Source organism: Chanodichthys erythropterus, chromosome 3 (assembly GCF_024489055.1).
Source record: "Chanodichthys erythropterus isolate Z2021 chromosome 3, ASM2448905v1, whole genome shotgun sequence".
Classification (NCBI taxonomy): Eukaryota; Metazoa; Chordata; class Actinopteri; order Cypriniformes; family Xenocyprididae; genus Chanodichthys; species Chanodichthys erythropterus.
In genome coordinates, this window is record NC_090223.1 from 16,465,043 (window position 1) to 16,599,937 (window position 134,895).

Below are 134,895 nucleotides of genomic sequence, written 5' to 3' on the forward strand. Positions count from 1 at the left end.
GGAGAACATTCAACTCTTTTTCAAACTGAAGCCAGAACAAGAAGAGTGTTTGATAAACATTTGTTTTATCATGTGTTTACAACAGGTTTACAGTGGAAGTTCAATCATAGATTTGAGTTCGATGCATGATGTCTGTGCTTCAATGCGGCTGTACAGGCTCATAACATACGTCATAACTAAACGTATCTGATTGGCTTACGGGTAACCAATGATTTTAAACTTCAGACAAGCGCCCCCTAGCGAGAGAGAAAACGCTTCTCTATTATGCCATTCCAGACTCTGTCTACGAAGCAAAGTGAAGTAGCAGAGTCTGGTATTACCAGGCTACTGTGGGTCATTTGCAGGTGGAACAAATGGATGATTTTTGAACTTTGATGCCATATTTTAAGTCCTGATGGTGATTTAGGAACTTTCAGGGTCAGACATGAGTTATATAAAAATAAGATTTTAATGAAGAAACAGCCAGATCAAAATAACAAAAGAATAAACATGGTATATTTTATAAAATAGATAAAACACAGATAAAAGATAAATCACACACACACACACACAAACACACGTACACACATTTCAAAAAGTGAAAATCCTTCACATCTCCAAAATATTATAACACGCTGAATAATGAGTTACTAAATTTACAGAGACTGATTATTATAGTTAAATAAAAACCTGAGATAAACAATGTCCATCGGGTTAACAATCGCTTTTAGTTCGAAATGTGTTCATGTAAGTAAAGGAATATTTATTTTAGCAATGTCTGACCCTGAAAGTTCCTAAATCACCATCAGGACTTCAAATATGGCATCAAAGTTCAAAAATCATCCATTTGTTCCACCTGCAAATGACCCACAGGTCAATACCATATGTAGCACCCTTTAAAGGATTGCTAACAATTTAAATGATTCAGTTGAATTTAGTTTTAGAAGATTGAAATTAATTAATCAGAAGATTTAGGAATCGTCAAGGAGGTGGCGGGTTGTGGTGAGAAACAACAGACAGACAACAGTTCAATTTGATTTGAAATATAATTTGATAATTACAAAAGAACAAAAGGCAATTACATTACAATTTATATGAACAATATACAATAAAGATCGGCTTGAAAATTTCCCTCGAGTGCACTCTTTTTTTTTTCACCCCAAAAATATACACGGACCGGTCCTTTCAATATTTGAAAAAGGAGAAGAAGAAAAAGAAAAGAAATAAAATAAATAAAACAGATCGAGAAACTACTCTTTTTTTTCTCAAAGATAATCCAATAAGCACTTCAATGTTAATCAAATGGGTTACTGGTATCCTATCAAGTGTTCAATGTTCTATGTAGTACTGATCAGTTTCTTTTTCTCTTTTCCCGTTCTGTTCAGTGAATTCCCTCAGGGCAGGGATTCTGATAGTTCTTTAGGTTGAAAGTGTCTTGCTTTCTCCAAACAAGAATGATAAAGAAGAGGACAATATCCTTTCTTTGAATTTATGAGGTGTCGTCCTTTTTCCTCTGTAGCAGATTTTGGTTGGCTCGCCATCAAATGTGATGTTTCACAGGATATCACAGAAGATCACCGGAGTATCACGAATCCGTAGGATGAAGAAAAAAATAGAAAAAAAAAAACAAGGAAAAAAAAAACCTGGCCTGATCACAGACCAGAACATTCATTTAGTGAATCTGAGAATGAATTTCACATCAAAGATCAAAACAATCAAAATAATAAAATATACAATTACCACTTCTATAAGAAATGATATATTACTCATTTACTTCTCAGTCAAGCTTTTCTTCTATTACACAGGTGCGTGTCTTTACACGTGACCAACAATGGCGACAGTGAACTGCACTGAACAAGTAATAACCACGCGGTTCACTATGACCGCTTAAGATTGAAATAAAACAAAAATAAAATAATAAACATACAAATCTCTTTTTTTTTCCAGAAATGATACATTAGTTATTTACCTCTATGAATTGATTTTACTTATTCACAGGCGCGTCTCTATCACATGCGCGTGCGACCAGCAATGGCGTCGGTGAACTGAAATGAACAATAACCACGCGGTTCACCATGACCACATTTGTAACCACTCAGATTGAAATAAAATGAAACTAAAACATACACATTTATTTTACAAGAAATAGTATTAGTCTTTTACCTCGGAGTTCGTTTTTGCTCTCACACAGGCGCGTCTCTATCACATGCGCGTGCGACCAGCAATGGCGTCTGTGAACTGCAATGAACAATCACGCGATTCACTATGACGTTTATAACTACTAAGGTCAAAATACAAAAATAAAAAATACGTTAAGCAGTTTACTGCAACTAAACTACTCAGTTGCAGTGAATCAAAAGTTTTTAAACATTTTTTTCTTTACCATCGATTACATTATGCTGACTCACCGAGTAAAATGTGTCTCAACAATGTTCAATCGACGTTTTGAGATGCTGGATGCCTCAAAATAAATGAATTTAAATGTTTGTACGATATTTGGAGGGTTTTTATATCTATATTTAATCAAGTTCTATCACGAAGATCAGATCACGTCTCTTTCTCCATCAACTCGTCTCTTCTGTCATTGCGCATGCTCGATGACACGCAGGGCGCGCGCGATGACAAAGAGCTCTCATTGGTTAATCACTAATCTACTAAATGGGATAAATTTGCTAATTTTTTAAATGTTTTTAATAACTTTAACACTTCTTTCCAACTTTTATTAAGAGAAATATTATGTTAATAACTGTGAATAAATTAAATAATTCCCTTCAATTTCTCTTCATCTAACCTGGGTTACACATAGATATTTCAAAATGCAGAGAATCAATAGACATATTCATAACCCTTGTCAAAGGTCAATCACCATTTCATTTCCAAAAGGTCAAAAGGCCAAAGTAATTAATCATTTTTGTCATTCCGTCCATAATAACTACTGAAGTTATACTACACCTACAATTTTTCTTTCAATTTTTGATAAAGCAGGTCATTTTTTGTCTTATGAAGAGTTTATATGTGTTCATAATTTATCCTTAACGTTTAAAGAATATAAAGCGGTTCCTTCCGGTCTAACTCAACTTGTTAAATGTCATCTAACTTTAGTAAAAGTGACACAAAGAACCTGATTTGATCTTAGATGGAATAAGTATATTTACCAAAAAATGTAATAAGCATATTTGACAAATCCTTCAAAATAAAACATGTAACATTCCTAAAGGCAAATTTCATTGGGCATCTCTTATTGAATCTATAGACTGGAAGGAAACCTGGCTGTTACCTCATTACTGCATCCCAAATAAGACCAAAAATGTTAATTTTAAGATATTACATAACATATATCCTGTGAATGAATCTGTGGCAAAATATATAGAGATTAACATTTATTGCTCATTTTGTGGGAATAATGAGGAAACACTGATCCATTTATTTTTCCAATGTGAAAAACTCTCAACTATTGGAATAGTTTATAACTTCATATAGGTAAGCATCTTGATTCTTCCAAATCCTTTCAATTAAAAGATATAATTTGTTACTATAAAGTTAACTAATACTCCAATAAATTATATTGTTATTTTTATTTTTTTATTTTATTTGGAAAAAAAATTCATAAGCAAAAATCACAGCCTACTTTTTCACATTTCTTAATTGAAATTGATGCATTTCTCAGTTCTCTTAGATTGACATAAGATAAGAAAAGTGACAGATTTTTGAAATCTTATGATAATTTGTTTGGTAATGCCTCTGATGCATATTGTTTCCTCTGTATGTGTTTATGATGTTATTATTTATTTTTTCCCCCCTTTCTCTTATTTGTTTGTGAAACTTTACATGAGGATTTTATGTAATTGCATTCCTGTAGAGGTTCTGTCTGTTTTGTCTTTGTATCTGTTCATTGTGTGATGCATTAAAAAAAAAAAAAAGTTTGAAATTTGAATGGTTCACCGGTAGAGGGCGATGATAAAGTGAACCCATTAATCATGCAGATTTACTGAGAACTTTTGAACAATGGGTTTTACCTGATCAGTTTTATACATTTGTAGATGTTTTAATTGGACATTACAATATTTAAAAATAAATAATGGTAGTTATTAATATCTTATTTGCCTGTTTAGCTTGAGCCATTGGACAGAGAAACAAGCCCTGAAAATTGATAAAAGAACACATTATACAGACATTCTATATTTAATGTTATTAGATGATTACTTAATTGAATTTGATCGATTTTACTTTCAATAAAACCTTTGCAATACATTTGTAAAAGGTGTTTTAATGCATGTTTTGTTGCATTTACACTGTTCTGACCACTAGGGGTCACTGTGGAGACGGGTTTCTAAGCCTCGACACATGACGGCACATTTGCTTCAACTGCTTCAGTGTTTCACGAAGCCTCGATCTGCCCATCTCTACTTTCAGGCCAACCACATTAGACACGTAACCCCTTGTCCCTGTGCTGATTATGGTAATGTAGCTACACTGTAAAACTTTGCTGTGTAAATTTGCAGTTATTAACCAGCAGCAGCTTCACCTGCAAAGTACTGTGTTGTTTTTACAATTTTTTTTTTTTTTTTTACTATAAAACATTGTCCTGTAGGCCTACTTTATCTGTAAATGCTGGCAGCATAGTTGCACTAAATTAGAACTTATTTAACTTCATTTGCAGAAACTGCCATAAAACGGTCAACTGTCAAATACTTTCAAATGCTTGTTGCAGATCTGCCACCGTGGAAAGTAGAATTTGGCCCAGTTCAAAAATTTGACTTGCACTGCTGGATTATATACAGTGAAAGTAAAAAAATTCAATACAGCTGCTCAAAACCATTTTTTTTTTTTTTTCAAATTCATGATTAATATTGCATTGCAGTGAATCACATTTAATTATTTAATATAAATGAATTTTTTTTTTTTTTTTGCAATTTCAAGTATTTACATTAAGGATGTGTACTATGACTAACCTGACAGTCCTATATACGGATGTTGAAATAAACCAGAATTGGACCTTATCTGAGCCACAAAATCTATGTAGGGGTTGGGGGATGGAGGGTGGTTGGAGGGGTCCCATATCTGCGGGATAGCCTGGTAATACCAGACTCTGGTACTTCACTTTGCTTCGTAGACAGAGTCTGGAATGGCATAATAGAAAAGTGTTTTCTCTCTCGCCAGGGGGCGCTTGTCTGAAGTTTAAAATCATTGGTTACCCGTAAGCCAATCAGATACGTTTAGTTATGACGTATGTTATGTGCCTGTACAGCCGCATCGAAGCACAGACATCATGCATCGAACTCAAATCTATGATTGAACTTCCACTGTAAACCTGTTGTAAACACATGATAAAACAAATGTTTATCAAACACTCTTCTTGTTCTGGCTTCAGTTTGGAAAAGAGTTGAATGTTCTCCATAACAGAGCGAATTGCATCCCGTGTCTCGTTTCCCATTTCCGGGGTCGTTTCGGTTTTCGATTTCTCTAACCTACAATGTAAAACTCGGCGCTTAGCATCTACGTCACGGCTCTCAGCCCGCCCTCTTTTCGTTGATTGGCCCGGCTGTTTCCAGACCGGTGGTAAACAGAAAGCTCTGACGCTGTCTCAGACTGAGTACAGAAGCTAAATGAAATTGAGCGGAAGTAGGAAGTCTGACGTAGTCAGGCTATCTGCGGGACTCCCCAGGAAAAAAGTCGCATTCCGGGGGATAAATATCATGTTATTTGGGGTCGCTTCAACCGCGGACTTGGCAACACTGTTGCCTCAGATGCGACGTTTGTTGTGTGTTTGTGGGGGCGGGTTTATGTTAATTTCAGGGTTTGTGATGTCACTAAGAATTTGTTATATAGTTCCTACTAGCCTTTTGTTGTAGTCCTTAAAAAGCAATTTCAGTATGTCGTAACTTTGCAGATGTTGTTTATGCTCAAACATCGACATTACACACTAACTAAAGTTAAAAAGTGAACTAATCTACCACCCCTTTAAGGATTAAATGTTAAAACAGCTTTCCATAAGATGTGGGCATTTACTATAATGACAGTGGTGAGACTTTATAAGCTTCATGCCACACAGTATTTGCCCATGCAGGCAATATTTAGTTATTCTTTGTTGGTGTGTAATTTAGGGGAGACTGCATATAATATTAACTACCTTCTGATACTGACAGAGAAAACCTGATTCTGTTAATATAAATAGCCCACATAGTTTTAATATTACTTTTATTGATTTGTAATTTAGCAGTTGTTACTAACAGACAACTGAGAGTCATAAAAGCACACAAACCAACATCAAACCAAAATCAACATTTTGAATTACAGACATGTAATAATATATTCCTAAAACAAAAGGGGTAAAATCTTACATTGGAAGATTGAACAAGCCCCCTATTTAGAAAATTTGAGAACAAAGGGTCCCATTCAGGGATAACAAATCAAACTGCTCTGATAATTCGCAAGATTATCATAATGGTACATCTGAATGAAAAACCCTAAACAGGCTTTTCCTTGATCTGCGACATGCGATATTCCTTAGCAGCCTTCTTTGCATTCAGGTCTGGCTTTAAGTGTGCGATTTGTAGCACATCTTCTGTCAGTGGATCGGTACTTCCGTGCCTAAAACATAATGTAAAAGTCAAAAATGTAAAATAAGACCATACATTTTTTCCCCCCACACAAAAGAGGTACTTTGATATAAGATTTTTCTAATGTAGATCTGTCCAACTGAAAACATCTTTGTTATATCTATTAAATCCTGGGAGATAAAAAAACAAAGAATAATCTGCTTTATATATAGAGATAATGTTTAACATTTAACTTACTGCTTCACATGATCCTCAATAGCACTGCGCTCGTACACCATCCCATCTGTAGTTTTCACTGGATCGACAAACAACTTGTGTGACAGAGGACAAGTTAAAGTAGGAGGAATGACAGTTTTCTGTAACTCTGGACCTACATATTTCTAGGAAGGAAAGAAAGAAAGAAAGAAAGAAAGAAAGAAAGAAAGAAAGAAAGAAAGAAAGAAAGAAAGAAAGAAAGAAAGAAAGAAAGAAAGAAAGAAAGAATATGCTTACTCTTTATATGGTTAGTAGTAATAGGAGGCTTTTGTTAACTTCTTGCAGTTTTGAATTTACCTTTTCCAAGTCATCAAGAGAGGAACTGGCATACATCTTTGTACTTTTCCTGGCTTCTTCCTCATATTTGTGTCTGTTGCTCAGGAATTCTTCTGCCAGAATGCTTAACAAAGAGCATAATGTTTATCGAATGACTATTTTATGAAACATCTAAACAGCTACTACTTTAAAATCTCAAAACCTGTAACATCCTATATTTTCTGTTTACCTGTCAAGAGGATCATCTGGTTCAGGAGCGATCAAGAGCCCAAATATCGCATCCAGGATCTCTCTCATGGTAATGTGGGCTGAGTAGTTTCGATCAAAAACATTGTGACAGATTCTTCCTACATTGTTCACATTGCAGTGGTACACCTTTATAAAGAAGTTAAGGGACTGTAATAAAAATTGTTTATGTTCATTTATTGTTATGCTCGAGTGAATATTCTCATTTTGTGGTTTTTAAACTCAATGAATGTCTATGTCACCTATCTGTAACTGCTGAAAGAAGACTCAAGATCGATCTATTAGTTCATCCAGATCCTGTATGGATGTACCAAATTTGAGGACAGCAGTGGAAAAAAGGATACAGGGGTGAAGAATCTCATAAGAGGTGGTTTCACAGGGTATTCAGGACCAAACTCACAATACAGCTCAAAGACTCCATCTTCATACGGGGTATCAGGTGGACCTCTCATGAGGATCTTCCAAAAGGCTGAAAAACAAAAACTGTAGTATTTAACAGCACACTAGCTTATATTGCAGGTACATCTGACACATTTAAACTAAATCTATATGTTAATCACGATTACGGTTCTCTTTACACAGCTTTTGAGAGTAAAACACACAAACTTTGTTATTAGTCCCTCTGGAAAAAGTCTAGATATACTGATACAGTATATCCCTTTGAGGAAAAAATGGTCCGTGAAATCAAATCTTCATAAGATATACAGAATTAGACCACTGTGCCCTTATTATTTATTTGTTTTCACAGTAGTGTAGTGAAATGTGTAACATAAACAGACAAAATTAGTATACAGATAGTATCGATCACAGGTTAAATATGGAGTACCACAAGGCTCAGTACTAGGACCGTTGCTTTTCACTCTGTACATGCTGCCCTTAGGAGAGATAATTAGGAAGCATGGTGTTAGTTTTCACTGCTACGCTGACGATACTCAGCTCTATATTTCCTCGCGCCCTGACGAAACCTACAAATTCACAAAACTAACAGAATGCATAGCTGACATTAACAACGGGATGACAAGAAATTTCTTATAATTAAATTCAGAAAAAACTGATTTCCTTATCTTTGGACCAAAAACTTCCTCACGAAAAAACCATTAAATCTTCGTCCTCAGTTAGGAACCTGGGTGTGCTCTTTGATACCAATCTTTCATTTGAAAGTCATGTTTCCAATATCTGTAAAACCGCCTTCTTCCATCTAAAAAATATATCTAAATTACGGCATATGCTCTCAATGACAAATGCGGAACAGTTGGTTCATGCATTCATGACCTCAAGACTAGATTATTGTAATGCTCTACTGGGTGGTTGTTCTGCTCGGCTTTTAAACAGACTACAGTTGGTCCAAAATGCGGCAGCTAGAGTTCTTACTAGAACCAGAAAGTATGACCATATTAGCCCAGTTCTGTCAACATTACATTGGCTCCCTATTAAACATCGTATAGATTTTAAAATCTTGCTACTTCCTTATAAAGCTCTAAATGGTTTAGCTCCCCAGTACCTAAGTGAGCTCTTAATGCATTATAGTCCTCCACGTTTATTGCGATCTCAGAATTCAGGCCAGTTGATTATACCCAGAATATCAAAATCAACTGAAGGCGGCAGATCCTTTTCCTATTTAGCGCCTAAACTCTGGAACAATCTTCCTAGCATTGTTCGGGAAGCAGACACACTCTGTCAGTTTAAATCTAGACTAAAAACACATCTTTTTGCTCTTGCATACACATAACACATTATCAATACATTAAAAAATTTTCAAATCCGTTAAAGGATTGTTACGCTGCAATAATTAGGTCGGCCGGAACCGAGAACATTTCCTACAACACTAGATATACCTGTACATCAGAATAAGAATGGCATCTACGCTAATATCTGTCTCTGCTTATCCCGAGGTTTGCCGGGTGCTGGATTCAGGCCGTATCCAGATCAGATGGAGAACCTGCGTCTGGACCTGACTACAACGTAGCCCAGGAGACAATGGGCCTACAGACCCAGTTCTGGCTGCATCTATAATTCAGATTTTTAATCCCCGTATCCGCTTACATATATTTATATATAATCTATTTTTAATCTCTATAATAAAAATGTATAATTCAGATTTTGATCTCCATATCCATTTACATATATATATATATATCTTCCAAGGGGTTTTTTCCCTCCTAGGACTTTTTTCCCAGTGCTAGCACGCTGGGTTTTTCTCCTAGGGGTTTTTTCCACCCCTGGAAGTCAGCCGACATTGGCTTAATGTAGCACCATCTTGTATATGTTACATATTACCACGCTTGTTTGTACAGCTTATTTTTAACCACTTCCCTTTTTTTCTGTGCTTCTAATATGTAAAGCTGCTTTGAAACAATTACTAATTGTAAAAGCGCTATATAAATAAATTTGACTTGACTTGATAGTTTCTGCAAGTAAGAATAATCTGGTTCTGAACTTTTTAATTGCTTTTTAGTCAGTAAAGCTGCTATATCAGACTACATGAACTATGTGAAGTCATATAAACAAATTATTTATTTTTGTAATTATTCGTTCAAGCCAATATTATTCGTTAATTATTAATGGGTCAATGATGGGACTTTTTTTTGTCCAAAGGCCTTAATAATAATAATAATAATAATAAAATATATGACATTTTAAGTATGTAAGGTAGAATTAGCTAGATTTCTTTTATTGAATCCAAAAGTTTTTAATTATATTTTGTTACATATAAAGGTATTTTAAAGATTTAAGTGTCCAAAGGTCATTCAGTTTCACCGTCCAAAGGCCAATACAGCCATTTCATTTGTGATTAAAATATCTTAAAATGTAATAAATCTGGCATGATTTTGTAACATCATATATCAACATAGTGCAAAATGTTATTAAAATTATGTGAAGTCATTGCTTTGATATGAGAAAGAATGACTTAAAAAATTGTCCATCTTATAAAAAACGACTAACGTTAATTGTTAATTGATTATAAAAACCACATAATCTCATTAACACTTAATAAAACTTAAAGTCATTCTATCTCCATTATGTTTTTTTACACTTTTAAAAACCTTATTTGCATTGACCCTTATATTAAACATCTTACTTACTGAAATCAGACTCAGAGGGCAGCACTGTGCAGAAAGGGTGAGGGTCACAATGAAGATTCTTGAGCTCTTCCAAAATTCTCTTGTCCTTCTCAAAAATGTACATTCTCTTGGATTCCTTGATCCGCTTTTTCAAAGCACTACAATAAATTTTGCATAGATGGTGACACACTTACATTTTCATATCTACAATATTATTTGTTCCTCATGATGAACATTGAAATCCCATTCAGTTTATTTGACTCAGTGTAAAGAAATCCAACCACTAAATAAATTACAGTAGGCACATTTTTTTAAATTTGAATTAAAAAAGAAAACATTTAGACAAAATATCAAACGTTTTATCAAGTAATGTACATTTAGTGCCTTCAATTTTGAAAGGAAATTTTTTAATTCCTGTCAATATTTTTTATTTAAACACTTAATTTAAGACTGATAAATCAATGTCCTTGTACATTAAGCTACATTCTAAATATAGTAAAATTACTGTGAAATTCTCTATGTGCTTTAGATGTAGCTCAATTCAATGTTAGCTTACTTCTTTGTCAGTGTCACTTTGTTGTGTATCTGCGGAGGCAATTTAACCTCTGGTTTGACATCATAACCATAGGTCCCAAAAATGTTAAGGTCATCCTGTCAAATACATACAAAAACAATCAGTGAGAGAGATGGTTTTGCATCACATTTTCAGTCTATTGTTATTCTTTTCATACTTTTTAGCAAACTACATTCATAATCTATATAACTGAAATAAAAGTTATCCTAAATGCTATACCACTTTGTTAATTGATGAAATATCAAAGTGTTTCTTTTCCTTCCTTAGTTCCAGTGACAAAACTGTTTCCATCTCAAAGAGTTGCAAGGCTGCTTTGCTTGTTTCAGGCTTAAAACAGCAACCACCTAAAAACAAAATTAGCAGTAATAATTAGCCACTGAAAATAATATTAAAGGGTTATTTCACCCAAAAATTACATTTATGTCATTAATTACTCACCCTCATGTCGTTCCACACCCGTAAGATCTAATCGCTAATCTTCAGAACACACATTAAGATATTTTAGTTGAAATCCGATGGCTCAGTGAGGCCTACACTGACAGCAAGATAAAAAACACTTTCAGTGCCCAGAAAGCTACTGAAGACATATTTAAACAGTTCATGTGACTACAGTGGTTCAACCCTAATGTTATGAAGCGACGAGAATATTTTTTGTGTGCAAAAAAAACTAAATAAAGACTTTATTCGACAATATCTAGTAATTGGCAATTTCAAAACACTGAACCACTGATTTGAAACAAAAGATTCATAAAGCTTCATGAAGCAGAGCGTATCAAACCGCCAAAGTCATGTGAACTACTGAAATTTTGAAACATTTTAAAAACACTTATGATGTAACAAATCGTCATTTACTGTAATCATGTGACTTTGGAAGTTTGATACGCAGTCCAAACCACTGAATCGAAACAAAAGATTCGTAAAGCTTTGAAGCTTCATGAAGCAGCATATTTGAATAAAGTCATTATTTAGTTTTATTGCGCACAAAACGTATTCTTGTCACTTCATAACATTAAGGTTGAACCACTATTAGGGCTGGGAGATATATCGAATGCTTTTGTCACGCGCATTTCGTCAGTAAAGCCGATTCCCTGATTACCGCTAAATCACCATCACCTGCTTTCAAATGGAGCAGCATTTAATAGACCGAGCCGTAGTTCACTGATAAGCCACGCAATATCGCGTTCATTATCGACGGCGATTCATATCGATATTGAGCGCGATATTGCGTGGCTTATCAGTGAACTACGGCTCGGTCTATTAAATGCTGCTCCATTTGAAAGCAGGTGATGGCGATTACGCGGTAATCAGGAAACCGGCTTTACTGACGAAATGTGCGTGACAATCGCATTCGATATATCTCCTAGCCCTAGCCACTATAGTCACATGAACTGTTTTAAATTTGTTTTTAGTAGCTTTCTGGCCACTGAAAGTGTTAATTATCTTGCTCTCAATATAGGCTTCACTGAGACATCGGATTTCATCAAAAATATCTTAATTTGTGTTCTGAAGATGAACGAAGGTCTTACTGGTGTGGAACGACATGAGGGTGAGTAATTAATGACAGAATTTTAATTTGGGTGAACTAACACTTTAAGCACAGTTGTATATAAAAAAAACCTAGTCATCCATTTTATATATAAATATAAAAAAAATGTACCTGTAACATTGCTGATCCCATGCAACTCAGCGTTATCCACTGTACCAATCAGCACAGCATCAACGACAATTTTTGAATCCATCAACCTTTTTGCAGTGTCAACCGGCGTACACATTGATCTGTTTTTAAGAAAATTACTTTAAATCATTTTAAATATTATACTCATTAAATTAATGCATCTTATTCAGTTAAAAATTATACAATAGCACACACAGGGACTGCAATGTGTTTTGATTTAAACCTTCCCCCATGAGATTCTCCATTTGGCAATAATAAGATGATTGGTGACACTTTAGAATACTTTAGAATCTATCATTAATGAATAACTACACAGGAACAAACGAGTAATTAATTATACATTATTCACATTAATTATGAACCTGTATATAGTAGTTCTCTGGGAGGTATGAAAAACAGTAGTTATCGATTAGCTAATAGTGAACTACCACCTTCAACTGAGCACTATTACTTACTAATTCATTAATCAGAGTTTCTTGTTAGTTAATAGTAGTTACTAGAGTGTTAATAGTGTGTTACTCATTTGTTCCTGTGCAGTTAATCATTAATGATGGAACAGTATCAGTATAAGTGTTTCTGATTAACTTTTATAACTTAAAACTGGAATCTGAGAGTTATTAAAAACTCACCCACAATCATTTCCATCTGTCAGGCATAAAATGCGACATCGGCAATCTGGAAACCTCTGTCTGATTTGCTTTAGTTCTTTGCATCCCCGATTTAAAGCATCATACAATAAAGTGGCTCCAGATGGCTGAAGTCCATGAACATACTCCTAAAAAACAAGGAAATCCTAATGTATTAAATGTAATTAACTTTGCTTCAGTTGTTATACATATGGGTGTTGAGCACTTCAAATATATTAAAATAAAAAATCATTAAAAGAAAAACTAAAATCTAAAACACTTAATTTACCTTAAAGGTTTCCACTGTTTCTGTGAATGTATGAAGAGTTTTCACCATAGAGTCGAATTTCACAAGGCAAATAACTTGTTCAAAATTATAAGCCATGCATCGGTTGGCAAAGCTATCAAATATTTCTTTGACGGCTTCAATTCGCTTCATTTTGCAGTCTTTGTCAAAACACTCCTCGCCCATCGAGGAACTTGAATCAAGAAGTACCTTTAAAAAAATGAAGATTATTGAAGATTAAAAATTAATATTACATTAAATATGACAATTTATGGAACCTTCTTATTTTTGATACATTTATGTACAATAGTGAACATACCACAATAGCTTCTTTTGGAGTCTTGGTGACTTTGAGAGTTAGATCATCTCTGACGTCTCTCAGCCTGGGGAGACATATATGATCAAACCAGTCACATGGCTATTTGTAAAGCTTACATGATATTAACGTTTATGCACATCGCTGTATGCCGTATTTCTACAGTGGTTGCTGTAAATCTGCTGTATTTAGAATTATTTTATTTACATAAAATTACCTGTTAACAAATATAATCCAACAAGATGAGATTACAATAAAAAAATTATCCCTTGCATTTTAATTAAAAATGATAGTTCACCCAAAAATGCTAATTCTGTCATCATGTTGTTCTAAAATAGTGTGACATTCTTTCTTATATTTACACAAAATATTTTGAAGAATGTTCCATTTTGTGACCATTGATTTTAATTGTATGGACAAAAAAAAAAAAAACTTCAAAATATCTTGTTTTGGAACAAGAGTTTTTTGGGTGAATTATCCCTTAACTAAAATGCTGAGTAAAGAAGAATACTTACTTATTAGCCAGTTCATCTATATTCACTCTGGTGTGTCGTCCAGCAAGAGGGTCGAAAACATAAATTCTTTGAGGAGAATCTTTATCTTTATGGCTGTACACACCAAATTTGTCTGTAACAGTAAAACATTAGTTAATACCCCTGCTGATAAAATATTAATATTATTACTAATAATAAAGTGTGGATTATTATTATCAGTTCTTCTAACACAGAGGTGCCCAAACTTTTTTACAACAAAGAGCCAAAAATCAAACTTGATCGAGGTCCGTGGGCCGAAAGTAAAAATTGCATTATATCAAAGTAATATATTAAGTGGTAAACTTTGGTTGATTTATGATTTCATAATTTTAAAACATTAAGCAATTTGCTTAAATAATCCAGTTTTATTTTCAAAGTTTTATAGTACAATGTAGTTTTTAATGATGTTTTCAGTTACTTTTTAAACACCAAATGGCATTTAAAAAAAAAATAAATAAATAAATAAATAAATAAAACTTTTATTTGCTAATAAAAATGTTTAATTTTAATTAATTGTTTTAAAAAAATCAGTTTGAAAGAATGATTCAATGACTTGCTCATTAAGACCTCACTTGCTTCATTACTGGTTGAATCAGCGTTTTTGAACGAATCTCTTGAATGAATGATTTAATGACAAATACATTTTTAACATTCATTTGTCGCCACCTGGTGGTGTAACAATGTTGATTGCTACCATAGCATCAGTATTCTTATGCAAACTATAAAGTACTTCTGTGATAATTCAAATACTTCAATATTTGAATATTTCATTAAGATCGCGTGGGTGTTTGAATCGAGATTGCAATCTTTTAATGATTAATCATGCAGCTCTACAACACAGCGTTCTCTAAATGCTCTCGCATATATATATAATATGCATGTGGACGAAAACAAAACTGAACTTGGTTAAATACTGACACACATTTATGAATAATAATGCAGAAATTAAAACATGGCAGAACGAATTTTCATAATTTAACTTATGCATTTGTTTCCTCAATCTCGCATGCTCCACGTTTATTGGTGCAGTGCACGTGTAATCGGAGACGGCCGCTGTAATAATAGGCATAAACAAATTAGGGGTCGACCGATTATCGGCGTGGCCGATTATCGGCGCCGATATTAAGCATTTTTTATTGTTATCGGCATCGGCCATTTTCAAAACCGATTTGCCGATAAAACCATTTTATTTTGAAATGGGCGATCTGGCACTGATCCAGCCACCTCAGTCAGAGCGCACCACTCTGTGGCCTAGACTAAGCCCCGCCCATCGTCCGTCTGATTTGTTGGGAGTCACGAGCCTGGCCAATCAATACGGCTGGCGCGGCTGGAAAATGTTCCGCTCTCACACCGAAAGCACAGGAGCTGCTTCAGTGATCATCATCACACATCAATAAGTTATCTCTCGAAGGTAAGAATGCAGTAAACGTTCCTGAAGTTGCAAAACACCTAAATATAATCGATTTATGATGACAAGCCCCGTTCAGTTATTATACTGTGAATTCCCGGTCAATGTCCGTCATTGCAGTGATATGCTTTAACGGATCATCACATCAGTGCTGAGATAGTGAAACTAAAACCTACTTCTCTCACCATTTGGCCAACTTAACGTTATATTGTGAATAGATTATCAACACGAATGAATTCACCCACGTCTTTTTTTTGTGTTGTTCACATAGCTTCACTGAACAGCGCCCGAATTTGTGCATATTTGGAGAAATATTGCTTTATTCTAACATGATTGCAAAATAATTTATCATACAGATTCAGAATTACCATTATGCAATTTTGAAGAGCTGAAAGGGCATCGAGCGCGAGCTCTGACGCCCTGACGCGACGCAAGCTCCCTATTCCTGATTTAGTTATCTCCGCGGCCGTGCTCTCTCATTTGACTAATAACCCTATGCTAATAACGTAAATTGTCAATAATCTCACATTGCACGTTTCTGGATGACGCTGTCCTGTATACTACTAATTGTTACCCATTTTAATTTACTTTATAAAACTTCAGAGAGATTACATTTATTTTCCATTATTTGTTCATTTGTTGCTGTTTAAATTTGCTTTAAGTTTTACTTAGTTTACAGAATGCTGCTGATGGATGCTCCCAGCACTTTTTATGTTTGTTGTTATTATTAATATTAATGTTGTTATTATGAACAGTTCTCAGAATTAAAGATGTGTTAAAATAATTTAAAGAGAGTCTTTGTCAGAGGCCTTTTTATTCTTAATTTTGACATTAATTTTCATTTTTACACTAGACACATATCGGTTCAAAATATCAGTTATCGGTCTCCTTGATCTGTAATAATCGGTATCGGCATCGGCCCTGAAAAATGCATATCGGTCGATCCCTAAAACAAATGATAATGCAGTTTCATTATTTCATTGCTGCTTTTGTTTTTGTTAGCTTTTGCATTAGAGCAACTTTGGCCCACGGGCCCTAGTTTGGGCATCTCTGCTCTAACACTTCTAACATTATATTATATGTTAACAATGTGAGACATCAGTTACCGTGACTGAGGAGGATCAAGCGTGGTCCGCTAATTCCGACATCCTTGAGTTGTAAAGGTGGAGTTACGATCAAGTGAGAATAATCTTCCACTTTCTTTTTCATTTGGGCAAAAGTTTCCTCTGGATTGATGTTAAAACTAAAAGAGCACATTGTCATCAGGATTAGCATTATGGATAATTATTTTTATTTTGCTGAAAAAAAACTAAAGTCAATCAAGAACATAATGGTTATGTCATTATCATTGTTAACCATCATTCACATCATTGTTTTGCTATAATAAATGTCTTATAAACACACAGTTAAGGTGGCCAGAGAAAAAAAAAAGATGTTATAAAGTCAAGGATTAAGAGTCCAACTAAAACAAACACTGATCACCATAATGTGACAAACTAAACATATGTTAATTGTCAACAAGAATGAATGTATGATAGATATAAAGTCAAACTGGTTAATAATGTGTTTTTTCTGTATTTATTATTAAATAAATGCAGGCTTAATGAGCATAAGAGACTTTATTCAAAAACATTAAAAATTGTAATGTTTCCAAACTTTTGACTGGTAGTTTACATTAATTTTACTCTACAAACCAACTTGCAAAAGGAACCAAGCTGACTTTTGGACACTTTTTTTTTTTTTTTTTTTGGACTTGTGAGTGTTTTGTTGGGGCAAGACTTCAATAGATTAACTTGATTAGAGCCTGTGCTTCAGTTTCTTTAAGACCAAGAAACTATGATATGCTGCATCATGTTGCTTTATTTAACAGGCAGTGACTGTAGTTGCTCATGATGTGAAAATAATTATTTAGAGGGGTGGTTCAATGTGATTTCACTTTTTTAAACTTTAGTTAGTGTGTAATGTTGCTGCTTGAGCATAAACAGTATCTGCAAAGTTACAGCGCTGAAACTTCAATGCAAACAAACAGAGATAGTGTCTTTTAAAAGTTATGGCAGTTTAATGCCTACAAAAACAACCGGGTTGGGGACTTCATAAACCCTACGTTTTATTGTTTTGTACATGTTTTTTTAAACATAGTTTTGTTATTTTTTTGGATGCATCAAGAACTTAAACAAGACCAACACGTTTTTGCTTCACTAGCCAGTTATCCAAATTCTAGTGCATACTTCAACAAACACCAACAAACTTCTATGTTCATAGACAAACAGTTGTTCATACTATAAATTAAACACTACCTTTACAGAAATGCAACTACTAGCAATATAGACGCCATTATTTACATTATTACATTATTTCCTCCGAAGCACACGTAACAACGAATGGTAAGGGGTGTGGCGTTTGTGGATGCTTAAGCGAATCACAATACACTGGGCCAGCTAACCAATCTGAGCACATTGTGTATTTCGGAGGGAGTGGCTTCATAGAAAAAGGAAGTCAAATGAGCCATTCAAATCACAATGGAGACAGAGGTGTAGAAATAAAGGTAAAATATAAGAAAAATATGGCTTTTTTAAAAAAACAACAAAAAAAACAAAGCATTAAGGCATGTTAAACTGCACCCCAAAAACACAAAGCCTAGAGAAGAAAAATGTATATATATATATATATATATATATATATATATATATATATATATATATATATATATATATATATATATATATATATATATATATATATAAAAAAAATGGTACCCTGTTGTTAATGTTTTTTAGGTTGTTATTTTATGAATGGCAAAGTGTGTTTGGTGGGTAAAAGCCTGTTCTGGAAGAATGAATTGATTTGAGACATGAAATAAGTGTTTTTGTAGTTTTAGTGCATTTTGACCGTAAAATTAAATGCTGTGCTGAGCTGAAAGTTGGTTAGGAGAAATTTGTGAAAAGTTTTGAACAAATGACCCAAATATTGAGAAATGTGCCCTAGCAATTGTAAAGATAAATAAATAAATAAATAAATAAATACATACATAAAAAAAAAAAAAAAAAAAAAATCCTGTAAAAAAAAAAAAAAAAAAAAAAAATGATTCAGCACATGAAAATGTGTCATACCTGGAATCAGGTGTAGTACCATCACAGTCAGTCCAAAGGGGGAAGGATTCAATAAATGGCGGTAGACTGAGCAAAATCTTTTCAACATCAGTGGCTTTTTTCAGTGACGTCTCCTTAAGGTTCGGCTCATTACAGTTTGGAATTCTACCACCCTCTAAAACACAAACAAACAAACAAACAAACAAAAAAATACACAAAAAGTATTGTCATAGGATAGACTGCTTTAACAGTGTTGGGAATATTTTTCTCCTTAAGCAGGTTTGAATCCATACGGCTCCAGGGAGTTAGTAAATAAAGGACTTTTAAAGCAAAACAATGGGTTTTTGTATGAAAAATATCCATATTTAAATTCTTAAGGATGTAGGAATATTATAGGCTTAGACGGCTCTCACGGGAGAGCAAAGGGCTGGGCAACAAACTCAAGCTCCTCTAATCTTATACTGATATTTTTCTTTAAAAATTCTCGTTTTAGACTTTCAAGTGTTTTGTTTTACACTATCCTCTACGTTTCCGTGCCAGAAGTTACTCTGTTGGCTTAAGTCGACTTACGTAGGCCTTCAGCGGAAGCTACTTATTTTAGGCTATAAAGATTTTAATAGGGATATTTTTCTTACAAAAATCACTTCAGAAGGCCTTTATTAACCCCCTGCAGATGTACTTTTATTTTATTTGTATGTTGGATGCACTTTTTTGGCCTTCAAAATCGTGTCCCCATTCACACCCATTATAAAGTTTGGAAAAGTCGGAATATTTTTAACATAACTTCGATTGCGTTAGGCTGAATGAAGAAAGTCATACACACTTGACGGTGAGTAAATCATGGGATAATTATCATTTTTGGGTGAACTATCCATTTAACATACATAACCTGCCACACAGCATAAACAATCAAATGAAAAGTGAAGACTTTTACCTCTAATTACATCCAGCACATACGCTCTCTCAAAAACCTCAGGCACGTCCGGTACACGCACCGGCTCAGAAAAACGCTGATCTGTCGACTGTGCCTTCAGGGAAATTGGAGAATAGTTTTCATGCTCTGTGCTCCCATCCTGCAGGGAGAATGGTATGAATTTGGGAATGGGAATAATATTGGTATGAATTAAACATCAATCCATTGGGTGAATATATTTAAGACACTGAAAATGTCTTCGTTGTAAACTTAAAAAGCTTCTTTGGAAAAAAAAAAGGCATTTATTTATTTATTTTTGGCATGACCTTTTAACACTTGCCATCGAACTTGTCAAAACACTTCTTTGAAAACACCTGTGTATTATACAATGCAAATATACCTTTGCTTGAGACAAGAGGTAGGCCCAGCAAACTGGGGCATACTCAAAAACATCAATGTCCTCGATTATCCTGTCATCAGATCTTTTTGTATGGCTGGGTAACAACTCCCTGAAGAGATAGTAAAGTCCTTCAACTATGGCAATCTGTAAGTATAGGCAGCATAACAAATGAAGACATTATATAATGCACATATATAACATATTTATAGAAAAACGTTTGTTAAATTTTATTTAATGAAAAATGTTAAGCATATTTTTACCTTCTGGACCCGTGTACCAGTCCTGTTTTGGCACATAACCTGAAACAAGCTCTGAGCCAAGGCATTGCATCCACTGATTTTCCGAATGTATGCAATAACTTTCTTGAACCAAACTCCTCCATTTTGCATTCTCTAGATGTTCAGAATTAGATTGAGTGAAAGCATAGTATTAGATTATACACTATGAGCAAAACAGTAGCCTATTCATGATATTATTAACTATTAATGTAGGCTATCCATTTATGAACCATGTATTTTGTTGTGCTATGCTTGCCAGAAGTACGTGTGGCAAAGAGAGCTCAATGTGCACCAACTGAAGTAACGTTCGCAAATAGACAGAACAACAAGTTAAAAGGTTAGTTCACTCAAAAATGAAAATTATGTCATTTATTACTCACCCTCATGCCGTTTCACACCCGTAAGACCCAGAAAAGTATAAAAATTTATAATATTAATACTGAACCACTGTACTCACATGAACTGATTTTGATGTGTTTTTAGTGTCTTTATGGATCTTGAGAGAGGAAATGTCATTGCTCCCTATGAAGGCCTCACGGAGCCATCGGATTTCAACTAAAATATCTTAATTTGTGTTCTGAAGATGAACGAAGGTCTTACGGGTGTGGAACGGCATGAGGGTGAGTAATAACTGACAGAATTTTAATTTTGGGGTGAACTAACCCTTTAAGAAAACATATTAGTTTGAAAATGTATGCTGAAAATACTCACAACGCAACCAAATACAGAAACGCACATGTTGTCAAACTGATAAAGAGGTTCTCTTAATGTTTCTATTTGCATGTTTTCCCCAGTTGCAGGGTGTTGAGCTCTCTCAGCCACCATATAGAAGTGATACTTATTTTCAATATATTTTATATTCTTTTCAAAATCCCACTGAAATGGTTTGAAATGCACAGCATTATTCATTCTGTTGACATAATTTGCACTGAAACAAAAAGTCAGATAGTGTTTTGTTTACTTCACAGCGTGGCAAAGCAGCATTTTACAGCTTTTGACACACAGTTTTCTTGAAAATGAAGTGTACGAGATTCACCCTTTAGATTTAATATATGGAACTATTACTACTAGAAAAAGTAGTGATCATTTTTAGTAATGAAGATGACGATGAGTTTGAAAAACAAGTAATATTTTCTGGTGCACGGCACCAGTGTTCTCTCTTCTCATCACTGCTGTTTATAATGCACTTTTATCTCTATTACATTTTAATATACATCATTCTGTTTAAAATGAAGACAATAATTAATTCTATTATACTAATTAATAAAATAATCTGACACATTTTGACTTGTGAAGATCCACTCTGTGCTATCATGTCTCTTTACCAGAGCACACCGAGATTTGAGTTACACTGACAGATAACCGGACAGCATTCACTTCAATTAACATGTTTAAACTATCTGAATCGCTCCCTATCACCTATATAGTACACTATATTTGCCATATATACCATTGTCAATTGCCATACACACCATAGTAAATGTGTGATTCCGATTCCAGAGCATTAAACGAACTAAAATGAGAGCTTAAAACAAATATTTTGAATGTGATGTGAGGTAATTGCTTTAATACAAAAAAAGTAAAGAGTAATCATAAAGGGAAACTTACAATGGCATTCAAAGCTGAGAAAAAGGCGCTGAGGCCCTTCCCTGTTTGTTTCACTGATGGTGTGATATCACTTTGGCAGAATTCGATCATGTGCGGTACTTTATCATGAAATGAAGACAAAGAGATTTGCAGCACTGTGTCTTCACTGATTCCAAGATCATGTAGTGTTTCACTGACAGTCCATTCATAGTCCCTATAAAAGAAAGCAAGATTAAATATTGATTACATTTAGTAAGATTTAACCACTGGGACAAAAACCATTTGCCACAGATATAGTATTTAGAATATTTTGTAGTGTGTTTTGATCTATCTGATATTCTGTATTAAAATGAAGGAAATTACTTCAGGTAAAGCACATGTGAAGGTATTCCACTCTCAAGTGAAAGCCGTCCTCTCAAGTCAATCAATGTTTCACAATCCAAGTCCACATGGATTTCAAACCTGCCCTGTTTGTTAAAAAAAAAAAAAAAAAAAAAAAAATAGTTGTATGTGTGTACATACATGTACAGTAGTTGTCCATACCTACATGCATATACACTTGCAATCAAAATTATTCAACCCCACAGAGACTGTAAAAATGTACAAATGTAAGCTTTTCTAAAGATTTTTTTTTCTAAAAAAAAAAAAAAAGTATTAATTTCAATGTTATACATTTGAACTATAGGATATTTTTCATAATACAGCTATGTGATAATTATTCAACATTTCTGTTGAGTCACTTACTAGAATGGTAGAAAACAAAATTGTGTTAAAACGGAATTAAGCCTTTGGTAATTCTAACAACACTTAATTTGCTATACATGCATAATTTAGCCCATGCATGTGCTGAAGTTGAATAGAAAATATGGCCAAGACAAAAGAGCTCTCATAAAAGCTCTGAGAAAAGGCTATGGACGTTCAAGACTAAATTTTTCTAGAGACACAGATGGCAGCAGTGTTTGTAAGTTTAAAATGTATGGTACTATAGACCATGTGACCAGCGGCAACGTTTATTTAAGGTTATAAAGAGTAAAAATTTGAATTTTGAGGGTTGAATAATTTAGTATATTGTGAGTTAGAGCCAATCAGACATTCTCACAATCACTCAAATGTGTTAATAAAACTTCTATGATGGTTTATTGATGGCTGATGCCGTATAATTTAGGTGTTTTCGCACTATACCCCATTTTCTTGATAAACACCACAATTAGGTATAATCCACTGAAAAATTTTGATTCTCTCAGCATTTATACTCATGCCGTTTCAGTTAAAGCCAGCCAACGAAAGCATCCAAACAGCAATGTTTAACAAATGACGCATATATAAGAGTGCAGCACAAGTCCTGAATTGTGAAGCCAAAACATTTAGATTTCCCCCTGGTCTTTTTTTTTTTTTTTTTTTTTTTTTACAGTCTATAGGACCACGCACACACACACACACACACACACACACACTTCAATCCCAGCTCCGCAGGGGGGCCAGGCCTACCCAATCAGGAGCTTGGCCCACAATTGCCCAACACCAAATTGTACAATTGCATTCGTGAAAAATTATCTAAAATTATAAAACTGAATTTGTTCCTGTTTTTATTAGATTCTGTTATGGTCTTTGCCAAATCACTGATTCAAAATAAAAGTTTTGCAAAAGTGTTGAAGCTTCATGAAGCAGTGTTTCGAAAGCATCCATACACACACCTATCATCCCAGCAAACATTTTTATTTTATTTTTACACGTTTAATGACTTGAAAAGACGTCCTTCCGACTTGAAAAATAGTTCCAAAATGAATTTTGAACTAACGTTTTAGACGTTATCTTATTAATTAATTAATTTATTAAGTATTATGTATCAAACTACATGTAGCTAAAAGTTAAAATAATTATACATGCAACCAGCGAATTGTATACATGTACAAATATATCTAAATGCATTTTTAGGAAATGTTCCATTACATATTTTTACAGATTTATGCCGTCCTACCGCGACTTTTGCATTAGAAGAGATTGGGCCTTTCCCAAAAGGCAGCCTAAGCCCTTGCAGAAATCATATACTTGACACATAATGCCAATTTAGCCTCTTTTCCACCTAAATAAACCAGAACAATGTGCCCAAGGAACTATTTTCCCCCCAAGAGCTGTTGCTGTCTGCATTTCCATTGCTGTCTAAAGGACTGTGAAGATTAGCCAAATTAGTCTGGTGACATACAGTAGGTGGCATACTGCGCACAACTTTCCAGCTCCCGCTGGATTTCATCCTCCGCATATAAGCTTAATAAACATCAGCGTCTATCCATCGGTCGTATTGTTGATTTAAAATAGCATACAACTCTTACTGCACGCACCGCAACAGACGTTTAAAAATGGTGGTTGAAATAAAATACTGCGTGAACTCAACCAATCAGCATGTTCAGCGCCCAAGTCCCACCCCCGAAATTTTTACGAATTTTTATGAACTGGAATGAGAGTGAGTAAATGATGAGAGAATTTTCATTTTTGAGAGGACTTTAAATTACTGATATAGCACATCTAAAGGAAAGATGTGAAACTGAATCACAAAGTATTGTGCACACTGTAGGAGTGGCACATGGTCAGACCCTTCAAACCCAAAGTAGGGGTGAAACTTTCAATAAATGAAATATAAAATGTATTAAGTTGCATTTAAATTGATAAATTTGTTACTTTTAGCATCACATGACAGAAGACACTGTTTGGGCCTTCATTTTTTATGTCGTTTTTCTGGGAGTGTTTGGCAGTTCCTCTTAAATTCTCTTTTGGTGTGAATATGGCATACAGTTCACTCCCATTTTCAATGTGCCTGTCTTTCAGGGACCCTGTGACAAAAAAGAAATGTAAAGACAATTTCAGTTACATTAAATGGAGAATATCAAAGCAGTCTGAACATTCTAAATATAAATATCAATGATTAATCACTGAACAATGATTTTATTCAATCAGTTAAGCTTTTCGATTGTCGTTTATTCGATTAATCCGTTCAGAACAAATGCGTTCAGTGATCATTGAAAGCAGAAGCTGAAAACACCGTCTATAAAATCATCAGATGCTGGTCCATGCATGTCATGTCCGCTACACAAATGCTGTAATCAAGTACAACATGACAAATAGTTTGTCTTTATTTACTGTAATTCTGACTCTCTGCCAATATTTCAAATATTTGGTGCGTTTTAATGAGCTTCATGAGTGTGTCGCACCTGGAATTAAAATTGATTTTGGTAATCTGATCACAAGTGGTCAACCAACCCTTACAAAATACAAAATTCAAGTATATTTTAAGTATACTTTATGTAGTAAGTATACCATTTCAAAACTACATGGGACTAAACTGGCCCACTTTTTAGCATGTAAACGTATACTTTTTTGTATACTTTAAGTGTAACAGTAGTAAACTTTGAGTGCAACTATGTTTTTTATTGATACTGCAAATATATCACAAGTGAACATATAAGAATAGTGACTACAGGTTTCATCTGTAAATCTGCATATTTTTGATTGATTACAACTGTATTAATTTATGTTATGGGATCGTTTTAAATATTAATACAAACATGAAATGTTGGGGGGGATGTTGAAATGTTTACTTTTAAAAATGAAAATAAACCACCAGTAGGTGGCGGCAAGTAACTGTCTTATTGAGTGGATCATCGAGTCATTCATTCAAAAGATTCATTCCAATGGCTGATTCATTCAAGAATGAGGCAGTTGTTTATGAATGGGTCATTTAATCTTTGACTCAACGCTGAATCATTCAGTAATGAAAACAAGGCTGAGTGTTGAGCTTTGGTACTGCTGTGATCTTTGTTTGAAACTATTTTAGCTGCTAAAATACAAGAAAAACAGTCAATGTTCCTTCTAAAATATAAGTGGCGTGATATTAACTATTTGTTAATTGAACTGTTGTATGAAATAAGTATCGCATTTTTAATCGTGATGGTAGCCTATTTAGGAAAACATCATTCTTGGTTGTGATTTTGCTTACCAATATCAAGTTATAAAAACATTTTTACCACAGTATGTTTAACTGAGTTTCTTTTTGTGTTTTTTTTTCCCATTTGCACGAGCCTCAACAGTGCAACCTTGTCATTGTCAGTACATTATACAGCCTATTATTATCTACTATTGATCGCCACTAACACTCTATGTAATAAAATGATTCACAGCCATGTGATTCTCGTGCACGTTGGGCTTGTTTACATATGAGTGCATGTGTCCCTTTGACGCAGTATAGTCAAGTCAAGTCAAGTCAAATTTATTTATATAGCGCTTTTACAATTGGTAATTGTTTCAAAGCAGCTTTACATATTAGAAGCACAGAAAAAAAGGGAAGTGGTTAAAACTGTACAAACAAGCGTGGTAATATGTAACATATACAAGATGGTGCTACATTAAGCCAATGTCTGCTGACTTCCAGGGGTGGAAAAAACCCCCTAGGAGAAAAACCCAGCGTGCTAGCACTGGGAAAAAAGTCCTAGGAGGGAAAAAACCCCTTGGAAGATATATATATGTAAATGTATATGGAGATCAAAATCTGAATTGTACATTTTAATATATACAGCGGTGTTGTGCATTTTAAACAGTTGAAGGGGAATATAACATTTTTTATAATTTGTAATAATTATTCACAGTATTTTTAAGTGCTCACAATAATATTGTGCATATTCATTATCATGATATATTGTATTACCGAATATCAGCACGTCTAATTGTATCGTGAACGCAGTATGGTGACACGCATCGAATCATGAGCTGAGTGTATCATCACCCCTAGTTACAGTAGCACATTAGTAATATAAGAAAATATCAAACACCACTAACATGTATTGAAAAATGGATCATCTGTCAAAGGCATTCCATCAGCAGTGAACAGGCACACAGTCATGTTGTCACTAATGTTCTCGTGAAAGCTAATCCTCACAATAAGATCCTCCACTGTGTTTTGTAATGGATCCATATCTGTGCAAACAACTCAAAATTATGATTATCACACACAAAAGTCATTATGTCTTTCAAGTTTAAGGGATTTACCAAAACACTTACCAAGTATTTCTTTGTGTCCTTGACATTTTGGAAATGAATAATACAGGCGATATGCCTGTAGTGATTTCCTCAATGATCCTTCAAGGGGAGGAGCTAAACCAAGTCTCTGAATCTCATCTATCATGCTTTTAAATCTGTTCTTCTGAACTTTCTTAAACTCTTGGGAGGCACAAAGCAGAGAATGTAATTTAATAAGTAATGTACCAATTTTTATAATTTAAATAATTATTGTAGTAATGGCATGTCATAACTTTAATAAACATATACAACAATACATTTTTTCAGATAAATCTGTACATAAATCTTACTCATGTTGTCCAAGTCCTCATCAGTGACCCCGTCAATGAAATCCTGCACCTCCTCAATCCCATGTTCAACAAACTGGTTGTAAAACTTCTCTAGTTTGTAGTTTTCCAAAAGCTTGAATACTTTATCCATCTGAAATACACATTGAATTTATGAGTGCATTTTCTTTACCTGCAGAAAATATCAACATTTCAAAAAATATTGCATATTTTTGGTATTAATGTTATAGACAAGGGCTGCATGTGAGGAATATTAATAATGCAGTAACAGCTTGGCTTCCAGAGAATAAATTTGCCTGTGTTTGGCAATTAATTCATTTGATCATTATACAATCAAATTACTCTACTTATTTAATAGAAAGTTTTTTTTTTTTTTTTTATTCATTGTACTTCTCATGCAGGGGTTAAATTGGGATTTGACAAGAAATCTGAGGTATATTTTTACAGACTGCTGAAAGCTACAGAAATAAAGAAGCAAATGAATCACTGCAATTCACAGAAATATCTGGACTCCAGGGAGTGAAAGATGGATTTGCAGATATCATTGTGTGTCAATATGTTGAATTTTGTGGTAAAATTATACCCTATATATTGTTTTGTTATATATTGTATTGATAACTCATCAATTAAATATTTACCATCTTATATTTTGCATTATTGGATGCTTTTAAACAATGACAAAAACTTGGGCTGGACGAGTCGATATAACATTGATATAAGTGGTTACCCGGATTTAGACCTAGGATTTACCCAACTATTAGACCTCGTCATAGTTGGGTAAGCTTTTATAGCAATGAATGAGAGACTTAATTAAATATATTTTGTGTTTCCAATTGCTCAAATAGCAAAATATAAGCTCAACAGTGTTTTCACAACTTTCAAAAAGAGGAAAAAATAGAGAGCGATTGATAAAGGCAGTCAGAAGAGAGAAAGAGGTCACTTTTACCATTACTTCCACAGCTGCTGTATTAGGAACACCCTCAGCAGCGTTAACTAGATTTTTGTAATTTTTAATGAAAGGTAATATAATACAATGTATAGTTTTATAAATGTACATATTAAAAAAAAATGAAAATATATATAAAACAAAATTGCAGGGTTTAGCTCCGCCCCTTTTCAGAGCGGCGCTCGTTGTCTTTTGACTTTCGGTTTGTATTTATGAATGAACTGCTCGTTTTAAAATCTTCCTGGTCTACTGACAATTGTTAAGACATCTGCTTAAAACATACAATGCTCATGATAACTTTTGTTAACTCTACAACAAGTAAATCCACTTCACCATATAGAAATATACAGAGCTAACGTTAACAGAAAAACGGAAGTTCAAAGACAATATTATAAAGATGGCGGCGCGCTTATTTCTCTGGCGAAAAAAGTTGATGTTGGTAATGATGGGGGGTTGTTCCGGCGGGAAAGTGACGCAAATACCCTCTATTTCCACATTTATTATGTATTTATGAATGCACTGATGGTTTTAGAAACTTCCCGGTCTTTTGACATTTGTTAAGACTTTAAACATTACAATGCCCATGATAATGCCCCTTTCGTTAATCCGTTAAGATAACGTTAATTACTCTTCAACAGCGAAGCATAGAAATACACAGAGATAGGCTACCGCAAAAACGGAAGTTCAAACACAATATTCAAAAGATGGCGGCGCGCATGTTTCTCTGGAGAATAAGATCTATAGAAACAGTCAGTTTTTTGAGAAGCGCGAAAATATTCTTACCGTAGTGTCTGTTCGAGCTGCCATCCTGCAGACAGCATCTCATAATTGACACCCCTTCTTCTTCTGTGGATCTTATTGGCAGTTTAAACATGAGGTGCATTACTGCCATCTTCTGGACTGTCAATTTATATATGGTAGGCCTAATGTAAGAGCAGGGAGGAAAGTAACATTTTTTACAAAAATGTCATTTTAAAAGGTATTTTTTTAGACAGCGATATATTTTTGCTGTGGTCAATAACTCACAAGTGTGGTCTATTAATACCAGGTGGTATTTTGTACAAATGTAGAACGACTTCAGTATAATTTCACTTTGAACACAAGTTGCACATTGTCACTTTCGACCCTGTCAGGTGGGACGAAAGTAACACAACAATACAAGCTAGATTTTTTTGTGCTAGTCTTGTTTTTATTAAATATACTGTACCTGACCATGGCCTTGTTCACAAGTAACTGCAAACATATTTTGTCCTTTAAAAAAAAATATTAAATTACATTTTCATTTCAAATTGAGAATTTCAGGTTCATCAAATGTTTCAAAAGAAACCCGACAGTACAAACTTGAATTGTTTAGAATATTTGAAATATTTGAAATATTAATTAAATATTAATATAAATTAAATTAAATTAGCATAATATAAATTCTCAACATAATGTAGCAATAGTCATGTTTCCAAACCAGCTGTTTTTTTAATGCATAAATTCAAAATATGCATAAAAACATCTGAATAGAAACACAGCAAATTCATAGGTGGGTGTGGAAAAGCTAAGGTATGGCTAAAAACTAAATGTGACTATGGTAAATGTAAACAGATTGAGTGAATAAATGGTGACATACAGAAATCAGCAAACACCGTCTCATAAACATCTAGCTGAATCAGACCTCTGTCTGTCTTTCTGACCCTCACTCTTGGCATATTCTGCTAGTAGCCTATAATACGACATAAACATGTTTTAATAAATGCTGCAACGCAGAGAAAGCCACCACATTAGCAGTGGGACAAAAGAAACGCTTGTTGTCACTGGAGTGGGACGAAAGTAAGAAGTGTTACTTTCGTCCCGACAGGAACATCTGACATTTAAACCCGAATTACTTTCATATTGAAAAATACTGACAAGTCAAACTTCAGGATGTGTTACAGCACTAAATAACCTGTAGATTGATCATTATAGTGACGCATGAAACTAGAAACACAACTTGTAATTAGAAAAAAAAGTACCACTTCAGCAATTTATTTACCGTACTCGAAAACTATTTTCCGGACCTAACCGCGGGAAACGATAACGAAATCACATGATATTTGCCAGCTCCGTCAAGGGTTGCGTGCTGAACATGCTGTCATAACTTGAAATGCAAATGTAGTCGGGGCTCTGAAAAAAAACGCTTTGTTACTTTCGTCCTGCGTTACTTTCACCCAGGTTCTCCCCTAACAGAAAAATAATAAAAAATAAAAATAGCAACACTTATATAAAACATACAAAAAACGTCCAAACAAACACTAAAATAAATCCTATTTGCAAGCTGAGTTTCTTTCAGAAAGATCAGCCTTGATTATAGATTGTGTGCGAGGCAAACTCAATAGTTTTGTTTTTTAACTCAATCCTTGTTGCCCTCTCTAGTTCTTTCCTTTTTTTCAGAGTGCTTTCTACAGTCATGTCAAGAGTAGTGTTTTAAATTTTCCACTTACTTTCCACAATGTATGCATAATTCAGTCTGGTGTTTAGCTATTTAATCTTGTGTGCCCTATTCTCAACCTTGTAAGCATAGTTTCCTCCTGCCGTCTACGGTACTTTTTAACTATCACTTCTTTCTGAATGCTGTATAAATGTCTGCATTTCTCCTCTTGATCCCATGTATCCTGCCACATTTTGTTAATAGTATATTTAATCATAACTTTGATTTCTGATTTGATAAGTGGATCTTTATGTACTCTGCCTTCAGGGCTTCCTTTGCTAACGTATTCGCCTTTTCATTCCCCTCAATACCCACATGCAACCCAAGTAAACTGTAGGCCAGTTATGCTTATTTGCAGTTTGTTTTCAGTTTTTTTTTTGCAAGTCTCTGTATTATTTTCAATAAAATATCAACATCTAAAACTCTGATAATTCTCATTAATTAAGAACTAGATGTCTGACAGAAATAAGGTCAATCTGGTTAGTAATAAGTGAAGCTGGTAAAGCTGTTGTTTAAGTTGTTTAATCATCCTCTGCTGAGATCTTGAGAGATGTGTTCTGGGTTCAGAGGGTTTTAACTCAGGAAGACACTGCTGGGATGGGGAGGTTACAGAGAGTTCAGGATGGAGTCTTGGAGTAACTACAGCATCAAACCAGAGGAAGACACATACTCTCTTTAACACTGATGTCTGGAGTGTGCGGTATCAGCCGGAGGAACTGACTGAATAGTCTAGTTTTCATGTTGAACGGGGTGGTTCTTGAGCATGTGAGAGTTGATCTGGACTATGAAAGAGGAACGGTGTCATTCTCTGATCCTGTAACTAACACACATCTACACACATTCACAACCACAATGACACACTCTTTCCATTCTTCTGGTGTTTTCCTTGTGACTCTCTGAGGATCTACTTTCAGTAGTCAGTAAACATTACACCTGTAGGTCTGGATCGAGCTGCTTTCACTGACGGTGATGGTTACATTTGACTGATCACTGGAAATTCATATGAAATGGACCCTCTTACTGCTGATTGGCTACAAGTTTGTTTTGGTATTCGGCCCAACTCAGTGTTCTAAAGTGTTTTTGAAATAATGCTGAATCCCCCTTTAAAGGTCAAATATTATGCTAAATCCACTTTTACAAGGTGTTTGGATATAAAGGTGTGTTGGCAGTGTGAGAACACAATCATCCTACAATGATAAAAATTCATTCACTCCTTTTTTTTTTTTTTTAAATCCCCACTAAACCAAATCAATCTCATTAGACAAGCCTGGTTTCTCCTAAGGTTTTTTGTTTTTTCTCCATTTTAACACCTGTTTGCCACCTGATGTCTCCTGTTGGAGTTTGGGTTCTTTGCCGCTGTCGACTTGCTTAGTTGCAGTGTTTTGATCTGCCTGCATTGACATCATTGAATGCGAACTGAACTGAGCTGGACGCTGACATAACTGTTTACTCCAGTGATGATATATAGATAAATGAACTAAATTAATAACTATTGATTCTTACAACGGAATGAATCAATGCTGAATTTACTTAAGCTGGACAATGACATTATTTTCTTTCTTTAAGAGCTGCTGTGCAGCCAGAATTATATACCAGTTATCACTGGAAAGCTTCTTTGACACAATCTGCATTGTAAAAAGCGCTATATAAATAAAGCTGACTTGACTCTGAGTAATGTGACATCACATTACTCATACCACGCCCAAGGCCACTGACTGACAGTCCTGTATTACCATAGTTTCCGCCCTTAGTGAGCTGTACTCTGTCCGCCATTTTCTCCACACTAGAGCAGCTGTAGTGACAACAATGTCTGGTAAGTAATTGAGATGTTTTGTTGTTGGATGTAAGAGTGAACATAACAGTCTTCATTTAACTACATCTAAGCTGCTGAACGCAGTGGATTAGTTTTATGTTTGAAGGGAATGCGCCACAGATCTAATTTGCACATACGATTTTTGTAACGTTGCGTGCTATTTACATTTACAGACATAACTGACTGTGTTAATGTCAACTGTGTGTGTTTTTGACAGAACCGTGTGTGTATTTGACAGTTAAAAAAAAAAAAAAAAGTGAAAGAGAAGTCACGAGATTGACATCTGACAGCCAGCTGTCTGTGTTTGTGCTTCAGATAAGTGCGCTCAGAAAACTGTCCATTCGGTGTTTAAACTGATATAGCTTTAAAACTCATGGAAATAATAATCTTTAATGATGAAAGAAAAACTATGCTATCCATGAGAGCGTTCGTGAGGGGGCGGGGCACAGTAGCTCATTTGCATTTAAAGGCCCATACGCGAAAAACAGCCTGTTCTTGAATCAGAAATGGGTATTTACAACATGGATTTTTAAATGATCTGTGACTGAAACTATACAGACACATTATAAATTTAATAACACATAAAATAAACTAGATTCTGGATGAGATCAGTTAATCTGGCCACTCGATGTTGATTATGTCTCTGTCAACGCATAACCAGCATCACCTAACTGCATTTTCTCTCTGCTCTCTTTGACAAATGTGTTTTAAAAACACACTGTTCACTTCATACGGCCCCAGATCTTTTAAATTTTTAAAATTTAGATTTTATTTATTTGAGCTTTTTTTTCTTTTTCATAAATATAAACAACACTACACAACATGAGTCATAATGCAATTAATACACTCGTGTGTTGTTTTTTTTAACATCTCTTTTTGCAGTGAAAGAACAAAAGCACTTATCAGTCACAACACTTTTATGCTCCATACTTTGGAAAAGTGTTTTCACATTTACATCTCTCCAGTTTACAGTTTTGACTGTAAGTCATTTTTGATTGCCTGCTTCCTTATTCGCCAGACTTTGTCCTTCACATCCACTCCATTTAACACAGTTTAATAATTAAAAGTAATCAGATGCAGACTTGCAGAGTGATATTAAGTTATTTAAGACCATAGGTCTTCAATTGTAAAACATCCTTCTTTTAAATGGTTAACATATGTGACTTTCCTGAAATATTAAACACAGGAATTGTTAGGTTACCCACCAGTGGCCTCCTCATCAGTGCCATAATTATCCAGAAGCCACCTGATCCATCTTTAGAGAGAGCAAGAAAACCAATTATTACTAAATTTGACAAAGTTAGGGTAGTTTGTCCATGTTAAGATTATATATCTAGTAAAATATTCACTTTGCACCAAGAAATGCTTAAGTTCATAGTCACAAAAAACTGTGATTTTTTGTTCTTCATATTGATTCTTTTGTGCTTTTGTTGGGACAAATTCAGAAAGGAGAAATAAAAAGACAGTCTCTTCCTGGTAAATGTTGTAAGAGGGTGGAGTTTCTGATCAAGTGGATTTGTTAAAACAGGTCAAAGAACAGAGCAACTTCAGGCCTTCAGTTTAAATTTTAACAAAATGTGTTACAAAATTAACTTGCATTGAAACTAAATGCTATAAAATCTTGTATCAAAAACAAAAATACTAATATAAACAGATTTAAGACGCTTTATTTAATAAAAACACTTCTGCTTATGGTGCTGATTGTAAGTGCTTGGAGACATGAACAGCATTTATCATCCGGGTCCAAAGGCATGTAGGTTAGATAGATTAGATATGTTTTATTTCCAGAAGTAGCAGCAGCAGCAGAACAGCATTAAAGTTTCAATATATTATAGACTATATATTAATATTAATTATATTAATATTAAAAATAACACCAAAGCATTGTTAGAGTTAATTAGGTACTTAAAGGTGTCCTAGAATCAAAAATTGAATTTACCTCGGCATTGTTAAATAACAAGAGTTCAGTACATGGAAATGACATACATTGAGTTTCAAACTTCATTGTTTCCTCCTTATATAAATCTCATTTGCTTAAAAGACCTCCGAAGAACAAGCGAATCTCAACATAACACCGACTGTTACGTAACAGTCGGGATCATTAATATGTCTGACCCCAATATTTGCATATGCCAGACCATGATCAAGGCATTAGAAAGGGCAGGACGTCTGGATCTGTGCACAGCTGAATCATCAGACTAGGAAAGCAAGCGAAACTAGGAACAATAGCGAAAAATGGCAGATGGAGCAATAATAACTGACATGATCCATGATTACATGATATTTTTAGTGATATTTGTAAATTGTCTTTCTAAATGTTTCGTTAGCATGTTGCTAATGTACTGTTAAATGTGGTTAAAGTTACCATTGTTTATTAATGTATTCACTGAGACAAGAGCCGTTATTTTAATTATTAAAGCTGCTGTCCTCGATTTTTGGCCATCTAGCGGTTAATAAACAGAACTGCATGCGTCTTGCGGAGGAACATTCTAGCCGGAGCTACTTTTCTCCGTGTATGTCTCGGTATGTCTCTTTTACAGTCTATGGCAGGGATGGACAACTCCGGTCCTGGAGGGCCAGTGTCCTGCAGACTTTATCTCCATCCCTGATAAAAACTCACTTGCCTATAACTTTCTACTAATCCTAAAGACCTTGATTAGCTGGTTCAGGTGTGTTTGATTAGGGTTGGAGCTAAACTCTGCTGGACACTGGCCCTCCAGGACCGGAGTTGTCCATCCCTGGTCTATGGTATGTCTATGGCGAGTCACGCAGTTACTGTGATACTCTGCGGCGGTCTGAAATAGTCCGAATATAAACACTTCAGGATAAGACAAAAACACAGTTTGGAAAATGGATTCATGTTGTATATTCTCATTATATAATTTTTGTAAATCTTTAACACAAAAAAAGTTGCGGACTGCAGCTTTAAACACTTGCAGTCTGTATAATTCATAAACACAACTTCATTCTTTAGGAAGGGAGCACGCGATTTAAAGGGGCCACAGCCTGAATCGGTGCATAGTTAATGATGCCCCAAAATAGGCAGTTAAAAAAAATTATTTAAAAAATCTAATTAATCACCTTTAAGTGATTAATTGAGTGATGATTGTTTGATTATTGAAGACACCTGATGATAATGAGCACAATCACTGAAGAAAAGAGAAACACAAGAACTACAACTGACTTCCAGCAACAGTCTTACAGCACAATTTTAGCAGTCCTATAAGATCATTAATCACATTGTGCGACATGGATCTACTTTTAGTAGGGCAGTTTGACTCTTGGGTCTTCATAACAGTTTTTATCAAAAAACATACTTTGATACAAAGACCATAAACAAGAGCAATCAGTTGATATAATTTACAGAGAATAATGAAAAATAATGATTATTTAGTCCCATTACTGACTGTAAGTGGTTATTCATTATTAATAAGTGATTTTACTGACATTACCTTCATGCCACAGACATTTGATTGATGATTTTTAGTTTTTAAACATGTGGGGGTAAAAAAATCACACACACACACACACACACACACACACACACACACACACACACACACACACACACACACACACACACACACACACACACACACACAGAGATGTGCTGAACACCCTGCCACAAAACATTCATGAGTTGTTGTTATTGAAGTGATCATCAATCTTCCTCTTGTAGACCATTTTTGCTTCGCTCATGCCTTTCTTCAGGTTGGGTCTAGTAATGCTGTATCAGGCCCTATAGCAAGACCTGAAGGCAATGTAACAATCTATATTACATGACATGCTGGGTGATACAGCACAATCTCTTCTTTCTGTCCTCATGAGAGCTAAGATGCTACAGATCCTGCTACAGTTTTATTACCATCTTTCAGAGAAGTGTTTAACCCTTTGATGCATAAGCTATGAAAACCCCTTCTAATGCATAACATGGGTCAAAAATGACCCGTATTCATTTCCTATATAATTTCAATAACGGTTGAGTGTTTCTTTGCTGAATCTTTAAAAGAAATGTATTTTATCATTCATTTATTCCAGGTATTCTTTAAATATCTTGCTTTTGATTGACAAAAATCATTATGTTCATTTTTTCTTTCTTACTTTATAAACAAACACAGTTTTTGTTTGTCTACATCAATTTTACACACATGGGTCAAAAATGACCCGTATTCATTTCCTATGGTATTTCAGTCAAGACTGAGAGTTTTTTTTTTTTTGCTGAATCTTTGAAAGAAATTTATTTTGTCATTTATTTATTCCAGGTATTCCTTAAATATCTTAAATACACAGCTTTTGTATTTCTACATCAATTTTACACACATGGGTCAAAAATGACCCATATAGAAACCTTTGCAAATTTTCACAAGTACGAACATATTTACTGCAGACAACTATTCATCCACCACACATTTCACCTCTCAACATGGCTGCTTTTGTATATTTGATGGATGAAAGTCATATTATATTTCATATAATAGGCTATATATTATATTTCATAATTTGTATTTTTTGTCATAAACCAATGCTACTGGTCACCTTTTACATCTATCAGTGTTCCTGAAATGTAACAGTTTTGAACAAGGTTTCTGTCCAACAGTGAAAATATATAATAAGTGAATCGATCAATAGTGCTTTTGATTTTCTTTATCTAGAGTGTTAGCGGCTGGTCCTCAACAGAACTGAGGTGGATGATGACGTCACTGTAAAAAAAGCTGAAAGTTTACTTTGCGCACAAACGCAATTTAAATGTGTATTTGCAGGTTGCACATACACAGTTACAGAAATCCGGCGGAAATTATAAAAAGTTACAAAAATCTGTATGCTGATCCTCATATACGCATACAAATGTGAAGTATACTTTGGCCTTTAGAATGGTAATGACACACAAAAAAATTCAAAAAGAAAGGAAAAATTAAAACAAGGATTTGTTTATTGAGTAATTGTTACAGATCCCTTGTTTCCCTGGACTCCATTTCCCAGAATCCTCCTGTTCTCCACACCTGCACTCACTTCCCTCGTCAGTTCCTCATCATCACTCATCACCTGCACCTGGACTCTATTGTTAGCACTCCCTTTATATTGCACTCACTCCCTTCACTCCTCGTCCGTCTTGAATGTTGTATAACGTGTATGTTTGGTTCTCCTTGCCTTCTATGTATTAAATACTACGTGCAATTGTGGAAATCCGTATCTGCCTCTTCTCTACACCAGCATACCATAACAGAAAGACGGACCCAAGAAGTTGGATTTTCACAAAAAAAAAAAAAAAATGGAGACTTTCCCCAGCTCCCTGGATCCAGCTCCTCCAACACCTCTCACCCTGACAGCCAGCGATCGCCTTATCGGGCTCCTGCAGGTAGGTCGTTCGCTGGAGAGGTATGTGGAGGAGTTCGTTGAGATCGCTTATTTGTCTGACTGGCCTGAAGCAGTTTTGATCTCCCTGTTTTTGGATGGATTGGATGATGACACTATCCGTTTTGATGAACCTGTTTTTTGTTTCTCCTTAAGTGAAACTATCAATTTAATTTTGTGGTTAAATGGCTCCAAATTCTTTGTAGATGAGGTTCAGGATGAGTGTTGTCGTCCAGTCCATCCAGAAACACGGTTGGCCGGGCCAGTCAGTCAACCTCCGTCTTCCTCCGCATACCCCTCCAGCAAACTCCCTGCCTGCCCCATGCTGGACCCACATTCCTCAATTGGGTCCAGAAAGCAGCGGAGGAGGAAGCAGCCCGCTCCAGTGTCTCCAGAGCCCGCTCCAATATCTCCAGAGCCCGCTCCAGTATCTCCAGAGCCAGCTCCAGTCCCCACAGAGCCAGCTCCAGTGCCTGTGGGGATTTTAATTGTGTTTGAGGGCATGGATTGGCCCTCTGCTCCAGTCTCCGCAGAGCCAAGTTCTCCAGTCTCCTCCGAGCCAAGTTCTCCAGTCTCCGCCGAGCAAGCAGCGCCAGTCTCCGCCGAGCAAGCAGCGCCAGTCTCCGCCGAGCAAGCAGCGCCAGTCTCCGCCGAGCAAGCAGCGCCAGTCTCCGCCGAGCAAGCAGCGCCAGTCTCCGCCGAGCAAGCAGCGCCAGTCTCCGCCGAGCAAGCAGCGCCAGTCTCCGCCGCCGAGCAAGCAGCGCCAGTCTCCGCCGCCGAGCAAAGTTCTCCAGTCTCCGCCGCCGAGCAAAGTTCTCCAGTCTCCGCCGCCGAGCAAAGTTCTCCAGTCTCCGCCGCCGAGCAAAGTTCTCCAGTCTCCGCCGCCGAGCAAAGTTCTCCAGTCTCCGCCGCCGAGCAAAGTTCTCCAGTCTCCGCCGCCGAGCAAAGTTCTCCAGTCTCCGCCGCCGAGCAAAGTTCTCCAGTCTCCGCCGCCGAGCAAAGTTCTCCAGTCTCCGCCGCCGAGCAAAGTTCTCCAGTCTCCGCCGCCGAGCAAAGTTCTCCAGTCTCCGCCGCCGAGCAAAGTTCTCCAGTCTCCGCCGCCGAGCAAAGTTCTCCAGTCTCCGCCGCCGAGCAAAGTTCTCCAGTCTCCGCCGCCGAGCAAAGTTCTCCAGTCTCCGACGCCGAGCAAAGTTCTCCAGTCTCCGACGCCTACGAGCCCTCAGCTCCAGCCGCCGCCTACGAGCCCTCAGCTCCAGCCGCCGCCTACGAGCCCTCAGCTCCAGCCGCCGCCTACGAGCCCTCAGCTCCAGCCGCCGCCTACGAGCCCTCAGCTCCAGCCGCCGCCTACGAGCCAGCCGCTCCAGCCGCCGCCGCCGAGCCCTCAGCTCCAGCCGCCGCCGCCGAGCCAGCCGCTCCAGCCGCCGCCGCCGAGCCAGCCGCTCCAGCCGCCGCCGCCGAGCCAGCCGCTCCAGCCGCCGCCGCCGAGCCAGCCGCTCCAGCCGCCGCCGCCGCCGAACCTACTGCTCCTATGAACTGTGTTTTTGAACCCTCCAGCCCAAAGACTGTTTTCCCTCCCTGCCTCCCTCTCCCGCCTCCCATGTCTGTCTTCACTGAACCTTCACCTCAAGCCCCCTCGCCCAGATCTCCACCTCGGACCTCTGGGCGATTACCTACACCCTGGCTCCAACCTCCCTCTGCTCCACCGTTGCCCATCAGTCCTCCAGCCTCACAAGTCTCCATCCTGCCCCCGTTCACACCTTGGTCCCTCGTCAGCCTGCCTTCCCCTCTGGACTGCACTCCTCCGTCTCCGCTCCGTCCCTCCGTCCCTCGCTTCCAGTTGGCTTCCTCACTCCCCCTAGTGTTCACTTTGTTGTCTGTCGTCTGTGTTCAACTGCGGCCTTCTGGAGCCCCGGCTGCGCTTCGGTCGGCGGAGCCTTCGGTTCCGCCATCACCCGCCAGTCCTTCAGCGACGCCTGGGCTCAACGCCTCGAAGGCTTCGGCTCCTGACCCGCCATGGCTGCCCGCTGCACCTGACCCGCCATGGCTGCCCGCTGCACCTGACCCGCCATGTATGCCCGCTGCATGTCTGCCCGCTGCACCTGACCCGCCATGGCTGCCTTCGGCTCCTGACCCGCCATGGCTGCCTTCGGCTCCTGACCCGCCATGGCTGCCTTCGGCTCCTGACCCGCCATGGCTGCCTTCGGCTCCTGACCCGCCATGGCTGCCTTCAACCCCTGACCCGCCATGGCTGCCCACGGCTCCTGACCCGCCATGGCTGCCCACGGCTCCTGACCCGCCATGGTTTTTGGACCTGCCCTGGAGACCTCCACTGCAGTTTACTCCTTCCCCTGCTACGGTTTGAGGTCTCCAGGGCGCCCGCCCCCCTCCCGGTTGTTACATCTACGGCGCGAGGACGCGCCTACCGGGAGGGGGAGGTACTGTTACAGATCCCTTGTTTCCCTGGACTCCATTTCCCAGAATCCTCCTGTTCTCCACACCTGCACTCACTTCCCTCGTCAGTTCCTCATCATCACTCATCACCTGCACCTGGACTCTATTGTTAGCACTCCCTTTATATTGCACTCACTCCCTTCACTCCTCGTCCGTCTTGAATGTTGTATAACGTGTATGTTTGGTTCTCCTTGCCTTCTATGTATTAAATACTACGTGCAATTGTGGAAATCCGTATCTGCCTCTTCTCTACACCAGCATACCATAACAGTAATAGATGGAATAATGAATGATAAAATTAATTTATTGTAATATATGCGATATAGAAAGTAATAACTCATTCAGGTCACTTTAGACCCATGTTGTATATGTCCAAAACTGTTACTTTTCAGGAACATTGACAGATTTAAAGGGTGACCAATTGCATTGATTTATGACAAAAAATAAAAAAATTATGAAATATATAGCCTAATATATTAAATATAATAAAAATTACATCCATCAAATATACAAAAGTAGCCTTGTTAAGATGAGAAATGTGTGGCAGATGAACAGTTGTCTGCAGTAAATATGTTCCTACTTGCAAAAATTTGCAAATATTAAAGATTTCTATATGGGTCATTTTTGACCCATGTGTGTAAAATTGATGTAGAAACTGTGTTTGTTTATAAAGTAAGAAAGAAAAAATAAACATAATTATTTGTAGAAAATCAAAAACAAGATATTTAATGAATACCTGGAATAAATAAATGACAAAATACATTTCTTTCAAAGATTCAGCAAATAAACACTCAGTCTTGACTGAAATACCATAGGAAATGAATACGGGTCATTTTTGACCCATGTGTGTAAAATTGATGTAGACAAACAAAAACTGTGTTTGTTTATAAAGTAAGAAAGAAAAAATGAACATAATGATTTTTTACAATCAAAAACAAGTTATTTAAGTAATACCTGGAATAAATGAATGATAAAATACATTTCTTTTAAAGATTCAGCAAAGAAACACTCAACCATGATTGAAATTACATAGTAAATGAATACGGGTCATTTTTGACCCATGTTATGCATTAGAAGGGTAGTGATACAAAAATGATTTTTATTAAAAAAGTAAGAAAGAAAAAATTAAAATGAGGATTTGTTATGATCAAAAACAAGTTAATTGAGGAATACATGGAATACTGAATGAAGAAATTAATTTCTTGCAAAGATATAGAAAATAAAAACTCAGCCGGGTCATTTTTGACCCATGTTATGCATCAAAGGGTTAATTAGACCTGCTTCTAGATTTCAGATAAGTAGGCATATGGTCACTCCTGACTATTTTGTGCATTTATTTCTGTTGACATGCAGAATGATGCACAATAGATAAATAGACAGAAAATGGTTTGACATCTCTATAAGTGTTGCTTGTGTCTCTGACAATCAGCATGATAAGCAGAAGTGTGTGTTTATCACTGGAACTTGAGCATGGAACTACCCTCAACCCCACCGACAAACATTCTGTCACACTCCCCGGTGCCCTCTTATGCTTCGGCCATCTCAACAGTTCCTCCTATCAAAAAGTGGACCATATTAGGATTGAGCCAAGGACTGATAATCTCAGGCGTACAGTTCTCACAGAGAATAAATAAATCCCAGGTTTACGACCTGTACTTCTTGCAATCTGCCAACCCCTGTCCTAAATCCACTTCAGACACCAAAGCAGCCAACAGAGCAAGCAAAGCGCTCAGGGACTGCCACGCAAGTTTTGACTCTCCTTGAGTGTCGGGCACAGTGGCAGGCCTTCAGCAAGCCTGGGATGAATTTAATAGATTACATTCCTAAAAGTGTGAAAAATTGCTGACTCTCTTCATTGTTTTATGATATAGAAATTCAGGTTGCTGGCTCCAGACTTGGATCCTTTCCAAGCTTTAATACTTCACTATTCAGAGCTCATATATTCCTGTAATCCCACCCATTAACACTAACTACTCCATTAACACTACACTCAACTGCATTTTTATCTTGACTGTTTTGGTTTTCTCAGAAGAACCAAACTTATTATCACTTCCAACCTTATCCCATAGTCTATCCTACTATCTCTGATTTGTCAGTGCTCAGTATAGTAAAACTAACTCCTATTTTATCAAATAAGCTTTGAAACGAAACCTGAAGAAACCCTGTTGTTCTTTGACCTGTTTAAACACACCCAAAGAAGATAATAATCTTCACCCTTTAACACAAGTACCAGGAAGAGACTAACCTGTTATTTCTCCTTTCTGTCATACTGACTTTGTCTCGGCAAAAGAAAAAAAAATTGATTTTGTGATTCTCGTGGTTATTCATTTTTGAAGCCTTCATTCAGAAAGTGAATATAAATTTTGGATTGCTGGAGCTCAAACAGGGATAATGGATTCAATATCTGAAGATGAAGTTTCTTGTCCCGTGTGTCATGAGGTCTTCAAGGATCCTGTTCTTCTGCCATGTAGTCACAGTTTCTGTAAAGAGTGTATTCAACAGTTCTGGAGGACCAAGAAAACCCAAGAGTGTCCTGTCTGCAGGAGAAGATCCACAAATTATCCTCCAACTAACCTTGTGTTAAAAACCTTTTGTGAGTCGTTCCTGAAAGAGAAAAATGAGAGGCGTTCTTCAGGATCTGAGGAGATCTGCAGTTTACACAGTGAGAAACTCAAACTCTTCTGTCTGGAGGACAAACAGCCTGTGTGTTTAGTGTGCAGAGATTCACAACAACACGAAAATCATAAATTCAGACCCATCAGTGAAGTGGTTTTACCATGTAAGGTAAGATAAATTACATTTTTTTTTCAAATCTAAAGAACGGTAAGTCATAAACTGAGATCATCACATTCGTGGTCACGACATTTACTGATCACTATTTTAACCTCTGTTCCCTGATGGACGGAGACGTATTGTCAATGTAGTGACACATGGGGTTTCTGAGGGGTTTCATACCTAGTTTCTTAGGAGCCTCAAACACCTATAATGCTTCAGACAATACCAATGAACATGCGAGTGGAATTTGCATGCCATTTCCCCAGACGTATGCGGTACCCAATCCTGTTCCTGGAGATGTACCTTCCTGGAGAGTTTAGCGCCAACCCTGATCAGACACAAACGAAGCAGCTAATTAAGATCTTCAGGAGCATGTGTTACTTACAGACAGGTGTGTTTGGTCAAAGTTGGATCTGAACACTGCAGGTAGGTAGATCTCAAGGAACAGCATTATGCCGAGTTCAGACTGCACGATTTTCAAAGTAGTCGGGTCACTGTTCTTTTCACACTGCATGACTATCTTGGCCAGCATTCAGTCGCTGCTGTGTTCAAACTGCACGATGGATTGACGACAGAAGGTTTCACACTGCATGAATTTACAATAGGAAGAATCACCAACAACTCTGTCTGGCACGCAAACTACATTTCACAACCAAACACACGAGAGACATGACAAGGAAACAACGCAATATCACGCATTCAAGACCGGAGTTCTCGCGTGAGACTGGCCCTGCGTCTCAATCAGCTCCCTAGCTCCCTAGGTCGTGAATCAGTATATAATGAAAATGAATGTGGCTGATACCCTGATGCCCAGTGCCCTGACTACTGAACTAGGGAGCTGATTGAGACACACAATGGGATTATTATTAAAAATAGTAGCCTGCAAGAAGCTTGAAATACGAATTGCTTGTGCGCTGATTTGCAGCAAAAACAACACAAAGTAAAGAATTATATGGAGGAGGAAATGTTTGGGGAGAAGGATTGTGTGTTCTGCAACGACAGTTGGAGCTAAATACATAACTTTTCAATGTGCTGCTGTTGCGGAAGGTCAAGCAAATTTATGTGCTTTGGTTCTGTTTGATAGAATTGTAATGTTTATGTGAATGAAGCCATGCTTGCTGATATTGTGGTCTGTAACTCCCCGAACTCCCCGCTGCTCTGTATCTTGCTCTCTCATTGGCTGTCGGTCATTGCCGATGTAGTTTTCAGTCAGAACACTTTTCACACAGCAGGTCCAGATATTTAGCAAGCCAAATATCTCACGGGTGTCAGCGACTTGTCGGCGATTCTCTCAGATCGCGTCTTTGCTCATTCACACTGCGTGATTGTCACTTGTGTGAACGAGCACCGATTTGCCTGTGATTTCGGGCTTTTGTCTGCGATTTCTCAAAACCTGTCGGCAAGCCAAAATCGGGGCTAAAATCGTGCAGTCTGAACTCAGCTTTAGGCTCCACTGTTATAAATGGAAGTGACTTGCTACACTCATGCATGTTTGTGATGAGGAGGTGAGACAGAGGGTGCTTTTTACACCGAAGGCTGCATCCTATGAAGGCTGCATATCTTGGCTGCCACATCATCGTACATCACTGAAGGCCGTCTCAATCGTAAGGATCTTTGAAAGGCAGCATTCATTTCACAGCCTTCGTTCAGCTGAATTTAAAGTATGCACTGAATGTATCCTTCACGACCTTCAATCACCCACATTCCCATTCCAATTCACAAAAATAAACTGACATAAAACAAGTAGATTGAGCTTGTCTGAATTTATTATGACATATAAGACAAAAACAATGCTTTCTGACATGAAAGCATAGATGTTATCTTTTGTTTTGGTGTAAATGAATCACTTAACACTAAACTGCCAATAATGTAAGCTACTGGGAGACTTGAGATGGATGTGATTCATTGTATTGCATTAATAGAAAGCCAAGTGCACTTACTAGACCATCTCATTTAGGCCCAATCCCAATTCTATTTTATACCCCTTCACCCTTCCCCTTGCCCCTTGAAACAGAGTGGCAAGGTGTAGGGGTGAAAGTATTCACCTAAGAAATGGGACACCACTACTACACATCATCATACATAGTTTCTTTTATTAGTGTTGTAGTGATTTTTACTGTGTCCATTCAAGGACGCGAAGTAAAATAGGGATTGGTACTCACGTCACCACTGACATTGTGATTTTAAGATCACACGTCTCTTAGGGTGTGGTTATGAGTACATCAGATGGCCACTTCCCCCCTTTCCCTAGTTCAGGGCACCAGTCAAGGTCTTTTACCTTGGCAGTATGAGAACACTCCCAACAGGGGCTTTCATTCATTTAGAGTTAATGTAAAGTGGTCAGCTGATTTATCTGAAAGATTGGTGGGATTGCTAACTTGTAGAACCTTTTCTGTATTATCAGCACAAGGAAGACACAAGTGTAATAAAATACATTTCATTATCAAAAAGATAAACAAGAATAACTAACACAACTACTAAATGAATACTATGAATGATAAAGGAATAAAGTGCATAAGATACATAGAATAGAAGTGATTATGTTGGGTGTGGCTATGGAAGAGTTACGTTATCTTATGGAAAGATAAACTGTTACTCTGAAAATAATAAGGTGGAGAACCTTATTAAGCACCAAACAAATAAACGAGAGATTATTTGTTATTAACTAACATCAGCTATATTGCATCTAATGGGAATTAGGAAATTATATACTGATAATATACAACAATGCCAAGGTCTCTGGAAAGAGGTTTGGTTAAGTGATATTTACGTTCCACTTGGTCGAGTCCGATGACAGTGACGTCTTCCACTGGTTGTGCTGGGTGACAGTGCAGTGGGGAGAGGAGCCAGAATCTGTTTCAACAGTCCTGAACACGAAGCTCTGTTGGATGCTGATCTCCTGGAGCACCAAAGGGTCCTAAAATCTGGAACACGCAGATGAGGCCCTGGAGTAGGTGCAGAAGGTCCTTAACAATCTGGAACACGCAGACGAAGGTACCTTGGATTAAAGGTTTGCTCTCCTGACCATTGCAGATGTTGTTACTCTCTCGCTGGATGGAAGCTCCAAACATAGTGTTTGTTAATGTCTCTTTTCTCACAGGTGGGAGGCTCAGAATGTGGTCATCTCTGTTGTTGCCTCTCAAGCTGTAGACACAGATCATGGGACCTGTTGTTGTCTCTCTGGATGGACCAGAGGCTCAGAACAGTGTTGTATCTTTTAGTGTCTCAGCTTCGCAAGCCGGGACTCAGAACGATATATCTGTTAATGTCTATCCCCGTGCAGGACAGACTCAGAACAGTATATCTGTTAATGTCTCACTCCTTACAGAGTTAAGACCCAGAACAAGGAGTGTCTGTTGAAAGGGTACCTTTACTTCGTTCAAAGTGTGGTCCCGAAAAATCTTCGTTTGAAGGGCTGTCTGGCCCTTCCCTTTACCCCTTCCACTCCAGCCAAAAGAGAATCGAGACACCCCTACCCTTCACACGAACGTGCAAAACGAAGGGGTAGGGGAAGTGGAAGGGGTAAGGGGTAGAAATAGGATTGGGCCTTAATTACATTAACTCGTTTAATGCTGAGGGAGACTCTGAAGGACTAAACACAGCCTTGGTAGGATGCAGCCTTCCATTTGAGAAGCACCCAGAGTCCTGGCCATTTCAACAGGTAGTTCAGTGTTGTGGTAGGAGGAACAAAACAACTTATTCCCTCCTTTATCCTTTATTTACATAGCTCCTTAACGTAGCTCAAGGTTGCGTTGCATAGTACATTACAAATACATTTGCACACCCACACATACAATATAAACATATACAGGGATGGAATAACACACAGGCCTATCGGGCATGTGCCGAGGGCACTGGACCAGAGGGATGACCCAAAGAAGCCGCAATCACAATTTCAACCAAGGGGGCCTTTTGCAGGTTCGTGCCCAGGGCACAGAATCATCATAATCCTTCCCTGCAAATATACCACATATAGCCATTATCCAAAATACATATCTGATAGTTCTGTCATAACAACTCTCGGAGTGTTTGGCATGGTAATGTTATGACAATGTTGATATGTTTGGTCTTGGTGGAATAGATCTGTTACACTGCTGCTGCTTTTATTGCTGCTGTTGATTATTGTTGCTGCTGCTGCTACAGAACAAGTATGGGACTTGCTACTGCCAATACATACACGACACACTGCTGTGAGCAAGTAAGACGTGCTGCTGCTGTACAATATAACATACATGAATGACCGTAGCAGATCTATACAGGTTGAGCTCAGGATGGTGGGGGGTTTCTCAAGCATGCTGTACTGCTAGGCAAATGCTACTCATGTATTGGAAGATTGAACACGCAAGCTCATTGGCTACTGATACAGCAGGAACCAATCATCTGTGTCCTATAGATAATGTGATTATGAGCAGGATGAGTTAAAAGACCTATTATAGTTTCACGCCAGAAATTTGTATATATGTTTTTAGCTGAGTCTTGAAAGTAGACAAATATAAGATGGTAAGGAGATATGGGGTAGTGAATTCCATAATTTAAGAGCATTAAAACTAAGGTCATATTCACACAGCAGCAGAATAAGGTTGTCAGTCCTGTATTTGAGTCCTTAATATGGTTATGTTCACACACTGTATGTTATTTACTGGAGTGACAACCGCATTCTATAACCGAACTCACACCTGTAAATTTTCAGGACTCACAACCACATTCTCTGAAAATTTGCACTGTGTGAACAGAACCGCACTGGACAACTATAGTGTGGGAAATATAGTATGGGACATCATATAGTGTGGGAAAGCCACTCTGCTAAGGGGTTTTGTGTAGTTTCACTTTCGGTAACTTACAGCGACTGAGATATGAGCTGTGTGTCATCTGAAGGTTTTAGATCTAGTCACTGTTCTCCACCGGAGCGGCTTCCATCAGTTTTGTGTTCTATGCGTGACTCAAATACCATGTCATGCGTGAGACGCTGCAATGCACATGAGATGCGAGTGAAACAGTTAAATGTGTCTGGCTAGTGCATGATTACAGTAAAACTGCTGTCAGTTAATGAAGATATGATGGATGAGCTCATGACTCAATTGGACTCTGTCCTGTCAAAAGTGATAAGACTTTTCAGTTTTATGGACGTTGCCATCTTTGATATTACTTTGGTCACTGTGGTTACAGGTAAGGGCTTGACTCTCGCTGCATGTTCATACAGACAGTGTTCCAGACGTTACTGTAAGTTGCTGTGTGAACAGGAAATTTCGAGAGATAACCTGTAAGTAAATGCGATTGTCAATCCCAAAAACTGAAGTGTGAACGTGGCCTACAGTATATGACCTTCCAATCTACAGTAGACAACCAAAACCAAGGGATGGACAAAATACCAAGTTCAGAAGATCTATGCTACTGGGCAGGGCAGTAAAGTTGGAGTAAGTCAGAGAGATATGGAGGTGCAAGACCATTTAATGCCTCAAATGTTAGAAGCAATATCTTAAAGTAAATATGTGATGCCACGGGTAGTGAAGATCACACAGTAAAGGAAACTTGCTGCTGAGTTTTGAACAAACTGTAATCTAATAAGTTTTAATCTAATAAGCAATAGGTTTTTGGGCAGGCCTAGAAATAAAAAAATCTAAATCTAATCTAATCTAAAATCTAAAACTGTTGATTTGTAACATTCCATAAACAAAGTCCAGTTTCCATAATGTTAATAGAATGCTATTTAAAGGTTAGTATGATGTTCCTGAAACATTCTTTCAAACATTCTAACACCTGCTGTGAACAAGCACTGAAAGAAAGAGAAAATAAAAACACAAACTACAACTGACTTCCAGCTACTGTCTTAGATGAAATCAACTGAAGATAAAAAAAGAAACATTAAATGATTTAACAATTCCACAAACAGTATTACCAGCTTCACGTATTATTAACCAGATTGACTTTATTTCTGTCATACATCTATATCTTCTTATTGAGAATGAACAGAGGTTTAGATGTTGATGTTTGGTTGAAAATATTTTGTTTGAGGTCACCATCATGGAGATCATTATTTGCTTTAGTTGTGCTCTTGACCCATGGTGTTTTTTCCTTTTCTTTTTTTTTTTTTCTTTTTTTTTTTTTTTTAAATATGAACATGAATTGAAGCATTATTGGAAAAAGTCAATAGATGTAATAAAGTAACTTAGGGTCAAAAGCCCAACTAAAGCAAACACTGATCATATTAATGGTGACCTCAAACTAAACATTTTCAACAGATACAGTAAAAAAAAGAATGGCAAATGATTTTTTTTTCACAGCACTGTATGATCGTGTCACTGTATTCTTTTCACTGTATTCTATATATTTTTTATTTTGTTCAATTCTAGGAGAAGCTCAATGCAGCATTGAAATTCTTTCAAGAGACACTTAAACAGAGAGAAAAGATTAAAGAAGAGTTTGAGAAAAATGTTCAATACATCAAGGTAAGGATAGAAAAGAACAGTCTTTTTTTTTTTTTTTTTACAACTGTAAGATCATTACACACAAAAATGGTTTAATATAAAGAATTCCAGTTGATCATTTTTGTAAATGACAAGCAACAGTCTGCTTCTGGATCTGTTATATATCCAGTATCTTAAGCCCTATTCGGACGGGACTAGTTTCACAGGGGGACGTTAGAGAAATTTCTGTTTCACAGACATACTTTGAGATTTTAATCCCGTCCGAATCTGCCATGTCTGTCTTTTTCTCACACAACCTCTGTAAAAATTCCAGAGCAAATTACCTACTGTTTTTCGTCAAACTCGGAGGTCCTCAGAGAAATCTAATCCCGTCCGAATGCGAATGTCTGTGATTTCCGAAAATGTTTTTTCCAAAACGCTTTTTCTTGTGTGTTTTGGTCAATGTGAACTACCGTACAATCTCTCACTATCGCGCCGGTATTCAAGTTTCTGCTTTTTGCGCACCGATAATGGATGTAGATGTGTTTGGTACACTGCAAAGAAATAAAAATAATAAATCAACAAGAAGAGCCAAATCACGTAAACTGTTAAGACTGGCTACTGTAATATCAGTTTCAGGTAAGAGTACTTTCATTTCTGCACTTAATTACATAACGTGTAAATTATAAAAGTTAAAACTTTTTATTCCAGTGGGTTTATTATAAGAACCCAGTATTATTAAATCATGATGATAAATGTATGTTTAATTCATATGACCATACGCAATCCACACATTCTGAACACGTGATCTTCTGAAATGCCCACATGTAAAACACAGACACTCCTACCTCGGTAATAAACACGGAGATGTTAGTCCCGTCCGAATCTGTACATAAAATCACAGACGTAGGTTGATAAGAATTGTTACTCAAACGTTGTTTGGAAAACTAGTCCCGTCCGAATAGGGCTTTAGTTAAGCTCAGAAATTAACTCTTTCCCACCAGCATTATTTTTTAAAGTTGCCAGTCGCCGTGAGCATTTTTGATCATTTTGACAAAATTTTCATGGCCCCCAGAATATTTTGTTGTACGGATATCTGAACATGCAATACATCAAAATACAGAACAGAGCCTACTTTAAAAAAATGATTGTAGCTTCAGACATTCTTTTTCTATCAATGTTCGAAGGTAGGTAAGTTTCATTAAAAAAAGCAAAAAAAAAAAAAAAAGGCTGAGAAAATCGTGTTAAAACTACATCTGGATCATATTCAGTACAATGTTCAAAGCACAGATGCAGTAGATTGCTTCCATCAACACCCCCAAAGCTTTACTGTTCTGTCCACTTCCTGGATCAACATTTCACTTGGTAACATTAGGCAGTTTTCATTTCTATGCTGATTTATTGTTGACGATCACATTATTTTCATACGCATCTGCTTACAGTTAAGACGTCTCTCTTCTTCTGATGTGTTTTGATTGGGAGATTCTGTACGCATTCAGAAGATGTGTTATAGCACCCCAAAGTGTATGACAGTGAAAACACATGAAGCCGTAAAATCTTGTTGTTGGCGATTGTGATTGTGTTGATGTTTGTTGATTGAGATAACTGAAGTGAATGTGATTTGATTTCAGTCTCAAGCTGATCACACAGAGCGTCAGATTAAACAGCAGTTTGCGAAGCTTCATCAGTTTCTCAGAGATGAAGAAGAAGCTACAATCACTGCACTGAGGGAAGAAGAGGAGCAGAAGAAGCAGATGATGAAGGAGAAGCTGGAGGAGATGAACAGACATATCTCAGCTTTTTCACAGACAAACAAAGACATGGAGGAGATGATGAAAGACAATGACGTCTGCTTTCTGAAGGTGTGAATTTAGATGATTGATTGATTGATTGATTGATTGAGTTCTTGATGATAAATGGTGTGTTTGTTTTGCAGGAGTTTCCAGTCTCAATGGAAAGGTGAGTGATCTGCTGGTGTTTCTAGTCTTTCTGGTTCTGATCCAAAGCCACTGCAGTTCTGACTCCTGAATGTCCTTCCAGAGTTCAGAGCTCACAGCTGGATCCACAAATAGCTTCTGGAACTTTGATTCATGTGCCAAGTTACTTGGGCAACCTGCAGTTCAGAGTCTGGAAGAAGATGCAGGACATTGTCCAAAACAGTGAGTCTGGAGAAGATCTGTACTCTTACACACACACTGGAAATGTGTGGACATGATTTACATGACACAAAAGCACTAGATTATTTCAATTTGCAGTAAGTCAAGTAAGTGTAGTAAGTTTGCAGTAAGTGAGCCCCTTTTTTTTTAGTTTTTTGGAGAATATTTAACTTTTGCGCTTGAGCACTGATTAGGCTATGTAGGCATTAAAGGCTCTCACCTGAGTCTGCATCATCCCTCAAATCCTGACGCTACCCACCAAGCCACTAAGAACAACTTCAGCGATGGTGGATAAAGCTTATGCGGCAGCAGGTCAGACAGCGGCATGTCTACAAGCGATCCTACAAGCCTATCAGGATAGGGGGAAATTGCTGGGGGAAATTGACGAGAGTGGGGAAGCTAGTTTTGAAGCAATTCAGGAGTTGAGGAAGGCTACTGATCTGTCTCTCTGGGCCACCAAGGAGACGGCCAAAACAATAGGCTGTTCTATGGCAGCCCTGGTGGCCACGGAGAGGCACCTATGGTTGAACCTGTCCTCACACCAAGCATAGCAAAAACAGAGTTTCGCCACCCATGCCCGCCCCGCAGAAGGCTTGGGGACAGGGACGGGCGACACAGCCGAAGTCTTCACGGGATAAGGCAGATCTGAGGACTGTCATTATCACCAAGAAGGCTTCGAAGAGGTCCTGACGCCAGTGGTGTGGGACCTTTGAGGGCAGCCCCCTCCGAAGAGGGTGCTATATCACACTCCATGGTATCCTCCCTTTCTCGGTGTCCTCAGGGGGCAGTTCTGCCAACCCTGCCACCTTGTGTGCTTCAGGCCGCAGCAGTCTCCACCAACCCTCTGAGGAGGGCTGGTTGACATTTTATTACAATAGAAAAGGGTTACAGAATTCAGTACGGGTCTTGCCTGCCCCTGTTTAACGGTGGTAACAGGAAGTTCTGACACTCTTGCAAAAAGGAGCTATAGAAAGGGTTCCTCCTCTCAGCAAGCTGTCATGGTTTTACAGCCGTTACTTTATTGTTCCAAAGAAGGATGGAGGGTTGCATCCCATTCTAGATTTACGCATATTAAATTGCTTTGTTCAGAAGCTCAAGTTCAAAATTCTTACACTCAAACAGATCATCCCACAGATCAGGTCCAAGGACTGGTTTGTGACAATAAATCTGAAAGACTTACATTCATGTATCCATCCATCCTCAGCACAGGAAGTTCCTCAGATTTGCTTTTGGGGGCAAAGCCTATCAATACCGGGTTCTTCCTTTCAGCCTAGCACTTTCACTCCGCACCTTTACAAAATGCGTGGATGCTGCTCTGACTCCTCTGACACTCCAGAGCATTCACGTATTGAATTATATCGACGATTGTTTGATTTTAGCTCAATCCGAGCACATGGCAGTTCAATATCAAGATGTCGTTCTGTCTCACATGAGAAGGTTAGGGCTGAGACTCAGTGTCAAGAAGAGTGTGCTTCTTCCAGCTCAAACTACCAGTATCTATTGGTAGTCTGGGATTCAACTATGATGGTCTCTGGGAGGACCATCTACTTTCCTGGCACATAAATCAGCTGGAAATGATGGTGGTATTTCAATAATCTCAAATACTTCCTCCCAGATCTGAGGGGCCATCATGTATTGGTCCGCAAGGACAACATGTCAGTGGTCTCCTACATCAATCATCAGGGGGGTCTGAGGTCTCGCCACCTGTGCAATTTGGCCCATCGGATCCTCCTGTGGGCCCAGGGGAATCTCCTCTCCCTGAGAGCGGCTTTCATGGTGTTGGTGAAGCTCATTTGGAAAAACTTGGGTCGAGCAGAAGTCGACCGATTTACTTCGAAAGAAACGACTCATTGCCCAATGTGGTTTTCTCTCACTCATCCAGCCCCTCTGGGTCTGGATGCCATGGTGCAGACATGGCCAAGGTTACGTCTGTATGCATTTCCCCCGATTGCTCTGCTCCCAGGAGTTCTGGAGAGGGTTTGCAAGGACAGGGTCCATCTCATATTGGTAGCCCCGTTCTGGCCAACCCGAGTCTGGTTTGCAGACTTTGTGTCTCTTCTCGACGGCTCTTCTCTGGAGATCCCCATCAGACAGGACCTCCTGTCTCAAGCAGGTGGCACGATACTTTACCCTCGCCCGGAGTCGTGGAATCTGTGGGCCTGGCCTTTGAGGGGGCTAGGCTCATAGAATCCGGTCTCTCAACTGAGGTTGTGGAGACCGTACTCCACTCCAGAGCTCCCTCCACAAGAAAGTTGTATGCATATAAATGGAAGTTGTTTTCTAACATTGTTCTGTCAGCTTAGTGCTGCAATTTCTTCAAGAAAAGTTCTCTGATGGTTTGTCTCCTTCCACCTTAAAAGTTTATTTAACGGCTATATCTGCCTATCATGCTCCTTTGGGTGACTCTTCTGTGGGAAGAGATCCCTTAGTCATACGCTTTCTCCATGGTACTCTGAGGCTTAGGCCTTCTCTACGTACAAGGACTCCGGCCTGGGACCTGACTATCGTTTTGGAAGGTTTAGCATCCACTCCCTTTGAACCTTTAGAGAAAATTTCGTAAAAGTTCCTTACTCTAAAAACTTCCGGCTAGCTATCTCATCTCTCAAAAGTATTGGAGATCTTCAAGCACTTTCAGTTGCTCCTTCATGTCTGGAATTTGCTCCTGGTATGGTTAAGGCTTTTCTTCATCCTAGACCAGGTTATATACCCCAACAGTGTCCCAGGGCCGGTTGTACTGGAGGCCTTTTGTCCTCCTCAATTTTCCAGTCCAGATCAGGAAAATTTAAATCTGCTTTGCCCATTTAGGGCACTAGACACTTATGTCCACTGAGCTGCCCTGTGGCGTAAGACTGAACAATTGTTTGTCTGTTACAGGTCTCCTAAGAAGGGAGGCCCTGCGTCTAAGCAGAGAATGAGCAAGTGGGTGGTCGAGGCTATCTCACTTGCTTACGGATCTACCAGACAGCCTTCTCCTTTGGCTGTCCGGGCACATTCTACTAGGGGTATGGCTGCCTCAAAGGCTTTAATCATGGGGGTCCCCCTCTATGATATGTTATGCAGCTGGGTGGTCCTCTCAGCATTGCTTTTAAAGGCGCTATAGAAAATAAAGTTCATTATTATTATTATTATTATTATAAAATATTAAAATGATAGATTATTCATTACTAAGTCAAACAAAACAGACAGCAACAAAGTGTTTTAAACAAATACACACACATTAACATTCATTTAATGAATGTGATCAGATGATGATGAACAGAATTTTTTAGAGTCATAGTATTTCATCTCAACAACTCTGACTGTTTGACTGTCTTTGACAGTGGCCCTCCAGGACCAAGTTTGGACACTCCTGCATTAAACACTAATAATAAAAATGAGTGAAAGGATTTAATAATTCATAATAATCTGTGTATGGTTCACTCTTGATCATTATATGAACATCAGAATAAAAGTAACTGTTAATTGTGTCTCATCAGCTCCTGTGATTCTGGATCCAAACACTGCAAATCCATCTCTTGCCTTGTATGATGATCTGACCGGTGTGAGATTCAGTGAGAACAAACAGCCGGTTCCTGATAATCCAGAGAGATTTGACCAGTGTCCCTGTGTTCTGGGTTCAGAGGGTTTTAACTCAGGAAGACACTGCTGGGATGTGGAGGTTAAAGACAGTTCAGCCTGGAGTCTTGGAGTAACTACAGCATCAAACCAGAGGAAGGGAAGTGATTTCTTCAACACTGATGTCTGGTGTGTGCATTACGATCAGTACAGACAGTTTCTATCATCTGGTATCCGTGTTAAACAGAAGCTTGATCGTGTGAGAGTTGATCTGGACTATGACAAACGAAAGGTGTCATTCTCTGATCCTGTAACTAACAAACATCTACACACATTCACAACCACCTTCACTGACACAGTCTTTCCATTCTTCTGGTGTTATAATTCTTCCTCTCTGAGGATCTTACCATCCAGTTAGTTAATGTTACTGTAAGTCTGGGGTGTATTCCAGACAGGTTAGGTTAGGCAACCAGGGTAAGTGAACAACTTCAACTTTCAGCTCCAAAAAGTGAGGTAACTTTCAGGGTGTGAAATTAGCCATACCAAGTTATTCTCTGAACATAACCTGCACTGCAATTAAACACACCCCAATCTCAATTAAACACACTTGAAACATCTAATCAAGGTCTAATTAGGCATACTAGAAACTACCAAAGTGTGTTGAGGCAAGTTGGAGCTAAACTCTGCAGGACAGTGGCCCTTCAGGACCGAGTCTGGAGACCCCAGCTCTTGAGTATGGACTCAAATAAATTCTGTGGAGAGTTAATTTAACACTGGGGTTTTTGCTGTGAGTCACTGAATATTGAGTATCTACCAATACAGAGTCCTGATGCAATACTTGTATTTTCCTAGTGCTTGGTACACACTTCAAGTACATTAAAGTTATTACAATCAATCCAATCCAACAAACTTTAACAGAAATTTGAACAGAAAAACAGTCTTATTTTACAGGTAGTTCTGGAATTATTACTAACAATCTCTTGCAGTTAACTACATGTATGAATTAAATAATGTAACTATATATCACTTCATCAACATCTACACAGGTAAAGCAACCAAGAAAAACTGATGAAATCAAGGGTCAACGAAAGCAAACATAATGGTGACTTCAAACTTTGTGCTTTTCAATAAAACAGCAACATCTAAACCTCTGTTAATTCTTAATACAAATGTTGTATGAAAGACATCAAGTAAACTGGATAGTAATAGGTGAAGATGCAGAGATCTAGAGAGATCTGATAGTGTTTAATGTTCTATTGCTGCCAGTCATTTGACTTTTGTTTTTTTTTACATTGAATGTATTTGATCGTAATAATTCAGAGAATACCTGTAAAATAAGTTTGTTTTTTTCTGTAAAACATTTAAGGAACATTTCTGTTAATGTTTTTTTGCACTTTATCTAAATTATGATATTTTACTTTAATTTTATGTTTTTTTTGTTTGGCAGCCACTGGTGCCAGTCATTTGACCATTTTTTTAAAGTATGTTTTTAAAGTGAATGTGTTTGATCATAATTGGTTTATTTAAATTAACATTTTTTTTTTTTTTTTGGTCTGCCAGTCATTTGACCTTTTTATCATTTAACTGTTTTGTTACTGTTTAATTACAGATTATTTGTGTAATTTTACACTCATTTGTATACAAAATAGAAAAAATAATGTATATAAAATACAGTATTTTTCTGTATATAAAAATGTGAATTACTGTAATGTCATTAATGTCATAATACTTAAAATAACAGCCGAGTTGTTAATTTACAGATACTGTTGAGATTTGGGTACAATTTAAAATAACAAACAACCATATAAAATAATAATAATAATTAAAAAAATCAGTTATTATCCATAAAATTAGGATTTTTTTTTTACATTGATACCACACAAAGAACATTTTCTAAGTTGAATTGACAAATCTTTTATTATTATTTTTATTATTATTATTATTATTATTATTGTCTAGGCAATAATTTCAATATTTATGCAGTAATAATAGAAATTATAATTATATATATTTATAATGCTAAACACTGTAAACAGACTGTGTAGTCACAATTATGCATATGGACCTTTTGTTATAAACTCCTATTATTCTGTATTTCCAAAAAAAAAAAAAATTTGATTTATGGTTGGAAAGCATAGTTTTTGCAAAAAAAAAAAAAAAACAATAACCATAGAATAAACAAATGACTTTTTCCCTAATGCCTCAAGTTAAACTGCATTGTTTCATTTACCTTCTGTATCACTGTCCAACACGTTTTGAAGCAACAAAAAGGGAAATATCCAGCCTGCCAACTGTATGCAATTACAAGTGCCAGAGAAGCCTGAGTATAAGCTCCTTGGCCATCACTTGACTACTGCTGAATTTGCAAGTTGGGTGCACCCCGCACACACGTGAAAAAAAAGGCAATTTTTCATTTATTTATTTATTTATTTATTTATTTTTAATTAATGCTAACATTACAAGGGCTTGAGACATCTCCTTCATCTGAAGTTATTGTGTTTTTTTCTTTGTATTTCTTCTAAGTTTCTTTTTGTGTAATTGATATTGTTGCATTCAACATGTTACTTTAAATATATAACACTTAATATTTAATGATATAAGATGATTAGTTAATTGCACTTCATAGATTATGTTTTTTTCAATGGGTTTGTAAAAATATGTTTTTATGCACGTTTGGTCACAGTTTTGTTGCATTTACACTCTTCTGATCAGCAGGTGTCACCAGTATGTGGTGTATTGCATTAGTTAGTTAAGCATAAATAAACTAGTAATTAATGATTTACTTGTTCACAATTATGCATTAGTTTATGCATGCTCCAGGAACGTGGATGGGAACCACTAATTTGACCCCTTATTCTAGAGATTCTTATTTACACTTTTGATTTGTTTAGTTATTCTGCAACATGATCTCATGAGAATGTGTATTTTTATGTAAAGTGTGTTACTACAACACGTAGGCCTACATTTACTTATGTTTTCTGAAACGTACAATATTGACAGCACTAAAAATTATTAAATGTAAAAACATTTCTCTCTGTTCATGACTTTCACAAAACTACACTTTAAAACCTTAAAATGAATAACATTTCTATAATCTTTTAACGATTATTTATGTAATACTTATTTTGTTTGCCGTGGGACATAAAAAGGTGTTTTCTCAGACCCAGGACTATAAAATACACCAAAACGCAACACAAGTTCTTGGGTTGGCTCGCCATCTCAGTTCCTGAAGAGTTGATCCAGATATCCAAAGGGAAAATATCCTGACCTGTTCATACAAACAGTGACTTAAAGGTACAATATGAGGTCGCTAGATGTCTATTCAAAACAAAGGCGTAGCTTGATGACGGCAAGTTTTAGAGAGGAATCATAGGACATGTGGTCTCCATCTCAACAGACGGTGCAAAAGAATAGGGATAGGTCTCGGGAAGAAATCGTGTTCATGAATGCGATTATTAACGTTACTGTAGTATGAAGCAGAGCAGGACCGAGTGTTGTGGGAGCTGAACGAGGAGCTGGAGCAATTGAGCAACACACGCGTCACGAGCAGCAGGACTTTTATTATGACACAATCGCCGGCGCCGCTTCTGCTTTTCCTGTCATGAGTGTGAGGTAACGCAGCTCTGTTTATCATATTAGACACATTTTACTGTGTTGAAAATGATGTTATAACGTTACTCTGTGTGTTCGCTCTTCGGCTGCTGTGAGACACTATTGCACACTGCGGTAAGATCGACTTTAGAATATCATATTAAATGCTGGATGGCTTGTGTTGATAAATGGCATGCAATTAATTTTAAACTGTATTGTATGATGAGAAAATGCTGTATTACTGTTACTAAAAATAAAGCTGCATCTGATTATGCTGTTAGCTATTTGACAAAATAGTGTTTTTCTCTGAGGCATGGTAAAGCATGGTACTCACAAAACATCAAGAAAATTAGATTTAAACAATAAGACTAAATGTGTTGAGCTATATAACAACAACTAGTTTTCTGTCTACAAATATATAAAAAGAGTTGTTGCCTTTTCTATTAAAACGTGTAATATTTTAAAGCATCTTTGGTGTTTCCATGGTTTCTATAAAATAAAACAATAAAACCGGAAACCGAGGCAGACCGAGGGTTAACGCGGGTATGACGCAATTGACAGGCAACTTCTCACACGTCCCGGAGCCTTGGTTATGTTTACAAATAGTTGGAAATATTTGAATATTGTAAGTGCTCAAGTGAACAAAATATATAACACTGGCCTAGTGGTTTTTGGATATTTTACTGCAAAAATATTACATATTGCACCTTTAAGTATCTTGAGTATTAAAGGTGCCCTAGATTCAAAAATTGAATTTACCTCGGCATAGTTAAATAACAAGAGTTCAGTACATGGAAAAGACATACAGTGAGTCTCAAACACCATTGTTTCCTCCTTCTTATATAAATCTCATTTGTTTAAACGACCTCCGAAGAACAGGCGAATCTCAACATAACACCGACTGTTACGTAACAGTCGGGGTGTGCGCCCCAATATTTGCATAATGCCAGCCCATGTTCCCAACATTATGAATGGGATTACACAAGGGCAGACAGTAACGTCTGGAGCTGCACACAGCCGAATCATCAGACTAGGTAAGCAAGAACAACAGTGAAAAATGGCAGATGGAGCAATAATAACTGACATAATCCATAATAGCATGATATTTTTACTGATATTTGTAAATTGTCTTTCTAAATGTTTCGTTGGCATGTTGCTAATGTACTGTTATATGAGGTTAAAGTTACCATAGTTTCTTACTGTATTCACGGAGACAAGAGCCGTCGCTATTTTCATTTTTTAAACACTTGCAGTCTGTATAATTCATAAACACAACTTCATTCTTTATAAATCTCTCCAACAGTGTAACACTAGCCGTTAGCCACAGAGGACAGCCTCAAATTCACTCAGAATAAAACTTTAACATACAAATATATACTTTACTCACATAATTCGAAGCATGCATGCAGCATGCATGACGAACATCTTGTAAAGATCCATTTGAGGGTTATATTAGCTGTGTGAACTTTGTAAGTGCGCTGCAATAGTCGACCGCTCATGTGGCGGGGAGCACACGATTTAAGGGGGCAGCGCCGAGTGTAAATCAGTGCATTGTTAATGATGCCCCAAAATAGACAGTTAAAAAAATTAATTAAAAAAAATCTATGGGGTATTTTGAGCTGAAACTTCACAAACACATTCAGGAGACACCTTAGACTTATATTACATCTTGTGAAAAAGCATTCTTGGGCACCTTTAAGCAATTAACATAAAATATAACATCTTTTCTACATCATGTAAATACCATTTTCAGTATATATGTAGCACACACTGACAAATCATCATATACAATTGATGATACCACTTTAGACCTAATTGAAATATTACATTACATTACACTTCCCTTTTCAACAATTATCGAAGAACAAGAATACGTAACGTAACATTCAATTTAAATTAAATGAACACAATATTATTTGGACACTCACCAAATCATTATTATCCTAATTTACACAACAACATTAATACACATTTTGTTGCATCTTTTCAGCATTTTATTGGAATTATAATTATTGCAATTTATATTGTTTTATAGTCAGGCAATTTCTAACCTGTGTTACACCTGCTATAGGAGAGGAAGAACTGTCTAAAGTCATTAAATCATCAAAAATTAACATGTTTGTTAGACACTACACTGACTAAGCTACTGAAAGAGATGCTTCCAGAAGTCCTAGATCCTCTTCTAATTATTCTTAATTAGGATACATACAGAAAACTTTTAAGCTGGCTTATCATTAAACCACTTATTAACCCTCATGTGGTGTTCGGGTCATTTTAACCTGGAGAAGATTTTCTTTTTCCTGAAAATACTAGTTAATGTTATCACATTGGACTGAAACTTTGTGACTTTGTTCACACAAGGTATAACTAGTTCTCAAAATGTTTTTTGATAAATTTTGTACTTTTTGGTGGTGTTAGGGTGGGGGTTCACCTTGACACACTTGTGGTGTTCCCGGTCAAAAATGACCAGCTTACAAAAAATTGCTTGTAAATCTCTCATTATGCTATATTATCACCAAATATTGGATTCAATATTTTTGTCAACTTGTTTTATTTAATTTAGGACTGGTTTTCTATTTCTTTTTGCATCTGATTAATCGTAGGCCTCATTTATCTGAGAGTAGGCACCTCAGTTTTTGAGTGAAAAAAGGTGTTATTTGTGGATAATTTTGTCAGTTTTACAAAAAAATATGAAAAAAAAATTGCATTGTTTATCACACTAGTGTGCTTTAATGTTTAAGCAGGAAATGTATTTTGAAATGTTTTTATTTATTACAAAAAGGTTTAAAGTCACACTTGCGGTGTTGCCAGTCAAAAATGACCGGCCTACAAAAATAGCTTATAAATCACTTGTTACACTATTTATCACGTAATATTGGTTTCAATTTTTTTTGTCAACTTGTTTTCTTTAGGACAGGTTTCATATTTATTTTTTTAAAACTGATTGATTTTAGGCCTCACTGATCTGAGCTTATATTGGTCAAAAATTACCAGCTATTGAAAATGAATGGGGAGTCAAAAATTAGAGAAACAATTAGTGTTCAGGAGCATATTTATCATGTTCATGTTCACATATATACATGTGGGTGAGAAAAAATAAAGGCCTTGGACCTGTGTATGCATACTCCTGCATCCGTGCACATACACGTTCATGTACAAAAACACACTATTTTAAGTATTACAGGCTTTCTTTCTCACAGAGATGAACTTTATCCTCAAATCAATGAGGCCTTTGATCAATCAGTTTCAAAAATGAATACAAAATCTGTGCTAATTTAAAGAAAACAAGTTGACAAAAAAGATGGAAACCAATATTTGGTAATAAAATAGTGTAATAATTGATTTATAAGCTATTTGTGTAGGCTGGTCATTTTTGACTAGGAACACCGCAAGTGTGACTTTATACGTTTTTGTAATAAATAGGGTTTTCAACACAGCACAATGGTTAAAAAAATGCAACTTGATCCTAGAGAATTAGTCAATTACAGGCCGATCTTGACTCTACTTTTTTTGTTTGTTTGTTTTTTTTTTGTCAAAAAAGTTTCATCACAACTATGTTCCTTTTTAGAAAGAAATAGTATCTGTGAGGATTTCCAGTCAGGATTTAGACCGTACCATAGTACTGAGACTGCTCTCGTCAGAGTTACTAATGATTTGCTCTTATCATCAGATCGTGGTTGTATCTCTCTATTAGTGTTACTGGATCTTAGTGCTGCATTTGACACTATTGATCACAATATTCTTCTAAACAGACTCGAAAACTATGTTGGCATTAGTAGAATTGCATTGTCATGGTTCAAATCATACTTATCTGACCGTTATCAGTTTGTAGGAGTAAATGAGATGTCATACCGATTGTTACAACCTCTCATAAAAATAATGGCTCAAAGGAAAGAGAGATTACATAACATAAACAAGAATGAATAAATGAACAGGTGTGTCCACCTAAGAGAGAGAGAGAGAGAGAGAGAGAGAGAGAGAGAGAGTGCATACATGCTCAAAAGGATAGAGCAACACCAAGGGAAAAAAAGGGAGGGGCAAACCAAAAAGACAAGACACAGACCAAGCCACAGACTGTAACACCGATCACAAGTTCAGTATGGAGTACAGCAAGGCTCAAGGCTTTCAGTCTGTACATGCTACCCTTAGGAGATATCATTAGGAAGCATGGCGTTAGTTTTCATTGTTACGCTGATGATACTCAGCTCTATATTTCTTCACGCTCTGATGAAACTTACCAATTCACAAAATTAACAAAATGCATAGCTGATTTTAAAGAAAATTGGATAATTATTTACTTCTGAAAAAACATAGGTTTTTGTTCAAATAACAAATAACATATACTTTCAATGAAGAATGCAGAACAGTTAGTTCATGCGTTCATGACCTCAAGGCTAGATTACTGTAACGCTCTACTGGGTGGTTGTTCTGCTCGCTTGATAAATAAAGTACAGCTCGTACAAAATGCAGCAGCTAGAGTTTTTACTAGAACTAGAAAGTATGACCATATTAGCCCATAACATCGTATAGATTTTAAAATCTTGCTAGTTACTTACAAAGCACTAAATGGTTTAGCTTCCCAGTACCTTCACAGCTATTGCATTCTCAAAATTCAGGCCAGCTGATAATACCTAGAATATCAAAATCAACCGCAGGCAGTAGATCTTTCTCCTATTTGGGGAGGAGAAGGAGGAGGGAGGGTCTAGCTAGCCTCTGTTTTGTTTGACAACACTTCGAACGTCAACAGGAAGTTACTCCACCCAGGATCGCTTAGAGTACCTTTAATATTAGTCTCTGATTTTCCTGAGGTTACCATAGTCAGCCGGATCCAGGCTGTATCCAGATCAGATGGAGGACCTGTGCCCAGACACAACCACATCTCAGCCCTGATGTGTTAGCAGAGACTGTATCCCTGTGAAGGCCTCATTGACACGACAGCCAGTGGCACGGATCCTCAGCAAAACCCATCTTCATACCGGTGTGATGAATCCGGTCCTCAACCAGATGGAACTGGATTACAAAATTTTGAATGCTTCGACATTGGCTCCGATCCCAATCAGACTTCTGACACTTCCTGAATTATAATCCTACAGCGTAGATTTGATTGCCAGAGAAGAACTGACCCGTCGATTGAGCCCGGTTTCTTCCAAGTTTCTTTTTTTTCCCTCAAATCTGTCACCTGTTTGGGTTCCTTGCCACTGTCGCCTCTGGCTTACTTAGTTGGGGACACCTACTATTCATCTATATTACATAGATGAATTATACTAGATGAAATTAACTAAATAACTGATGATTTTTACAAACCAACTGAATTGACACTGAGCTCACTCAAGCTGAACAATGAAACTATTTTATTTTTGAGCTGCTGCACAGCCAAAACAAACTCTTTGCATAATTTTCCTGTTATCACTATAAAGCTGCTTTGAAACAATTTATATTGTAAAAAGCACTATATAAATAAAAGTGACTTGACTTGAGTAATTATTATCAAGATTATTACTTTTACTTCTAACTGAGAATTATTTCTATAAGTTTTTCACTGACAATCATGATAAGCAGAAAAGTGTTTATCGCTGGAACTTCAGCATGTGAAGAAATCATTCTGACAAAGACATGATCATGACAGGCCCTTTAGAATCTCTGTGACAAATAAAGAGCACTAAATAAAATTTCTTCTTGTATTTTCATTATCAATACTTTTCATTGTTCTTCATTGTTCTTTGGTGTTTAATTCAAGGCTTATAGCATTATACTGTCAGTGCAAGATTTGTTAACATTTAACCTGAAAAACATGCTGTTGTTCTTTGACCAAAGGTGATCATAAACTCCACCTTTATACAAACACTTATCAGCAAGCGACCAACTCATTTCTCTTTTCTGTCATACCGACTCTCTTCAAGAAATAAAGAATCAGCGATCAGTGAAGAATGAAGAGAAACACTTTATAGAAGGTTTTTTTTTTTTGAGAAGCTTGTTTCTGAACAGACAGCAGATCTTTGTGATTTTTGAAACCATCATTCAGAAAGTGAAAGGATAGTTTTCTGGAGCTCAAACAGTGAAAATGGCTTCACAATCTGAAGAACAGCTTTCTTGTCCTGTGTGTCATGAAATATTCAAGGATCCCGTTCTTTTATCATGTAGTCACAGTTTCTGTAAAGAGTGTCTTCAACAGGCCTGGAGAACCAAGAAAACTCGGGAGTGTCCTGTCTGCAGGAGAAGATCCTCAAAAGAAAATCCTCCTCCTAATCTGGCATTAAAACATTTGTGTGAATTGCTCCTGAAGGAGAGAAAAGAGAGGCGTTCGTCAGGATCTGAAGAGCTCTGCAGTTTACACAGTGAGAAACTCAAACTCTTCTGTCTGGAGGACAAACAGCCTGTGTGTTTAGTGTGCTTTACTTCACAGACACACATCAGTCACACATTCAGACCCATCAGTGAAGTTGTTTCATCATATAAGGTAAGTCAAATGTTTCTGGTTTCACATGTAAAGAATAATAATTAGTGATAAACACAGAAATCACATTCGTGCACTTAATAGTGCTCTCTGTCTTTTTATTCAACTTCATATGACATGGTGGTAAATACTTTTTCACTGCATTTTTTTTTCCAGGGGGAGATCAAAACAGCAATAAAGTCCTTACAAGAGAAATTTCAACACAATGAAAAAATAAAAGGAGAGTTTGAGAAAACAGTTCAACACATCAAGGTGAGGAAACAAAATTGAGTCATTTTCATTAGCTGGAGGATCACTATTTACAGTTATGATTTATATTTAATATAATGGATTCCAGTTCAGTCTGCTTCTAGATCCATTACACTGTTAAAAAAAAAAAAAAAAAAAAAAAAAAAACAGTCATTGACTGTAAGCTACGGATGCCAAACAGAAACTGTAAAATGAATGTAAAATATAATATTTTAAATAAAGTGCAAATAAGCACAGGCTCTACTTTTCAGCACAATGGTGACCCACAAAATTGTTTTTTTCTTTAACTCTGTGATTCAGATACACATTTGTTGTATGGTAGAAAATGCAAGGAAAACTCTGATCAGACGATGTTGGTCATTTTTAACGATATTGTAGTTGTCATGTAGTGGCCTGATTCACTGATACCAGCCAGAGTCTAATTGTGTAAAATTGATTAAATTGATTAAATTGTGTAATATTACTTCCCAGGTGAAAAAAGTACACCTTCATTTTGTACTTAATATACTAAAATTTATTCTTTAGTACTTCTCAAGATAATCTTAAGAACATCTAAGTCTACTCAACTGTGCTACCCTGGGTCAACCACTTTTAGTGCTATTTAGCACCTTTTTTGTTTAAAGTGTGTTGTTTGAGATGATTGAAGTGAAAGTGATTTGATTTCAGTCTCAAGCTGAGCACACAGAGCGTCAGATCAAACAGCAGTTTGAGAGGCTTCATCAGTTTCTCAGAGTTGAAGAAGAAGCTACAATCACTGCACTGAGGGAGGAAGAAGGGCAGAAGAAGCAGATGATGAAGGAGAAGCTGGAGGAGATGAACAGACACATCTCAGCTCTTTCACACACAATCAAAGACATGGAGGAGATGATGACAGACAATGACGTCTGCTTTCTGAAGGTCTGATTTCACATCATTGATTGATTGATTGATGATTGATTGAGTTCTTGATGATTAATGGTGTGTTTGTTCTGCAGAAGTTTCCAGTCTCAATGGAAAGGTGAGTGATCTGCTGGTGTCTCTGGTCTCTCTGGTTCTGATCCAAAGCCACTGCAGTTCTGACTCCTGAATGTTCTTCCAGAGTCCAGATCTCACAGCCGGATCCACAGATGGCTTCTGGAGCTTTGATTCATGTGTCACATTACTTGGGCAACCTGCAGTTCAGAGTCTGCAAGAAGATACAGGACATCGTCCAAAACAGTGAGTCTGGAGAAAATCTGTGCTGTTAAGGCTGGAACACAGTACATGACTTTTGCTCATATTTTTGCCCTGAATTTCAATCTGGGTGAGGTGACAATAGTTGACGAAAATCTGTGACAGTCTGCAGATTTTGGCCAGTCAAAATTGACAAAATTCACAGCTAATTTTAGAACACACTTTGTGTGTGATGCATTTCTACTGAATACAGTACAATACAGTCATATACACTGACCAGCCAATGGAAATCAAGGGCACAAAGTCACAAAGTTCAAGAAGAACCAACCACGCAAGTACTATACTGTTAGTTCAGATCTTGATTCATTCATTATTATTATAATATTCATCATTATCCAGGGCTTGACATTAAAGCTTGACTGGGATAAATAGCCTGAACATCAGTAAGCTGAGAATGACTGATTATTTGCAGCCTGTACTGGCAAAATGAATCGCAATGAAGAATTTTCAACCTTCAAATTGATCTATGATTTGTTGGAATCTGACAAAAATTACTGAGCTACACCTGTTTTGAAGTCGATAGAGTCAGCAAAGTCAATTTTGAAAAATGCTAGGGCTGGGTCTGCCTACTCCAGGGGCAGCGCTTGCAAGTTCACCACCTGGTCCTGGAAGGGAGTGGTTGGAACTTTGGGGACATATCCAAGCTGAGGTCTCAATATAACGTGAGGGGAAGCCAGCCCGAATTCTAGGCACGATTCATTGACCGAAAATGCTTGCAGGTCCCTGACCCTCTTAAAGGAAGCGAGCACATTCAGGAGCACTGTCTTAAACGACAGATGTTTCAGCTCAACTGACTCAAAGGGCCCGAAGGGAGCTCTCTGTTGACCTGACAGAGAGGTCCAGAGAGGGAATGAGGCGAGGCCTAGAAGGGTTTAACCTCCTGGCACCTCTGAGGAACCTGATGATCAGGTCATGCTTTCCTAGTGCTCCTTGTCCTTCCTGACCTTGCACAGTGTCTGTGCGAGATGGCTCACTGGAGGAAACATATATTTGCATAGGCCCCTGGGCCATATGTGTGCCAGTGCATCCATGCCGAGGGTCCCCTCGGTCAGGGAGTAGAACAACTGGCAGTGAGTGGATTCGTGGGAGGCAAACTGGTCTACCTGAGCGTCCCCGAATCGGCTCCAGATCAGCTGGACCACCTGGGGATGGAGCCTCCATTCCCCCAGGAGCGTGAGCTGTTGTGAGAGCACGATTTGCAACATGCGATGGGAGCGTAGACCACCCTGGTGGTTGATGTATGCTACTGTCGATGTGATGTCTATCCGGACCAGTACATGCTTGCTGTGCAGCAGCGGTCAAAACCGGCGCAGGGAAAGGAGTATTGCTAGCAATTCGAGGCTGTTGTCATGCCAGAGTCATTGGGGTTCTGGCCTGACGCAGCATGCCCACTGCATATGGCACCCCAGCCAGTGGTGGAGGCATCTGTTATGACAACAACATGCCTGAACAATTGTACTTGGGGCACTCCAGCCCATAGAAAAGCAAGGTCCGACCACGGGCTGAATGTACGGTAACTCAGTGTAATGATCACATGGAGCGTGCCCTGGTGCCAAGCCCACCTTAGGACTCAGACGTGTAGCCAGTGCTGAAGCGGTCTTATATGTAGCAATCCGAGCAGCGTGACTGGGGCTGCAGATGCCATATGCCCCAGGAGCCTCTGAATTGCACAGTCATACTGACCGAGTCTGTCTCCACACTGAGAAAAGAGGTGCTCTACACAGAAAAGAGCTTGCTCTTTTACCAGTTTACCCGAAACCCCAGATGGCTGTGGTGCCTGAGCACCAGATCCCTTGTTTGCATGACTGATCTCGAGAGTGAGCCAGAATGTGTCAGTTCTCAGTTCTTCAAATGCGAATGCCCACCTTTCTGAGCGGGGTAAGGGCAGCTTCCGTGGCTTTGGAAAGATGCGGTTAGGCAGGGACAGCCTAATGGGGAGGACCTAGTACTTGTATGCTCGACCTTTGAAGCAGAGCGCAAAACGGTCTGTCAAGGTGAAACAAGAGTACGTGTGCTCCAGGTCAATTGCTGCAAATCAATCATGGGGTGAACGCACACAAGGATGCATTCTTGCCAAGCGGCAACCTCCCCCTGTTTCTCATGAAGCCAATACGGAAGTGAATTAAACTGCAATTCATCGACTGGCCGCTAGGGACAGGCTGCAGAAGTGAGCAGAATCTCATTGACCATCATGTTAAATTAGTCAAGTTTACAGCAGAAAAAAACATGTTTACAGTCTGGTTCATATTGTGGTTTTGGTCTATACTGCGAATTTTGCCCTTCATGACAACTCTGAGGGGGGTGAATTTTTTTATAGCTCATCTGTTTAAATTATATTAAGCCTTAAAGTTCTGCATAATTAAGGGCGTGGTCACTTGAGTGACAGGTATGCCGCTGCTGTCTGTGAGCCGTCATGTTACCTCAGCAGCTCATTTCAGCCGCTGAATTTGGCATCTCAGTCGTATTTGTGCTTTTTTCTGTATTATTTTATAGAATATATGGCTTGCTGCATACTCGAGACAGATATCAGTCTGTGTACATGTGCTCGCATGCGGAACACACGTTGTTGGATCGTTGTGGCATTGGCTAAAAGTTTTGTTCCTGAGATTTACTACAATGACAATACCAGGAGGATATACAACTCCGACAGCACTGCTTGGATATAACTAAAACTGCTGCACTATTTTGAAAAATTATACTTTGGATACGTGCTCATTAGTTTGAGAGAACATTTGAGAGATATACATCTGGTACATATATATATATATATTTTACCCAAGTGCCACGGATTGGATTCATCTCGCGATCTCTATTTCATTATAAAGGTATGAAATCCCATTTGATTTGTGTTATTTGCACACCCCACACAAATTAATTAGCCTACTGGTGTTGGAGCATCTATAACGTTATCATAAAAAAATCACCGTAGATTGACAGTAATCCTTTAGTAGCCTACTTTCTAATGATATTGCTATCTTTATTAATATTTTAGATAGTATCTAAGATAGATAGCTAGGGCGGGCGTGGTTTCAGCAACAAGTCGCATGGGCTCCAACTTCGTCCCGCCTCTTTGCCCATTTTCAGTTATCCGTGAGTGACGTGCGGTCACGTGCAGCTAAAATGGCCGCGGCCTCATTTACGCGTCAAAACTGCTGTTCAGAACTCTATGGGTCACGGACACTACGTCCATATTTTTTTACAGTCTATGATTCTTGCGTGAGCAACTTGAATGGAAGCCTGTAAAGGGCCCAATTTAAGACAGGCAAATCCAAGACTGGCCATAAACCACCGCTATCTTGGGTACGATAAAGGGCGCTTGCTTGTATAACCTTCATCTCCAGCAGGAACACAATCTCCACTCACAGAACAGGGGTGTGCTTGTCTGCCATGAGGCAAGCAAGACACCGCTGAACCTGGGGGATCGCCCGGCAAACTGAATTGCACAGCCAAGTCTGACTGTCCAAATGGGCCAGCGGGATGGGCTGGGAAGCTCTCGTGAGTCTCCCAAGGTCCGTACAAGTTGCACCAAAGGGACAACAGACGTACGGTGTGCAGCGAGGGTGCTTGGGCCTGACTCGGAAAGCACAGCATCCCGAAGTAGAGGCAGTGAGTGTGGTGCAGCTGGATTTATGGGTCCCATGAGGGACTGGCTAGGGAGGCATGAGGAAGCAGCACATCCTCTATTGCACATTCCCTGCCTGTGGTGAAAAAACATGGGCTGGGAAGGAGGAAGCAGAGCGTTGCTCACTGCCCACGTACACCTTGTATGACCAGAGTCTCAGTAAACCGTGGCCATTGAGCCAATGGCAGAACAGTAGTAAAATTCTCCACCCAGCCCTCCTCCGGAGCAAGGAGTGGTGCGTACACCAGCTCCTGAGAAAGAGCCGTTCCTTGAAACTCTGGGTCACCCATCCCAGGGCTGCCTCACTAACCATTTAGGTTTAGTGGTGACCTGGGGACAGGCTGCATCACCTTCCTGTCAAGTCAAGTCAAGTCAAATTTATTTATATAGCGCTTTTTACAATTGGTAATTGTTTCAAAGCAGCTTTACATATTAGAGGCACAGAAAAAAAGAGAGAAGTGGTTAAAAATAAGCTGTACAGGCAAGCGTGGTAATATGTAACATATACAAGATGGTGCTACATTAAGCCAATGTTGGCTGACACCCAGGGGTGGAAAAAACCCCCTAGGAGAAAAACCCAGCGCGCTAACACTGGGAAAAAAGTCCTAGGAGGGAAAAAACGCCTTGGAAGCTATATTTAATATATTTACAATGGATATGGAGATCAAAATCTGAATTATACATTTTTATTATTGAGATTAAAAATAGATTATATATAAATATATGTACGCGGATACGGGGATTAAAAATCTGAATTATAGATGCAGCCAGAACTGGATCTGTAGGCCCATTGTCTCCTGGGCTACGTTGTAGTCAGGTCCAGACACAGGTTCTCCATCTGATCTGGATACGGCCTGGATCCAGCACCCGGCAAACCTCAGGATAATCAGAGAGACTGATATTAGCGTAGATGCCATTCTTATTCTGATGTGCAGGTATATCTAGTGTTATAGGAAGTGTTCTCGGTTCCGGCCGACCTAATTATTGCAGCGTAACAATCCTTTAACGGATTTGAAAAATGTTAATGTATTGATAATGTGTTATGTGTATGCAAGAGCAAAAAGATGTGTTTTTAGTCTAGATTTAAACTGACAGAGTGTGTCTGCTTCCCGAACAATGCTAGGAAGATTGTTCCAGAGTTTAGGTGCTAAATAGGAAAAGGATCTGCCGCCTTCAGTTGATTTTGATATTCTGGGTATTATCAACTGGCCTGAATTCTGAGATTGCAATAAACGTGAAGGACTATAATGCACCAAGAGCTCGCTTAGATATTGGAGAGCTAAACCATTTAGAGCTTTATAAGTAAGTAGCAAGATTTTAAAATCTATACGATGTTTAATAGGGAGCCAATGTAATGTTGACAGAACTGGGCTAATATGGTCATACTTTCTGGTTCTAGTAAGAACTCTAGCTGCCGCATTTTGGACCAACTGTAGTCTGTTTAAAAGCCGAGCAGAACAACCACCCAGTAGAGCGTTACAGTAATCTAGTCTTGAGGTCATGAATGCATGAACCAACTGTTCCGCATTTGTCATTGAGAGCATATGTCGTAATTTATATATATTTTTTTAGATGGAAGAAGGCGGTTTTACAGATACTGGAAACATGACTTTCAAATGAAAGATTGGTATCAAAGAGCACACCCAGGTTCCTAACTGAGGACGAAGATTTAATGGAGCACCCGTCAAGTGTTAGAGAGTATTCAAGGTTTTTTCATGAGGAAGTTTTTGGTCCAAAGATTAGGATATCAGTTTTTTCTGAATTTAATAATAAGAAATTTCTTGTCATCCAGTTTTTAATGTCAGTTATGCATTCTGTTAGTTTTGTGAATTTGTAGGTTTCGTCAGGGCACGAGGAAATATAGAGCTGAGTATCGTCAGCGTAACAGTGAAAACTTATACCATGCTTCCTAATTATCTCTCCTAAGGGCAGCATGTACAGAGTGAAAAGCAACGGTCCTAGTACTGAGCCTTGTGGTACTCCATATTGAACTTGTGATCGATACGACATCTCTTCATTAACTACTACAGACTGATAACGGTCAGATAAGTAAGATTTGAACCATGCAAAAGCAATTCCACTAATGCCAATATAGTTTTCAAGTCTTTTTAAAAGAATGTTGTGATCGATAGTGTCAAAAGCAGCACTGAGATCTAATAACACTAATAGAGAAATACAGCCACGATCGGATGATAAGAGTAGATCGTTTGTAACTCTAACGAGAGCAGTCTCAGTACTATGGTATGGTCTAAATCCTGACTGGAAATCCTCACAGATTCCATTTCTTTCTAAAAAGGAGCACAGTTGTGTTGAAACTGCCTTTTCTAGTATCTTTGACAGAAAAGGTAGATTCGAGATTGGCCTGTAATTTACTAAATCTCTCGGATCTAGTTGAGTTTTTTTAATAAGAGGTTTAATAATAGCCTGCTTAAAAGTTTTTGGCACGTATCCTAGTGTTAAAGATGAATTAATTATATCAAGAAGTGGACCTACGACCTCTGGAAGCATTTCTTTCAGTAGTTTAGTCGGTATTGGATCTAACATACATGTTGTTGATTTTGATGATTTGATAAGTTTAGATAATTCTTCCTCTCCTATAGCGGCGAATGATTCTAGTTTTACCTCAGGGACACTACAGTGCACTGTCTGAAGCGAAACTGTAGACGGTTGCATGTTTTTAATTTTCTCTCTAATATTGTCAATCTTGCAAGTAAAGAAGTTCATAAAGTCATTACTGCTGTGCTCTTTGGAAACGTCAGCAGTTGAATCTCTGTTTCTAGTTAATTTAGCCACTGTGTCAAATAAATACCTAGGATTATGTTTGTTTTCTATTAAGAGATTTGAAAAATAAGTAGATCTAGCATTTCTTATAGCCGTTCTGTACTCAATCATTTTTTCTTTCCACGAAAGGCGAAAAACTTCTAGTTTTGTTTTCTTCCAACTACGTTCGGCTTTTCTCACAGCTCGTTTTAGAGCCCGAGTGTGCTCATCATACCACGGCGTTGGATTACTTTCCTTAATCTTCTTTAGACGTAAAGGAGCGACTGCATCTAATGTGCTGGAAAAGAGAGAGCCAATAGTTTCTGTTGCAGCATCGAGTTCTTCTAAGTTGTCAGGTATACTAAGGCGATGAAACTGCTCGGGGAGATTATTTATAAAGCAATCTTTAGTGGTAGAAGTGATGGTTCTACCATATTTATGGCTGGGTGGTGGTTTTGTAGCCTTGGCTAACTGTAGTATACACGAGACTAAATAATGATCTGATATATCATCGCTCTGCTGTAGAATTTCAACAGCATCAATATCAATTCCATGCGACAGTATTAGATCTAGGGTATGATTACGACAATGAGTGGGTCCTGACACGTGTTGTCTAACTCCAATAGAGTTTAAAATGTCTGCAAATGCCAATCCAAATGCGTCTTTATTATTATCTACATGGATATTAAAATCACCAACAACAAGGACTTTATCCGCAGCCAGTACTAACTCTGATAGAAAATCAGCAAATTCTTTGATAAAGTCAGTATGGTGCCCTGGTGGCATGTATACAGTAGCCAGCACAAATGTCAACTTACATAATGTTACATAAAGCACCATCACTTCAAAGGAATTATATTTGAAATTCTTTTGAATGATTCTGAATATATTACTATAAATTACAGCAACACCTCCCCCTTTGCCTTTCTGTCGAGGATTGTGTCGATAATCATAACCTTGAGGACTAGACTCATTTAAAGTAATGTAATCGTCCGGTTTTAGCCAGGTTTCTGTCAAACACAGCACATCTAGATTATTGTCTGTGATAATATCATTTACAATAAGTGCTTTTGAAGAAAGTGATCTAATATTTAACAACCCAAGCTTTATCATTTGTTTATCATTATTATCTCTATTTTTTATTTGTTGAACATCAATTAAATTTTTACTATTAAATGGGTTTGGAAGTTTTTTGTTTTATTAATTCGGGGTACAGACACAGTCTCTATGTGATAATATCTAGGTGCGAGAGTTTCTATGTGTTGGGAATTATCTGACTTCTGTAACGTGAGGCAGCTAGCAGACGGTCGGTTTAGCCAGTCTGTCTGCTTCCTGTCCTGGGCCCCAGTTTGTCATGTTTTAGTTCTAAGACTATGTGCCATATTACTAGAGAGAAGAGCAGCACCATCCCGGGATGGATGAATACCATCTCTTTTCAACAGGTCAGGTCTGCCCCAAAAGCTTTTCCAATTGTCTATGAAACCTATATTATTCTGTGGACACCACTTAGACAGCCAGCCATTGAGTGATGATAATCTGCTAACTATCTCATCACTCCGACGTCCAAGGACTCCTGTAGAGGACTTGGCCTCATGGCTGAGTAAGGTGAAGCACTGCTTGCAGGGGGATGTTCTTGGCGAGAAGCTAACTGGACCACAATGGTGGAATGTCTGCTTCTGCACTGTCAGGAACTGCTGTGCAATCCCGCCAGTGTTGCCAAAGAGATCACCTTGTGAGATGGAAGCGTTAAGAAAGCGCACTTTGTTGACATCTCGCATTTCAGCAAGGTTTAGCCAGAGATTGCTTTCCTGGACCACCAAGGTGGACATCGTCTGGCCGAGGGCCTGTGCTGCAACTTCTCTTGCCCAGAGGGCAAGGTCAGTCACCATGCGCGGGTCCTGCATCAACCCCAGCTCAGAACTACCCTCGTGCATTGCCTTGGCCAGCAGGATGACCATAGCATGCAAGAAGGAGGTGGTCTGTCCAACAGCACTGTGAGGCTTAACAGCTAAAGCTGCCATCACCTCACAGGCACTGGATGGGAGACACAGGTGATTCCACCAGGTGACAGTACTCTGCAGGCATAAAAGCACCGTAGTTGCACAGTCTACTTGAGTAACCCCCATGAACCCCCTGACTGCCTCAGAGACAAGGGTGAGAGAGGAAGAACTTTGAACAGATTTTGGCACTAATGTGCTTCCATATACTGCCAAAGCTCTTCATGCACTTCCAGGAAGAAAGGCATAGGGGCGGGGCAAGACTATCTCTTACGTCACACTCCGAGCCCCACTTTCAGAAGGAGTCTGAGTGTGCGGCAGCCCAGGAAAATATGGCTGTCAACTCTGAATCCGATTCAGCATGAGCAAACTCCACTGAAGTGGGAAACTCAGCTTCATCTTCCTCTCCAGAGAACAATAGCCCTCTCACTGATGCAGCTATCGAGCGCCAAATAATGTGCTGGGTTGCCATGGCAACACGCGCTGTCAGCAGGCAGCTCACCGGCACACGACACGCTGAGGAGCGGGAGATTCCCTGGGAGTTTTCCTAGCAGAAGGCTCTCGCTATAACCCTCTGTCTCCCAAAGTGTTGAACAGACCCGCAGCTGTGCTTTTACACACAAGCAGCGGCTGGGCAACAACAAAGGGGACTCAGACCTTTACGAGAAAGGAGAGTTACGACCTGCATGTCGATGCAATCATGGTCCTTCGAGAACATGAATCACCCACGAATGCTGCATCTGCATGCTGAGCATGTGAGACAGCGATCGTGGCCATCAGATGAAACCAGGAAACGACAGCATCCAGGAATGCACAGACTGAGAGGCATCTTTAAAAAGACGCTCGCTGCCGTGCTTGATCTTTTAGGGAAATACTCATAGCCGAAGCACCCATGGGTGAATGCTGCCCTGTGTAAAAAGCAAGCTGGATGCAAACACAGCTGGAATGTGCCATCACACCTGCAGAGAGATCCCTCGATGAGCTGCAAGCAAAATAGCAATTAAAATGGCTGTTTTCGGAGTGCTCTCCTGATAGCAATTAAAATTGCTGTTTTCGGAGTGCTCTCCTGATAGCAATTAAAATTGCTGTTATTTGCTCAAAGATTTATTCTCAGTAGAGGTGAATTGGAAGAGCGATTGCTGTACAACCTCTCGGCTCCGAAGCAAAAGTATGAATGGAAGTGAGTAGGCCGGTCCTATTTATACCTGGATGCCAAGGTGTGATAATTCCCATTAGAGCCCTGCATTTCTGCCCGAGCCCGACGGGCCCCGACTTATTTACGGCCCACGGGCCGGGCTTCGGGCCGATTTTCACGTCATAGCTCAGAGGTGGGCCGGGCCTCGGGCCTGTTTTAGGCTTCTCCTCCTTTTAATACTTTGGAGTTTGGACATCCATTAATTAAAATAAACCACGAGAAGCTAATGATGGTAAAACAAACACATGCATAGATATAGTGCTGTGCTGGCGGAAACATGATGAGACCATAGCTGCGTCTCATATCTGAGGCTGCGTGCGCGCGTCCTCATGTTTAGTGTAGCAGAGAGTGCGCCTTCAGCGCAGCAGCTGGAAGAGTGAGAACTGGATTAAAATTAGGGATGTTCATTTCGGTGTGACCCATTAAAAATACAAAAATGTTATTTTCAAGGCTTTAGTTTTATACATGTGCAAATACGGCTTGTAAAACAACAGAATATGAGTATTCACACGTCACGCACCCGCAGCGCTTGAATGGAGAAATCGCGCCGGCGCCTTGCGCACATATAACATAGGCTATCAGTTCTCGCATTTTTAACTTGACATCACAGTCTGTTTATTATCAAAATAAAATACAGTCAATCAAAGTTACACTGCTCAATGTATAGGCTAGTTTGTACTGTACAATGTGTGGCATTCAGCGCTATACTATCGAATCACTTAAAAAGCACATGTGAAGGATGTATTATTGTTGGGGCGCGAGCGAAGTACAAAGCCTATAATTTACATAGCCTAATAAATAATAGTTTAGCATTCAAATCACGAATATGGAAACATTTGGATTTGTGCCGAAATGGAGAGGTAGGTGACATGTTATTTTATTTTTCTTTATGGTTCTGTTCTGAATAGGCTACCGTTTATTGGATTTGTTGTCTATAACTATATGTTTATAGTTTGTTTTCTGTTTAAACTGTCTAACCGATAGTATTAATTGGTCAAAGTTCATGGTTAACAGTTAACTAGTCAATTATGAGCATCCATAATTAAAACTTTCCAATGCGAATGCTGTGCTTTTTCTCTCACGATTCTCTTTCTCTATGAGAGTGTTCTTCTGGCTGTAGCATGTTGTCTCGCTTTTCATTTAAAAATAAAATAACCGTGTTCAGTGGTGAAGATTTGATTTTGATGCACATCTGTGGTGTGAGGTAAGACAACCTGTAAGTTTGTTTTTAAGCCAGTTTTTCCGCACGCTGTTACGAGCAGCAGAACAGCCCGCCGCAGCTTGTAAAAAAAGTAGGTTTTTACTGTGGTAGTGCTAAATGTTTAAACTAACATTGTGATAATATTAGTGTTTTATATCTATGGCTTTTATTGAATAAGTGTTGATCGGAGAGTCTAAATCGATAAAACGAGCTCAACTCACTGCGCTCCGCTGCGGTCGTCAATTTAATAAACAAACATCAATTTAATAAACAAAGAAGTGCTCCAAACATTTTTCTAAATTAACTTAATAAAGAAATGAAAAGGATTACAACTACTTTGCAATTAAAAACAAAGCTGAACATTTTAATGGCTGCAACAAAGGCTGCGTTATGGAGAGGATTTATTTAAAAAAAAAAAAAAACGGGCATCAGTCGGGCTCGGGCCAAAAATTCTGACAAGCTGACGGACACGGGCCGGGCTAGGGCCAAGATTTGTGGCCCGTGCAGGGCTCTAATTCCCATTGGCTCGTTTTGTACCATTTGGAGGTGATTGGTCTACCGAGAGAGACCCCATTACGTCAGCATCGACATAACGTTGAACGTGACTGATTGAATTTAAATAGCACACACAAGTAAAGTAAAAGTAAAATTTATACAAAAAAAAAAAAAATTGGTTTCACTGGGCAAAAACAAACAAACAAAAAAACACTATGCTTGATTTAACACAAAATAAGTTGGTATTATTTTAAATGAGTGGATTAATTAAAATAATTTAAACAAGCTGCTTAAAGCACACGTTTTAACTGACAATGCAGAGCAAAAACCGTAGTGTTAAATTAACTCTGAGTGTTTAAGCTAATGAAATAATTAAGTGACTGAGTGATGATTGGCCATTACTGACCTGGTGTTACAAAGCAGAATCACTGAAGGAGAGAATCACCATTAAGTCACCATTACTGAGATCAGTATGTATCAGCTTTAGTTGGGCTCTTGGCTTTTTAACATTAGATTTTGGCTATTGGGCTGCTGCAACTGAGTTATAACAGCCAAACAAGCCAAGAGAAAATGTGATCAGGTGTTGTTGGTTGTGTTTTGACATAATCATCATCATTTTACCTGAATCACTGATCTCATTTGGAGCCTAATGACATCAATAATCTTTTACACTGCTTTCACTCTTGAGTGTGGACTCAAATAAACTAAACAATTCCATGTAGTAGTATTTTTTTTATTATTCCTTTATTTAACCAGGGGAAGTCATATTGAGACTATAGTCTCTTTTTCAAATTAGTATAGTGTTTTTTGTTGTTTGTTTGTTTGTTTGTTTGTTTGTTTTTTGTTTGTTTTGTTTGTTTTGTCCAGGGGAACCAACATTTTGTTTAACTTTTTACTTATTTTTGTGTGTGCTATTTGCAGTTACTCATTTGTAAAGAGGTAATTTTAATACTTCTAATTCAATTTTTAAGAGTTGTTGAATTTAATTAATAACATTGCTTGTAATCTGTTGACACAATTTTGTTGAGTAAATAATGTAATAGCACTGACAGTGATCAGAGGAAAATGTCTAATGTGTTTGATCAACAGGACAAGTGTCATAATTCATAATAATCAGTGTACGGTTCACTCTTGATCATTATATGAATATCAGAATAAAAGCAGCTGTTGATTGTGTCTCATCAGCTCCTGTGATCCTGGATCCAAACTCAGCTCATCCAGATCTCATCCTGTCTGATGATCTGACCAGTGTGAGATACAGCTTATATCAACCTCTTCCCGATAATCCAGAGAGATTTGACGAGTGTCCCTGTGTTCTGGGTTCAGAGGGTTTTAACTCAGGAACACACTGCTGGGATGTGGAGGTTAAAGAGAGTTCAGTCTGGAGTCTTGGAGTAACTACAGCATCAAACCAGAGAAAGGGACGTGATTTCTATAAAACTGTTGTCTGGAGTGTGTTTCATGATGAGGATGGAGTGTGTGAATCACCTGAGAATGAATTTCAAGTTAAACGGAAGCTTGATCGTGTGAGAGTGAATCTAGACTATGACAGAGGAACAGTGTCATTCTCTGATCCTGTAACTAACACACATCTACACACATTCACAACCACCTTCACTGAAACAGCCTTTCCATTCTTCTGTAATTCTGATTATCCCTCTCTGAGGATCTTACCTTTTGATAGTCAGTAAATGTTACTCCTGTATGTCTGTATCTTGCTACTTTAATTATGTTTCCAATATTTAATCCATATCTCATGAGTAAGAGCACTGTTGATCTGAGTATCTGTATGGCTGTGATTGGACCAAAGCTGATCACATGACTGATATCCAGCACTACAGCAACACTCACACTTTCATATTGCTTTAACACAACAGTTCAATAAACATGATGTTTTTACTGTTTAATGAAAACTGCTGCCTGATTCACAACCTCATATATCTAGTACAACTATTCATTTAAAAAAAAGAAAAAAGAAAAGCCAATAGCACTGAGGGGGAGGGGTTAACAACCATTCAACATTTTTAAGGTGGAACGGATAGTTCTGCAATAAGAAGCTGCCAAAAAAGGGGTTGGAGTCAGCCTTGTATATCATGTATATGAATTCAAGTCAAGTCACCTTTATTTATATAGCACTTTTTACAATGTGTCAAAGCAGCTTTACAGTGAAAACAGAAAAATATTTTAGCTGTACAGCAGTTCTAGAAGAAAAGAGTGTCATTGACCAGCTTAAAGGTGCCCAAGAATGCTTTTTCACAAGATGTAATATAAGTCTAAGGTGTCCCCTGAATGTGTCTGTGAAGTTTCAGCTCAAAATACCCCATAGATTTTTTTTAATTAATTTTTTTAACTGCCTATTTTGGGGCATCATTAACAATGCACTGATTTCTTTCAGCGCGCCGCCCCTTTAATTTGCGTGCTCCCTGCCACACAAGCTCTCGATTATATTACAGCACATTTACAAAGTTCACACAGCTAATATAACCCTCAAATGGATCTTTACAATATGTTTGTCATGCATGCTGTATGCATGCTTCGAATTATGTGAGTAAAGTATATATTTTGATGTTTATATTTGATTCTCTATGAGTTTGAGGCTGTGCTCCGTGGCTAACGGCTAATGCTACACTGTTGGAGAGATTTATAAAGAATGAAGTTGTGTTTATGAATTATACAGACTGCAAGTGTTTAAAAAATGAAAATAGCGACGGCTCTTGTCTCCGTGAATACAGTAATAAACGATGGTAACTTTAACCACATTTAACAGTAAATTAGCAACATGCTAACAAAACATTTAGAAAGACAATTTACAAATATCACTAAAATATCATGCTATCATGGATTATGTCAGTTATTATTGCTCCATCTGCCATTTTCGCTGTTGTTCTTGCTTGCTTACATAGTCTGTTGATTCAGCTGTGCAGATCCAGACGTTAATACTGGCTGCCCTTGTCTAATGCCTTTCATAATGTTGGGAACATGGGCTGGCATATGCAAATATTGGGGGCGTACACCCCGACTGTTACGTAACAGTCGGTGTTATGTTGAGATCCGCATGTTTTCCAGAAGTCTTTTAAACAAATTAGATTTACATAAGAAAGAGAAAGCAATGGAGTTTGAAACTCAATGTATGTCTTTTCCATGTACTGAACTCTTGTTATTCAACTATGCCAAGGTAAATTCAAATTTTAAATCTAGGGCACCTTTAAGTAAATTCAGTGATGATTTATTTCCATTTCCAATAAAGTGCATTATGATAAATGCTTTTGATTGTTACATATACCAGCAACATTTCTGAGAAAAAAAAAAAAAAAAAAAAAATATATATATATATATATATATATACATAGCTAGATTTTGTTTACTATCTGTTTAGTGATGTATGATTATACTGACATATAATTAAACAATAGTTTTTCAGTTTGTCAATGATACATCTATCATATATCATAATGTGTTTGAGTTTGCTCACATGATTTTATGTTTTGCACTTCAGAACTTCTGTTTTGGAACATAGTGAGCATCGATTCTACATGATTTTACGGCGCGTAGTGGGACTTTTTAGGGAGCGAATGTTTCACTGCACTGGAAGTATTTTAGATTAAGACAATATTCAAAAGACTGTTAAAAAATCTTCTCTTTCAAGAGCACTTAACCTCATTAAAAAAGCAATGCTTTCTCTTCCTTTAATCCCTCCCTATTCTATCTTATGCTGCAATGTTTGAAACGTGTATTGTGAGCACTTCTTGTGTTTATTTGCTTCTTCACATTGAATCATATGTTGTATACTTTGGTGATGTTCGCGGATCAATTTGACCCGCATATTTTAATGTTCTAAGGCAACTGTATGCAATAACATTTATTGGTTATATTTTGTTATTTTAGTTTTTTACCACCCAATGAAGCTAAAAAAGCAGCTTTCCTTCACTTATTTCAATACAATATATACAGACACCAAAATCACCAGAGTTAAGTTAACTCTGCTCAGAGCACAAATGGGCCTGGTTTCACAGACAGGGCTTAGCCTAAAACAGGATTAGGTTTTAGTTAAATTAGGATATTTAAGTAGCTTTTTTAAATGTTCAGTTAAAAAACACATTACTGGTTTGCATCTTGAGAAAAAAACATTGGCACTGACATATTTTTGTATTTCAGTACAAGTTGTTTTCAATTAAAACAGCTCATTTTAGCCTAGGACTAGCTTAAACCTAGTTTGTGAAACTGGGGGATGGTCCCACTCTACAGAGAGTTAAAGCAAGTTAATGAGATTAATTAAGATGGATGATGGATACCTGCTGTTAACAAGCAGAATCACTGAAGAAAAGAGAAACACAAGAACTACAACTTCAGCCACAGCCTTAGATGAAATCAACTTAAGATAAAAGACATTCAATCTTCAAGATCTCAGCAGAGGAGGATTAAATAATCCCACAAACAGCATTACCAGCTTCACTTATTACTAATAAGACTGTAATTATTGGTCAAAAAAAAAAAAAAAAAAAAAAAAAAAAAAAGTGTTTGCTTTAGTTGTGCTCTTGCCCCCAACTTCCTTTGTCAGATTTTACTCTGCAGTAATGCATATGATGATGTGAATCAGTGAGGTCAGTAAGTGATTGCACCCAAGGTAAATAATCATATGTTTTGTCATTTTGCATTTAAATCCAGTAAAACTGTAGCATAAGAATAAAGTGTTGCAGCAAACAGTTATCATGAATGATTTGAAAACCCTGTGTGTAAAAGATTTTGAATTACTGTAGTATTTAGATAAATACAGACATCTATCAGACATGTATGATATAAATCACACACAGACATCAGAATATGAATCTCAGCAATGGTAACATGCTTTATGGTGCAATGCATGCTGGGAGCCACCATAGTATAAAAGGGACCCCAGCATGCATTGCAGCATGAAGCAGATCACTATAGTTGAGATTCATATGATGATTTTTGATGTCTCTGTGTGTGTCTAATGATTGTTTTCCCCATAATGCATTTAAAAAAAAAAAATCTAAATTCAGAATGTCCGATCTGTTGCAGGAAAGTGAATATATTCTATTAGTGAAGTTCCTAAACGTAATTTAGGGAGGAGCGAGCCCATCTAATCTTCCAATCAAAAGCCAGAGTATATAAGCAGCTGCTTACCTCTTGTTATGCTCAGCTGTTCCAGCATCCCTCCACCTCCCCAAACTCCACCTTCATCTCAGGTACCTTGCCCTATGTAATCATATCCTGTATTTATTCACGTGGGGGATGTAACAGATCTCGAGTTGAAGATGCTTCATCGAGCCCCTCCTCAGTGGACAAATTAGCTAACCTAATACCCTAAAGATTATATGGGCAAACAAACTCGTTAAAAGAGGTAAATAATGACCAGGAACATGGCTGGGAACCAGTGTCTTAACCTACTTTGCACTTGACATGATGCGATAGTTGCTGTAGGAGGAGGAACCGCAGAGAACAGAGAGAGCGTGTGACAGAAGCGAGATCATTTTTCCACTCGTGTTCATTTATCTGGAATTGGAAAACATTATCTGAACATACCATTTAAACATACAAGCCACACTATTTTCAAGTTGCTGCACCTGTGCTGTTAGAATATTTACTCGCAACTGATTATCATTGGCTCTGCTTTTGCTTTGCTCACGATTTTTTTGTTTTAGATTGTGTTGGTCATGGAAATGATCTGGCTGCATCAATTTTTTTAATTTGCACATTATCAGTAAATTACTCACATAATTCCCCTTTATTGCAGTCTCATGCTAATTTTCCCTGTTTAGTAAATCTGGCCCCAAGAGTGTGTGATTCATCACCGCTAAAAAATAAATAAAAATTAAATAAAAAATGTACATGAAACATTTGAGTTGAAATTTATTTTATTAGCTTACTTTAAGAGATTGCAGAGTGATTCATGCAGTAGGAAAGATGATTCATATACTGGACCAAAGCGATACAATATGCTGTAGGTATGTAAAATCAATTTATATTTAAATATATATATTTTTTAAAAAAGACATGTTTCAAATTATTTCTGGGAGAAAAAAAGCATGTGCGCAGACAAAAATATCCAAATAGTGAATAATTTCAAAAGAGTTTGCACACTCCACTAAAGAAGAAAAAACATCATGCGAGACAAAAACAATTTTTTTCTGAAAAAAAAAAAAAAAGCAAACGTTTTGGTCACATGTGACCTTTGTCAATGTCAAACTTACAATGCTTAATTAAAGGAGCCATATTAATTTAAAGGTATAGTTCACCCAAAAATTAAAATTTGATGTTTATCTGCTTACCCCCAGTGCATCCAAGATGTAGGTGAATTTGTTTCTTCAGTAGAACACAAATTATACTACCACTGCCGTCTGTCAGTCAAATAATAGCAGTGGATGGGAACTTCAACTATAACAGTAAATAAAACTTGCTTAGACAAATCCAAATTAAACCCTGCGGCTCATGACGACACATTGATGTCTTAAGACACGAAAAGATCGGTTTGTGCGAGAAACCGAACATTATTTATATAATTTTTTACCTCTAATACACCACTATGTCCAACTTCGTTCAGCACTCGCTTAGTGAGGTCAAAAACGCGTTCTGATGACGGAAGTGATGTCTCGCCCATATACTTCAATGAGTGCGAGACTTCACTGCCAGTGTCAGAGCGCGATCAGACCTCACTAACTGGAAGCTGAACGAAGTTGGACATAGTGGTGAATTAGAGGTAAAAAATAATATAAATACTGTTCGGTTTCTCACACAAGCCGATCGTTTCGTGTCTTAGGACATCAATGTGTCGTCACGAGCCGCAGGGTTTAATTTGGATTTGTCTATGGAAGTTTTTTCGACTCTTATTGTTCAAGTTCCCAATCACTCCTATTATTTGACTGACAGATGGCAGCGGTTGCAGTTAAAAATCATAATTTGTGTTCGACTGAAGAAAAAAAGTCACCTACATCTTGGATGCCCTGGGGGTAAGCAGATAAACATCACATTTTCATTTTTGGGTGAACTATCCCTTTAAGAAGTCATATGGCTGCATAGATCACATGATCAATTGAACCAAACTATAACAAATAATCCAAACAAATTATATACCATGTTACATAAAAATTGTCCAATGTCAAGGGGGAAAAAAATTATTTATACTAAATTAAAGTATATCAACTGTAAGTCTACAAATATGTAAATATGTATATGTGTGAATAGATCATCATGATATGAATAAATTATATCAAGATAAGGAACAATAACTGTATATGCTGGCTCATTGTTAGCAAGATCCTGTGTCAGCATCACATGCATATATCGTGCTGCTCAGGTGATCGGACATAAGCAAGGAAGCCTGCACTACGTATGACAATGGTTCAAATTGTTGAATAAAGTCATTATTTTTGTTACTTTTGAAGTATTTTGTTATTTTTTAAGTATTTTTGTCACTTCATAACATTAAGGTTGAATCATTGCAGTCACATGGACTATTTTAACCATGTTTTTTACTAGTGTGGATCAGAAACCCTTGGATTTCATCAAAAATATCTTGGTGTTTTGAAGATGAACAAAGGTCTTATAGGTGTGGAACAACATGAGAGTACTTAATGACAGAAATTTAATTTTTGGGTGAACTAACCCTTTAACACTGCAATCCGTAAGTTTTGCCTCTTTGTCGCTATCTCTGTTCGAAATCTGCAATTGCAGTTATTTGTGGAATTTTTATCATCTTTACGTGGTTTTGGGCATGGCTCTTCAGTGCGGATGAATCTAACGCTTTAAGGAGAATGTGTGCTTTTCGATCATTTCACTGGTGGATACTGTTCTTCGGAATAACAGATTGTAGTCTTGGAATTCTGACCAAAATAAGAATTTTCACCAGAGAATGTCATTTGAAGAAGTAACAAAACTGCCACATTTGTTCTGACCAAGTGAGAAAAAAAAAACATTACAATAAATTGCGCTACCAATGATGATTAAATCTAATGATTGCTTAGCTTGGATCACATCAAACTGTGCATATTATTATTATTATTGTTATACTTTGTTCTCAAATTGTTAATGGTTTGTGCTGAATACAGTGGAATGACACTTTTGTCATTAATATGTTTATGAACAACTGAAAAAAGCACAAATGTCAGGGCATGTCAAAACTTCTCCAGGGACCCAAAAATCCTCAGACCCCTGAGGGTTAAACAAATGAGATTTATACAAGAAGGAGGAAACAATGGGGTTTGAGACTCACTGTATGTCTTTTCCATGTACTGAACTCTTGTTATTTAACTATGCCAAGATAAATTCAATTTTTGAATCTAGGGCACATTTAAACATCATTTTGATGGTGGATTGTATGGTATGACAAATGGACAATTAGAAATTAGACTGTACAGAAATGGAAATCAGGTAATGCTAATACACACTAAATACACATAGTCATGCAATGCTGATGTTGTTAACATTAATAATTTGAGAACAAAGTATAACAATAATAATAATAATATGCACAGTTTGATGTGATCCAAGCTAAGCAATCATTAGATTTAATCATCATTGGTAGCGCAATTTATTGTAATGTTTTTTTCTGTATACAGGGGCGGCGTCGAGTGTAAATCAGTGCATTGTTAATGATGCCCCAAAATACGCAGTTAAAAAAATTAATTAAAAAAAATCTATGGGGTATTTTGAGCTGAAACTTCACAGACACATTCAGGGGACACCTTAGACTTATATTACATCTTTTAAAAACATGTTCTAGGGGACCTTTAATTATTCCAGCTGCTGTGAGAAAAGTTTATAAATTACTTATACATCCACCTGCAGCATCCTCACTTGATATAGCCTAGACTTGTTCTTTGTGTAAACAGCAGTGTTGGGGATGCTACTCTGAAACTAGTTTGTCTGAAACTGTAGTTTGCTAACTACACTACAAGTTAATAACAAAAAGTAGCTAGCTACATTGAAACTACTTTTATTTATTTATTTATTTTAAATGACATACACTGTAAAAAAAAAAATCCTGTAAAAAAACGGTAAAAAGTCTGGCAGCAGAGTTTCCAGAGAAATCCCATAAAATTACAGCAAATAACCATTTCACAAAATTACATGTAAAAACTGTAAAAATACAGAACACACTTTACAGTCAAAATTCATTAAATTACAGTATATTACTTTTGATAATCATTTATTAAACCGTGGACAAACTGATAAATTATGTCAGATTACATAGAAAACAACTAATTTTCAGGTTAATCTCTGCAAATTGAAGGTTTTTATGAGTTATTTTATCAAGCTGCTCTGTCCATCTAGTTATTTACTTTTAAAATATAGATTTTCCTTGTACGATAACTAAGAAATTATTTATAAAAATGCAATTAGTACATAAATTCAAAAACAAATGTTTGCATTTTACAGTATTAATCTTTATTTTTACAGAACTACTCACAACTTCAATCAATCTATAAATTAATTACTTAGAAATGCATAATAGCAACCTTTACAACCAATTTCTGTTAAATTAACAAAATATAGTACAGAATACATTTAATCAAAGGAGCATGCACATGTACAGTATTAGTCATTGTACATAAGACATTGTATGTCAACTTAAATTATAGGAAATACAAGCTTAGTATATAGAACATCTACATTACATGACAATTTCTGCATACTTCTGTACTGTAATATTGCTGTTATTTTATACATATATGATGACTCTTACATATATGTGACAAGGAGTACAATAGAAGCAACAATAAGTATAATGACAATTTCCAGTTAGTCTAGCACAGTATGCATAGAAATGTTTCAGTTAAACAGAAAAATAGTATTAACAGGTCAATTATTCACAAAAAAGATGCATCTTTAGCAGTCTCTTGAAAATTGTTTGAGTTAGTCAGCTCATTCCACCAGCATGGAACAGTCCAGGTAAAGGTCAGTTAAAGTGAGTTTGTGCCCCTTTGGTAGGGTGACCAGATGAGATTGGCTGAAATTCGGGACGGGGTGGGGGTGGGGGGGGGGATTGTTCTATGATATTAGACTGCGTAGCATATAATAAAAGATAATGAATTTCAAACCTGAACCAAACATATTTTTATTCAAAGATCAACAGTCTGTCATTAGTCTTTAGTCTGCCACAAAAAAACAACATTAAAATCATGAACTCAAATGTCATTGTGAAAAGAAAAACAACAATGACTGTTGTAAGTAACAGTGCATAAATCAGACCTTCTGTATAGCCTAACGCTAATAAGCTTAAACGAAAATAACGAAATAATTGTGTAGTGAAGTATTTTTTTGTACACAGTGCTGCGAACAATCAATCACTCCGTGTACGCGTGCATCACTGTCCTCCTCGCGGCTGCAGCAACTTGCGCTCTCTTCATCAAGGCTTAAAACAAAAAGGACATGCATATCTAAATTCGCGCCTAGACGCCTACTGTATTTTTTTAGAACTTAGAAAAAAGATGCTGCAGCCAATGAGCAGCCGGCGGGGGCTGTTTGCAGGACGACTCAACCTCCGCAGACAGTTTTTAATGTTTATCAGACAATAACTTCTCAAGATTTTGCTTTAGTATAATTTTCGGGACAATTAGGGCCAGATTCGGGATTCGGGACAACAGTTTAGATTTCGGGACTGTCCCGAATTTTTCGGGACGTCTGGTCACCCTACCCTTTGGGATGGCACCACAAGATGCTGTTTACTTTCAGAAAGCAAGCTTCTGGAGGGCATATAATAAGTCTGAAGCAGAGTTTAGGTACAGGCTTGGAGAGCCAGTTGTTGTTCTGTTGTGTAGCATACAGGAATGGCTTGATCCTCTCAATGTTGTACTGGGCACATATGCCAGATCGGGCAGTTCCAGCACTGTAGTCTGTGAAGTTTAACTGATCGATTATAACACAAAGGATGGGTGGCTGAAACCACAAGCACTTCTGTCTTGGCAAGGTGGAGTTGAAGGTAAAGGTCATCCAGGTGAAATTCGGACATTTCCATCAAGCAGGCTGAGATGCAAGCAGATACTGGTTGATCATCTGGCTGGAATGAAAAGTAGAGATGTGTGTGAGGATAGCAGTGATAGGAAAAGCCATGTTTCTGAATTATTCTAATTACAATTACAACAAAAAAATACTGTACAGAACAGCAGCATAAAAAGATGTAAACAAAGAATTTGCTGTATAAGAATAGTAATCTTTCCTCACCTGTACTGCAATGTTGCTGTAGATCTCCACAGTCTTTCCACATGACCTGAAATCATAAAAAAAAAAAAAAAAAATTAGTTGGCTATTACATTCATTCAAATATGCCAGCATCAACCTTCTTTGATCTGGAATGTTTATATCCAACTATCCAATGTATCTTATGATTCAGTAACAATTTACTCAGGCCATGTAAGATTTTTTTATTATTATTATTTAACACTAAAATTTTCATACTATTCGTGTTTGCAAGCAGATGCGCTCATAATATTTAATTTATTATGTTGTTCATATTGTACTCTCATCTGCTTTCCTGTATAGGCCTATAGTATGAGTATACAGGCGGCAGAGTGGCGGTAAGCCACGTTAAGAGTGTATAAAAAGATTAAATAATGGCGGTACTACCACATCTGAACGAAGACATAAACACTGAATGGACTTTATGAATAACTAACGTTAATCTTTCTTGGTTTAAAACACGTCATGTGTCTAAACACCGTTTAGAAATACTAATATTAGCTTTGAAACTATAAACAATACAAATGTGTAGCCACGCTACATAAAATATCACACACATCACATGTAGAATGAAACTCTTACCTCAGCCAGTGATCGGTTGGTATGATGTCCGCTGTGGTCTTCTCGCTGAAAGGACGTGATAGTTTTTCCTCACACTGTTCAGAAGAATGGATCGACGGATCAGTTCAAATAAATACTGCTCACGACTGCTCTTTACGATTGCTTTACACTACTGTTAATCTCACGACACACAAGCGTAGCCTGAAATAAATTCAAATAACCCGCTCGCCTTCCATCACTGTGCTCCTCAGGGTTGCCAGGTCCTAGAAATATTTCCAGCCCAATGACAACTCAAAACCCGCCCAAATGGAATGAAAACTAGCCCAATTTTTCCAGTGTCCAATCAGACTAGACTAGACCACAAAGGGCCTTAAAATAGACGTGTGTGAGATATATATATATATATATATATATATATATATATATATATATATTAGGGCTGGGCGATATATCGCATGAGATTGTCACGCGCATTTCATCAGTAAAGCCGGTTCCCTGATTACCGCTAAATTGCCATCACCTGCTTTCAAATGGAGCGGCATTTAATATACAGAGCCGTAGTTCACTGAGAAGCCACGCAATATCGCGTTCATTATCGCAGATATCGACTTCGATAATGAACGCGATATTTGCGTGGCTTCTCAGTGAACTACGGTTCTGTCTATTAAATGCCGCTCCATTTGAAAGCAGGTGATGGCAATTTAGCGGTAATCAGGGAACCGGCTTTACTGACGAAATGCGCATGACAATTGCATGCGATATATCGCCCAGCCCTAATATATATATATATATATATATATATATATATATATAATTTATATACATTTTTTGCCTTTTCTCTTAATCCTCCCCCAATTTTTATAAAACACTGTATTTTTTAGACAATCTTTTAAAGGACAAACAAGAGCATGTCCTCGCTGATATTTTCTGACCCTAGTTAGAAAGTACTAATGTGTACTTACTTTTTTCTCTTCTCTGCACTTGTCTCTGATGCTCTTCTCTCCAGATCTGCTGCTGTTCTGTTTTCACACAAGCATGAATATACAAGTGAACATACATTGTCAAACTCAATGAACACAGGCTATTATCAATGTTATAACCAATATGCTTACTTGGTGAACTTTTGTTCTTGTTTGTCTTCTCTTTTCCAGAACTATTCAGAACATTTTCTTCTTAGATGGCCTAACTGTTCAACCTCATTTTGAGAACTTTGAACTTTTTGAGAACTTTGAACGGAACTATCTACAATCTAAGGGATGTTTTGTTTTAGACATTCGTGCTCTCTTCCCCACCCTTCTCAGGTGGTGCTGAATAGATTTCAGCAGTAAAGAGAGAAAGCATCCGTGGTGATGGTTTAAATTCATGGCAGCAGATGTTTCTTCTTTGCATGTAAGCTCGAATCCTCATTATATTTAGCAAAGACTTCTGCTCTAGCCTGTTTCGTAGCTTGTTCTTTATCAGTGACATTTGGGAAAATGAACGCTCAACTGCTGCATTACTGAATGGCAAAGCAAGAAGACTCAATGCAAAGTTGCCAAGATCTCCAAAGCTTCCATCACCTGCAGTATCTGTGTATGCAGAAACTTCAACCCAGAAGTCCTCTGTTTTGCCATCTTCTGTATTTTTCCATTCCAGTGTGTGAATTACTCTCCACTGTTGCTCTGCTTTTCCTATATCCCCTTTGAAGAAGTGGAAAAAAGGAAGCTCATCAATCCTTGGCTTACTTGAGGACAGAACATGAATCTGTGACAGTAATTTGAGAGCCTCTAACTGTTTAATGTTATCTGGAAGTCTCTTCCTAATCTCCTTTGATAACTCCAGCATGTAGTCCCTGCACCTGCATTTCAGGTCCTTTTCAGCTTGGTCACTTATTCCCTTGGCTTCAAACAAAGCAAGACGGAACTGCACCCCAAAGTCTACAGCATCAAGTGGCAAAAGATTCTCATCAGAAAAGTTAAACTCCATGATGTCTTGCCAGCTCTGAAATGTCTTCGGCAAACCTATGCGCTCAAGAAGGGACCGGTAAAATGTTAGAAGTTCCATTAGAAGTTTTGCAGGATCGGGTTTGTCAAGTTGAAAGATTTTATTGAGTCTGTTTAACTCTGAAACAATTGGTTGGAGGAATTTCAGGTAGATCAAGTTAATATTGTCACTGTACATTTGGTACAGCAATTCCGTTGCATAGCTTCTCTCACTATCTTTTGTTAGCTGGAAATGCAACTTAAGCTCCTCGTGCTGTGAAAGGATCCGGTTGATGCACTCACTGATAGCGAGCCATCGAGTGTCAGACAGTTGCAGAATCTTCAGAGGGCTTTCACCTACATTTATGGTTTTGTACAGTTCAGAATATTTTTGGAGACGCTGGGTGGCATTTGAAAACCAACTGTAGGTCTGAGAAACCATGTACTCAACATTTCTGGGGAGGACACTGACGGCTTTTGATGCACAGAGCTGAAGAGAATGGCACACACACTTTATGTAGACAATATGAGGATTGCGGTCACGGAATTTCTGTAGCACTGAGTTATGTTTCCCACACATTGTGTTACAGCCATCCGTTGCAAGACCGATGCAATTCAGTACAGACAATTTGTTGTCATCCAGGAATTTGAACAAAGCATTTACTATGGTCAGTGAATCACCAGCAACTATATTTATCATTCCTGCAAAAGTGCTAATGATTCGTGAGAGCTTCTTGCTGTAATATCTGATAACTATGCATAGTTGTTTTCTGGTTGTGACGTTAGTGCTCTCATCAACAATAAGAGAGTATGGTCCACTTCCTATATCCTCCAGAAGGTCTTCATGCACTACTGGTCCTATCACTGAATTAATTAGTGCTGTGCATTTTGTTCGGTGTAAACTAATACCTTTCTTGGAAATTTCTTCCACAACACTTCCTAAATGATCAACAGTTAAGGTACTTGAGTGGCAAGCAACATGAGCTGCCAGCTTCAACTGCCTCCTTCACAGCAACATTCGTTCTCAGAAAGGAACTGCCAGTGTCAAATAAGTGTTCTGGCATTTGAGAAAGGAGCCGCATTTTTTTTTATGTTTTTCAGTTGCAGCGTGAGCTAACAGATCACCGTGGTGAGCTCTGATTTCACATTTGCAATATTTGCAGAATGCTTTTTTATCGTCATTTGGAACACTTCTAATCCACTCCATTAATCCTTTTTCTGTCTCCCATTCTTTGCGAGATTTCTTTCCGTATTTTCCCCATTTACCTGACATTTTATAATGCTGCTTGTTCATCCACAGACCAACAGACGCTTCTACCAGTGTTGCCAGATCTCGCGAGACAAATAAGCAACCAGGCCTGTGAAAACAAGCCCAAAACAAGCGACTTTTTCTACGGAACCCCCTTCTACCCCCCCCCCCCCCCCCCACATCCCCCTTATTGTTTATTAAAACTAATTTTGATGTCACCGTATAGTATTCTGTTTGAACCTTATTGTGTATCTTTAAGACGCTATTTTAATCATCGCAGTTTCAGTGTTCGTTTACCTAAAAATGTCACTCAATGTATATAAGAAATATGATTTACAGCCTATGTCATTTAATTCAGTGATAGTGTGTAACCTATTGTATTTTCTACATTTGTAGGAAACAACACACATAAACACGCTTCTCAAACATCATCCCAAGATTGTTTTAACCTATATCAACTGGATTAAAGTTTTTTTGTTTTGTTTTTTGGAAATCTGGAGTATTGCACCTCTTTTTAATGGAAGATAGGAGGAAGACACTTTAACGCACATGATATCACAGCCTATCCTACGTGACGAATAAAAATAACAAACACATTATGTAATAAATATATATTTTTTTAAATGAGTACGGAAAATAAAGTTGGTTTAATCTAAAAGTCTTTAGAATTATAGAATAATCTGGCATCATTCTGAAGGCAGCTGCCTGCGCTTGAGATGCTCTGTTGAATATTATGTTAATTACACAAACAATATGTTAAGCGTACATTTATTGAACAATGATTGATTAGCCTATATGTATTTATTTATTGTTAACTTTATTATTAAGTGAAGTAAACATTTAGCTGGCAAGATATATGAGCGCATGTTTTATCCACCGATCAGATGCGCGTCAAAGTTGTGTTCGTTACTATAGCAACAGTAGAATCCGGGTAGGCTACAGTGTGTTTCAGAATCAATCATTGTAAAAATAACTTTTATGTCGTGATCACGAGAAAAAACTCTGCTGTCTCCTGTGTGTATGGGGAAAGGGGAGGGACAGAGAGAACCGGCTAGACAAACTCCTACATTTAAATAACATATAGAAAATATCTGCTTGACAACTTATTATGGAGCTGGGGGATCAAGCCCAAATAAGCAACTACACTTTAGAAACAAGCCCAAAAAAACGCGACCCGCGACTACCAATATTTATAAGCGACTTTACAGAAAAACAAGCCCAAAGTCGCTTATAATAAGCGGACTTGGCAACACTGGCTTCTACAACTGGTAAATGTGGGCGTAACCAATTATTTTGGCGTCACTCAGGTTATGCTTGATTTGAGATGTTACGACAAAGGCACACGCCTTCACTCACGTGGAGCAGCTGGCGGCAGCAGTTGTTGCCAAGTATTCATTCGCAGGGGATCTATAGCTACTTATAAACGGTTCCACTTTAATTTTTGCTTTGTCTACAAACAAACCTTTTTTGCGGCTGCGGTACATTATAAAAGTAGCCCAAAAAAACGCAACCCGCGGCTCCGCAATTTTTCCCGCGACTGCATTTTCAAAATAGCCCAATTGTGCGGGAAAACCGCGACCCTGGCAACTATGGTGCTCCTGGAACTGTAGTGGGCGGGACTAACGGAAAAGTTATCGGCGCCAAATTTGAATCTGCGTTGCGCGCACTCGCACACGCCCCCGCGCGCACGCACCTACACACACACACACACAGCACAAAGCTGCGCATTTGCAACTCGATACGGAAAAACATAAAATGTACATATCAATAATAGATGTGTTCAGGAAATTTAGGGGAATCAGCAGCAGAAATTAGGCCAATCAGCAGTTTCAAAATAAGCATAATTTGCAAGATGAGATTAAAATATTAGTAAAATGAACAATGCATAATATATAGAAGGCCTACACACCTACTGTATGTACCAATACTATAAATGAACCTTAAAAAACTAACTTTAACCAACACATTAGCTTTTCTTAAATGGAAGAAAAAAACATGTTGAATGACTGCATGTTTCTGTAGATAAACATTCATTCCCTTTTTTCTATTTTTACAGAAAAATTCTGTAAAATATTAATCAACATTTTATGTAAAAAAGGGGTTTATGCTTTATATGCATGTATCCAAACTCCCAGTAGCTTCCTGTTTAGAATATGTTCTCCATTCAACTGGGATCTCACCCATCCCTTCAAATGTTTTAGTGTAGTATTTTTCCAGATCTTTCTGGAATCTGCACACAAACCACTTCCAGTAGGGCAGTTCAGAGAGATCAGGGGTGATGCTCCAGTCTGCATAAACTCCTTCTGCTCTTCTGTAATCTTTACATGGATACCACTTATCTGAAACACTAAAACATTTTCCACTTGTCACTAAAGTTGTGCAAAAATCAGCACTGAGATACTCTGTTTGATCGTAATGGCAGCCATTAAGCCCACCCACTCTATGGAAAGGAGCACTGTGATCTCCATCATGGTTTTCTATGGTGTTGGTGCAGGTGGCGCCACAGAACGGACACTGAACCCAACAGCACTGACAAAAGTGATCAATCAGAAACTTATCTGGTCTGAACTTGGATTCTAGTTTTTTATCAAATACATTCATGCCGAATGTACTGCTGATGTCTGATATTATAGTTGGAAGTTCTTTCTTTATCACATCTTCTAGAAAGTTGAAGTCATCAACATCATCATGTTTCACTCCACTGAGGTCTTTTTCAGAGAGGATCAGCACACCTGAGAACTTCTGTGTGAAACTGTTCAACCACAAACCAACATCTTCACTGTTCACTTGAACATGTTCAGTAGATTCATGTGCTGCTTTCATGATCTTCTGCTGCAGGAGTTCAATGTTCTCCTTCATCTTGTGTAAAACACTGACACTGAACTTATCAGTGATGTACTGACTGACTTCATCTGTGATGAAATCCATGAAGTGATCTTTGGGGTATTTAATGTAATCAATGTATGCAGAAAAATTCTCATTTTTAGCCAGAAACTTCAGGATGTGTTGCTCCAGATTTGATCTGTTTCCATTCAATGATTCACATTTTTTCATCATTTCATCAGCTAAATCTCTGACAGTCTTCTTGTAGACACTCTGCTCAATGGGTTCTTTCAGTTTCTGACAGATGATCTCACCAAAAATGGCAGCTGATGCAGCTCCATGACAGTATTTCTGGAAAATACTATAGTACTCTTCTCTTTTCTTCTCAACATAAATTACAGGATCATTGGCTTCTCTGAACAGTCTGTGTTGGTCAGTGATCATCTTGTTTGCTCTCTTACAGACAGAAAGAACCAAATCCATGAAGAATTCATTTTTAAACAAATATTGCACAGATTCTTTCTGATGTTCTGTTACTTTTGCCTTGATGTAACCTATGATTTGTTGAATGTAGCTGATGTTGTAGCCCATCTTTGAAATGTTAAATAACTGAATCTCTTTGTCTGTCTGCTGAGCAACATCTGTGACTAATGATCTTATTTGGGCTTCATCCACTTTATATTGAATGTAACCTAATTTCTCCATGACAGTTTTTATTCCACTAGATTTCTTTACCATTACATAATCTGAAAAATTTGGCAAAGAAAAGATATCCTTGTCCTTACTCCAGTGGTCTACAGGAATACGTCCTTCATAGGCGTCACTGAGGATCTGTCTCACATCTCTCATTATGTCAATGTCTTTGATTCGAGGAGTGTCTGAGATGATCTTCTTCACACTCTGTTCCCAAAACAAATCAAACTCTTTCTTCAGTGTTTCTACATCATTTGCTTTGTCTTTGAGTTTTAAGGCAAGTTCTTTGCTCTTTTCATAGAGAGTGTTTTCATGATTTATTCTCTGAGCGTCAATCTTTTTCTTCAGGTCTCGCTGCTGAAGAATCTCAGTTAATTTCCTCTTTGTTTCTCTCACAATGTTTTCCTGAAGCTCTTTAATTTTGATTTCAAATGATGTTTTCCACTGGATCAGTATATCTTTATCTTTGTCTTTCTCAAAGAATTCAGACATTGATCATTTCACTTCTTCACTTGTCTTCTTCAGTTCTCTTTGAAGATCAGTTTCATCAACCTCATGAATTGCATCATTTTCTATTTTGTTGTGTAGTTTGTTTTCCGTTTCCATCATGGCACTGCGAAGACTCCAGGACCACTTGCTGTATTCGGTCTCCAGTTTCCTGTAGGCTGAAATCTCCATAGAATTTCTGAAGCTGAAGACGAATCGCTCATTCAGTAAAGCTGCCCAGAGATCTTTAATACGATCTTTGAAGTCTTTCAGCACCATTCCATCTGATCTTAAAGCATGAGAAAGTATAGAATTCTTCAGATCTTGAATATTCTTGCAGTAGTTTGGGTTTGGTGGTGCCATTGGTGGGTTTCCCTCCCAGAGCTGAGCAAAATACTTCACATCATTCTTAACATCAAATCCAATGACATCAGTGAAACATTCTGCATCACAGACTTCCTCTTCAGCAGCGAGTTTTGTCATCTCATCCAGTTTCTCCTGCAGTCGTCTCCTTCCCTCCATGTTTTTCTCTCCAGCTGTGACATCCGAAACGTTCTGATGCACAAACACACAGCTGGGATACAGTCTGACCTTCTTCATCCTCATGAAGGCCTGAACAACAATCTGAAGAATGTCCTGCATATCAGATGGGGTTTCTCCAAAGATGTTTATCAACGTCATATTTCCAAGACCAACAACAAATGTGGCCAGTTCATTGTCATGATCTCTTGTTGATCTTCCAGCCAGTTCTAGAGCACGAAGACCTTCAGTATCAACAACCAGAATATAGTCAAAGTTCATCTGTGTTTTCATCTTATCTGACACTTTGACCAGCTGCATGAAAGCTCCTCTGGTGCACCTGCCAGCACTGACGGCGAACTGGAGTCCAAACATGGCATTCAGCATGGTGGATTTCCCAGAGCTCTGAAGCCCTAAAACTGACAGCACAAAGACTCTCTGGTCTCCCAGTTTCTGGATGAGTTGATCTAGAACAGCAGAGATCCAGACCAGAGGAACATGAGCAGCATCTCCATCCATCAGCTCCAGTGGAAATCCAGAGATCATCATCTCTGCTGCAAGACTCGGGAGAGAAGAGAAGTGAAACTGCAGGTCTTTCTTGTTCTTCTGCACAGATGAACATGATTCATAGATCTGACCGATCTCCCTCATGATGTGCTCCAAACCAAAGGATGCAGCTTGAATATCCTCAGATATTCTCTGAAGTTCAGTTTGTTTAGACTTTAGCTGCTCAGATTTATTGTGATTCTCTTTAAGTTTTAAGACTGTTGACCATGTTTCATCATATTTATGATGTAGATCAGAAAGGTCAGCTGAAATATATTCATCCAGGAGGATTCTGAGCCATTTGAGGAAACATGTCTTATGTTCATCATTTGAGTTCATTTCTTCAATAAATAATTTTATAAATCCATCTATATCAGATTTATGCTGCTGTTGACGAATGTTCTCCATTTCTGTTCTTTTTTTACTTGTTTCCTTTTCAATATTTTCTCCTTGAGGTCGATGTAGTTCTTTGTTCTTCTGACACAACTGCTGCCACAGTTTCCCCTGATGAGGCAGAACTGATTCTTTGATTTCTGTCAGATCTTTCTTCTCCAGTAAACTCATCATCTGCTGTGCTGCTTCTCTTCCTCTCCTGCAGTCTTCATCATATTCCTCATCTACTCTGATGTCTGAGTATTTGGACACATCTTCAAGTCTGAAAGTGGAAGATGATTCTGAGAGACAATCACTTATAGTTTTTCTGAGTTCTTCAGATACATCTGATTGATTTCTGTCTTTCAGACCAATATTGAATTTCCCTCTCTTCATCTCATTTGCAGTAGATTCATTCTCCGTATCTAGACAAATGAGTGGGTTTTTGTCCCTGTAGAGGTTTTGCAATATTGCAGCATGTCTGTCATTCCTGTCCAGTTGTGGTAGAAGAACAACATTGACTGAGCTCATTTCAGTGGGGATCTGCAGCTGTTTCTCATGATCTCCAGCATCTCCGTGTAGATTACAGAACGCAACACAGTCAGTGAATTTATCATCATATCTTCCAGAGGGGCAGAACCAGGCGATCTCCACCACTCCATCCATCAGGACTCTGATTCTGCTGCTGCCTGGGCAGTTCCTGTGGAAGAACGTGTTGTGTTTCTCATTGATCAGACTATTCATCAGCTGAGACTTGGATGAAGACACAGAGCCAAACCTGAAGAAAGACACCATTGGAGTTTCTGCCTTGTAGATTGGCTGGGTTTGACTGATGGTTTCATTGTTGGTCTTTATGATTTTCCAGCTCTTGTTAATTTGTCTGAATGTCCAGAGAGGAAACTCAATCTGTTGTGTGAATGGATCAGGAACAAGCAGAGGCAGAGCGTACTGACACTGGGACAGTTTAGTGACCATCAGCTGCTTCAGGAAACCATCAGCACAATGAAACACGGCCATCTGAACATCCATCGGGTGAATTCGCTCAGACTGACTTGTTCCTTTGTTAGACAAAGACATTGCTTTAAAAATATCACCACTGTCGTCAGAGTCAGTGTATCTTTGTTTTGTTTGATCCTGTTCATTGACCTTCTTAACATTAATGTATCTTGCTCTGTAGTTCATCATCAGTAGTTTTTGTTGGAAACTAAGAACCAACTCCTCTTCAACACAAGATTCATGGGACTGTAATGAATGCTTAGTTATCTGAAGAATGTAACCAGCTCTTAATTTATTGTTCCTGTGAAGATGAAGTCTGTGAAATAGATGCTCTATTTTTTTGCTTTCAGTCTTTTCCTGTTGCATGTCTTGATCTGCTATGTCTCCTGCTGTTCCAATGTCTTTGTTTTCGCTCTGTTAAATAGACAGAATAATAATATATTTATTTTATTCAGTTTCATTCTTATAGAATCACACTTAGTATTGATAGTGAGCTACAGTGGCCACACCTCAAACTCTGGAAAGAGATCTGAGCAGACCACTCTCAATGTTTGATGGTGCCTGGGAGGATCTATGTTTACACATTTGAGGGAGATAACCCGTGAATTGCATACTAATGAAGATATTTTTGATGAAATCCGAGAGCATTTAGAGAGCAATTTAAGGAAACTTTCAAATGCCTAGAAAGGTTCTAAAGACATCGTTAAAATAGTTCACATGACTACAGTGGTTAAACCTAAATGTTATGAAGTGATGGGAATACTTTTGTGTGCAAAAACAAAACAAGAATAATGACTTTATTCAACAATCTCTTCTCTTTACATGTCAGTTTCCTACACAGTTGACATAGTATGCACAGTGCAGCGCTTCCGTGTTCACATCAGAATTCTGACTCATTGGCTGGCTCCTGTGTCAGTATCACATGCATGTGTCGTGCTGCTCACATGTACAGAGTCCGCCAATACTGAGCCAGTGTTCAGATGTAAACACAGAAGCGCTGCACAGTGCTTACTATGTCAACTGTGTAGGAAACGGACATGAAAGAGATGAAATTGTTGAATAAAGTTTTTTTTTTTTTTTTTTTTTTGCAAAACAAAATTGACTTTCAGCATTTTTGAGAAAAAATATATTGCAGAGGAGGCTTGCCTCTCTTTGTATATTAACCAATCATAGAGACGTAATTGACATGATAATAGTTTAAATTGCTCCCGCTGATCATTTTGAATCTATATTAATTATGGAGAGTAGAGATTTTGAACATTTAATCCTCATTAAATTTACTAAGCTTTCATTCATCAATAATCTTCACCAAATGGTCGAGCATGATCTTTTAACAAGAACATTTAAATAAAAAGCACCATGTTTTAGCTGTGATAGTTGAGTGATATTATATTTATATCATCTTGCTGTGTATGTGTAATTTCATTTTCATCCCAGGCTCATTAGAAAAATGAACCCATGTCAACATTTTTGCAAAACTAAAAAAAAAAAATGTTGCGTCACGTTTCATGACACTTTCAAAGTGAAATGTCCAGTGAGTGCCACTAAAAGCGTTTTTAGTTTTTTTCTGGAACAGATGAATGTGAATATGGTATGTTTTATTACGTTAGAGTTTGTACATATCACTGCAGTTCTGAATCAAAAACATACACTTACACTAAATCCTAAACCTACCCAAGAGTGTTAACTAAAGCAAATGTGACATACAAACACAATCTTATCTTTAATGGAATTCATAACCAATCTTTTTGCATCGCAAGTACAATTCTGTACCAGCTGAGCTACCGAGCAAACTTGTTATGTCAGTAAAACTGAACATATGGAGCTGGGTAAGTGATGCAAACTCCAAAATATATTCATTTACAAATCATGCACTATGATAAAAAGTGTTTTCGGGTCATAACATAATTGTGCAAGGAGCCGTGTGAAAACAAGTCCATAATCTTACTAATCCATAATCTGACCCTTTAATCATAACTGTGTGTGAAAACAAAAACACTTGCTGTTCCCTTTCATGGGAACATCAACGCTGCATAATCGCTTCGGGAACGCCTCTGCATGTTATGTCTTGAAGCACTCGTGAAATCGAACCAATATTGTGATGGGACGTCAGAGCGGGTGACGTCACGGACCAGGAAACTCTAAAGCACCCCTGAGAACAAAGAACGCCAGCTTCGGAAGTCTTCAGCAACACTCTGTGTTATCGTGTGTCTTATTTGCTCCGTACACTCCGCTCACATCCCGAGGCACAGTGGCGGCTTCAGTCTTGGGGTTCACAGATGGATCTCCCCTGAGACCCAGTGTCTCTCCCCTGGTTGCGGAAGCACGCTCTGCGGTTTCTTCCCCCAAGGTAGAGGCACCGGCGCTTCACTTATCCAGCTCTGAGTAGTTGGATGTAGTGAGAGTCGGGGCTGGAGATGAGTTTTTACCATCCTCATCTCCAGCTTATGAGGAGCTTTTAGAGGTTGTGACTCGGGCGGTAGCAAAGTTAAAAATAGAATGGCCAAAAGAAAGACCAGAAGCGCGTACAAAAAGCAAGCTGGATGAGCGCTTTCTCCGTGCCCGATCACAGCCTCAGCCCCGGGGTTCTGCCATTCTTCCTTGATCTCCACACCGAGGTGTCGAGATTATGGCAGAAGCCGGCTCAATTCCGTGTTTACAATCCACAAACAACATTATACAGCGATATTGTAGGAGGTAAACAATACGGTTATGGGACGATGCCTCAGGTCGAACAGATGCTCACGAGTTATCTCTCGCCTAAGTCAGCATCGTCCCTAAAATCCCTGACTTTGCCTACCAGATCCCTGCGTACAACATCAGCGCTGGTGGGCAGGGCTTATGCCTCAGCAGGTCAGGCGGCTGCATGCCTGCACACTATTTCCATCCTCCAGGCATATCAAGCCAGGAGGCAAAAAGACAGCCGGCAGCCTTCTAAAAATTCCTCCCTCACTGCTCTGCCGAGGCTGCTGAGTGGGAGCAGCCTCGGCCATCTACAAGCTCCTCGACAGCGCATAGAGCGCAATAGAAACAAAGCGTTGCGACCCGTGCTCCCCCGCAAAGATTCTGGGGACCGGGGAGGGCAACGCAAGCGAAGCCTTCCAAGGGTAAAACAGATCTGTGGACTGTCATTACCGTGAGGAAGGCTTCGAAAAAGTCCTGACGCCCATGGTCAAGGACTTCCGAAGGCAGCCCCCTCCGGAGAGGGTCCTGTAAAATTAAAATCTATAATATTAACCCCTCTTCGGTGCCCTCAGGGGGGCCATTTGCCAACCCTGCCACCTCGTGTGTTTCAGGGCACAGCGGTCCCCACCGACCCTCTGAGGAGGGCTGTAGAGATGGTTCCTCCTCCCAGCAAACAGTCAGGGTTTTACAGCCGTTACTTCATAGTTCCAAAGAAGGATGGAGGGTTGTGTCCTATTCTAGATTTACGCATGTTAAATCGTTCAGTGCAAAAGCTCAAGTTCAAGATGCTTACACTCAGACAGATCACCACACAGATCAGGTCCAAGGACTGGTTTGTGACAATAGATCTGAAAGACGTATACTTTAATGTATCAATCCATCCTTCACATTGGAAGTTCCTCAGGTTTGCTTTCGGGGGTGAAGCTTACCAATACAAGGTCCAAGGTTCTTCTGTTTGGCCTATCTCTTTCACCCCACACCTTCACGAAGAGGGGAGCTCCCCTCCCAGGCACATCTGTCCCCTGCTCGGGTGAATTCCATTCTCTCAACCATGAAAGGGGTGAAATTAGGCCAGTCACTCACTGTAAAACAGTTTCAGAGACTGTTGGGTCTGATGGCAGCTGCATCCAACATGATACCTTTTAGCCTGCTGCACATGAGACCCTTACAGTGGTGGCTCAATACCAGGGGGTTTTCTCAGAGGGGAAATCCGTTTCCCATGATCAAAGTCACGCTGCGATGCCTTCATGCTCTGGTCGTGTGGAAAAATCCCTGGTTCTTGTCCCAAGGTCCTGTGTTGGGGGCTCCTTGTCGTCGCAAAATGCTAACGACGGATGCCTCTCTCACAGGCTGGGGGGCGATCATGAGTGGTCGCTCAGCTCAGGGTCTCTGGGAGGATCATCTTCGCTCCTGGCATATAAAATAGCTGGAGATGATTGCAGTGTTTCGAGCACTCAAATACTTCCTCCCAGACCTGAGGGGCCACCATGTGTTAGTTCACACAGACAACATGTCGGTGGTCTCCTATATCAACTATCAGGGTGGTCTGAGGTCTCGCCAGTTGTGCAAATTAGCCCATCAGATCCTCCTATGGTCTCAGGGGAAGCTCTTCTCCCTGAGAGCAGCTTATACCCCAGGGTATCAAAACGTGGGGGCAGACATCCTGTTGAGGCAGGGGCCAAGGCCCGGGGAATGGAGACTCCACCCCAAAGTGGTGGAGCTCATATGGAAGAAATTTGGTTGCACAGAAGTCGACTTATTTGCCTTGAAAGAGATGTCTCATTGCCCGCTATGGTATTCTCTGACTCATCCAGCCCCCCTGGGGTTGGATGTCATGGTACAGAAGTGGCAAAGGCATCCCGCATTTCCCCTGATCGCTCTGCTCCCAGGAGTTCTGGAGAGGGTCCGGCGGGATGGGGTCCATCTTATATTGGTAACCCCGTTCTGGCCAACCCAGATATGGTTCACGGATCTAGTATCCCTTTTAGAAAACCGGTCCACTCTTCTGTCAGTCATGTACTGCAATTTCTCCAAGAAAAATTCTCAGAAGGCGTATCTCCTTCTACATTGAAGGTTTACATTGCAGCGATATCCACTTATCATGCCAAGTTAGAGGGTGTTTCTGTGGGTAGAAACCCTCTGGTCATATGTTTTCTCTGTGGTACTCAGAGGCTGAGGCCTGTGGTATGCACAAAGACTCCGTCCTGGGACTTAGCTATTGTGTTGGAAGGGTTAGCTGCGGTTCCCTTTGAACCCTTAGAGGAAGTGTCTGAGAGGTTCCTCACATTGAAAACCATATTTCTTCTGGCCATAACATCTCTCGAAAGAATTGGAGACCTACAAGCACTATCTGTTGCTCCTTCATGTCTAGACTTTGCACCCGGAATGATCAAAGCTTTTCTACATCCTAGACCTGGGTATATTCCCAAGGTCCCTACAAACGTCCCAGGGCCGATTGTGCTGCAGGCCTTTTGTCCTCCACCTTTTGCAAATGCGGATCAGGAAAAACTAAATCTGCTCTGCCCAGTGAGGGCTTTAGACACTTACATCCACAGAGCTGCCCTGTGGCGAAAAACAGAACAGTTGTTCGTATGCTACGGATCTCCCAACAAAGGAGGTCCGGCGTCTAAGCAGAGAATGAGCAAGTGAGCGGTTGAGGCCATCTCTCTTGCTTACAAGTCATCCGGGCAGCCTTCTCCATCGGCTGTCCGGGCACATTCCACCAGGGGTATGGCTGCCTCAAAGGCTTTGATTTCAGGGGTTCCCCTCAATGATATATGTGATGCTGCTGGGTGGTCATCTCAGCATACTTTTAATAGGTTCTATAACCTTGATTTGGGCTCCACTCCAGGTCCTCAGTGCTGTCGTCCTGAAAGATAACAGTCAGGCACTTGGTCTTATGGCCTAGTTGGGATAGCATTCCCAAAGCGATTATGCAGCGTCGATGTTCCCATGAAAGGGAACGTCTCGGGTTACGTCTGTAACCCTGGTTCCCTGAATAAGGGAACGAGACGCTGCGTAGCTTAGCCATGCCATGTGACATCACCTGCTCTGATGTCCCGTCACACTATTGATTTGATTTCACGAGTGCTTCAAGACGTAACACACAGAGGCGTTCCCAAAGCGATTACGTAGCGTCTCGTTCCCTTATTCAGGGAACCAGGGTTACAGACATAACCCGAGACGTTTTACTGCCTCTAGTGTTCATTTCTGTTAGAAATTGCAGTGATATGTACACTATATTGCCAAAAGTATTGGGACACCCCTGCAAATCATTGAATTCAGGTGTTCCAGTCACTTCCATCGACACAGGTGTAAAAAATCAAGCACCTAGGCAATGCTTCCTGGTTGTCATTAAGCCAGCTCAGGCATTTCAGGTGAACTGTTAGCTGTTCATTCTGTAGTCGCTGTACATCGACACAAAACCATCAATGGTTGACTTTTTAATGTCGTATTCATATTTTAATGCAGTTATCACATTTACCTAATTTGCCAATAAACCAGTTTTATTGATTGCACTAAAGACAAAGCTATTGGGACCGTTTAAAAATGATGTGTCTGTAATTAGAAACACACACGCATTTTTTCCCCCAGCAATTTTTAATGTGATGACCACAAACATTATTGGTTCATCCTTCTGAGATTGTACCCTTTGTAAAACCGAACGTTTAATAATATAGGAAATTCAACATTTGATAGAAAACACTTATTTGAAAATAAAAAAGACAATAATTACCACTTTAACCAGAAGGTGGCAGCAAACTAACATTTGCGCATATATCAACCATTTCCTATAATCGTTTTTCACTTCGTTTTTGACTAAATATTAAACATTATAGAATAACTAGGTTTAAAAATACATTTTGTCAATGAAGTACTAACAAAATCTTAAGAAAAACAATAACTTTTATTGTGAATGAATGACACAGAAAGCGAGCACCGCGCTCTCCCTTTATAATCACAGCAGCTGTCAGTCTGTGAGATCAATGATTTCAGCACACTTGTAAAAACAAACATTTTATTCAATTAATCTAACTAAAGTGCACAATAAATATTTAATTTTTAAAGCTTTTTTTCCACATAAAAGTGTGAAAACTGATGGTCGAATTGAATTTATCCAAGGAGGAACACTGAGGTACGTCTTTATTTATTTATTTTTTATTCTGTTTTATGTTAGAATAATTAAATTAATGCTATGCCTGACTATTTAAGTGACTATATTCTGATTATAAACTATTAAGTATTTTATATATAAACTATTAAACTACTAAGTATTACACTACTAATACTCAACACACCAGCAAATGACATCTCACCGGAAGTTTTCGAGCTGGCTTATATTAATGCGTAAGTTCTAAAGAAGTGAAAAGTGTGGCTAGTAACTTTGGAAAACCACTAGCCACAGTGGCTGGTGAGCAAAAAAGTTAATGTCAAGCCCTGTATGTATATATTTCTATTTTTTTATTTTTTATATTTACATGTATATAAAATGGGTCTAAAACTTGAGTTCTCTAAAGAATTTCTGTGAATGTTCACCTTTATGGAATCATTTGATTCAAAACCATCAGTCAACTGCTCACAGAGGCTGTTTCCTGTTTTACACTCATCTGTGTTTTCAGGTGAATCTGAAAGAGAGAAAAAACATATGTTTGTAAGATATTACCAAAGATTTTAGGGTTAAACATGTGTACAGCCTATCTGGTATATTTTGTGAAATGATGATGTCATCACCCCACGTGTCGACCCTAGTCAGACAACACTAACAGCACAAAACAGCAACAACAAAAGCAATAGCAGACTCTAGATGCTTATGTTCGTGCTGCAGAAGCTACCAAGCCAAAATAAAGCATTATTTCTAAGCTTTACTATAGTTTGTATACAGCAAACAAGGTTTATTCACTGTTTTAAGTGTATCTCTGTAGAATAATTACAGCGCCACATACTGGTCTGGCATATATACAACATCGTTTTGAGATGTTTCAGTGGTTTCGTGTGTACACAGATATTTCTTGAAACAAGGAAAAAAAGAATGGATAGGGTAAGCTCTGGCTTCATGTGGACGTATCTTAAATCATCAAAATCAACAACACTGCTCTGTTATGGGAACCATGAGCAGGGTGTTAAAAGTAACACTGAAGCAGTATTAGAGTTAATTAGATAATTAGACAATAAAGTGATTAACTGAGTGATGAAACAAGAACTACAACTGACTTCAGCCACAGCCTTAGATGAAATCAACTGAAGATTAAATCATTAACAAACACTGATCACAATAATGGTGACAAATAAAACATATTTTCTATAAATAATCAACATCTAAACCTCTGATATATTCCTCTTCATCAGACACTTTCCGTACCCACTGTGTGTGTGTGTGTGTATATATATATATATATATATATATATATGAAGAGTTCAGATGCCAAAGCCGCTAAACGCCATCTCTGTCAAAAATGAGATAATGACATTGAACGAATGCTTACGGCACGTAGTACACGTTCAACAAATCACGTGCTTCAAATCCTCTAAATCGCAGCGTCAGCCCATTCAGAAATATCGGTTTGTTGGCAAAAGCCTCTAGACGCCACTTCCCTTTGGCAGCAAAAGCCGCTATATTCCGAGAACCAATCAGAAGGCGCGAATCAAATCATATGATTCCGAGCGGTTTCAATATAGCGGCGCGCTGAGGAGATTTTTTTTAGAGTCAGATTCAGATTGAGATTTTTAAAATAAAAGATGGAGTACGATGAAATGGATCAGCCTGTCCTACTAATATTGAATGGCAGAAGAAAACGTTATTTACCTCAAAACTCCGCCTGTCATAAGGCAAAATAGCCTACAGTGGAAATGGCTTGGTCGCAATTGTATCATGCACTCATAACAGTTCTTCGTGCAGTGCCGTTACTTTGAAGGAATCGGATTTATTATACATCAAACAACAGCTCTATTTCGCCAAAGACAAAGTCAAACAAGATGCTATTCTTCTGTCTCATATGGAAGCTGTGCCATATAAACGGAGGAGGCAAAAAGTGGAGGCTGAATAGAAGAGACGTGTTAGATCCCTGTGTAAAGAGGTTTGTCTACTGTTTAGTTTTTAAGTGATAAGTGCTCTCATCTTTTTCAGGGTTTTTAGTTGCATCTTTAGTGATTTTTCAACTATTTACCATGTCTTGTCCCAAATAGGTGGATTTAGAGGTTTTTGCAAAAAAAGCACAAGTGGATTTAGCTGGTTTTGACGCAAAAGAAAATCTAACTTGTTAAAAACCAATAAATTGTCTAGAGTGACATTTTTGAAAAAAAGTTATTTTATTCACTAGCTAATAACCTTATCATTACCTTTAAAATGAAACTCCTGGACTTGATCGTAAAAGCCTGGTAAAAAATGCTCATTTTAAAGAAAAGAAGTCTGATGGATTTAGAGGGTTTTGCATCTGAACTCTTCATATATATATATATATATATATATATATATATATATATATATATATATATATATAAAATCGTATTATTTTTTACCTGGTATTAAAAGAGATTGCTCCTGTTCTGTTGTTGTTTTCTCAGTCTGTGAACTGTTTGTCTCCAGAGATTCATCTGTCTGCTGAGTTTCATCTGTCTTTGGAGATTCATCTGTCTGCAAAGATTCATCTATTTTTGGAGATTTGTTTGTCTGCGTAGGTTTGTCTGTTTGCAGATGTTTATCTATCTCCAAAGATCCATCTGTTTGCAGAGGTTTATCTGTCTCTGAAGATTCATCTGGCTGTGGAGGTTTGGCTGTTTGCAGATGTTCGTCTCTCTCCAAAGATTCATCTGTTTGCAGAGGTTTATCTGTCTCTGAAGATTCATCTGGCTGTGGAGGTTTGTCTGTTTGCGGATGTTCATCTATCTCCAAAGATCCATCTGTTTGCAGAGGTTTATCTGTCTCTGAAGATTCATCTGGCTGTGGAGGTTTGTCTGTTTGCGGATGTTCATCTATCTCCAAAGATTTATCTGTTCGCAGAGGTTTATCTGTCTCTGAAGATTCATCTGGCTGTGGAGGTTTATCTGTTTGCAGATGTTCATCTATCTCCAAAGATCCATCTGTTTGCAGAGGTTTATCTGTCTCTGAAGATTCATCTGGCTGTGGAGGTTTGTCTGTTTGCGGATGTTCATCTATCTCCAAAGATCCATCTGTTTGCAGAGGTTTATCTGTCTCTGAAGATTCATCTGGCTGTGGAGGTTTGTCTGTTTGCGGATGTTCATCTATCTCCAAAGATTTATCTGTTCGCAGAGGTTTATCTGTCTCTGAAGATTCATCTGGCTGTGGAGGTTTGTCTGTTTGCAGATGTTCATCTATCTCCAAAGATCCATCTGTTTGCAGAGGTTTATCTGTCTCTGAAGATTCATCTGGCTGTGGAGGTTTGTCTGTTTGCGGATGTTCATCTATCTCCAAAGATTCATCTGTTTGCAGAGGTTTATCTGTCTCTGAAGATTCATCTGGCTGTGGAGGTTTGTCTGTTTGCGGATGTTCATCTGTCTCCAAAGATCCGTCTGTTTGCAGAGGTTTATCTGTCTCTGAAGTTTCATCTGGCTGTGGAGGTTTGTCGTTTTGCGGATGTTCATCTATCTCCAAAGATTTATCTGTTTGCGGATGTTCGTCTCTCTCCAAAGATTCATCTGTTTGCAGAGGTTTATCTGTCTTTGAAGATTCATCTGGCTGTGGAGGTTTGTCTGTTTGCGGATGTTCATCTATCTCCAAAGAACCACCTGTTTGCAGATGTTTATCTGTCTCTGAAGATTCATCTGGCTGTGGAGGTTTGTCTGTTTGCAGATGTTCATCTATCTCCAAAGATTCATCTGTTTGCAGATGTTTATCTGTCTCTGAAGATTCATCTGGCTGTGGAGGTTTGTCTGTTTGCAGATGTTCATCTATCTCCAAATATCCATCTGTTTGCAGAGGTTTATCTGTCTCTGAAGATTCATTTGGCTGTGGAGGTTTGCTTGTTTGCGGATGTTCGTCTCTCTCCAAAGATTCATCTGTTTGCAGAGGTTTATCTGTCTCTGAAGATTCATCTGGCTGTGGAGGTTTGCCTGTTTGCAGATGTTCATCTCTCTCCAAAGATTCATCTGTTTGCAGAGGTTTATCTGTCTCTGAAGTTTCATCTGGCTGTGGAGGTTTGTCTGTTTGCAGATGTTCATCTATCTCCAAAGATCGATCTGTTTGCAGAGTTTTATCTGTCTCTGAAGATTCATCTGGCTGTGGAAGTTTGTCTGTTTGCGGATGTTCATCTATCTCCAAAGATTCATCTGTTTGCAGATGTTTTTCTGTCTCTGAAGATTCATCTAGCTGTGGAGGTTTGTCTGTTTGCAGATGTTCATCTATCTCCAAAGATTCATCTGTTTGCAGATGTTTTTCTGTCTCTGAAGATTCATCTAGCTGTCGAGGTTTGTCTGTTTGCAGATGTTTATCTATCTCCAAAGATTCATCTGTTTGCAGAGGTTTATCTGTCTCTGAAGATTTATCTGGCTGTGGAGGTTTGGCTGTTTGCAGATGTTCGTCTCTCTCCAAAGATTCATCTGTTTGCAGAGGTTTATCTGTCTCTGAAGATTCATCTGGCTGTGGAGGTTTGTCTGTTTGCGGATGTTCATCTATCTCCAAAGATCCATCTGTTTGCAGAGGTTTATCTGTCTCTGAAGATTCATCTGGCTGTGGAGGTTTGTCTGTTTGCGGATGTTCATCTATCTCCAAAGATTTATCTGTTCGCAGAGGTTTATCTGTCTCTGAAGATTCATCTGGCTGTGGAGGTTTATCTGTTTGCAGATGTTCATCTATCTCCAAAGATCCATCTGTTTGCAGAGGTTTATCTGTCTCTGAAGATTCATCTGGCTGTGGAGGTTTGTCTGTTTGCGGATGTTCATCTATCTCCAAAGATCCATCTGTTTGCAGAGTTTTATCTGTCTCTGAAGATTCATCTGGCTGTGGAAGTTTGTCTGTTTGCAGATGTTCATCTATCTCCAAAGATTCATCTGTTTGCAGATGTTTTTCTGTCTCTGAAGATTCATCTAGCTGTGGAGGTTTGTCTGTTTGCAGATGTTCATCTATCTCCAAAGATTCATCTGTTTGCAGATGTTTTTCTGTCTCTGAAGATTCATCTAGCTGTGGAGGTTTGTCTGTTTGCAGATGTTCATCTATCTCCAAAGATTCATCTGTTTGCAGAGGTTTATCTGTCTCTGAAGATTCATCTGGCTGTGGAGGTTTGTCTGTTTGCAGATGTTCATCTATCTCCAAAGATCCATCTGTTTGCAGAGGTTTATCTGTCTCTGAAGATTCATTTGGCTGTGGAGGTTTGCCTGTTTGCGGATGTTCGTCTCTCTCCAAAGATTCATCTGTTTGCAGATGTTTTTCTGTCTCTGAAGATTCATCTAGCTGTGGAGGTTTGTCTGTTTGCGGATGTTCATCTATCTCCAAAGATCCATCTGTTTGCAGAGGTTTATCTGTCTCTGAAAATTCATCTGGCTGTGGAGGTTTGTCTGTTTGCGGATGTTCATCTATCTCCAAAGATTTATCTGTTCGCAGAGGTTTATCTGTCTCTGAAGATTCATCTGGCTGTGGAGGTTTATCTGTTTGCAGATGTTCATCTATCTCCAAAGATCCATCTGTTTGCAGAGGTTTATCTGTCTCTGAAGATTCATCTGGCTGTGGAGGTTTGTCTGTTTGCGGATGTTCATCTATCTCCAAAGATCCATCTGTTTGCAGAGGTTTATCTGTCTCTGAAGATTCATCTGGCTGTGGAGGTTTGTCTGTTTGCGGATGTTCATCTATCTCCAAAGATTTATCTGTTCGCAGAGGTTTATCTGTCTCTGAAGATTCATCTGGCTGTGGAGGTTTGTCTGTTTGCGGATGTTCATCTATCTCCAAAGATTTATCTGTTCGCAGAGGTTTATCTGTCTCTGAAGATTCATCTGGCTGTGGAGCTTTGTCTGTTTGCGGATGTTCATCTGTCTCCAAAGATCCGTCTGTTTGCAGAGGTTTATCTGTCTCTGAAGTTTCATCTGGCTGTGGAGGTTTGTCGTTTTGCGGATGTTCATCTATCTCCAAAGATTTATCTGTTTGCGGATGTTCGTCTCTCTCCAAAGATTCATCTGTTTGCAGAGGTTTATCTGTCTTTGAAGATTCATCTGGCTGTGGAGGTTTGTCTGTTTGCGGATGTTCATCTATCTCCAAAGAACCACCTGTTTGCAGATGTTTATCTGTCTCTGAAGATTCATCTGGCTGTGGAGGTTTGTCTGTTTGCAGATGTTCATCTATCTCCAAAGATTCATCTGTTTGCAGATGTTTATCTGTCTCTGAAGATTCATCTGGCTGTGGAGGTTTGTCTGTTTGCAGATGTTCATCTATCTCCAAATATCCATCTGTTTGCAGAGGTTTATCTGTCTCTGAAGTTTCATCTGGCTGTGGAGGTTTGTCTGTTTGCGGATGTTCATCTATCTCCAAAGATCCATCTGTTTGCAGAGTTTTATCTGTCTCTGAAGATTCATCTGGCTGTGGAAGTTTGTCTGTTTGCGGATGTTCATCTATCTCCAAAGATTCATCTGTTTGCAGATGTTTTTCTGTCTCTGAAGATTCATCTAGCTGTGGAGGTTTGTCTGTTTGCAGATGTTCATCTATCTCCAAAGATTCATCTGTTTGCAGATGTTTTTCTGTCTCTGAAGATTCATCTAGCTGTGGAGGTTTGTCTGTTTGCAGATGTTTATCTATCTCCAAAGATTCATCTGTTTGCAGAGGTTTATCTGTCTCTGAAGATTTATCTGGCTATGGAGGTTTGTCTGTTTGCAGATGTTCATCTATCTCCAAAGATTCATCTGTTTGCAGAGGTTTATCTGTCTCTGAAGATTCATCTGGCTGTGGAGGTTTGTCTGTTTGCAGATGTTCATCTATCTCCAAAGATTCATCTGTTTGCAGATGTTTATCTGTCTCTGAAGATTCATCTAGCTGTGGAGGTTTGCCTGTTTGCAGATGTTCATCTATCTCCAAAGATCCATCTGTTTGCAGAGGTTTATCTGTCTCTGAAGATTCATCTGGCTGTGGAGGTTTGCCTGTTTGCAGATGTTCATCTATCTCCAAAGATCCATCTGTTTGCAGAGGTTTATCTGTCTCTGAAGATTCATCTGGCTGTGGAGGTTTGTCTGTTTGCGGATGTTCATCTATCTCCAAAGATTTATCTGTTCGCAGAGGTTTATCTGTCTCTGAAGATTCATCTGGCTGTGGAGGTTTGTCTGTTTGCTGATGTTCATCTATCTCCAAAGATCCATCTGTTTGCAGAGGTTTATCTGCCTCTGAAGATTCATCTGGCTGTGGAGGTTTGTCTGTTTGCGGATGTTCATCTATCTCCAAAGATTCATCTGTTTGCAGAGGTTTATCTGTCTCTGAAGATTCATCTGGCTGTGGAGGTTTGTCTGTTTGCAGATGTTCATCTATCTCCAAAGATCCATCTGTTTGCAGAGGTTTATCTGTCTCTGAAGATTCATCTGGCTGTGGAGGTTTGTCTGTTTGCAGATGTTCATCTATCTCCAAAGATTCATCTGTTTGCAGATGTTTTTCTGTCTCTGAAGATTCATCTAGCTGTGGAGGTTTGTCTGTTTGCAGATGTTCATCTATCTCCAAAGATTCATCTGTTTGCAGAGGTTTATCTGTCTCTGAAGATTCATCTGGCTGTGGAGGTTTGTCTGTTTGCAGATGTTCATCTATCTCCAAAGATCCATCTGTTTGCAGAGGTTTATCTGTCTCTGAAGATTCATTTGGCTGTGGAGGTTTGCCTGTTTGCGGATGTTCGTCTCTCTCCAAAGATTCATCTGTTTGCAGATGTTTTTCTGTCTCTGAAGATTCATCTAGCTGTGGAGGTTTGTCTGTTTGCGGATGTTCATCTATCTCCAAAGATCCATCTGTTTGCAGAGGTTTATCTGTCTCTGAAAATTCATCTGGCTGTGGAGGTTTGTCTGTTTGCGGATGTTCATCTATCTCCAAAGATTTATCTGTTCGCAGAGGTTTATCTGTCTCTGAAGATTCATCTGGCTGTGGAGGTTTATCTGTTTGCAGATGTTCATCTATCTCCAAAGATCCATCTGTTTGCAGAGGTTTATCTGTCTCTGAAGATTCATCTGGCTGTGGAGGTTTGTCTGTTTGCGGATGTTCATCTATCTCCAAAGATCCATCTGTTTGCAGAGGTTTATCTGTCTCTGAAGATTCATCTGGCTGTGGAGGTTTGTCTGTTTGCGGATGTTCATCTATCTCCAAAGATTTATCTGTTCGCAGAGGTTTATCTGTCTCTGAAGATTCATCTGGCTGTGGAGGTTTGTCTGTTTGCGGATGTTCATCTATCTCCAAAGATTTATCTGTTCGCAGAGGTTTATCTGTCTCTGAAGATTCATCTGGCTGTGGAGCTTTGTCTGTTTGCGGATGTTCATCTGTCTCCAAAGATCCGTCTGTTTGCAGAGGTTTATCTGTCTCTGAAGTTTCATCTGGCTGTGGAGGTTTGTCGTTTTGCGGATGTTCATCTATCTCCAAAGATTTATCTGTTTGCGGATGTTCGTCTCTCTCCAAAGATTCATCTGTTTGCAGAGGTTTATCTGTCTTTGAAGATTCATCTGGCTGTGGAGGTTTGTCTGTTTGCGGATGTTCATCTATCTCCAAAGAACCACCTGTTTGCAGATGTTTATCTGTCTCTGAAGATTCATCTGGCTGTGGAGGTTTGTCTGTTTGCAGATGTTCATCTATCTCCAAAGATTCATCTGTTTGCAGATGTTTATCTGTCTCTGAAGATTCATCTGGCTGTGGAGGTTTGTCTGTTTGCAGATGTTCATCTATCTCCAAATATCCATCTGTTTGCAGAGGTTTATCTGTCTCTGAAGTTTCATCTGGCTGTGGAGGTTTGTCTGTTTGCGGATGTTCATCTATCTCCAAAGATCCATCTGTTTGCAGAGTTTTATCTGTCTCTGAAGATTCATCTGGCTGTGGAAGTTTGTCTGTTTGCGGATGTTCATCTATCTCCAAAGATTCATCTGTTTGCAGATGTTTTTCTGTCTCTGAAGATTCATCTAGCTGTGGAGGTTTGTCTGTTTGCAGATGTTCATCTATCTCCAAAGATTCATCTGTTTGCAGATGTTTTTCTGTCTCTGAAGATTCATCTAGCTGTGGAGGTTTGTCTGTTTGCAGATGTTTATCTATCTCCAAAGATTCATCTGTTTGCAGAGGTTTATCTGTCTCTGAAGATTTATCTGGCTATGGAGGTTTGTCTGTTTGCAGATGTTCATCTATCTCCAAAGATTCATCTGTTTGCAGAGGTTTATCTGTCTCTGAAGATTCATCTGGCTGTGGAGGTTTGTCTGTTTGCAGATGTTCATCTATCTCCAAAGATTCATCTGTTTGCAGATGTTTATCTGTCTCTGAAGATTCATCTAGCTGTGGAGGTTTGCCTGTTTGCAGATGTTCATCTATCTCCAAAGATCCATCTGTTTGCAGAGGTTTATCTGTCTCTGAAGATTCATCTGGCTGTGGAGGTTTGCCTGTTTGCAGATGTTCATCTATCTCCAAAGATCCATCTGTTTGCAGAGGTTTATCTGTCTCTGAAGATTCATCTGGCTGTGGAGGTTTGTCTGTTTGCGGATGTTCATCTATCTCCAAAGATTTATCTGTTCGCAGAGGTTTATCTGTCTCTGAAGATTCATCTGGCTGTGGAGGTTTGTCTGTTTGCTGATGTTCATCTATCTCCAAAGATCCATCTGTTTGCAGAGGTTTATCTGCCTCTGAAGATTCATCTGGCTGTGGAGGTTTGTCTGTTTGCGGATGTTCATCTATCTCCAAACATTCATCTGTTTGCAGAGGTTTATCTGTCTCTGAAGATTCATCTGGCTGTGGAGGTTTGTCTGTTTGCAGATGTTCATCTATCTCCAAAGATCCATCTGTTTGCAGAGGTTTATCTGTCTCTGAAGTTTCATCTGGCTGTGGAGGTTTGTCGTTTTGCGGATGTTCATCTATCTCCAAAGATTTATCTGTTTGCGGATGTTCGTCTCTCTCCAAAGATTCATCTGTTTGCAGAGGTTTATCTGTCTTTGAAGATTCATCTGGCTGTGGAGGTTTGTCTGTTTGCGGATGTTCATCTATCTCCAAAGAACCATCTGTTTGCAGAGGTTTATCTGTCTCTGAAGATTCATTTGGCTGTGGAGGTTTGCTTGTTTGCGGATGTTCGTCTCTCTCCAAAGATTCATCTGTTTGCAGAGGTTTATCTGTCTCTGAAGATTCATCTGACTGTGGAGGTTTGCCTGTTTGCAGATGTTCATCTCTCTCCAAAGATTCATCTGTTTGCAGAGGTTTATCTGTCTCTGAAGTTTCATCTGGCTGTGGAGGTTTGTCTGTTTGCAGATGTTCATCTATCTCCAAAGATCCATCTGTTTGCAGAGTTTTATCTGTCTCTGAAGATTCATCTGGCTGTGGAGGTTTGTCTGTTTGCGGATGTTCATCTATCTCCAAAGATTCATCTGTTTGCAGATGTTTATCTGTCTCTGAAGATTCATCTAGCTGTGGAGGTTTGTCTGTTTGCAGATGTTCATCTATCTCCAAAGATTCATCTGTTTGCAGATGTTTTTCTGTCTCTGAAGATTCATCTAGCTGTGGAGGTTTGTCTGTTTGCAGATGTTTATCTACCTCCAAAGATTCATCTGTTTGCAGAGGTTTATCTGTCTCTGAAGATTCATCTGGCTGTGGAGGTTTGCCTGTTTGCAGATGTTCATCTATCTCCAAAGATCCATCTGTTTGCAGAGGTTTATCTGTCTCTGAAGATTCATCTGGCTGTGGAGGTTTGTCTGTTTGCAGATGTTCATCTATCTCCAAAGATCCATCTGTTTGCAGAGGTTTATCTGTCTCTGAAGATTCATCTGGCTGTGGAGGTTTGTCTGTTTGCGGATGTTCATCTATCTCCAAAGATCCATCTGTTTGCAGAGGTTTATCTGTCTCTGAAGATTCATCTGGCTGTGGAGGTTTGTCTGTTTGCGGATGTTCATCTATCTCCAAAGATTCATCTGTTTGCAGAGGTTTATCTGTCTCTGAGGATTCATCTGGCTGTGGAGGTTTGTCTGTTTGCGGATGTTCATCTATCTCCAAAGATCCATCTGTTTGCAGAGGTTTATCTGTCTCTGAAGTTTCATCTGGCTGTGGAGGTTTGTCGTTTTGCGGATGTTCATCTATCTCCAAAGATTTATCTGTTTGCGGATGTTCGTCTCTCTCCAAAGATTCATCTGTTTGCAGAGGTTTATCTGTCTTTGAAGATTCATCTGGCTGTGGAGGTTTGTCTGTTTGCAGATGTTCATCTATCTCCAAAGAACCATCTGTTTGCAGAGGTTTATCTGTCTCTGAAGATTCATCTGGCTGTGGAGGTTTGTCTGTTTGCAGATGTTCATCTATCTCCAAAGATTCATCTGTTTGCAGATGTTTATCTGTCTCTGAAGATTCATCTGGCTGTGGAGGTTTGTCTGTTTGCAGATGTTCATCAATCTCCAAATATCCATCTGTTTGCAGAGGTTTATCTGTCTCTGAAGTTTCATCTGGCTGTGGAGGTTTGTCTGTTTGCAGATGTTCATCTATCTCCAAAGATCCATCTGTTTGCAGAGGTTTATCTGTCTCTGAAGATTCATCTGGCTGTGGAGGTTTGTCTGTTTGCAGATGTTCATCTATCTCCAAAGATTCATCTGTTTGCAGAGGTTTATCTGTCTCTGAAGTTTCATCTGGCTGTGGAGGTTTGTCTGTTTGCGGATGTTCATCTATCTCCAAAGATCCATCTGTTTGCAGAGGTTTATCTGTCTCTGAAGATTCATCTGGCTGTTGAGGTTTGTCTGTTTGCAGATGTTCATCTATCTCCAAAGATTTATCTGTTCGCAGAGGTTTATCTGTCTCTGAAGATTAATTTGGCTGTGGAGGTTTGTCTGTTTGCGGATGTTCATCTATCTCCAAAGATTCATCTGTTTGCAGAGGTTTATCTGTCTCTGAAGATTCATCTGGCTGTGGAGGTTTGTCTGTTTGCAGATGTCCATCTGTCTCCAAAGATTCATCTGTTTGCAGATGTTTTTCTGTCTCTGAAGATTCATCTGGCTGTGGAGGTTTGTCTGTTTGCAGATGTTTATCTATCTCCAAAGATCCATCTGTTTGCAGAGGTTTATCTGTCTCTGAAGATTCATCTGGCTGTGGAGGTTTGCCTGTTTGCAGATGTTCGTCTCTCTCCAAAGATTCATCTGTTTGCAGAGGTTTATCTGTCTCTGAAGATTCATCTGGCTGTGGAGGTTTGTCTGTTTGCAGATGTTCATCTATCTCCAAAGATTCATCTGTTTGCAGATGTTTTTCTGTCTCTGAAGATTCATCTAGCTGTGGAGGTTTGTCTGTTTGCAGATGTTCATCTATCTCCAAAGATTCATCTGTTTGCAGATGTTTTTCTGTCTCTGAAGATTCATCTAGCTGTGGAGGTTTGTCTGTTTGCAGATGTTCATCTATCTCCAAAGATTCATCTGTTTGCAGAGGTTTATCTGTCTCTGAAGATTCATCTGGCTGTGGAGGTTTGTCTGTTTGCAGATGTTCATCTATCTCCAAAGATTCATCTGTTTGCAGAGGTTTATCTGTCTCTGAAGATTCATCTAGCTGTGGAGGTTTGCCTGTTTGCAGATGTTCATCTATCTCCAAAGATTCATCTGTTTGCAGATGTTTATCTGTCTCTGAAGATTCATCTAGCTGTGGAGGTTTGCCTGTTTGCAGATGTTCATCTATCTCCAAAGATCCATCTGTTTGCAGATGTTTATCTGTCTCTGAAGATTCATCTAGCTGTGGAGGTTTGCCTGTTTGCAGATGTTCATCTATCTCCAAAGATCCATCTGTTTGCAGAGGTTTATCTGTCTCTGAAGATTCATCTGGCTGTGGAGGTTTGTCTATATGCAGACATTCATCTGTCTCCAAAGATTCATCTAGCTGTGGAGGAAAAAAAAAAAATGTGAAAAAGGTAACTTATTAAAACTAACCTGCAAAACTTTCTGCTGCTTTCTTATGAAATTACAATGACAATGACAATTAACCAGGGGCATGTGGTCCATGTAAGCTGTGAATGCTCTACATATCCAAGACATTTGTGATCTCACTAATTAACATTAATTTATTAACAATAAATTACTATAAATTCCCTTGTTTAATGTGTACCCTAAAGCTCACATGATAAAATGTTTGTAATAACTCTCCGTCATTTATTTGCTAAAGAACGGTCATTTTCTTCAAATCTGAGATTTGCGGATGGTTTGTGTAAGCAGATCCACAGCAGCTTTGGTGCCTATGCTTTGTTGTTATGTATCGTCATCACTGTCCCACTTTCTCATTGGTTTGCTGGCATATGGGGGATTTCATGCTCAGAGAAAACTGTCCGCGAATCGTTCTCTGCTGCTGCCAGATCTTGATTAATAGAAAATACATCGTATTTAATACAAAACGAAATAGACTAAATCAAGTGAAAAAAGTTATAACTGAAGCTACTTTCATAGTATTTCATTTTTTTCCATAAGGAAATGTATTTCAACAAAAACAAACTGTTAAAGACAGACCTACTGTAAACTGATCTTCTATCTGTTGTTTTTAATCAATACACTGTAAAACCTTGCTGTAAAAAAAATGACCAAATTCTGACAGTAGCATACCATTTTCCATTAAAGCAGTAATATACTGTAGAAAACAATGCATTCTGGGTATTATTTTTTGCTTTCGAGAAAGTAGCCTACATGAATATACTGTGAATTAAAGGGTTAGTTCACCCAAAAATGAATATTCTGTCTTTTATTACTTACCCTCATGCCGTTCCATACCCGTAAGACCTTCGTTAATCTTCAGAACACAAATTAAGATATTTTAGTTGAAATTTGATGACTCTGTGAGGACATTTCCTCTCTCAAGGTACTAAAAACACATCTAAATCGGTTCATGTGAGTACAGTGGTTCAATATTAATATTATAAAGCCACGAGAATATTTTTGGTGCATCAAAAAAAAAGAAAAAAGACTTGTATAGTGATGGCCGATTTCAAAACACTGCTTCAGGAAGCATCAGGGCATAAATGAATCAGTGTGTCGAATCTGCTGTTCAGAGCGCCAAAGTCACATGATTTCAGCAGTTTGGCAGTTTGACACATGATCCGAATCATGATTCGATATACTGATTCACTGTGCTCCGATGCACAGAAAATATTCTTGTCGCTTTATAATATCAATATTGAACCACTGTACTCACATGAACCGATTTAGATGTGTTTTTAGTACCTTTATGGATCTTGAGAGAGGAAATGTCATTGCTCCCTATGAAGGCCTCACGGAGCCATCGGATTTCAACTAAAATATCTTAATTTGTGTTCTGAAGATGAATGAAGGTCTTACGGGTGTGAAACAACATGAGGGTAAGTAATAAATGACAGAATTTTCATTTTTGAGTGAACTAACCCTTTAACAGCACTCAAAGTCGACACTCCGAGGCTGTGTTCTAAATCACACCCTATACTCTCATTCACTATTCCCTACATTAGTTCACTAATATAGTCCACTTGACAGAGTGAATAAAATGAAGTGAGCGAATTCAGACACTGATGAACACCTGCTGTTAACAAGCAGAATCACTGAAGGACAAAGAAACAAGACCATCTTGGTCTTGTCATCAGAGAAGGGGCTAATGTTCAGGTGACGTTCTCGCGAGACTACGGGTGATCCATCATGGCGGCGTACTGAACGCAGCAAAAACAAAAACAAAACAGACCGATCATCTATAACTAAACTACGATTACGAATTCCATCGTTTCAATACTAGAACCGGATAAACCCACCGTGGAAACTTTGGAAAAGTTCATAGACGATTACTTCTGCAGACTGACCAACATGCCGCAACCACAAAAGAAACAACCGCGCCGGGAATACTCAGCAGAGTCAGAGGAAGATCCTACAACGACAATGATAGAGGTGGGTCTTCTAGAATCGATTAACAACAAACTGGCAATTCTTGAAATACTTCATCAAGATATCAAAGACCTTAAAACCAGTCTGGAATTTAGTCAGTCCCAGATAGAGTCGCTGCAAAAAGAAAACAACGAAATGCATACAAAGGTATTAAATCTCACAACAACAATCGACAGTCTGAAAACCGAAAATAAACTACTGAAAGAGTCCATATTAGACATTCAATGTCGTAGTATGCGAGACAACCTGGTCTTCTCAGGTATACCAGAACAAACTCAAGACAACCCGGAACAAGCGATCAAAGATTTCATGCTCTCTGCTCTTAAACTCTCAAAAGAAACTGTCAATAACATAACTTTTCATCGTGTCTACCGCCTCGGAACTAACAACAAGAAAAACGCAGATACAAAGCGCCCACGTCCCATTGTTGCAAAATTCGAATATTACAAACAGAAAGAACTGGTCAAGAGCAAGGGTAAAGAATTGCGAGGAACTTCTTTCGGACTTAACGATCAATATCCACGGGTCATCCAAGACAGACGGAGAATACTAATCCCCATTATGAAACAGTTTCGCCAAAATGGAAAGAAAGCGGTCCTCACGGTCGATCGACTATATGTTGATGGTCAACTTTATAGAAATGAGACTACATCGTGGTTATAATCTGTTATCAAAGGCAAGAAAAAAGTATATATATATATACACTGTGTGCAGAATTATTAGGCAAGTTGATTTTCTGATCATATTTTTTTTCCAAGCACATTTTACCAATTCCAATCCACATCAATCTTAATAACTACTATTAATATTGTTTTTAATCATTTATAAGTGATATATAATTGTTCATGAAGGCTGTAAATGAAAAATGCCTTATATTCAGGTGTGCAGAATTATTAGGCAGGTTTTCTTTTACAGGCAAAATGAGCCAAAAAAGAGATTTAACTCAGACTGAAAAGTCAAAAATTATGAAATACTCATGAGAAGGATGCAATACTAATGCAATACTAGAAATTACAAAGTTAAAGCATGACCAAGGAACAGCAAAATGCTCATTGGGTCAGCGGGGTCATACAAAAACAGGTGGAAAAGAAAAGACATGTTAACTGCAAAATAATTAAGAATTAAGGTGAAGAATTAAGTGTGAAACCATCAGGAACCCTTTAGTCTCCAGCGCCACCATCTTCCAGAACTGCAACCTACCTGGAGTCTTCAGAAGTGCAAGGTTTCAGGATCTCAGAGACTTAGGTTAGCTAAAGAATCCTAAAAAATTACCCGCTCTTAATAAGAATCACAAGCTGAAGTGTTATAAAATACATGAAAACTAGGTTTTTATAGGCCTTATAGACAGACAGCTTGAGAGTGACTCCTGAAGGACCAGCACCACATCCTCTTGTACCACTGTTTGAAGAATTTATCTTCCAGAATCTGGCAATAAGTTTTGGAAGATCATTTTTAGTCCATATCTGCAAGACGGACATTTCAGGATAAGAGATGGACTAAAAGTGAACTCCCACACCTTACTGCCAGATTCTGGAAGATAAATTCTTCAAACAGTGGTACAAGAGGATGTGGTGCTGGTCCTTCAGGAGTCACTCTCAAGCTGTCTGTCTATAAGGCCTATAAAAACCCAGTCTTCATGTATTTTATAACACTTCAGCTTGTGATTCTTAATAAATGCGGGTCATTTTTTAGGATTCTTCACCTAACCTAAGTCTCTGAGACCCTGACACCTTGCACTTCTGGAGACTCCTGGTAGGTTGCAGTTCTGGAAGATGGTGGCGCTGGAGACTAAAGGGTTCCTGATGGTTTCACACTTAATTCTTCACCTCAATTCTTAATTCTTTTGCAGTTAACGTGTCTTTTCTTTTCCACCTGTTTTTGTATGACCCCGGTGACCCAATGAGCATTTTGCTGTTCCTTGGTCATGCTTTAACTTTGCAATTTCTAGTATTACATTAGTATTGCGTCCTTCTCATGAGTATTTAATAATTTTTGACTTTTCAGTCTGAGTTAAATCTCTTTTTTGGCTCATTTTGCCTGTAAAAGAAAACCTGCCTAATAATTCTGCACACCTGAATATAGGGCATTCTTCATTTCCAGCCTTCATGAACAATTATATATCACTTATAAATGATTAAAAACAATATTAATAGTAGTTATTAAGATTGATGTGGATTGGAATTGGTAAAATGTGCTTGGAAAAAAAATATGATCAGAAAATCAACTTGCCTAATAATTCTGCACACAGTGTATGTATATCGCCAGTAAAGCAATATAAGACATAAAATAAACACCTGTAGGCTACATTCAAAACATGTCTGTGTACTCATTTGAAACCAAGAGCTTTTTTTGTTCTATGTTATGTCCGTATGATATTGAATGTGTAATGTACGTAGGCTTTTATTGTTTATATTATACAACAGGATACAGATACTTATATATGAAATACTGAACAAAGTTAACTATCTTATTATTAAATGACACATTTAAAAATTGTAAGCTGGAATGTAAGAGGCATCAACTCACCAGTGAAAAGATCCAAAATTTTAAACCATCTTAAAAAACTCAAGGCAGATATATGCTTATTACAAGAAACCCACCTTTTGGAATCAGAACATAAAAAATTAACAAATACACAATTAACACAAATATACTCTGCATCCTACAACTCAAAGAAAAGAGGCGTAGCTATATTAATCAATAAAAATATAACAGTTATTAATCAATCAGCTATATGTGACCCAGAAGGGCGATATGTTATCATTAACATATCCTTTAATAATAAAATACTGACCGTTGCTAATATATATGGACCAAACACCGATGACCCCCAATTTTTTCATAACTTCTTCTCCTCATTAGCCAACCTTTCTCAATCAGGTATCATAATAGGAGGAGATTTTAATACAGTTATCGATCCAACTCGAGATAAATCAAATACACCATTGCATTTTAAACCATGGCAATCTACAGAAATCATTAAACAATACATGGCTGACCTAGGTCTTGGTGATAGCTGGAGACTTACAAACCCAACTTCACGAGAATACACTTATTTTTCAGCAGTTCATAAGTCATACTCGCGCATTGATTATTTTTTAACAAGCAACTCCCTCATGCCAGACATTTTAAATACAACAATTAATCCTATTATTATATCCGATCATGCCCCAATCATTATAACTATTAATAATACAGTGGTTACAAAAAAATCATTTAGATGGAGGATGAATATATCTCTACTCAAAGATAAAGACTTTAATGAATACTTTGAAAAAGAATGGGCAATTTTCATGGAAACAAATAATATACCAGGTACCTCTGCAGTAATTCTCTGGGAGACAGCTAAAGCTGTATTAAGAGGAAAGATTATATCTTACTCTGCATATAAACACAAAAAGGAACAAAAAATAGAAAAAGACCTAGAAAATAAAATACATATGTTACATAATAGCTACTCTCATAATCCTAATGAACAGACTTTAAAGGAGATTAATAAAACAAAAACTGATTATGAAAATATTATAAATAAACGGATAGAATTTCAAAAACAATGTCTAAGATATACATATTTTGAACATAATAATAAATCAGGTAAATATCTAGCCAACTTAATTAAACGTAATAGAGAAAAAACAACAATCCCAGTAATTAAGAACACAGAAGGGAAGGCGCTCCACACCTTACAAGACATCAATAACACCTTTCAAACATTCTACAAACATTTGTACAGTAACGATAAAAACCCGAAAATAAAAGATACTAATTTATTCCTTAACAACATAACTCTACCTAGTTTAACCCTGACGCAAAGAGAAGCATTAGATAAATCTCTATCAGAAATTGAATATAAGCAGGCTCTTGAATCACTATCAAACAATAAAGCTCCAGGTTTAGATGGATACCCACCAGAATTTTATAAACACTTTTGGACAACTATATCACCGCTTTTCATGCAAATGACAGCAGAAATTAAAAAAATGTCGTCTATTCCAGCTCATATGAATACAGCACTAATTACAGTACTACTCAAACCAAATAAAGACCCGACTCAATGTTCTAGTTATCGCCCATTATCTCTTATCAATACAGATTTAAAAATAATAAGCAAAGCTTTGGCCAATCGTCTGGAATTAGTCATTTCATCCCTTATCCACCCCGACCAAACCGGTTTCATTAAAGGACGTCAATCATCCAACAATACTAGACGATTATTCAACATAATGCATCTATGTAAACAAAATAAGAAAAAAACAATAATTGTATCACTGGACGCAGAAAAAGCTTTTGATGAGGTCAACTAGTACTTCCTTCATACAACACTTAAAAAATTTGGGTTCGGAGAATCCTTTATACACTGGATTAAAACATTATATAATATACCTTTAGCATCTGTCATAACAAACGGCATAATATCACCACCATTCCAGCTTCAGCGTGGGACCCGACAAGGGTGCCCCTTATCTCCATTACTTTTCGCTTTATTTATAGAACCTCTGGCCACTGCAATAAGACAGAATGACAATATCTCTGGAGTTTTATCAAACAACACAAATCATAAAATCTCCTTATATGCGGATGACATATTACTTTTTCTACAAAATCCCAAAACATCACTTTCAGAAATAATTAACGTCATCAATAAATACTCAAATATTTCAGATTATTCCATAAACTGGACTAAATCAACAATTTTACCACTGAACATGAATTCACAGGACACTAGTATACAAGACACATCATTTACAATAAGCAATATTACATATTTAGGAATACACATCTCTTCAAACCTCGCAGACTTATTTAACCTTAACTTTACTTCACTGTTAAAAACAATAGAAGATGACTTAACTCGATGGATGAATCTACCACTTTCCATTTTAGGTTGAATTGCAACAGTTAAAATGTGTATACTACCCAAAGTCCTTTATTTATTCACCATGACTCCGGTACAACCAAACAAAAAATGGTTTACATTATTAAATCAAATAATAAGCAAATTCTATTGGAAAAACAAGAATCCGAAAATAAGCCTACAAAAACTTCACAAAAATAAAGCTCAAGGCGGTCTAGCAGCACCAAATTTTCAACAGTATTATCTAGCATCGCAATTACAATATCTTTGTAAATGGATCAGAAATGATACTACTCAATATCCATGGCTAGAGATAGAACAAGCAGAATGTAAGGAAATAATCATCTCAGATCTTCCATTACTCACAAGTAAAATCAAACAACTAAATCTCTTCAAGAATTTGACAATTAAAACAACTCTCACTGCCTGGTGGAAAACGAATACATTGATAAATCACAAGCTTGTACCACACATCAACTCACCTATATGGAATAATCCGGATTTCACAATTAATCATATGCCACTTCACAATACTAAATGGAAAGAGGAAGGCATCACATATATACATCACTTGCTCTCTGATAACACCTTCATCACTTTTTCAGAATTAACGCAGAAATTTAATTTAGGTTAGTTTTAGTTAGTTTTTATTTTGACAAGCCTTTATAAAAATTGTACAAAATAACAAGTATCCCATACACTTCATAAAAAACTGTCGAGGATAAAACACAATAAAGCCACTGGCTTATTTCCATTGCGGCCCTCGATGTTAATATAAAGAATAGAGGCTACATACAGAAGTAACAGAGCAACAGTATCTCCCAATCAACTTAAAAAACATATAAAATAAAAATACATTCACTTATGACAATAGACACACCACAAAGCAAGCTAGCTTATATCACCAAACAACCATCTTTTTACTACTTTTAAATCTCCCAAAATCTTTTACTCCCTTTAATGACGCTGATAATTTATTCCATTCAATAGCACTAGTATATAGAAAAGTATTCTTCCCTACCAAACTTTTAAATTTGCATGGACAAATATTAAAATTTCTTCCCCTAGTACCATAAGAATGCTGTTGTCTCACCATGTAAAAATAATTTTCTAAATAACTTGGAACTACATTATTAACAATTTTATGAGTCATACCCAATTTTAAAAAAAGCACCCTTTTTTCCACAGTCAATAAACCCAACTCCTTAAATGATTCACTATACAAATGTGTTCGTGAATGCACTTTTAAAATAATTCTAACTAATTTATTTTGAGCCTTTTGCAATTTATCTTTCATACCTTGAGAACAACTACTGTACCAGAAGGAGGTAGCATAATCAAAATGGGGCTGAATCAAGGCTCCTGCCAACAATTTTAAGGACTGAACATCCAATAAGTCAGCTTGCCTAGCTAAAAACTTAATTTTACCACATATTTTTGTAAATACCTTTCTAGCCATAAGATCACCTGATAATTTATTATCTATTAAACAACCCAAATAGTTTACTACATTTTTTGCCTCTATTTCCATATTGTTAATCTTAATCAAAAAAGTACCATCCTTATTCAATTTCCTTTTAGATGCAAAGAGAATGGCCTCAGTTTTGCCTGAATGTAGGGAAAGCTTATTATCTAAAAACCATTTGGACATCTCTTGTAACTGTGAATTCATTATTTCCTCTAAGACCCCCTTATCATGATGAAACACTAAAACTGCTGCATCATCAGCATAAAGAAAAAGTTCCTCTGAACATGCTACTTTAAGGTCATTTATATATAAAAGAAAAAATAAGGGACCTAATATACTTCCTTGAGGAACTCCACAATTAATAAATAAAGGACTAGATAATATACCCTTAATATCAACCCTCTGACTCCTATCATCAAGGTAGGACTGAACCCACCTGAGGGATTTCTCATCAAACCCAACAGCCTTTAACTTGTACATTAAAATCTTATGGTCTACGGTATCAAATGCCTTCTGAAGGTCCAACATAACCATCCCACAATATTTTCCATTGTCAACCGCTTTCCTTATTTTATCTGTCATATATAATAAACAAGTTTCTGTTGAATGTAAAGGCCTAAAACCAGACTGTAAATCGTACAAGATATTACTTTTACGAATATAACTTTCAATCTGGTCATAAATAAGTCTTTCCATAATCTTAGACACCACACCTAAGACAGAAACAGGCCTATAATTAGCCATATTTAACTTACAACCCTTTTTATATAATGGTATAACTCTAGCACTTTTAAACTCTCTTGGTATTTTACCTTGCTGAACTGATAAGTTTAAAATATATGATACATAAGGAGCAGTTACTCTAGCGGAATCCCTAAAAAATTTAGCCTAAATATTATCAATCCCAGGAGCCTTATTTATTTTTAATTTGTTTATACATTTAAAAACGTCACTTTCAGTAATTGATCTCAACTTAAAGGAATCCTGAATAATTCCACGCTGCCGATAAAAAGATTGCACTTGCTTTTCATTATAAATATCAGGTCTTCCTGGAAGATAATTATATAATTTACTAGCTAATGATATAAAATACTGATTAAAAATGTCAGCAACTTCTTTGGGATTAGAAATTAAATTCTCCTCCACCTCTATATTAAATTTTGAAGACTTCATATTTACCGCATTTGAATAACCTAAATTCTTTAACACTCCCCAAAGCTTTTTTGGTTCATGTCTATTTTCATTTATCTTATCCTTAAAATAATTTCTTTTTGCTTCTCTTATCATATCCCTAACCTCATTTCTTCTTAATTTATAAAGCTCAAAACTACTAACTTCCAAATCATTCTTATACTTCTTAAAACAGTCATTCCTTAATTTCAGCCGACCTAATATTTCATTAGAGATCCAAGGTTCTGATCGTTGTTTAACTCTTACTTTCTTAACAGGAGCTACCCTATCTAAAACCTGACAAAATAATTCCTTAAAACACACCCAAGCTTTATCAACATCCTTACAACCCAATACATATGACCAATCAACCTTTCCCAATTCCTCACAAAATAAATCAGGTCTATATTTTTTCATAGATCTCACAGATACAGTATTATGTCCATTAAATTTGGTCTTCAACACTTTTCTACATATATAAATTAAACAGTGATCACTCATACAACAATCAATAACGCCACTACAGCCTATCTTCACTGAGTCAGATACCAGTATTACATCGATAACGGACTGAGACTTTGGCATAATTCTAGTTGGCACCTTAATAATTTGTTTCAATGCAAAAAAATCACAGAAATTTTTAAAGGACTTATACATTACAGAGTCACTTTTCAACATATCCGTGTTCAAATCCCCACAAATTATGACCTCTGAATCATGGAATTTCAGACCTTCATTTAAAACCCCTTCCAGCAACTCATAAAAATCACTCTGATCAGGTGGACGATATAGTGATCCAATTAAAATAGGCTTGCTTTTTGGTAATAAAATGTCCATCCACACAGCCTCAATACAAGCACAGTCCAAATCATTTCTAACATTGTATGTCAAATCAGATCGGACATATACACATACACCTCCTCCCTTACGATTTCGATCTCTTCTTATCAAACTATAATTTGCAATTCCGATTTCAGAATCCAAAATCGAATCGTCCAACCATGTCTCGCTACACCCAAGTACTGACAACTTGAGCTCAGAACATAGCAGTCTTATCTCCGTGATCTTTGGAAGTAAGCTCCTAACATTCAGATGAGCGATGAATAGACCCTTTGAGGTCTTCCTTAAGTCTATACCGTAGACAGCTTCCTCCCGAATAGAGCTTACCGATTCATCCAGATGCTTGAACACCATCGCCCGCTCACGCCGCAAGGGTTCCACATAATCGGGGCTTGGTTTTAAATCTACCAACCTGGAGCAGGCCTCAGAATTGGCAAAACCATCAATCGCCTCCTGACGCAATACAACTCTGTTATCCTTGTAGAAAGCAGCCATGTTCTCCCAATTTTCGGCAATATAACTCCATTCCGCTGTAATCCCGGATCGTTGGTCCTCCTTGCCACCTGCAGTCAGCACATCCAAGTAAGGTTTCGTATCACTAAGGCTTCGCTGATAATCATCTCTCGTGGTAGGACCGGGGCATTGATGTATGTCACCGGACAAAAGCAAACACAAAAATATAACAGTCCCTTCACATCTCTGAATCCGTTTTTCTCCACTCTTCCTCCTCATACACGGAGCTGACCATGAGTGAGAAATAAACGTCTCATATACGACATTCGTTCCAAAGCCAGAAAGTTTTAAATTGATCACATTTTCATTTTCTTGCCTCAAAATTTTAAAATGCCTTTCTGTGGGCGCTTTCAAACGATAAAACAAACTATAAAAAAGAGTAATGATTAGGAGAACAGTTTGCACTCCACGCCTGCTTGCCGCCATCTTGCTTTGGTAAAGAACACTATTATTACTACTTACAAATCAGGAACTCTATTAAAACCACAACCGGAATTACAGATATTGCACAACCTTCCCCGATTATTAAACATATTATTACAATCAGTAATTCAGTAAAGATGCTCACAAAACTATATTCTTTAATATCTTCTATAGATACCAACACAGTGGCACCAGTCAAACAATGGGAAAAAGACCTTAATATCAACACAGATGAGGAATTTTGGAAAACAGTCTGTAAAAATAGCTTTATCTTTAGTACTAACACAAATATTCAATTAATACAGTATAAGATTGTACATAGAACACACATTACACAACAGAAGATGTTCAAAATGGGCCTAGAAACTTCGGACAAATGTACTAACTGCAATTTAAACATACAAGACTCTTACTTTCATGCACTTTGGTTATGCCCTCCAGTTTATCAGTTCTGGACAGATGTCACTAACAAATTAACAGAATTTTTCAAAACCAAAATCCCGAAATTCCCTTCATTATGCCTCCTAGGCGACACCTCCCAAATTAACCCATCTTTTAAATATCCAATACCTTTACTCATGTCTCTAGCTATTGCCAAGAAAACAATATTACTTAATTGGAAAAAGAAATGCCAAATATCAATTACACAATGGCTACATCTATTAAAGGAACATATTAATCAAGAAAAACATGCATCAGAAACACAAAATCAGTTATTCAGATTTAATACAGTTTTCAGCCCACTGCTTCTATCCTTAAATATTGATTAAATCTGGCTGGTGAGCTGATGCCCCAATCCTCAGGGTACATACAATAGATGCATTTTCAAATTAGATGAATAGGAAATGAGAAATCATGCTTCAACAAAAGATGAATAAAGTTTTATCTAATATATATTATTTGAATATAATGCATATGTTTTATATGTTATATGTATATGTCTATATGAGGATATATGTTTATGTACATGTACGTATATATATATATATATATATATATATATATATATATATATGTATAAATATATATATATATGTTTGTGTGTGTATGAGTATATAGATGTATGTGTATGGGGATTTATGTACATATATTATGTGTATTAAGTGACTGCGATTTTACATTATGAATATATGATACCTGACTATATAGTTGTACTGTATGCGAAAATATGTCGTATGTGTATATGTATGTATGTATGTATGTATGTGTATGTGCGCATATATATGCATGTATGTGGATGCGTATATGTATGTATATGTATGTATGTGTATGTATATGTATATGAGTCTGAAATGTATGTAGGTATGTGTGTATATATATGTATATATATATATATATATATATATATATATTTTAAAGTATATTAGTACTATTATTACTATGATTATGGTTATTAGTAGTGGCAGCATTGGTCGAACTATCAATACTTTCATTTTTTTATAGAACAATTGGGCCTCTTCTGTATCTACAATGATTATGATAACAATTTCACAATCATTATGAATTTTTAATAATTTACATAACATATACACACTCTGGGTTTGGTGGCCGCTCTGTTTCTGTCGGTGGGCCTGAATGGCACATCCAGTTGATACAGGCACTGTCGATTATGGGTTTTTTTTTTTTTTTTTTTTTTTTTTTGTTTGTTTGTTTGTTTTTTTTTGCCTACCTCCTCCCTTCGCCACCTCTGCCGGTGATCTGGGTCAAACATCTCTATTGGGTTAAACGTGGTGTCTCTGGCTAGGGAGCTGGCTAGGGCACGCCGCAGTTATACCCAAAAAATATAACTTAAAATGGCTCAACTGATACATTGAACACCAGAAATTCATATAAGAATAGTCAGTTGTTGGGTCACACCCAGACTAGGTGAGCCTTGTCTGGAGGTGCCTGACACTGGCACAAAAGTCTGGTATATCCGGGGGTGTGAAGGAGAGAGAAGGTGAATCAGAGGCGGTTTTGATGGTTGTGAGGACAGGTCTGTCGATTGTGCTTGCCGCCGGGGGCAGGGTGGCTCCTGAACCTAGCAGGGTATGGATTCGTCTGTAATCATTTCACTGACTAGTCCATTCATTATTATCATTAATATTATTGTCATTATTATTATCATTACCAATGCTACTGCCATTACTTCCAATCCAGCACCGATGGGTACCACAACTACTATTATTATTATTATTATTATTAAGTTATTTACTATTAATATTAATGTTGTTGCATTACATTGTATTAATAACTATCTATCACTGAGTGCAGCCACTTCCAGTTTTTGTTCTGTTGTTGTCCTCCCCCCCTCCCCTCTTTGTTCCTCCCTACAACAATACAAGGAAAGTTAAACAGTAATTACTAATACAATTCATGATACTGATCTAACTGATCTCTGTACCTGTACCTGCAGAAACTACTACAACCATATATCTATAGCCTACTCTTTGTCTCTCTTTTCCTGTCTTCTTCTATTTGTATATGTATATAACTGTCACTGTTTTTTCTTCTTTTGTAACTGTCTTTTTGCTTAATAAAAAAAAAAAAAAGAAAAAAGAAACAAGACCAGAAAAAAGAGAAGAGACGAGCAGAAACCAGTTTACAAAACAGTTTGAATTGTTTGTTTCATAGATGTACAGAAGATCCTGTTGAAAATTAACAGAGGTTTAGATGTTTCATTGAAAATAATAAAGTTTGTAGTCACCATTATATTGGGATTGCTCCTATAGGATCGATTGCTCCTGTCTGCTCCTGCTTGAGTACACTTCTTAAGATTCTCTTAAAAAGCACTAAAGGAGAATTTTTAGTACATTAAGTACAAAATTAGTGTACAAAATACAGCACTTTAAGGAATTTATGGAAGTGTACTTTTTTTTCACCTGGGATGACCACAACAAAACCCTGAAGTGTCAGCAGAGATTGTGACAATGAGACTATCCCCGCATCAACACAACAGTCATCAGCACAAATCCTCACCCAAACCTGTCTCCAAACCAGCGTGATAAATTAAATATTTAAATATTAAATATTTTGAGTTTGTCTGAGTTTGTCTCCTGTCTGCCTCGCTGCTCAGTGGTTTGCATCTGTAGTTCCGTATAGCTTTGTTTTGAATCTCTAACTATCATTCCTTGTTGTTTATATTATCATCACAATATCTCTTATATTGTATAATATTGCCTATCACATTCATTTGACTTCGCTAGATTTTAATCTTTTAATCTAAATTGCTATAACAATGCATTAGCATGTTGGTAACCTGTTAACTTGTTATCCGTGCCTACCATCTTTTTCTCTTGCTCTCCTTACGAGTTCATCAAACAACTGTGGTAAGTCGGATCAGTCTACAAACACGGTGAGTCATGTCATCCTCTCCTTTTATTGTTACTTGCACTGCCTGTCACATGCTTAGTATAGCATTTCTCGGTCAGTGGTGGGATTTACATGTGATAATTGCAGGGAGATAGGCTGACAGACAAAATCTTAGAATTGGCGACATGCATCCAAACTTTTATTGAGGATAGTAAGAATGCAAGGGCTTCAGATACTGTTTTGGATGCAACTAGCTTAGTGAACTCATTGTACATTGTTTGGTTCCGGCTTTAGAGGCCGTGCAGCAGGGCAATTGGGTGACAGCAAGACGGCCTAGTCGTTGGACAAAACAACACTCTTCCGTTCCGATTAGAACATCAAACAGGTTCTCCCTACTCAGTGACGCACCCACTGAGAATCCTGTTGTAAGTGCCATAGTTATTGGTGACTCTATTACATGGAACATGAAAATAGAGACAATAGCCACCATAGTCAAATGTTTACCGGGAGCCAGAGTGCCTGACATCAAAGCAAATTTAAAGATTATTATTCATGTCGGAGATCACTAAAATTAATATTAAAGAAGTGTGTGAACTCACAAGTACGAAGTCAGACACTGTAATTCATTCTGGACCCCTTCCTGTTTGTTGGAGTGATGAGATAGTTAGCAGACTATCATCACTCAATGGCTAGCTGTCTAAGTGGTGTCTGCAGAATAATATAGGGATCATAGGTAATTGGAAAAGTTTTTGGGGCAGACCTGACCTGTTGAAAAGAGATGGTATTCATTCCTCCTGGGATGGTGCTGCTCTTCTCTCTAGTAATGTGGCACATAGTCTTAGAGCTGAAACATGACAAACTGGGGCCCTAAACTGACCGCCTGCTAGCTGTCTCACGTCACAGAAGTCATATAAATCCAAACACATAAAAACTCTTTCCCCAAGATATCGTCACATATAGACTGTGTCTGTACCCAGAATTAGTAAATACAAAAAACTCTCAAACCCATTAGAGCAGGGGTCTCAAACTCAAATTGTCATCTCAAAATCTCAAAATTCTCATCCAAATGAAAACATCTCAAGTGTGTTCGACATCAGCTGTGCCTGGATGCAAACGATTGGTGAGAGTAGGCGCGTGCAGGTGGGGAGGATCTGA

General features: G+C 38.0%; 3 protein-coding genes, 1 long non-coding RNA gene and 1 pseudogene across 4 annotated transcripts; 2 read left to right on the forward strand and 3 right to left on the reverse strand.

The window, feature by feature from the left end:
* Positions 1 to 1,105: 1,105 nt before the first annotated feature.
* LOC137008908 (uncharacterized) lies at positions 1,106 to 2,554 on the reverse strand. The gene is made up of 4 exons (XR_010892825.1): positions 2,388 to 2,554; positions 2,143 to 2,217; positions 1,949 to 2,024; positions 1,106 to 1,627 (listed from the first exon to the last, which is right to left on the reverse strand). It is a non-coding gene; the product is annotated as an uncharacterized lncRNA (long non-coding RNA).
* A 4,218-nt stretch (positions 2,555 to 6,772) lies between these two features.
* LOC137008915 (uncharacterized) lies at positions 6,773 to 10,519 on the reverse strand. The gene is made up of 5 exons (XM_067370702.1): positions 10,400 to 10,519; positions 7,661 to 7,785; positions 7,300 to 7,445; positions 7,092 to 7,194; positions 6,773 to 6,919 (listed from the first exon to the last, which is right to left on the reverse strand). The coding sequence occupies exons 1-5, from the start codon at positions 10,500 to 10,502 to the stop codon at positions 6,773 to 6,775; spliced, it is 624 nt and encodes a 207-aa protein (XP_067226803.1). The 5' UTR covers positions 10,503 to 10,519.
* A 32,192-nt stretch (positions 10,520 to 42,711) lies between these two features.
* Positions 42,712 to 56,496, forward strand: LOC137008923 (nuclear factor 7, brain-like). The gene is made up of 6 exons (XM_067370714.1): positions 42,712 to 43,218; positions 49,560 to 49,655; positions 51,245 to 51,475; positions 51,550 to 51,572; positions 51,654 to 51,772; positions 55,246 to 56,496. Exons 1-6 carry the CDS (start codon positions 42,826 to 42,828, stop codon positions 55,740 to 55,742), a joined length of 1,359 nt encoding a protein of 452 aa, XP_067226815.1. The 5' UTR covers positions 42,712 to 42,825; the 3' UTR covers positions 55,743 to 56,496.
* An 8,291-nt stretch (positions 56,497 to 64,787) lies between these two features.
* LOC137008931 (nuclear factor 7, brain-like) lies at positions 64,788 to 79,926 on the forward strand. The gene is made up of 6 exons (XM_067370727.1): positions 64,788 to 65,372; positions 65,526 to 65,621; positions 66,285 to 66,515; positions 66,593 to 66,615; positions 66,697 to 66,815; positions 79,286 to 79,926. Exons 1-6 carry the CDS (start codon positions 64,977 to 64,979, stop codon positions 79,789 to 79,791), a joined length of 1,371 nt encoding a protein of 456 aa, XP_067226828.1. The 5' UTR covers positions 64,788 to 64,976; the 3' UTR covers positions 79,792 to 79,926.
* Positions 79,927 to 95,176: 15,250 nt separating this feature from the next.
* LOC137008937 (interferon-induced very large GTPase 1-like) lies at positions 95,177 to 99,868 on the reverse strand (annotated as a pseudogene).
* Between the last annotated feature and the right edge of the window lie 35,027 nt (positions 99,869 to 134,895).

Coding starts and splice junctions, on each gene's coding strand:
- LOC137008915 (XM_067370702.1), bottom strand. CDS start 10,502: ATGTACATTTTTGAGAAGGACAAGAGAATTTTGGAAGAGCTCAAGAAT. Junction 7,195..7,299: donor CCAGATGATCCTCTTGACAG/GTAAACAGAAAA, acceptor CTCTTTGTTAAG/CATTCTGGCAGAAGAATTCC. Junction 6,920..7,091: donor CTCTTGATGACTTGGAAAAG/GTAAATTCAAAA, acceptor TTTCCTTCCTAG/AAATATGTAGGTCCAGAGTT.
- LOC137008923 (XM_067370714.1), top strand. CDS start 42,826: ATGGATTCAATATCTGAAGATGAAGTTTCTTGTCCCGTGTGTCATGAG. Junction 51,476..51,549: donor ATGACGTCTGCTTTCTGAAG/GTGTGAATTTAG, acceptor TTTGTTTTGCAG/GAGTTTCCAGTCTCAATGGA. Junction 51,573..51,653: donor TTTCCAGTCTCAATGGAAAG/GTGAGTGATCTG, acceptor ATGTCCTTCCAG/AGTTCAGAGCTCACAGCTGG.
- LOC137008931 (XM_067370727.1), top strand. CDS start 64,977: ATGGCTTCACAATCTGAAGAACAGCTTTCTTGTCCTGTGTGTCATGAA. Junction 65,373..65,525: donor AAGTTGTTTCATCATATAAG/GTAAGTCAAATG, acceptor TTTTTTTTCCAG/GGGGAGATCAAAACAGCAAT. Junction 66,616..66,696: donor TTTCCAGTCTCAATGGAAAG/GTGAGTGATCTG, acceptor ATGTTCTTCCAG/AGTCCAGATCTCACAGCCGG.